Raw genomic sequence first — 144,179 nt, forward strand, 5'->3', positions numbered from 1 at the left:
TGGACTCCACTGAACCCCAGCATTGCAGATTTACTAGTATAACAGATGTTTGTGTGTGAGGGATGGGGGTGAGGTTATGTGTGTATTTGAAAGAATAAAGAATGTGAGAATCAATCAGTATTATTTTAAACTCTGAGTATCTTTAGTTTTCAATGTTAAGATCTTAGAGCTTATTGGCTCAGTGGAAGCAGTCTCCCCTGGGAAAATGGCCACTCTGCATTAAAAAACCTAGGTGAAGGTTTAGTTATGAATATAAGAAGAACTGGTTCTGTCTATCAGATTAGTTTTTAACCAGAAATGTTTTATGACCTCTCAGCTGAATGGAAACAATCCCAAAGGCCACTTGTGATACACACTAATTTCTTCCTAACAATTTCCTGAGGTGAAAATGTGCTGTCTCTCCTGCAGTGTGATTCTCTATAAGGTAGTTTTCAAGGTTAAAGGTAAAGGTTCCATTATTGGAACATCTACTACATTCAGAATGTAGCATACATGAAACTCTTTAACTTTTGTCTACCGTAAGGCAGACATAGACAGAGAGTCACCACTCACACAAACCTACAGCACCTGGTGTTCCTAGGTGGTCTCCCCTCCAAGTAATGACCAGTCCTGTCCCTGCTTAGCTTCCAAGATCAGACAATCCCAGGCATATTCAGACTATTATATTCAGGCATAGAATAGTGTTGTAAAAGTGGGAAGGTTAGCCCCTGAAGAAACAAACTCCTTGACCGGAAGGTCCTGTTACCATACTGCATCTCCAAATTAAATCTTTAAAAACTTACAGAAACTATCAAATTGCAATGAAACAAGTGATGAAAATGTTTATGAAAACCTCTTCAATTTAGAGAGATACAAATAACAAAAAAACATTCTTTTTGAATTTTATGAACATATGAGAAAAAATGCTAGCACAATACAGTGTATATACAGTTGTATTTCTCACTCTGAAGAATGTGTTTTTTATTAAATTTCAGAAATAATTAATCAAAAAGAGTTGGCCTTTTTTTTGTACTTCAACTAAAAATGCAGCTCACTGACCACTTACTTGCAGAGAATCTACAAAATGAACATTGAAACTCAATGAGACTGATGCAATAATCTCTAGAAATTCAGGAAAAAATACATTAAGGTGAGCCAGCCATAAAAACGATGACAGATATAAGAGATGTAATACTTTCTTTCACAACATCGAGTGTATTTAGGCTCATGGGATGGAAGGTCCTGTTATTGTGCTCTATCTCTAAATTACATTTCTAAAAACTTACAGAAACTATTAAACTGCAATGAAATATGAGGAAAACATTTGTGAAAACCTACTAAAATTTGAAAATACAGTAAAGTTCTTGATGCTGACCAAGATCCCCAAAAGCATTCTTCTCCATTCAAGAATGGAATTTGTTTCCCTGCATTATATTGAACTTGGCACAGGTTCAACTTTCAGATCCCCCATCATTCTTGCTGGGAAAGGCTGCAAACAATGTTATACTGGTAGACTCTACCCACTAGATGTACAATTTTGTCCAGAAACTTTGTGATTTCCCTGTTCATCCTGAATGTGGCAACCAATGTCCGAAGAAATGCTAGCAGTTCAGTATGAAACTTCCAGAATTGTCCAGAAAGCTGCAGCCTCAGAGTCTAACTAAAAAATACACCAGATTTTCCAGAGTCACTGGGGGTGCAGACCAAATCATTTTTGCAGAGTTTATAAGGTAAAAAAAAATGAATTATGGAAACAGTTATCCAATATATCACTGTCTGCTTTATCACAGGAAAACCATAAATAAAAACTGACCTTTGAAGTTTTTATTGAAGATGCTTCATAAACAAACATTAATATCAGATTAGAACTGCAATATCAAATTAAACTCGAGTAGAATCAGAATAAATGAGGCACACACTTGACTTGCAGTCTTCCCATGTGCTACAATGTGGGAAGTGTTCTATTCTCTCATAAGGACGTCATGGTAGAGGAATATGGAGCAATGTCAAAATATTTAATTCATTGTGGAGTTTCTGCACGGTCTTGTTCTCATATTGTTTTCTTGGAGCATTATGCTCTTACAATTCGACTTACTATTATCATTTCACTGGAGTAATGAAAAATAATTGAACTGAGATTTTATACCACACACAAAATGTTTCCAACAAAGAGATCCAAGTCTGTCAGAAGACATAACATATTTGTGGTTAGAGTATCAGCCAAAAACAGGTATATCCAAATCAAAATGTTAGAATTAATATTGCCTCTATTTAAGTAAAGACTTCACTTAGCTCTTTCTAACTTTTATCTAAGTTGCCAGAAATCTATTTTCATATTTATTTAAATGCACAAACAAGGCTGGAGGCATTTTCTCACGGTATCAATTTTTTTGTTTTTTGCGTACATATCAGCAAAATTAACCATAGGTCATTGCAATTCCAGTTCTCAGACTGAAATATGGCTAATAAATGCTGACATCTGTCTGCATGCAACTTCAGTCAAATAAGCACTTCAGCTGATGCACATATTGAATCATACTTCACCAGAAATGACTCAGAGGTTTAATGTGTTCTAATGGAAAATAAGGATTGCTCATTTATGTAAGATGAACAAGACCGTGGTTTGAGCTGAGAAGGAAGGAATGCGTGTCTGCTATTCAGTTTTCAATATTTTTTTGTATTATTTATAATGGCAAAAGATTATGTGAATCAAAATGTCAGCAGGCGATGCACACACACAAAAAAAATATTTATTTTTATTTAGGTAATAAAATTTGACTTTCCTGCCATTTTTGATTGGTTGATTAGTTGCTTAATCTGTAAGTTATAAGAGAATATCAAGGCTTTCTCAAAGTTTACCTGCAGTCAGATTATAATGATTCTTACTTTCAGGATCCTCACTAGTCACGTTGCCATTGTTTGCTCATTTTAACAGCTCTGGAAAGAAATACTTGATTACTTCATTCTCAACAAAATGAATTTGTTCTATTGGGTTAAATTAGCATTACCAACAGTAATTTAGCTAATCAGAACTGGCTGCTATAACACTCATTTGATACCTCTCAAGTGGTTTAACAGACACTAAACTAATCAAGTCACAGGCAAGAATGTTAATCCGTCTCCAGAGAACAAAAAAAACAATGAAAATTAAGCAGACCAGTGAATTTATGCAGATCTGTTCGGCTGTCATGGTTGTTTGCAGCTTCTTAAAGATCAATGATAGATCAAATTGTGATAATTCTTTCTTCTGCATGCAATCCCAGATTTTAAAAAAAATCTGAAGCAGAAAGTAAACCACAATTCTAGTTTCAGAAAAAAAATATTGCTTGTATTCAGTTTAATTGGGAATTTTGATTTTATTTTACATGCCAACAACTGAGAAATGCGTTAGTTCTTGGCACCAGTTAACTGCCCATTTTTACTGTGACTGCTGAGCAAAAAACTGTCCTCTTGATGTTACTGACGACCTGGATTAGACAACAACTCAGTTAGAGGTCGGTGAATGGGTTCATGTTTTCTGCTGGGATTGGACACCTGAATACCATTCCATCACCAACTGCAGCATTGAATGGGTCAGCATCGCAAATGCTTCAGAATCCATGAAGGAAGTGTTTAGCTCCTGCATCATTGAATAGGTTCCAAATGAATGGGTGAGCTAATTACTTCATGCTTATTTTAATTTTCCCCTGTGTGAAACTGTTGTATCATTGTCTGAAATCTCATTAATGAGGTCTCTCCAGAAAATTAAGGATATATTTTCAACAAAAAAAATGCTATGCACAATTTTAATTGTAGATGAAATTTTGTAACTATTCAGCATAAAAATAAAGTTTTATATTTAAACCTCTACCTCATACATTTAAGTTTACTCTCAAAAATTATGATTAATACTTCATGACAAGTGTAAATAAAACAATTACTTTTGTACATATCTAGTGTCCTGGCCAATGTGATCCCTCAAACAAGATCACAAAACAGTTTATCACAGTAGCTGCAAGCAAAATTAGTTGTTGTGGCTGATCATGAAAGCAACATGTTTATTTTATAGTTATTATGTGAAGACAGTGTGTCTCTATCCATTTGCAAGCGGTGGAATGGGTTTTCACTGTGGAATCTGGGTCATTGTATCTGTTATCCTAAGGCGGGGATTCAAGGCCTTGGTATTTCTGAACATATTCCAGTCATGACAGATCAAGATTTTCAATTTCTGATCTAAGTCTCACCCCTATTCTCCAAGACATGTATACAACCTCTGTTCAGGATGAGAAGCTAAGGATGGATACAAACCTCAAGAAGGGATTTGAGCACATAATCCAGATTGATGTTTTATGATAAAATATGTGCTCAGATCTCAGACGTTCTACATACTGTCCTCTTCGGAGAAGAGAGTGTTGCAACTGAGCCAAAGCTGACACCTTTAAATTTTCAGCACAAGGGGTCCCTAAACTTCCTTCACATGACTTCTGTGCTTTCACCTTTAAACATCTGTTTCCAATTTACTCTCGCTAGTTGCTGCTTCATCCCCTCATAATTAGCCTTTTCAGCACTTCCCTATTTTGACTGATTTTTTAATCTTTTTCCATAGCTCGCTTGAAGCTACCTTGTGGTCACTCCCACCAAGAGGTAGTCACCAAACCAGGTTCATTCCCCAGAATCAGATCTAGTATGGCCTCTCCTTTGTGGGGGGAGGGGGGGGGGAGGAGAACCAAATACCGTGTCAAGAATCCTTCTTGAACACACCTGACAAATTCACCCCCATTTATTCCTTTTGTAGTCAGTATTTGCCAGTCAGTAATAGGGAAGTTGAAATCACCCATAACCATAACACTATATTTTCTGCACTGTTCCAAAATCTGCCCACTTATATGCTCCTCAGTATCCCGAGGACTATTTGGAAGCCTATAGACTACTCCCTTCCTATTTCTGACTTCCACCCACACTGACTCAGTGGACACTCCCTCTGGAGCATCCTTCATTTCTAGAGGTGTGATACTGTCCCTGTCCAGTGATGCCTCTCCCCTCTCCTCCCCACCACCACTTTTCTACCTCACATCCTATTCTTTTTAAAATATCTAAACCCAGGTACCTGTATCAGCCAATCTTGCCCTTCCTCTAGCCAAGTTTAAATAAAGGCCACAAAATCGTAGTTCCACGTACTGAACCATGCTCAAGTTCATCCCCTTTGTTTCTAATATTTCTAGCATTGATATAAACACATTTCAAACCCTCTAACTGTTATGTTTTGTCCCCTGCCTGTCCTTCCTCACCAACTCAGAGCACAGAGCATCATGCGTTTGTCCTTCTACCATAATCTCTGCCCTCACATTCTCACTCCCAACCCCTTGCCGAACTAGTTTAAACCTTCCCCAACACCTCTAGCTGATCTGCCCATTAGGATATTGGTCCGCTCCAGTTCAGGTGCAGCCAGTCTTTTTTGTACAGGTCAGACCTTCCCCAGAGAGATCCCAAAGATCCAGATCTGAACCCCTGCCTTTTTCACCAACTCTTCAACCACATATTCATCTGCCACAACTTCCCGTTCTTTCCCTCTTAGGCAGCATTCTTGAGATTACCACACTTGACATCCTGCTTTTCAATTTCTTTCCTAACTCCCTATATTCCCTCTTCACTACTCCTATCTAATTGGTCCCCACATGCACCATGACATCTGGCTGCTCCCCCTCCCCCTCCAGAATGCTATGAACTCGATTGGAGATCCATGACCCTGGCACCTAGGAGGCGACATATCATCCAGGAGACTCAATCTCATTCACCAAATCTCCTATCTGTTCTCATAACCAATGAGTCTCCAATTACCATAGCTCTTCTCTTCTCCGCACCCCCTTTCCCTTCTGAGCTAGGGCTCCAGCCTTTGTGCCAGAGATGTGAGCACCTTGACTTGTCCCTGATAGATTGTCCCTCGTGGTTAACACAGGAGCTAACATCAGCATTGACTGATAGTTGCAAATCCATTGTTCTAGCCAACATATCAGACTGGTTAAAGCTGCTCTCTTATTTTCAATTTCATCGGCACTGTTTGTTGGCTTTTCTGAGCTTATATTGGAAGCCAGGACATGGTGTGCTAAGATGAATGTTATGTTGTCAGAGTTCATTGTGATTTTGCTGCATTTAAATTGAATAGGTGTTAGCTTTCAACCTATATTCTACAAAAGCTGAGATCTAAAAGGAAGAGGATGAGGTGGCATGGGTCACCAAAACAATTAACTGGCAAAAATATTGTGGCTGAGGTGTGAAGCTTTTGACAATTTTTTTCCTTCTTAAAATACTGGAGATGAGTTGAGAAGAAAATGTGTGACAAACTGAGTTACAAGTTGATGTGCACTGCTGGAAGATCTGCCAAAAACAGATTATATTGTATTCAAAAGAAATTAAACAATTATTAAGAGGTGAAACATAGCAGGAGTGTTCAGACAAAGCCAGGTAACAATTGTAAATAGGTTAACATTTTCAGAATTGGCATTTACTTGAGGGATGAATGGTCTCTCCACTGTCACAGAATTATTAGCTGAAGAATGGTGATAGTCAGTGCATGTCACATTTTCACTGAACTGGCCTCTGTAATAAATGGTTTTCTTCAAGCATCTTAGTTTAATTGGAATCACAAAAAGGTACGCACTGCTTCAGACAATTCCAATTCCTTACAAATCAGATTTTTAAACAAAGCAATATTTATGGACGACAATTTTCCTTCAGAAAATGTCTAGAAAATGCAACCAAGCATAGATTTTAATTCAAGCCCATGATTGCAGTGTTTCTCTTTCTACTAGGTTCTCAATGGGTGTGAACAACTGGTATCATTTGCATCTTAAAAATCAAATTATCCCTGCAGCTGTAACACTTCTGCGAATTTCTGTTGGAAGCCTATTTAGTGGTATCACTATCCTCAGGATACTGGGCTGACAGCTGCCAATATTCAGCAAATATCTTTGCTCCGTGGCGCTCTGACTGCAGACCAATGCGTCAGTGTCTTACTTTGTTTCCCTAGTGGTTGTGGCAGTCTGAGTTGAAATGTACAGTCCTGCTGCTTTCTGCATGCTATTAATTGTGTGGTTTAACACGAGACAGTCTGTCTGCAGCAGCTCCATTAATTGCCTGGTGCTACTTTCCTTATGTCGGCACATCAATCTGTCTAGGGAGCTAGTGCTGCTTATTAAAGATAACAATCATCATTTCTTTGTTGCATTTGTGCTTTTTAAAGTTTTTTCTCCCCACACGTAAGAAGATTATTATGCTCATAAGGAGATTTTGCTTTGTCCACTTTCAGATTGCTATGGCAATGTTCTCAGTAACGAAATAGACATATTTACAGGGGAAGAAGGTATTTCAAGCTTTGTTTGTCTCTCGTGCCAAGGAGGCATAATTTTGTGAACTTGGCTTTTTGTGGCTCAGGTATAACATACAAGACAAGACCCCTTTTCAGAATTCGAATTCACTTCACTGAATAGAGATGACAATAATTTAGTTCAGAGTACTTTTTAGTCTGGTGAGACTTCCTTAGCTTTTAGCGTGTAATGCACATTGGGTATAAGAACATAGAAAAAGGAGCAGGTGTAAGCCATCCGGTCACATGGAGCCTGCTCTGCATTTAGTAAGATCCTGGCTGATCTGATAGGCTTATCTCCACCTACCTGCCTTCTCCCCTTACCACAGCTCTCTGGCACGTCATCTGTTTAGAAGACTCTCCACTTCCTTTACTGTCCCTGTTCATTCCCTGTTTCCTGCTTGAATAGAATTTTGCAATGAAGTCCTTCACAGCGAGATTTGTCAGGGAACGGGACTTGGGTGCTTCCGATTGAAAGAAGCAACTGCACATGAAGAGTTGGAGACTGTGCGTGATAGGGAACCTTCCCCCCTCCAGCTACAACACTACCACCATCCCCCCCCAGTCCGATTATACCACCACCCCACTGCTCTGACACCGCCATCCCCCTGCTCCACACCCCCACCGCATCCCCTGATGCCGCCACCACCACTCCACTTTAATGCCCCTGAAAAATCAGTGCAGCCTGCCATTTAACCCCTGCTCACTATCTGGTAAGTGTCGTGGCCCCCTTCTTTATGTGCTCGCTCCCCCTAACATTAGAACCAGGCTAAGCCCCTGATCTTTGAACAAGCAAACAGTGTGGAATTTATATGATGGTCTTATTAATTCAATGAAAGAGCTGTTTGTGGTTTGTGTGCTGGTTGACTTCAACTCTAGTTTTGTTTGTTGGAAATGCATAATTAATGATCGGATAAAAGAGGTAGGCTTTTGTTTGTCTCTGATGCAAAAAGCTAGAAAAAAGAACTTGCTCTGCATTGGCCACCTTTGGCTGATTTTAAAATAAGCCTCAAAATAGGATATCTTATTCAAAATTGTTGATAAATGATCATCTGTGAAGCATAATACAACTTGCATAGGCAGTGAATGTTTCTTGGAGACTCACCTCCAAAGTAAAGCATTTGTGGTTGCCTATACAATAATTCCGAACCCTTTGGACTCCGGGCATTTTTAACCTTTCATAATATATACTCCAGACTGAGTCCATTGGCAAACTACAGTATGGAGACCAGAACAAACCAGCTGATGGTTGGGAATAAAGCCAGTCCCAGAAAATGGGGACATTGCGTATATGTGCTTGTTGGTAGCCCATGAAATCAGGGACGTAGAATCCAAAGAATTAATAGGACTGTAGGGCATTCTACAACAGGTGAAAAGACGTCTCACTTTTGTTTTTCTTTCAAGCTGGAAGCAGCAAAAATTGCTTCTTAACTCTTCCAAAGACTCTAGGGTTGCTTCCTTATTCAACCCATCCTTGCATGACTTTTTATCGTGAATGCTTAGGTCATTCACCAAATTCAAATGTACCACAAGAGCAGAAACAGTCCTGGTATCTTGTTGCACTATTGAGGGATGATTGGTGTGTCCATTGTTTGCTAATATGTTTTATGTCTGAAATTCAGCCACCACCCTGTGCCACATTTCCCTCCAATTCTGATTCTTTCCATTTCTGCAATTTCTGTTTTTAGATTCTTCATTGTTTTTACTTTGAATGGAATAGACAGGTTCTTCTTGGTGGCATCATTATTTTGGTCACTCAACTTTGTGTTTTATATTGCTTATTTGTACAGCTATTGTTTGGATTGTGTATGTACTGCTTAGAATCCCGCAGGTCCTGTTGATTTTCAACCAGGTTTGTAATAGGGAGAGAAAAATAGATTTGAATTCTGGAATTTCCATGGAAGAATATTTTGATGTGGTTGAAATTGCCTGGTGTCATGGTCACTTTCCTGAACAGTATGGGTAGAATCATTTTATTAAGTAGAAAGTCATCTCATTCTTTCACAATGGCAAACAAAGGTAATCATTCCAATTAAATATGTTGCATTTCAAGCTACTTATTCTCTCCATACAGAATCGTGAGACAATGGAAACAAGTACCATCTTTTGAAATAGAAAATGTAATAAATATTACATTATTACTTGTCTTGATAAATAAATACACGTGGTATCTCGCCTCATCAAATTTCTCCAAATTTCTAATTATTCCAAGATATTTTTGTAACACAGCTCTTTGATTCAATGAAGCTTATTGAAAGTACTTAAAACTTTCTGCACTAATCATTTTGCTTCTGTTTGAGACTTTTATCAACATTTTTGGATTCCATGTAATCCAGGAACACAATAAGAAGATGGTAATTGTGGACATTTTAGAGGAAAGCATATGGGTAAATTCCCTTTCTCCATTTGAATTTGTTGTCTACCCTCCACCTGCCGCCCACCCCACTCCCACCCCCATAATATTTACTGAAGATCTAGCTTGGATCAGCTCAGTCCTGACTCTGGGCTTCAACACTGCTACTCAGATGTCACGACCAAGGTAAACATAAGACTTCAGATGATCTGACCTCCTTCTCCACCACAGGAGTAGGGAGTAGTACTCGTATATCTTCTCTCAAATCATTGTTCTGGACTGTTTGCTTTCCATGGGTTGAGATATTAAGAAAAGCCAGGAAGGTGGAGAAAATTTAAAAAAAATGAAAAACTCAATGAATGCTGGAAATCTTAAAAATAAACAGTGTGAACAGAAACTCAGGGTGACACATCTGGCCAACTCCCTGCAAAGCTTGAGAATGATAATTGAATGGATGTTTTTTTTCAAAGATCTATATTCCAGTATGTTTAAGAAACAACCCATTGTTACTGGATACATTTTGCTATGTAGGCAAAACAGATCTGACCTGACTTTTGCCCAGGAATCAATGGGATAACTGGTATCTTTTGAAGATCAGCTGGTCTCACATTCTACATTTGGTCCTTGATCTCCACTTTCATGCTTTTCCTGTAGATATCTCCTTTGTGGAGATAAAAATCAATTCCAAGGTATGAAGAGGGAACATCACTGAACATACCATCCCTTTATGATTTGCAACAACTATCCTTTTGTTTCTCAAACCAAATCATTGGTTCACCTCTCACATGCAAACATTGTTGACAACAGCCGAGATGATATGTGCATATGAACTGAGACTTAGTCAACAGAATTATTCAATTGGGAGTGGAGTGCACATGACAGAGCAAATAAAAATATCAGAGTCCCTGGATTCCAGTCATGGGGAAAAAGTGTTTATATTGAATATGGTGAATAAATCAAAGCTGATGGAAGGGAAGATATTATTTGATTTGAATGGGAAGGAATTGTGCTCTACTATGATGTTCTCAAATGAAACTGGAGCAATACATCAGATGCATTGGAGACATTGCACTCTATATGAAAATGAAACAGCTGATCATTACTTGGGAGAACCAGAAACAGTCTGCAGGCACCATAATGAAATCACGGAAACAAGAAAGTCCTATGGACAAGATGAGCTCTGCATAGACAAGATGAGGACTGTGTGGACTGAAATGGACAAGATGAGCTCTGGATGGACAAGGTGAGTACTGCATTGACAGAAATATACAAGATGAGCTCTGCATGGACAAGATGAGGACTGCGTGGACAGAAATGGACAAGATGAGCTCTGGATGGACAAGGTGAGTACTGCATGGACATAAATGGACAAGATGAGCTCTGCATGGACAAGATGAGGACTGCGTGGACAGAAATGGATAAGATGAGCTCTGGATGGACAAGATGAGTACTGCATGGACAGAAATGGACAAGATGAGCTCTGCATGGACAAGATGAGGACTGCATGGACAGAAATGGACAAGATGAGCTCTGCATGGACAGAATCATGGTCACATTTAGTGTAGCATTTGAAAACATTGTACATTGTCCCAGGTAAGGGCAATTCTGTGGAAGCACTGCCTGCAATATGTGTCAATATCAAAATGTTGACTTAGGAGTAATATGTAATCTCCTCCTGAAGCACTTCATAATTTATGGGGCATGAGAGATGGAGACAAACAGATCATGCATTGCCTCAAGTGGGTTATTCAGAGAGTGGATTGTGTGAGGCAAAAAGATGTACTTTTATATTAGACCCTGGAGAATATCTGACAATATCTTAAAAAGACAAGCTGGCAAGTTGGGTCTGTGTTAGATTTGGGTCACCAGGACCGATTGATGCACAGGAACTGGCAGAAGTGGCCTTTCAGTTCAAGAAAAAGTAAGACATTACATTTAAACTGACAATGAAATGAAAAGTTTTATTCAAGCTGTTGTCATTTTTCGTTCCCCAGATATATGCCAACTCCATTTTACATGCTGCCTGGCAGTTACATTAGGTAGACAAAAGGACTTATAAGATCCCTATCACACTTTTCTCTGCATTTACAGATATCTTGGCATTCAATATTTTTCCAACCAAGGAACTGTTATAATTTTCCCATCCACATCCCACAATCCAGCAGTTCTGTGTGCTTTCTTTATCTCACAGGTGGTGCATAAAGCCCAGCGAACCTTTCTTTTCCTCCAGGAATAGTCTCCAAAATGACTGACGGCTGATGAGGCTGGGCATAATGTTCATGATATGTCACTGAGATTCAATCTTTATGAATATTTTTGATATTCACAAACATTCAAAAATATACAGTGATTATCAAAAATGTAGCATTAAAACATGAAATAAATAAAAAAATGTACATATTAAAAAAAGAAATCCATTTAATCCTTTATGGACAGCATACTGCCACATCTGGTACATATGTTGCACATATCTCTTGCATGACAGGTTTCATGTGTCCAATGTTTTATGTGTGGAGTTTCCACATTCTCCTTCTGATGACATGGGTTTCCTCTTGGGACTCTGGTTTCCCCATAATCCCAAAAATGAGGGTGCAGGGAGGTTGGTTGGTGACTGTCAATTGCCTTTCATAAGATTTTGAGGGAAGTTGATTGGAATACCGGGAGAAAATAATGGGTTTGAGTAGGATGGGTGGTGGATGAACAGTCTGTTTTAATGCTATATTTCTCTGTAAGTCTTCATAATAACATGTTGACAAGAAGCATATTATTCTGTTTGGTGTTTCTTTGCTATGTCATGGGCTTTCTGTGCTTTTTTTTTTTTATTTTCTCATCTTTTTAAGTTCACTGTGTGGACAAGGTTTTTAAGGCAGGAATATAAATCAACAACATTCAATGCATTTCCTTCATTTTTATTTTCAAAAGATCTCAAAAAAAGTTGAATTGGACTTCTCTCTTTATTGGAATACTTTAACCTATTATTTCATACATTCTCTGCGTGCTTTACTTCAATTATTACTAATTTTATGAGCGCTCCACAGAATAGAGTCAAGAGTATATTTAGCTTGACAGTTTAATCAGCTGCATATTCATTTCATTAACCTATTTTATTCGTCCCTAGCTTGGGATAAATCTCTCAGTACCAGCTCCCACTGCATTCTCTGATAGAAATATCTTCCAGTCTTCTTTTGATTAATCTTTTTATAATATCCCATTGGGTTGATTTGGGGCCAGGCTTTGTTCTTGAAACAAATGGGAAAAGCCCACAGAGAAATATCACTAAATGGTCCTATCGGGGCAAATTTGATTTTCAGCAAATGTTAAATCAAATTGTTTCCCCGTCAGTTTAAGGAACGGCCTCTTGAGCTTTATTTAAATTCAACGTTATCACCAATGTCTGGTGCTGCGAAAAGCAAGTGGGGAAATGAGGTCGTCAAGTTTGTACAAGTACAAACTGACAAACCAGCATTCTCCAGTCCTTGATGCAAAACACGCAGACACACAACTAGACATGGCTGACATACAGACAAGCAATACATATGCAGGACAAGTATTTCATTAAAACAAATAAATAAATATTGTTTTGTACAAATGAGAGTCTTGAATGGTTAGTGTGATCAGTTCCTTTGGTCATTCAACATTCTCACTGCCTGTGAGAAGAAGCTGTTCCTCAGCCTGGTGGTGCTGGGTTTGATACTCCTATATCTCTTCCCAATCAGAGCATCTGAAAAATGTTGTGTGCAGGGTGGAAGGAGTCCTCAATGATTTCACGCACCCTCTTAGACAACAATCCCAATAGATCACGTCGATGGTGGGGGGGGGGGGGGGGGTTGAAGGGAGATTCTAGTTATTCTCTCTGCCATTCTTATGGTCCTTTGGATTGACCTCTGATCCATTTCTCAACAGAACCTGTACCACACTGTGATGCAGCAGGCCAGGATGCTCTTGATGAGCTCCTATAGAAGATTGAGATAATGGTAGTCGGTAGACTTGTCTGCTTCACTCTTCTCAGGAAGTGCAGTCACTGTTGTGCCTTCCTGACAATTGAGGAGATGTTGAGTGTCCGTGATAACTGCTAGTTAATTGAACACCAAGGAACTTGGTGCCCTTCACTTTCTCTATTACTGAGTAGAGTGGAGGGCTGTCATTCCTGGTCCACCAGAAATCCACAATCATCTCTTTCATGTTATCCATGTTGAGATTCAGTTTGTTACTCTCACACCATTTCATGGGATTTTCCACCTCATCTCTATAATGTGACTCATCGTTGGTGATGAGGCCAACTTCTGTTGTGTCATCTGCAAAATTGATGACACTGTTGGAACTGGATCTGGTGTTGCAGTCATGGATCAGTAGTGTGAACAGGATCGGGCTGAGCACACAGCCCTGAGGTGCAACAGTGGTCAGGGTGACGGTACTTGATGTTCTGCTACTGACCCAGATAGATTATGGCCTTTCCATTAGGTGGATATTTATTAAGGATGGTGAGAAAGTTGGATGGAAGATCATAGATTGGTGACTAGTGAATGAGGGGCTGGGAGTTGATCAACGGCAAACAATTGGGGACAGGCTGAAGATCAGTTGAATCAGAGACATGAAAAAGACTTGAACTGGGTCTAATGAATGAGAAAAAAATTGATTGGTGGAGGAATCACTTAGGGCTGAAGACAAGGGGAGATGGTGATTTGGAGGTCAGGGTACCAGGATATTGGTGTAGGTTGAAAACAATGTTTGAAAAGCTGTTGAAAAATTACCTGAAGAATAATATTGAGAGTCCCTCTACACAAAAACTAACAAATAAGAGGAAATGAAGATGATTGTAAAAAAAAAGAACTGTCATGGTTTAAATCCAAGTATACAATTAAAATCTGAGACATTCCATGTGTGAAGAAAGATAAGCATACAACTCCTTCTCACTGATGAACTAATAGTTTCTCAAAGGTGCGATGCATCCCATCTATCAAACTGATCATAGTTAGTACAACAGGCTTCTTAAATAATCCATTCTAAATTCATGAACTCCACTATCAAGAAGGATAAGGACACATGGAAGCAGGATTTCTTGGAGGGTCCTTGCTTGAACATATGCCAATGAACATACAACACCATGCTTTGAATTCCTGACTTTAATTCCTGGAACTTTCCACCCATCCTTTACTGGAAGAATTGTAGCAGTTCAAGGTGGCTTATTATCTTTTAAAGACAATTTGAGAAGATTAAAAGATGCTCACACTGATGATAAAGATGTAGTCTTTAAAGTGAAAAGAGAATTCAAAAAATAAAATATTCAAAAGGGAGGGATTTCTACATTGTTAGTTTGATACCACCGAGTTATTTTTGCTCTCAAATTTCCCTAAAGCACTGATTACTGCTGAAAACAGCCTATAGGGTACAATTATTGCTGGTTACCTTACTTAAATACAGGTTACAATATTCAAACAGGTCAGACAAAGATGTTCTTCAAATGATTCGAATGTTGAGAAAAATAGAATGAAACTGTCAAAAACGATCCTCTTCTCACCAATGAGCAATGTTTAATTAACCCATCAATCTCTATTGACAAAGAAGGTAACTCTTATTTTATAACAAATATGTGATGCTGCTCCATGACACATTCCTCCTCCATTCTCATCCGTCCCAAACTCCTCCACCCTCACCCATCCCTAGCCCCTTAGCCCCCTCCCAATTTCCCGCATCTTCTCTCCCAACCACCCACCACCACACCCCCTACTTCCCTTCCCCACCCCAATAAGCCACACTGTAATTCCCTGGATAATCAACAGGAACAGAAAAACTAGCTTCATTTTCTTGTTCCAAGATCTGGGCTGTGGAGCATAATTGATCCATAATAACGAACCTAGCAGAAATCTGCTACCCTGGTCTTAACTGGATCTTCATGATGCATTTATTGACTGAACCAAATCTAGAATGCCATTTTGGTTTTTTTTTGTGTGTTTCTCAGAAGTAACAAAATAATTTTACATGGTGATGAGAGAATTTACATTTTTGTCTGATTGTTGACTTTTACATGCTAAATGCCCATGATGTAAATCTTAGCAGTATAGATATAGTTTAATATTTCAAATAAGCTATTTTTTTCATCTTCAGTAGAAGATTGTTTTATTCATCATTTGTAGATAGGTCATCATTAAATTATATTCCTTGGAAAAATATGGATTTTATAATTTATTAAGCCTGCTATTGTGCATCACCAAGTTCAATTGCACAATTTATTGACATGTGAATATATTGCTGAGAGAATGCTATGACCCTTTGCCAGTAGAGCAGGTCCTCACTTAACGTTGTTTAAAAGTTCTTGGAAAGTGCTACTTTAAGTGAAACAACATTAAAGGAAACCAATTTTATAAAGTGGTAACATAGCACGGCATTTTTTTTGTTTTTCTAATTAACATTATAATGAAATGATGTTGAATGAAATGATGTCGTCCATTAGAATGTCTAAAGATGGAAGTTGGATGTACACCGTTAACTAGCCTACTGGAATCCGTTAACACATGATCAGCTCTGTTGCTCTTGAAGCCCTACAAATCCATGGCAATCCTTATGAAAATCCACCTTAAGATCTAAGCCAGGCAATCAATCACTCAGAAGGAAGAAAAGAACACATCAAGTAGACAATTAGATATCAGTGTTGTGTAGAGTAAGAGTGAAAAGATTAGTACTTCCTTGACTAATTTAATTTAGTGAGTATCTATATTACACACATTAGAACAATTAGACTTTCTTCATTAAGATATGGTGTGAATTTAATTTCTCTCAGTTTTTGGTAAATTGATCTGCTCCATACCAATGTGGAAAATAAAATGTAATGCATTAGTTTAGTCACACGATTTTCAGTTCATCAAAATGATGACATTTAAAAGCAGGGACCACAGCTCTTAAACTAAAGCAAGGCAAGTTAAAAATAAATTGCAGTCTTATCGGTTCAAATATCTGAATTCCCATACAATTATGTAAATGCTGGGTGGGAAATGAATGATTTGAGCTTATGCTGTCATATGCAGAGGCATTTTTCAAAGTGCTAAAATGGTTTTGGAATATTATGCATCTTTGACAAGACATTTTTATAACATACATTGATAGATTACTTCATGAGACAAATTTGAATCTATAAAATCTGTTAAACATTTTATTTTGAGAAAAAAGTTGTGAATATGTGTGATTCTCTGCAAACCTTTTCAAACGACTATAGTGTCTGAAGGTAGTACTAATATTGAAATTCATTTTGCTGTATTTGAAATCTGGTCTGAGCTGAGTGCTGCTTTTTACCTCAGCAGAATTAATTTCTTTGACTCACCTTCTACTTTGCTGTTATATCTTTGTTGGATAAGTCATATCTTCACTCTTAAATTAGAAGGTTGTATATTCATTTCCCACACTGAGAGATGCCAAGAATCTAGCCAGCATGGTGTTAAAGATAAAATAGTATTTGAGCCAAGCTTGTGGAATGATATATCCAATGGTAATGCAGCCATTTATTATAATTTACAAAACATCCATTATAATGCTGTTCTTTTACATGAATCTTAACATCAACCTTTGATGGTCACAAAAAGATATGTGGCAGCATGGTTAGCAGAATGCTATTACACCCAGGATCGAATTGGCACTGTCCATTAGGAGTTTATATCCCCATAACCTGCATTGGTTTCCACAAGGGGCTCTGGTTTCCTCTCACCCTCCAAAAATGTACAGTTTGTAAGTTAATTGATGTATTTGGGTGGCACAGGCTTGTGGGCTGGAATGGCTTATTACTGTACTGTAACTGTCTTGCCATATTTTTGGCAATAAGCTCTTAGCCTCTTGGAACCAATTTTCATTGCCAAGATGATTGACTGATAGTAGCAGAGCTAGTGATCCTGTGGAGTGATAAGAAAATGAATCATGGTAACAAATTGATCAAAGATTAAATTTATTTAATTGGAGGAGATATAGTGTGGATAGTAAAGCAAGCCAGAGAGAAGAGGTATTTGTACATTGCACTTTAATATCCTTACAGTTTTTCAGAGTTTTCTCCACATAAAGTTATTGTAATCACATGAGACTTGGTAACTTAATTTACAACTGATCAATGTCACACCCTGAGTTCAATAATTACCACATGCTTTAGACGTAATGATATCCCAGATGGATAAAGGCAAAACTTAAATCCTAGATTATCAGAACTTATAATTGAATGCAAGTGCATTTATACACATCATTATAGGTATTTCTCTTCTAGATGCGAGTTCCAGAAAATTACATTTTCCAATTCTCTGCTCATCAAATGCTCGACCTTGAACTAAAATGTGGATTTCCAAAAGAAGAAGAATGTTGCTTTCCTGATTGTGCCATTATTGCCAGTTGCCAATGGAAATCAGGCATCTCCTGACAGAAAGAATACATGAAAATAATTTTCATTTTCTCTGTGAAAGCTGGGTCTGAAAGTGAATCCAATTTATATTCCCTTTTGTTCCTTCTTTTGAGAAAAAAACAAAGAAGCATAAATGTTCTTGAATGATTTTCACCCATCAGAGAGTGAATGGAAGTTGACAAATAACTTGTGGAATTTAATTCCACAAAAAAGAGATAAAGTTGAAATAGTAACAATTCCATCCTTCTGAAGAAAATGTCCAAAATCCAGAGTGACTAGCATGTGTGGGGGCAAGTGTCTGTGGCCTCACAGATGTCAGGTAGGGCGCCCATTCCTTCTCAGCCATTATGCTCAATGATGGGTGCCATGCCCTTGTTGTCAGACATGACCGTGGTCATCTTAAGAATGGTGCACAGCTTCATGGGCCCCTGGTGTATGCAGGAAATGTTAAGGTACTGTGCAGGTGACTTAACCATCAGGCTCTCTTTGGTCAGAATGTTATTGTCAGTGCAAAACTGTGATTATTATGGATTTGATCAGCATAATTTAGATGAAGGCAAGCAGGGAATTGGTTATATTGATGGGCAAGATATCTGATGGTAAACTTTGAAAGAATATGACCAGCATTGCATTTTTAATAAACATTGTGATCCAAACCTTGTTACTTGAGTCCAAGCATTGTCTGTTTCTTTTTTTTAAAAATGTTCATTCCAACCTAATTGTTAAACCAATTCAGAGGATGGTTATGAGTTTGAAATTCTTTGACTAGAGTGGGTAAGAATGACATTTCCCCTTCCCTGAAGGATGTACAGTGCTCTCCATAATGTTTGGGACAAAAACACATTTATTTTTTTCCTTTATTTGCCCCTGTGCTCCACAGTTTTAAATTTGTAATCAAACAATTCACATGTAATTAAATTGCACATTCCAGATTTTATTCAAGGTTATTTGTGTGTATTTTCATTTGACCATATAAAAATTACAGCACTTTTTATACATAGTTCCCCCATTTCAGGGAACCATAATGTTTGGAACATTTGGCTTCACAGGAGTTTGGGATTACTTCATTGCCATTAATTGCAGGGACAAGAGAGTTAGGCTTGCTTCTAAGCTTTTAATCACCTTAGGAGTCTGTACTTTTATAACATGAGGACCAGAGTTGTGATAATGAAAGTCAATGAGGCCATTATGAGGCTGAAAAACAAGAATAAAACAGTAAGAGACATCACCCAAACCATAGGATTGCCAAGATCAACTGTTTGGAACATCATTAAAAAGAGAGTACTGGTGTGTTCAGTAATCGCAAAAAGATTGGTATTCCAAGGAAGACCTCCACTGGCGATGACAGAAGAATTCTCATTGTTATGAAAAAAAATCCCCAAACATGTGTCCAATGGATAAGAAACACTCTTCAGGAGGCAGGTATGGATGTGTCAATGACTACTGTCCACAGAAGACTTTATGAACAGAAATACAGAGGTTACACTGTAAGATGTAAACCACTAGTTAGCCACAGAAAGGATAGCCAGATTTCCAGTTTGCCAAGAGGTATTTAAATGAGCCTGTAGATTTCTGGAAAAAGGTCTGGTGGACAGATGGGATCAAGATGAACCTGTATCAGAGTGATGGCAAGAGCAAAGTGTGGAGGTGTAATGAAACTGCCCAAGATCCAAAGCGTACCACCTTTGCCATGGCTTGCATCTTGCAGTGTTGCCTCAGTGGGACTGAAAGGACAAGACTTTCAGAGTAGGGAGAAGTAGTGATATTTTTAAAAGGCAAAACAAAACTTCAGATGCTGAAATTCTGAAATGAAAATGGAAACATTCAGGCAACTATATTGGAGGGAGAAATAGCCTTTGAAAAAAATAATTGATCTAAAATTTGAATACTGTTTTATTCTCTCCTCTTATACTGCCTCACATTTTGAGTATTGGTCATCCATTTCCTTTTCCAAACTAAGATCTACACTTGCTTCTGAAGTGGTCTTTACCAGAAGACAAGTCAGTGATTTGTTGCTGTTCCAGCTACAATTATTTGTACTTGTTGATATGAGCAAGAGCTGGTGTTCAATCCCAATTTGTATGTGATCTGTTTTCTTTCTGAGCCATATTGAAGGTTTAATAGAATGGTTTCCTCATCCCCAAGGTGCCTCTCTCCAATTTCCATTTCTCACATGTAAGGAAAATCCTTGTTTCCCACTAAACTAAAATAATTTCTCAGTTACATTCTCCTGTGGAGAAGATTTAACATGCTCATTCCATTCTACAGCTGACTCTTGGTCCAAATTTCAATTGCATCATTAAGATCTTAATTTGCCTAAATATGGGCTTCCTGCCCTTAACAATTCAGTAGGATGGGTTTCCTATCGGGGCCTGTTGAAGATATCTGAAGGCTAAACATCAGTATAAATGGGCAGGAGCCATTTTATGACTGGATTCACCAATACGTGCACTGCTGACCACACATCAGGTTTATTCTGTGAAAATTCCCTTTCATTTCCATTTTTTCCCAGTCTATATAATAATATACAGCGCCATGTGGATTATCAATTTACAATATGATTATCTGATATCAGTAATGAATTTTAACCATTTTTCCTTACTGTCGTAATCATATAAACTTTGATGGTTCTTTTTTTTCCCATCCAACGTCTCAAAACCAAGACAAATAATTGAAATTTCCCTCTTAAGGTGGCACAGTTAGTGTTGTGGTAAGCACAAAGCTGTTACGGTGCCATTGACCAGGATCTGAATCCGGCGGTGCCGGTAAGGAGTTTGTATGTTCTCCCCCTGTCTGCGTGGGATTCCTCTAGGTGACCTTGTTTCCTCCCACATTTCAACAATGTACGGGGGTTATAGCTTAATTGGGTGCAATTGGGTGGCACAGGCTCATGGGCTGAAACGGTGCGTTCCAGTGCTGAATGTCTACATGACATAGATAATCAGTTTAATTTGCAGTTGTACTTTCTGTTGTACCTCAATGTGTTTTTATCACAATCCACTAGCCTGCATTAGGCCTATTCCCCTCCAAGCTGCTTCCATAAATGCAGATGTCCAAGTGTTTCTTACATGAAGCTCATGGTCCTGCCTCTGACACCTTGTCTAGCAGCTTGTTCCGTATGCCCACAACCTCCTGGGTGAAGAACTGTCCCTTCTCGCCTCTTCTAAATCCTACTTCTTACTTTATTGTTATGACCTCTCATCTTAGGTTCTCCTACTCCCGGACCTAGACTGTCCCTCTTCATCTTATCTACTATATATCCTTCATGATTTTGTAGACCTAATAAGATGCCCACTTATACTCTAAGGAAAATAAGTCCTGTTTTTTTCAGTCTCTCAACATAACCCAACCTCCCAAATTGTGGCAGAACTCCAGATTTTAAAGAAAAACTAGCAAAATAAGTTTGGATTCAGGAAGAGCTGTGCATTACTTTATACTTGATCTTATATCAATGTACGGCGATGCTGAATTTTGTTTTATGACCAAACAAGTGAATAAAATTAGTGGGCTATTTTAATGCATTTATTTCTGCATACCTTTATCCACTTATCTCTGCAGATGATAGACTGGAGACCATCCCATTTCATTGAAATATTCTAGGGATGGATCAAGTCAAATCAAGTAAATAAGTTTATTATCATCTGATTCTACAAGTACAACCTGATGAAACAGCATCCTCGGTACAAAGACATGCGGACGTACACCAGACATAACACACATACATATAAATAATACAAATGCAGGACAAGTATTATATCTATAAAAATAAATAAATATTATTTTGCATAAATGAGAGTCTTGTATGGATACCTTTATTGGATGGTCAGTAGTTCAGCTGGGATATCTTACTTGCTGAGCCCAGCCTAGGTTAGCCTGGTATATTCATGCATTTCATTTGGAAGTGAGATAAATGTAATATTTTCTTATTATTTAATTGAGTTAATTTAAATATATTTACTCATTTGTAATTACATGGAATTGTTTATTATTCTTTACATTTAATAGTATTTTACTTTTCAATGTATTTTTCAATATTTGTAAATCCAAAAGGAATTATAAAGCTTCTGATTTAATCTGAATAAGAATTTATTGTCATGAACAAGTCACAAAATTTGTTCTTCTGTGACAGCCTTACAGTGCAAACATTTATATAAAATCACCTTACAACAATAAATAAAAATAATACATGAAGTCAAAGAAGGCAGTGTCTTTGGTTCATTGGCCATTCAGGATTCTGATGGCAGCGGAGAAAAAGCTGTCTCTGTGCCACTGAGTGCTTGTGTTTGGGCTCCTGTACCCTTTTCCTGATAGAAGCAGAGTGAAGAGGGCATGGCCTAGGTCCTGGGGTTCCTTGAGGATAGAGGCTGCCAAGACATTTTTCAAGGCAATCTTGGAATAAAACATACCCTAACACATCTTGGCGCAAGTGAAGAAGGGCGTAGGCCAAAAATGTTGACTGTCTGTGGATGGTACATAACCTGCTGAGTTTCTCCAGCATTTTTGTGCACTGAACGAGACCCCACAGAATTTCTGGTTCATCTGCGGATTCTCTGAGTTCCTGTCTTGTCTAGCAGAAAATATATTTTGCTATATGTTGAATAACAGATCTGAAGGCGGATAATTGCCAGGCTAAGAACAATCCCTGGTCAGCAGGAGAATCTCAACAAAGCACCAAAACCTGATCCTAAATAATCTTGCTTCCATCTTCATCTCATTTAATCTGGCAAGAAGCATATAAGTTTTGAAATGACCTGCAAAATTCTGTCAAGTGCACAATAATGAAACATCAATGCCTCATCAAATATGCTTGACATTGTGCTGTGTTGTCAAGTTCAGAGAATATAGTTAAGTGGTAAAATACTTAGTATAGTAAAGTCCGACTTGCCTATTACTTGTCAATGTTCCACAGTAGTGCCATTATGCAACTCAGTTTGACACATAAGTGATGTCTTACACATTATGAGATGAAAAACATATTGGTTAAAAGGAAAAAGGGACTCAAAACTTGCAAGGAGGATCTCCTGACATCATTCTACAATCTGCCCTTGTTCGTCAGTTCACTTTCTCCCATTAGAACTTGTGATTGAAATGTAACTTCACCTGGCTATTGGTGCTTTATGTAACTTCACCTGGCTATTGGTGTTTTATGTAACTTCACCTGGCTATTGGTGCTTTATGTAACTTCACCCGGCTATTGGTGCTTTATGTATGATGTCATGAAACGTCATGAAACTTGTTGTTTGCAGCATCGAAGTACTCGAGATGGCAGAGGCCGACAGCATCGAATCCACGCTGCTGAAGATCAAACTGCGCTGGGTAGGTCACGTCTCCAGAATGGAGGACCATCGCCTTCCCAAGATCGTGTTATATAGCGAGCTCTCCACTGGCCATCGAGACAGAGGTGCACCAAAGAAGAGGTACAAGGACTGCCTAAAGAAATCTCTTGGTGCCTGCCACATTGACCATTGCCAGTGGGCTGATATCGCCTCAAACTGTGCATCTTGGCGCCTCACAGTTCGGCGGGCAGCAACCTCCTTTAAAGAAGACCGCAGAGCCCACCTCACTGTCAAAAGACAAAGGAGGAAAAACCCAACACCCAAACCCAACCAACCAATTTTCCCTTGCAACCGCTGCAACTGTGTCTGCCTGTCCCACATTGGACTTGTCAGCCACAAACGAGCCTGCAGCTGATGTGGACATTACCCCTCCACAAATCTTCGTCCGTGAAGCCAAGCCAAAGAAAGAAATATGTGCAAATATTTAACACTACATTAATTAATATAAAAGAGTAGAAAATGAGGTAGTGTCTCTGGTTTAACGTCCATTCAGAAATCTGATGGCAGAGGGGAAGAAGCTGTTGTTGTAATGTTTGGTGTTCATGTTCAGGCTCCTCTACCTCCTTCCTGATGGTAGCTGTGAGAGGAAGGCGAAGGTTGTTGAGGATAGAGGCTGCTTTCTTAAGACACTGCCTCTTGTAGATGTTGTTGATAGAATGAAGACTGACGCCCATGATGGTGTTGGCCGAGTTCACAACTCTCTGTAGTCTTTTCCTGTCTCCTGCATTGGCATCTCCATTCCATACAGTGATGCAACCAGTCAGAATGCTCTCCACGGTACACCTGTAGAAATTTGTAAGTGTCTTTAGTGACATACCACATCTCCTCAAACTCCTCCTGAAGTATAACCTCTGGCAAGCCTTCTTCATGGTTGCATCAACATGGATACCCCAGGATAGGTCTTCAGAGATGATGACACCAGGAATTTGAAGTTCTTAACCTTTTTCACTGCTGACCCTCAATGCGGACTGTTCACCTGTTTTCCCCCTGCTGAGTCCACAAGCAGATCCATAGTTTTGCTAATGTTGAGTGAAAAGTTGTTGTGACACTAGCTGATCTATCTCCCTCCTGTATTCTTCTTCATTGCTGTCTGTGATTCTGCTGATGAATATGGTGTCATCAACAAATTTGTAGATGACATTTGAATTGTGCCTGGCCACTCGGTAATGGGAGAAGAGTGAATAGAGCAGAGGACTAAGTACGTATCCTGTGTTAATTGTCAGCGAGGAGTCGACAGTTAGAAATAAGTAGAAATTCTACCTGGCCCACAGAATAAAGAATCTTAGGGTTGTATGTCATGTCATGAAAGCACTCTGACAATAAATTTGAACTTTGATGCCATCTTTGTTCTTCTGTGGCAGTACCTGAATAGAGTTAGGTACAACCAGTCCATATCTCTCCTTTAAGAAAACACAAAATCTGCAGATGCTGGAATCATGAGCAAAGAAAGTATTGCTAGAAGAACACAGTAGGTCTGACAGCATTCAAAGGTGGAAGTGATGAGGCAACACGTTGGGTTGAGACCATTTTTCTACAAGTCGACTGATCGTGTCTGCTTATGGATGCTGTGTGATGCTACTGAGTTCCTCCAGTAATTCTTTATTTGCTCAATATCTCACACTATCATTTTCATATATGTTGTATTGTTTGTTGTATTGATATATAATGGTTCTTATATTGTAGCTTTCAGTGAAGAATTGATTTGAATGCATCCAGAGCCATGTTAGGATGGTTCCAAGCTAAGACAGTCAATGAAATGCTCAAGTAGTCATTGTTATAATGTACTATGTATCTGGATTATATACACCTAACACAGTATATTGGTCATAATGAAAGAATTTTCCAAGCCATTTTACACAGTGAAACTTAGAAAGAGCAATGAAATAAATGATCACATAATTAACGTCAGATTTTATCGAGGGATGACTGTTAGCTAGGACACTGGGAGAAGTTTTTTATCTTTGAGTTGGTGCTGTAGGGCTTTTAAATTCATGTGACAGGACACATGGGCTTTGCAAGCAGCTAATCTGATGCCGTTTTAGTTGCCCATTCAGAGCCAGCTCTCCAGTGCATGACGTCCTGTTTTGCGGAAACTGCCAAAATGTTTGGCCTGGAAGTCAGCCTGAAGAAAACTGAGGTCCTCCATCAGCCAGCTCCCCATCATGACCACCAGCCCCCCCACATCTCCATCGGGCACACAGAACTCAAAACGGTCAACCAGTTTACCTACCTCGGCTGCACCATTTCATCTGATGCAAGGATCGACAAAGAGGTTGTCTCGCCAAGGCAAATAGCGCCTTTGGAAGACTACACAAAAGAGTCTGGAAAAACAACCACCTGAAGAAACACACAAAGATCAGCGTGCACAGAGCCATTGTCATACCCACGCTCATGTTCGGCTCCGAATCATGGGTCCTCTTCCGGCATCACCTACGGCTCCTAGAACACTTCCATCAGCGCTGTCTCCGCTCCATCCTCAACATTCATTGGAATGACTTCATCACCAACATCGAAGTACTTGAGCTGGCAGAGTCCATAAGCATCGAATCCACACTGGAAGACTCAACTGCGCTGGGTGGGTCACGTCTTCAGAATGGAGGACCATCGCCTTCCCAAGATCGTGTTCTATGGCGAGCTCTCCACTGGCCACCGAGACAGAGGTGCACCAAAGAAGAGGTACAAGGACTGCTTAAAGAAATCTCTTGGTGCCTGCCACATTGACCACTGCCAGTGGGCTGATATCGCCTCCAACCATGCATCTTGGCGCCTCACAGTTCGGCGAGCAGCAACTTCCTTTGAAGAAGACCGCAGAGCCCACCTCACTGACAAAAGACAAAGGAGGAAAAACCCAACACCCAACCCCAACCAACCAATTTTCCCCTGCATCTGCTGCAACCCTGCCTGCCTGTCCCACATCGGACTTGTCAGTCACCAACGAGGCTGGAGCAGACGTGGACGTACCCCTCCATAAATCTTCGTCCGCGAAGCCAAGCCAAAGAATTTGAAAGACAGAGTAATGACAGTGCATCTGTCACTTATTGCCATGAGACCAAGTTGGCCTCGAACTTGGAACAAAATTTGACAATTCAAACTTCAGGTGAAATCCTTTTGACTTGTTTCAGACTTAAGATCCAGTCCTGTCCACATTCTCATCAGCCTTGCCATGTAAGAAGGCTGATGGAAATACATGTTCCCCGCATCTTAACTCTAACCGAGGTTTGTAATCTATCCCTTCAGTGTTTGTTGACTTATGCTGTCCAATCAGAATTTATTGTCATGACTATGTCACAAATTTTATTGTTTTGCGGCAGTATCACAGTGCAAACATTTGTATAAACCATCTTAGGAAATATTTATTTTTTAAAAAGTCCAAGAAGAAGTCAAAGTAAGGTAGTGTCTATGGTTCGCTGTTCATTCACGAATCTGATGACAGAGAGAAAAAAGCTGTCCTTTGCTGCTGAGCGCTTGTCTTCAGGCTCTTGTGCCCTTTTCCCGATTGTAGCAGAGTGAAGAGGGCATGGCCTGGGTGGTGGGGCTCCTGGAGTATGGAGGCTTCTTTCTTAAGACACCACCTCTTCGTCTCTCTTAGAGGTCCTCGATGGAGTGAAGACTGGTGCCCATGGTATCGCAGGCCAAGTTAATGACCCTCTGGAGTGTTTTTCCTTGTCCTGAGCATTACTGTCACGAACTGTGTTATTGTCCTCTTCTCCAATAGCATCCCACTTTGCAATAGCACCTTGTCAATGCCAGTCTCTGTAATTAACACCAGGCTTGCAACTTCTGAACCCTCTGCATTCCTTTAATTATGGACTGATGTGGTGGACAAACATTGATAGTTTGCCACTTGATGGAGAAGTTTCAACAGCTAAGCTTTAATTTTCACCTAATACTCTTGCCTCATTTTATCACTCTCCTCATTTAAGTTCTTTCAAGTTCATGTTTACTGGTCATCCAATTGCACGAATACAACCTGACGAAACAGCGCTCTCTGGTCCTTGGTGCAAAACGTGCAGACACACAACCAGACACAGCACACATACAATCAATACATACACAGGACAAATATACCTATATAAAATAAATAAATATTATTTAATAAATAGTAGCATCTTAGATGATTAGTGTGAGCAGTTCATTTAGTCATTCAGCATTTTCACTGTCCATGGGAAGAAGCAGTTTGTTATCCTGACGGTGCTGGCTCTGATACTCCTGCATCTCTTTCCTGATAGGAGTAGCTGTGTGCATGGTGGTGGAGGTCTTCAATTATTTTGTGCGTCCTCTTCAAACAATGATCCTGGTTGGTCACATTGATGCATGGAGGGAGACCCCAATTATCCTCTCTGCCTCTCTTAATTGTCCTGTGGACTGACCTCTGATTCTCTTCTCTCCAGCAACCATACTGTGATACAACTGGCTATGATAGTCTCTGTAGAGCTCCTGTAGAAGGTTTGCATAATGATGGCCAGTGGCCTTGCCTGCTTCAGCCTTCTCAAGAAGTACCTTCCTGACAAGTGAGGAGATGTTGTGTGTCCAGGAAAGGTCACTTGTTAGGTAGACTCCAAGAAGTTTGATGCTCTCTACTCTCTCCTCTCTACTGAGTTATTCATGTGTAGTGGAAGGTGGTTATTCCTTGCCTTCCTGAAGTCCACAATCATGTCCTTCATCTAATCCTTGTCGAGACTCAGGTTGTAAGATTTTCTTTGAAGCCTATCTTTTTATTCAAGATTATATTCATTTTTTTTGTGATATATTCTCTAGCTGGGTTTCAAAAACATTTTGATGGACCAAACTGGCATTAAGCATATCAGCTAGTTTTGTACATGCAAGATGTTATAAAAGTACAAGCTGTTGTTGAAGTATGAATATGACTAATGATCCAAAACTGAGACTGAAAGGATGACTGTGAAATTAAACAGTGGAGTAGCAGACACACAGATAATTCAAACATATGACACCTTAATTGGAACAACAAATTATATCAACTCTCTAAAATCAGAGTGTAAATTTTTCATCATTCTCTTCAGTCTCACTAGAAGGAAACTTCTGGGATTGTTCTTAACCTTGTGCCTGCAGTCTGTAAGTATTTAATCTTTATGTCCACATGGAACAAATCTCCTAATTTTCATTTTAATAATATTCATATCACTTCAACTAAAAGAAAGAACCAGCTTCAGAATTGCATTGTTATTTATTTATTGATTTTAAAAAAAAACTAATTTGTCTGCATTCAATTAGTTATTGAGGTTCAATTGAAAACCAGAAAATTCTTTGGGTTAATAAATCTAAATTAACACATTCAAATTCAGACAATTGTTGCTGCAGTTGATCTGGAACTTTTGTCTTCTCTCTTTTCAATATCTAAATCAGTTATGACTTAATATCAGAGAAAAAAATTACAGCATCATGAAGCTGATGGAAGATGAGCATCTTTTCAAGGAGATCCTGAGGAGGTAGAAATTCAGAGTTTTGGAGGTTATCATATGAAGGGAAGAGAAAAAAAAGTCAGTAGAAAAGTGAGATGGAAAAATAAACTTAAAATGGATGAAGAACCGAGGAGAACGCATGACATGCTGGGAATATGAGAAATCTAAGGGTTTGATACCGAGGAGAAATAGATGTAACTCGTTACCAATTGAGTGTTAGCCCAACTGATGCAATTGAAAGTCGATAAATCCACAGGGCCTGTTAGTTTGCATCTCTGAGCTTTTAAGGAAGTAGCAATTGAGATAAAGGATTAGTGATCATTTTCCAACATTATACTCTGTATCATTTCTTTTGATTCCAGGATTATGATGTGACACCATATTTTTTTAAGAAAGGAAATAAATCATGATTTCCCTTTTGCAAATCCACACTGACATGAACTAATCCTTTAACTCCTCTTCAAATGCAGTTATGACATTATTGGTAATTGACACCAGTATTTATCAAGGTCGCACTGAATGCAGCAAATATGGAGTTAATTACCTAATTATAGGAAATGAAAGGAAAATATAGTGGATTCGCAATTGTGGAACTGCATTTCACCTCTGAAAATTAATGACCAGCGTTCCCAAAGAGGACAATCCATAAATAAGGATGATGATTATGTTCAAAATTAGACATGGCTTCAAAATTTCAGATGTGAACTTGTTTTGTGCCCCTTGTTTCTTCTCATACCTATTAAATCTATTTATTTATTTGAGACCTAGAGCACAATAACAAGCCCTTTGGCCCACACACCGGTGTTGCCTAATTTACACCCAATCAACCTATAACCCTCAGAAAATTTTGAAGGGTGGAAGAAATCAGACGAAACAGACCCAGGGAAAACATACAATCTCCTTACTGACAGCGCGGGATTCAAACCCTGGTCCCGAACGCTGGTGCAGTAACAGAGTCGCGCTAACCGTAATATAGAATAATTTAATGAATCAATGTGATCAATCATATTCTGTGGATCAAAAATCCAAAAATTACCTTTCTTTTTTAAAATATTCCTTGCACTCTTTCAGGGTCTAACCTTGTACTGATTTATTTATAAGGCTAAAAATGTTTTTATTATATGATAAATGCTTTGATTTCAAGAAGAGTGGCTGGCTGACATTTAAGACTAACCTGTTCTTAAGTAACATAATATGAAGTAAAAACAACTCCACAGCATCATTTAATAATGATACGAGTGTGCACCAGTCGGAGTCAGAGTTTACAGAATTTTAAAAGAAGCCCACTTGTATTCTTATTCATGAAAACAGCTTAATCTTCAGAGTCTTTTTGAAGGGCAACATTCTTTTGATACAGGTTCAGGAAGGGAAATTCATTACAGTGAACAATTATTTCTGGGGTATGAGGGAGATGACTGGTTTCTCAAATGTATTGTTTGGAAGAGAATAGATTATGATTCCTTAATCTTTCTCATGTCTTGGCTGATTTCATGGTGATTACAAGGCCAATGCCACAAATCTGAGACTCCAGAACAATGTTCTTTGAGTCTTAGAATTGTGTGGAGGAAGAGTTGTACCTGCACATGTATATGCGTATTGAACAAAATGAGGAAATTGAAACTATAATCTCAAGAAAGGGAACAAAAGTAAAATGGTTGGAGTTCAAAATCTTCCATGATGCTGTTTCATCAATAAAATATGAGTGCCCATTTTTAGAGAAGGAAAGGTTTATATTTACATTGAAGTCTCTCTTATGCATTCACTATTTAATCCATCAATACACTTGGTTTATATTTGGAACATGTGTTGATTCTTTTTGAATTTGCAAAAGAAGTTTTAGCATAGAAGCTTTAGCATTGGATAGTGATAAACCAGTTAATTGGATTTGATTCTGACATATAATGGTGTCTTTCTGGAGTTTGCATATTCCCCAAACACATAACAAAGATGTCCTGATAGGGAGGTTAAATGAACACTATAAATTTCGCTAGTTGTAGGTGGATGGATGGAGTGGTTCATGGGAAAGGGAATAGATCATCGGGAAATAAGTGGGGCACTTCATGAAGTGGGACTGAACTGTCAAGGATTCGATGTTCCGTGTGTATTCCCAACAGGTCATATGAAATATGATGACAAATACCTGAATACCTGGCTTTTCTCCATCTTAAAGTGGCAGCGCCAGTGTCAATTGAACTGAGTGCTGGGTAACTTTACCTGCTGACGATCATGCCATACTGATCATGCAGAAACGGTTGCAGCATTCAAGTCAAGTTTATTATCGTCTGATTGTACTACAACCTGACGAAACTGCATTCTCCCAGAACTCAGTGCAGAATATGCAATCACACAACCAGGCAATAAACAAACATACATATGAAGGCTAAGTATTTCTTCTATATAAATAAATAAATATTGGTTTGTGCATATGAGAGTCTTGAATGGTCAGTGTGAGCAGTTCCTTTGAATTGTTCAACATTCTCACTGCCCATAGGAAGGAGGTGCTAGTTCTGATATCTCTTCCCTGACGGGGGCAGCAGAAAGATGCTGTGTCCAGGGTCTTTATACTTAACACCTGAAGACAGTACAGGACAGGTTTGCTAGTTTCCCTGGACCTAAAGTAGTTACAAATGGGTGAACAAACTTTTCGTACCTTTGAGTAGTAGCATTACAGATAATTTCATCTAAAGAAGCAACATGTCTTTGCATATTGACTTTGTAAGAGGCATTGAGCCATGGAGTCACAGAGTTACACAATCTACACATGGAAACAGACCAAAATGTCTACCTGAGCTTGTAATATTTGGCTCATATCCCTCCAACATTTCCTTTCCACGGACCTGTCTAAAGGCCCATTAAACATCACAATTGTTCCTGCCTCGATAGCTCCCTCCAGCAGCTCTCATTACATCCATTCACCACCTTCTGTGTGACAAATGAAATTTGATAGATTTTGTAGAGTTTTGACTCAGCAAATGCCAAGTTATTTCCATTGGCAGGAGGGTTAGTAATTCTGTTATTTATAAGCATAGGATTGAGGTTAAGAGTAAAATAATCAGAAAGGTCACAAGAAAATATGCACTTTTTATTTCAGTAAGTTCCTAAGATCTGGATGGTGGTGGATCAATAACTTTCAAAGGGAGTTAACTGCATGAACATTTAAAAAAATCAAGAGTTTGAATCTGGAACAAATTTTTCCAAGGAGTTAGCAGTAAAATGATGGACCAAATGTACTCACTATTCGTGTGATTTTGCAGTGGACTCAATTTGACTGAAGACAGTGACCAAAAGCAGAATTTCTCCAGATCTGGGGTCTTTTAAGGGAATAGAAATCAGTTGAATTATTGAACTGGTGAGATAATATTGGTGGAAGGAAAATACATGGGACAGCACGGTTGGTGTAGTAGTTAGTGCTATACTGTTACGACGTCAGCGATCAGGACTTAGGTTCAAGTCCTGCGCTGCCTGTAAGGATTTTGTATGTTCTCCCCATGTCTGCATAGGTTTTCCCTGGGGGGGTGGGGGTGGGAGGTTCCAGTTTCCTCTCATCTTTCAAAAATGTACATCGGTTGTAGGTTAATTGGGTGTAATTGGGCAGCACAGTCTTGTGAGATGAAAGGGCCTGTTATCGTGTTTTATGTCTTTAAAAAATGAGTTAATGTTTCCAATCCTTGTGATTGCACAAGGTGCATGATTCAGATCAACAGTAGCATTCTAGTGCTGTCATTTTGATAGATTCTACCATGACATCTACACTTGCACCACCATAACAGTGGTAGAGTGTAGTTACTGCTTGACATGAGCCATCTGCAGTCAACATGGCACTTGACTTCCATACATGGATGAGGAAGATATACAAGATTAGTGCCATGTGTAAAGTCAAGCAGAGATTTGGTGGGTTGACTCAATAAATTCACCTATGTGGACACAAAGGCAGAATGCTCCGCATATGGTTCTGTAGGTTCCAGCAGTTGTTCATGTCCGCTGCACGTTGCAAAACTATCACAAAGAAATGTTTACATTTTAATTTTAAAAAAATGTATACGAAGAGTCTGGTAACTGGCCGTTCTGGCCCATGAATTTGTGCTGTCCAAATACCCTCAATTAACCAACAACTCCCATATGTTTTGAATGGTGGGTTACTGGAGAGCCTAGAGGAAACACCTGGGGAGAACGTACAGACTCCTTGGAGACAGTGTTGGATCTGAACCTGATCCACTGTTGCTGTAATAGTATTACATTAACTGCGCTGCTCTGTTAATAGCTGGTACTCTGAGCAGCTGTGGAACAGGAACAAAAAGGACAGGACAAAATGGACAGGAAAAGACAGTCTTTACTCCATTATTAGCCAAGCTGTCTATAACCAGTTCATCCTACTGCACCACCAATAAACACAACCTCAAATCGCCATTCACAAAGTATCCAAAATCTAACAACCCGCTCCCACCCCCCCATCCCATCCCCTTCTACTGTTGTTGATCACCACAAGATCTGCATAGCCACTCTGCAAAAAAAAACTCTAAACCAATTCAAGCAGCTTGGTGCCATCCTGTCCCCTGTCCATTCTCTCAATTCCTCTCTCTCATCTGTACTCAAGATGAGGACTTCCATGCCAGATCTTTAGAGATGTCCTTCCTCTACCAACGACATGGCTGTTCCTTTACCAGCATCAACTCGGCAGTCAACTGCATATCCTCCATGACCTGCACATCTGCCCTGGCCCCTTCCCCTCCCCCACTCACAACAAAGACTGGATTCCTTTTATCCTCACCGACCACCCCACCAGCCTCCACATCCAACACATGCTCCTTCGTCATTCTCGCCACCTACTACATGATCCCACCTCTAGACACATATTCCCCTCTCCATCTTCCACAGGGACTACTCCCTCTGTGACTCCCTTGTCCATTTCTCCATCCCCACCAATCGGCCCCTTGGGTCCTACCCCTGTGACCGCAGGAGATGCTCCACTTGTGCCCACATCTCCTCCCTAACCACCATTTGGGTCCCCAAACATTCCTTCCAAGTGAAGCATTTGTGAATCTGCAGGGGTCTTCTATTGCATCCAGTACTCCCATTGTGGTCTCCTCTACATTGGAGATATTACATGCAGGCTGGAAGATCGCATTGTTGATCAATTCATCTCTGTCTACTGCAATAAGGTGGATCTCCCAGTGGACACCCATTTCAATTCCCTATCTGATTCCCTTGTCAACGTGTCTCTCCATGGTCTCATGCACTGCCAGACTGAGACCACCCACAAATTGAAGGAACAACACCTTATCTTCTGACTGGGCACCCGCCAACCAGATGGCATTAATATTGACCCCTTTCCCTTCCTCCCCCAGCTCTGTCTCTCCCTTCCATCTTCCAGCTCCTTGCACACAAATATGATAAATTCTTATCCTGTCCCTTATCATATCCAATTAACACCTTTTGTTAATCTGGATTTCTTCCCCACCAGGCATTGACTGATCCCTGAGATTTTCTGCTTATTCCTTGAAGTGGGGCTCAGGCTCAAAATGCCAGAAATATATGACTGTGGATGCTGAGAAGTCCAGCATTTCAGTGTGCTTTTATTACAATGGCAGCGTCTGCAAACATTCATGTTTCACTTAGTTACAGCAAGCCTGGCATCTAAGTACTGACATTCAGTGGAAAAAAATGTCTTGCAAGGAATGTAGAGTGTCTTGCTTGGACTGCACATTGCTGGCATGAGTGGCAGCAATTTGTGCTGACTGCTGGTGGAGTGGCAATGATGGAATAACAAGTGCTCTCATCTTGTGAAGGGGCTCCTGATTGAGCCACGCCCCAGGCTTAATGGCTGCCACAGATGTCAAAAGACTGATTATTTGTGAATGTTGCTGACACAGAAACATTTGCAAATGATTTTTTAAAAATCTGCTAAGAATTAAAATTATGACAGTTAAATGGTTAAATTACTAGAAAATATGTTAAAAGTTAAGTTAATTTTAAACTCTTTAATTTAAAGAGCAATTAAGTGAGCTACAATGCACCTTCTCCCTTTGAAATTATTTCCACTCATTGAAGTGTATTGGCAAGGTTTAACTGTCAGAAATGATAAGAAGATTCGATTTCACCTCAGACTCTGAAGAGTCTGATAGTGGTGGGCAGTTGACATAATAGTAACAAAGATCCTTCATAACCTTTGGAGCTTCTGGGACTTCAGGACCTTTGAATTTTCTGTCATGACCTCCTTGCAAAAGGACTTCTACACCGGTAAGTGAAGCCTAGTCTGATCATAAGTAACAGATCATAAAGTCATATTTAGTAAAATAAACATATTGGTTCTGAAAAAGTAATATTAGAAATGTGGAGCCTCATTTCGTCAAAAGAACATCTGACAATTTTAAAACATGCAAGTCTGTAGAGGCTGCAATTAAACTAAAAACAGTGCTGGAGAAACTTAACAGGTCAAACTGTGTACTTTATATAGCAAAGTTAAAAAATACATTACCAAGATTTCAGGCCTGACTCCTTCATTAAGGTAATGTATTTACCTTGGTGAAGGGCTCAGACCTGAAAAGTTGGTTATATATCTTTAACTTTGCTATATAAAATACACTCCTTGACCTCCTGAGTTTATCCAGCACTGAGTTTTTACTTTATATTTGATAAATTGTTGATTTTTAATGAAATAAGAAACCTTCAATAGTTCATTTTTTTGAGTATTTACATTTCATCCTGAGCCTTTAACCTTTATTTTGCTTTCTCTGCAATGGAAAATGTGCAGAAATTTATGGTAAATAAATAAATTATTTATATTGCCTAGTTCTTCATTTCTATTTTGATGACTGTGAGAACTTCGATCTCATGGGCTGATCAGTCTTCGTGTTATTTCTTTACGGCAGTATACCTCCGATCCTCTGTAGATAGTATCAAATTGAGCAAAGTGTATGTAAAGAAAATCAAGTCCTGACCATGGAACCTGTTGATATTTGTAGATTGCTTTTATTCAGGTCAATAGTGATGGGAATTGTGTTATTGCTGCCGTGTAATCTTTTGTCTGAAGAATTATTTTTAACTTCTTAAAATTTAAACATTAAATTTTAAATTTATATATACAGCTCGGTAACAGGCCATTTCGGCCCATGAGTCAATTTACACCCAATTAACCTACCGCCTCTGCATATTTTGAACAGTGGCAGGAAACTGGAGCCCCCAAGGGAAACTCATGCAGACACTGGGAGAACGTACAAACTCCTTCCAGACAGTGGGGGATTTGAACCCTGGTCCCAATTGCTGGTGCTGTAACAGCATGGCACTAACCGCTATGCCAACTGTGCCACCATGATGCCGACCAAAACTGTGACTCTCCCTCCCCCGGTAAAGATATCAGTTCAATTTGCTTGTAACACTGGAATTTTGTGACCCCCAGACACTAAACTCCCAGCAAACTGACATTAATAGCACTGACACTATATTATTTGATCAAAAAAAAGGTAAAAATGAGCTGCATAATGGAAATACTTTGATTACCATCATTTGTTCAAATTTATCAGAAAATTCATAGTAGAAATCACAGCTCGTGAAGAATTTGGATCCTGCTCAGTTTAAAGTTATGATACTCACCGTGGAAAGAAAAAAAAATTGCTTTATTGTTCCCAAAAGAATTGTTGTTTTGCATCTAATAGATCCACAAAATGCTACAGACTTGAATGATCTTTAGTTTTTTCAGAAAATGGATTCCTTCTCAGACAATATTTTATATCACTTCAAAAACCATAACAATTTCTACCCTGCTCATGTTAAGATTAATCTGGAAATCAGTGAGGGATGATAAAAGTCAATTTCTGTCCTTAAACTGTGCAATTGTGTGACTAAATAAGACAGAGATACAGGCAAACTTGAGAAGCCATTGACTTGGCACGTGTTAAAGAAACAAGCAAATCGGAAAATGATTGTGAACGTGGATCAAGATCCTCTAAAAGTACAATATCAAAAACTACATTTGGATTTTAAGAATCTGTAAGAAATATAGGAAACAGTTTTATTACAAAAGAGCAGAGAATAGAAATTACTGTTTATCCTGGTTATTTTCAATGTTGTCTGTGGTAGTAGAAATCTAAATCAATTTATATTCAGAGATAAATTCATAACTTAAAGTTCAGAATGTTATGATCGCTTTAAGCATTCGTCTTTATATGAAAGCAGCAAGCCTCAACATGTGTGATGATGAATCTTTATGATATTCGTTCATAACTGGCAATGCCTTATGTTGGGAAAAAGTATACACAAAGCCACCATTAACCTCAATAGATCTAAATGCTATAAAAATGAGCATTATCTGTGTACCCTCGACATTTCTAAGTGATAATGAGGTCATGAAGTGATGTACAGCTATGGGATACAAGTGCAGCACATGACTGAGAAACTAATTAGTGAGGTCATTTATCAGTGCACCTGTGGTCCCAGAACAATGCTTCATTCTTAATGGAGCTGTGTACTGTTCACTGAAGAAAAAAATATTATTTTGCTGAAGGCAATTTAATGGGAATTTCTTGTTTTTTTCCCCCCCACAAATTAAACTTTTTTTTTTAACCTTGGCTGAAGAAGTTTGTAATTTACGAACAGTCAGATTTTATAAAAATGTATTTTTGCAGCTAATCCTAATCGATTAGCTTGGTAACGTCGGGAAGGCAGGTGGAATGAAGAGCTAATGGCACAGCTGGACGCAGCACTGGCAGCTCCTAACATAGTTAAATGGGTAAAGTTATTCATTTTTCTTAACTACCAATTAGTTTAATATTTGAGAGCTGTTTTATTCTGGGAGTTTATCCACAGGGACTCAATTTGAAGGCTACTCAAATTAATTTTGAGTGAAAGTTTTAATAGAAGGGGCACCCTTTTCTAATCTCATTCGAACCATAGAACACGACAGGACAGAAAACAGGCCATTCAGCCCTTCTAGTCTGTCCCAAAACATCATTCCATTAGTCCCACTGACCTGCACCCATTCCATAACCCTCCAGACTTCTCCCATTCATGTATCTATCTAATTTATTCTTAAAGCTTAAGTGTGAGTAGATGGCAACTTGTTTCACACTCCCACCATTCTGAGTGAAAATGATCCACCAAATCATTTCGCCTTTCACCCTAAAGCCATGTCCTCTTGTTCTTATCTCTCCAAATCTCTGTAAAGATCTTATTCACATTTATTCTGTCAATACTCCACATAATTTTGTAAATCTCTATCAAATCCCCTCATTCTCCTAAGATCCAAGAAATAAAATCCTAAACTGTTTAATCTTTCCCTGTAACTCAACTCCGGAAGACCTGGCAACATCCTAGTAAATTTTCTCTACACTCTTTCAATCTTATTGATATCCTTCCTGTAGTTTGGTGACCAGGACTGCACAAAATACTCCAAATTTGCCCTCATCATCCTCACCCTATGATCCCAACTCCTATACTAAATACTTTGTTTTATGAAGGACAAGATGTCAAAAGCTTTCTTTACAATCCTCTCTTTTGTGATGCCACTTTCAGGGAATTGTGTATCTGTATTCCCATATCCCTTTGTTCCTCTGCGCTCTTCAGTGCCCTATAATTTACTGTGTATGACCTACCTTGGTTTGTCCTTCCAAAATGCAACTCCTCACACTTGTCTATGCTAAATTCCTTCTACCATTTTCTGCCTCATTTTTCCAGTTGATCCAGATCCCTCTGAAAGCTTTGAAAGCCTTCTTCACTGTCCACAACATCTCCAATCTTAGTTCATCAGCAAACTTGCTTATCCAATTTACCACATTATCATCCAGACCATTCATATAGACAACAAACAACAATGGTCCCAGCACCAAACCCTGAGGTACACCACTAATCACAGGCCTCCAGTTTGAAAAGCAATCAGCTACTACTACTTTCTGTCTTCTCCCATTTAGCCAATTTTGAATCCAGTTTACAACCTCTCCATTGATCCCTAGTGTCTGAACCTTCTGAACTAACCTCCTACGTGGGACCTTGTCAAGGACCTTACTAAAGTCCATGTAGACAACATCCCAGCCTTTCCTTCATCTACTTTCTTGGTAACCTCTTTGAAAAACTCTAAGATTCATTAAACACGACCTTCCATCTACAAAGCCATGCTGAATATCCCTAATCAGCCCTTGGGTGTCCAAATACTTGTATATCTGATCTCTCAGAACACTGTCCAATAATTTACCCATCACTGACATCAGTCTCACTGGCCTGTAATTTCCTAGTTTACTTTTGTAGCCTTTTTTTTAAACAAAGAAACAACATGAGCTAGCCTCCAACCCTCCGGCACCTCACCTGCGGCTAAGGACATTTTAAATATTTCTGCCAGGGCCCCTGAAATTTCTACACTACTCACCCTCAAGGTCTGAGGGAATATCATGTCAGACCCAAGGGATTCATCTACCTCTATTTGCTGAGAGGCAGCAAGCACCACCTCCTCTTTAATCTCTATAGGTTCCATGCCATTACTGGTTGTTTTCCTTCCTTCCCTAATCACTATGCTAATTTCTTGAGTAAAAACTAATGCAAAAAAACTGTTTAAGATCTCCCCATCTCATGAGGCTTCACACATAAATGACCACTCTGATCTACTAATAGACACATTTTGTCACTTACTATCCTTTTACTATTAACATGCTATAGAAATCCTTCGGGTTTATCTTCACATTATCTGCCAAAGCAATCTCCTGTCTTCTGATTTCCTGCTTAAGCATTTTCTTACATTTTCTATACTGTTCCTCATTTGCTCCTTGTTGCCCACACATACTCTACACCTCACTTCTTCTTAACTAGATCACCAATATTCCTTAAAAACCAAGGTTCCTTATGCCTGTTAACTTTGCCTTTGGTCCTGACAGGAACATGCAAACTCTGAACTCTCAAAATTTAGTCTTTGAAGGCCTTCTACTTACTGAACACATCCTTGTCAGAAAACAACTTATCCCAATCCACTCTTCCTAGATCCTTTCTCATTTCCACAAAATTGGCCTTGCTCTAATTTAGAATCTCAACTTGAGGACCAGACCTGTCCTTATCCGTAATTAACTTGAAACTAATGACATTATAGTCATTGCACCCAAAATGTTCACCCTCACAGACTTCTTTCACCTGTCCTGCCTGGTTCCCTAATAAGAGATCAAGTGTTGCATCCTATCTCATTGGCACCTCTATATATTGATTTAGAAAATTTTCCTGAACACATTTGGTAAACTCCAAGCCATTCAACCCTTTTACAGTATGGGAATCCCAATCAATATGTGGAAAGTTAAAATCTCCTACTATCACAACTTTCTATTTCTTACATCGGTCAGCTATCTCTCTACATATTTGCTCCATGAATCCTCTCTGACTATTGGGTGTTCTATAATACATCCCTATAAGTGTGATGACACCTTTCCTGTTCTTCCGCTCCACCCATATGACCTCTGTAGACGAGCCCTCTGGGCTGACCTGTCTAAGCACAGCTGTAATATTTTCTCTGATTTGCAATACCACTACTTTCCCTTTCATCCCTCCTCCTCTATCACGTCTGAAACAATGGAACCCCAGAACATTGATCTGCCAGACCAGCCCCTCCTGCAACCAAGTTTCACTAATAGCAATAATGATGTAATCCCACATGCCAATCCACACCATAAGATCATCTGCATTGAAATAAATACAACTGAGAACATTCTATCATGTGCAAACCTTTGATTTCTGTCTATACATGAAGTTCTTGCCTGGTCTTTATCATCCTCCATCTCACTATCTACTCTAACACTCTGTTTTCCCTCTTCCTGCAAATCTAGTTTAACCCTCCCCCCCCCCCCCCCCCCCCACCCCACCGAGCAGCACTAATGCAGATGCAAACAGTCCATCAGAACATGTCCCACTTTCCCTGGAACAGAGCCCAATTGTCCAGAAACTTGAAGCACTCCCTCCTGCACCTTCCCTTTTGCCATGTATTTAGTGCATTAACTTCCTATTTCTAGCCTCACTAGCCCATAACATGGGTTGCACTCCTGAGATTGCAACCCTGGAGGTCCTGTCCTTCAACCTTGCACCTAACTCCTTAAACTCTCTTTGCAGGACCTCTTCTCCTTCTTACCCACATCATTGGTCCCTACATGGACCATGATATTTGGATGCTCATCCTCCCTCCTGGGAATATGGAGAACACAATCTGGGATATTGTGCACCCTGGCATCAGGGAGGCAACAGACCATCCTGAATTCTTGCTCTCCCACAGAACTTCTTATCTGTTCCCCTAACTATTGAATTCCCTATCTCTATTGCATTCCTCCTTTCCCTTCTTCCTTTCTGAGATGAGGGTCCAGTTTCAGTTTTAGAGACCTGACCCCTACAACTTGTTCCTGGTAGCTCATCCCCACCAACAATATCCAAAATTATATTTTCTTTTTGGTTAAATACAGGGAAGTAGTTGAGGCTGCTTCATTAAACATATTTAAAATTTGGTTAGGTAAATTTTTACATGATAGAGGAATTAGGGGATATGGGGAGAAGGCAGGTAGGTGGAATTAGGTCATAAATTAGATCAGCCATGATCTTGTTGAATGGCGGAGCAGGCTCGATGAGTCATTTTTGGCCTACTCTTGTTCCTACTTCCTATGTATTGTTGATGGGGATACCCACAGGAGTGTTCTCTCTCTCTCTCTCTCTCTCTCTCTCTCTCTCTCTCTCCATTCCCTCTGTACAGTCACCCAGTTACCTGCCTTCTGACCTTTGAGGGTGACTGTCCTTGAAACCCCTCTCAATCACCCTCTCTGCCTCTCAAATGATCCCAAGTTCATTCAGCTCCAGTTCCATAACTCGGTTTATGAAGAGCTACAGCTGGATGTATCTTTTGCAGGTGTAGTCATCAGGGACAATTATGCTGTCTCAGATTTTCCATGTACTGAAATTGGTGCAATCTACTGCCCTAGCTGACTCCATTACTTACTCCTAATTTAATAAAGGACTAAATTGCTTCTCATCAATGGAAGCAAGCTCTGCCTCAGTTCGCCAAAGCTTCTCGCGCCAAAGCCTCAAAGCTCCATGCATCACTGGTCATTAGGTTGGATTTAAATCAGCAGGAGGTCAAAGGCAATTATTATCTAGAAACTTTCAAAACTGGAAAAAATATGAAGAATTTTGTGAGAATTAAATGGTTTAAGAAAATAGTCATGGTTAAGTTTAAGTGTAAATCAAAAGCATGTGTCTATCAACAACCATACTTTCAAAAATCTAGCAAGACAAATAGTGTCTTGACATGGAAAATATTTGAACTTTATGGTGATATGAAATTAACAATACATTGGTGAAGAAGAAGAAAAAATCTTTTCCATGCCAAAATCTAAATTGATGAAAGCACATCTGGAAAATAGTCAATGAATGAATGAATCGATTAATCTATTAAACTTGAAATTAAAATTAACAAGAAACTATAAAGTTGTACTATTTTTGTATTGGAAAGGTCAATCCAATAATTCGGATAGATTGTGAATCTATTTTAATTTTCTGGTGAGTTGTATTGTTGTCTGTAGCCCTTCTACTAAGAGGACCTTGGAGAGATCTATGTTGTTCCTTTGTTCAAGAACGGAAATGGGAATAATATAGGAAGTTACCAACTGCTGTTACACATTAGTGGTAGGGAAGCATGGTCAAATGAGGGGCAGTCAGCATGTCTTTTTATGGGGGCAGGTCATGTCTCACAAACTTGATGGATTTTTTTTGAGCTAGTAATGAGGGTCAAGCAGTGAAGGCCATTAGTTGGTTATTTAACAAGATTCCTCACAGTATGATGTAGAAGATTAAGATGCATGTTGTCTGTGCAGAATTTATAGTTTTGATTCAGAATTGGCTTCCCCATGGAAGAGAGTCACCAGGCTGTTTCCTGGATTAGAGAATATAAGATATGGGGAGGTGCTGGACATACTTTGGTTGATGAAGTAAGATGAGAAGTTATTGTTGAACCAAAATTCTTATTGGCTGCAGCCAAACAGGCCATAGTGGTTTAAGTTAAATTACCACATTGAAGCCAGAAAATAGACAATACATATAAAAAAGAAAGATTAGATGCATATGCACTTCTTGTAAGGAAAAAAAGTGGTCACAGACTATTTTCTGTTTGGTTAAAACAGTACTTTCTGTCAGATGGACTGTTTGCATCTGCACTAGTGCTGCTAAGGGGTGGGGTGGGGGGTGGGGGGTTGTTAAACCAGATTTGCAGGAGGATGCAAAACAGTGTTAGACTAGATAGTGAGGTGGAGAATGATAAAGACCAGGCAAGGACTTCATGTATAGACAGAAATCAAATGTTTGCACATGATGAAAAGTTCTCAGTTGTATTTATTTCAATGCAATGAGTAGTGTTGGAAAGGCAGATGATCTTATGGTGTGATTGGCATGTGGGATTAGATCATTATTGCCATTAGTGAGACTTGGTTACAGGAGGGGCAGGACAGGCAGATCAATGTTCTGAGTTCCATTATTTCAGACGAGATAGAGGAGGAGGGATGAAAGGGGAAGTAGTGGCATTGCAAATCCTAGAAAATATTACAGCTGTGCTTAGACAGGTCAGCTCAGAGGGCTCGTCTACAGAGGTCATATGGGTGGAGCTGAGGAACAGGAAAGGTGTGACCACACTTCTAGGGATGTATAATTAAAGAGATTCAAGAGACTGATGGCTGTTGGATAATAACTGTTTTTGAACCTATAAGTGCTGGACTTTCAGCTTCTGCACTTTTTACCTGAAAGTGGCAGAAAGAAGAGGTTGTGTCCAGGGGAATTGGGGTCCTTTTATAATGTGGATTATTGTTTTGAGGCAGTGTCTCATATACAGTAGATGTTTTCAATGAATGGAGTTTGTGGCCTTGATAGACTTGGATAGCTTTGTCATTTTTTATAGGCTGTGCATTCTTGGGATCTTTTGTTATAAATTTATGCCTTGATGCAATCAGTCAGTTTACTTTGCACAGTATATCTGTAAAAGTTCAATAGAGTATTCAATGGCCTGCCAAATTTCCCAAAACCTCTCAGAAATTAGAGGTGTTGGTGTGCCTTCTTCACAATTGCCTTAATGTGCTGGTCTCAGGTGGGGTCCTCTGATATAGAAGCTGCTTGAAACTTAAAGGTACTTTGCATTACTGTCCCATCAATGAAGACAGGTGTGTGGTTCTTCGGAATGCTCTTCCTAAAGTTAATGGTGAGCTGAGTGAATTTATGATGGTTTTTGGGGCCAAACTTTGGTGATGCAATCATGGATTTTCTCTGAGCACAGTTCTGAGGGAGAGCCGAGGGGTTCATCAAATCACGAGAGGCAGAAATAGGGGAACAATCAGAATCCTTCTCTTAATGTAAAAATGTAGTTCAAAGGAGATGTGTAGGGTGGGTCTTTTATACAGAATGGGCTGCTGGAAGCAGATACGATAGTTGTGCTTAAGAGGCTTCTAGATAGACACATAAATATGCAAGGAATGGATGCTTGGGTATTATATGCATGCAATGGAGTTGCAGTTTAATTTGAGAACTTCTTGTGCTGAATTGTTCCAGGTAAAATTTTCATAGCAAAAGAACAGATGGAGAATTTTATTGTGTATTGGAATTCCTTGTGTTCTCCATCCTTTAATAGACAAATTATGAAGATTAGAAAGTTCAGTGACTGTAATTATTTGGGAATATGCCATTCTGAGGCAAAACAAGAGTGAAGTGAATTCACATGTCTCTGAATGCTGGGACAGAATATGTTATGGCTTTTTGGATTTAACTATTGTCTCTGACAAATGAAAATTTGATACTCTTTGAAATAAAAACTATTTTATTTCTCACTATCTAGTATGAGAATTCTATTACAGTTGCCCGTGACTGGGGTTCAGATCTGGCACTGTCTGTAAGAAGTTTGTACATTCTCCCTATGTCCATGTGGGTTTCCTCTGGATACTCTGGTTTCTTCCTACCCTCTAAAACATGGGGTTGTTGGTAAATTTGGGTATAATTGGGCAGCACAGATTTAAATGACTAGAATTGGCTTCCAGTGTGTTGTAAATATAATTTTAATTTTAAAATAAAAAAGCACATTTCCATTCCATGCCCTTTCTTTCGTTTTATACATTTTGTTCATTACAGCCACAAATTATAGACAACACAAATTCGTACAATTTCCTGCTTTCTCAACATCGAACAAAAATATTGAATAAAATCATTTATTTTGCGTTGTTCACCTGTATTTGCAGCCTTGGTTGCAGCCACATACGTAACACTGCACAATCTTTGGCAAAGGATCTAAAACCAGATATACAAAATGATTCTCCAGCTGCATGCTGGGTTACAGAGTGGATACAAATATTGTTGCCAGATTGTTGTGTTATGAGACTAGTTATCCAAAGGCCTGGACTTGTTCCAGAATCAGGGGTTCAAATCCCACCAGGATACCCAATGAACTTTAAATTTGATCGTTTAAATAAACCATGAAAAAAGCTGACTTTTAAATTTTAGAGTTATTACAAAAGTTCATGTTATTTGGCATTTTGTTGAATGTGAGCCCAGATCACAGCACTGTGGTTGAATTCAAACTGGTGTCTGAAGGAGACACGCAAATCCTTTGGTTGTTCCAAATTTTGTTTACTAGAAACCTAGTTTGTACATTGTCATGGTGAACCTTTTTTTCACCTGTTGCTGAGCTTCCCAGATTAAAAAAAAAATCAGTGATAACCTTTTTATTGAGGGCTACCTAGATAGCAGGCACAGTAAGCTTTTTATTATCGCTGGGCAAGAGACAATAAGCAAAATTCAATCACAGCAAGGGAAAGAACTTGTGCCCTGACAACGCGATAGCAGGTAACTAAGAACCCAAATTTCTAAAATTACATCCCTTTTCTTTCCCATTGACCTCATAAAGACTCTTGATATCAGATCTGCAGGAACCTTTATTGCTAGTTACCATCAGTTACTTTATCACACACATGTCAAACTCAGACCCGCGAGCCAAATTTGGCCCGTGATATAATTATATTTGGCCCGCAAGATCATATCAAATATGTATTAGAGCTCACCCGCTGGCCACTGCGCCAGTATAGCGCATGCACAGCTAATACTACAAATCCCAGAATGCTTTGCAAATGCATTGGCGCCGGCCCGTCAGCCTGCTAATCGCCCCCACCTCCTCTCTTTACTTTCATTGGCATCTGTGACCTGTCGCCCAACTCACGTGTAATAAACCCCTTACGAAAAATGGCCAAACGAAAGACAGAAAACAGGACCTTTCAAGACAGGTGGGAGGCAGACTATATGTTCATCATTTTAAAAGATAAACCTGTTTGTCATTGAAGCAAGTTGTTTTTTTTGACTTGTTGGCTTGTGAAAAAAAAAACATTTAAAAGGAGCTTAAAGGCTATAGAGAAATATTATTTATTAAATATTTTATTTCTCATTTGTTAATGCTTCTTCTGGAAAGAGTTTAACCAAAACTATTATTAAAGATTTATTTTAATAAGAAAAAGTTTAACATTACATATGTTGAAAGAAGAGAAAACCTGCAGATGTTGTTGAAAATTTTCAATAAATATTTAGTTTGGCCCACAACTTAGTCCAAGTTTTTAATTTTGGCCCTCCGTGAATTTGAGTTTGACTCCCCTGCTTTATCACTTCACTTTCATGTCACATGAAAGTGACACTGAAGATAGAGAAGACACAGAAATTAATCTCATCAAGTTTGGCTCTGCAATGGCATTACTGACCAAGCTGGCTGAGACCTACAGAACATCCAATTTTTACAGCGGCATATGAAAAGAAAACTAACTCAAATGAAATAATCTATTTGAGCTAATCCTCTCTACCCATCCTTGAAATTCAATAGCATTACCATCACCAAATCACCCTCCATTGATACCCTGATGTCAACATTATCAAGAAATTTAGTTGGGGAACTGAAATAAAATTGTGGTTGGAAAATTTGTAATGAAACTGCTGCACATTGTTTCATTGTCATTAATCATCTGGAGTGTATTCGTGGCCAAATGAAATCGTGTATAAATAACATACTCCAATTTATTCTATTTACCATGGACCTTATTTAATGTATTTATTATCAATTTAAAAAGTAATATGAAAAGTAGAGAAATAAGCAATGGGGAAATTAGAATGTAGAAACTAATTGCCTTTATGTTTGAAAATTTAAAAACTTTGAAAATGCCTCTGAATGTCTAAAATTGCTAAACTCCAAACCTTGGGTCAATTAACTGCAACTGTACTAAAGGGAATCAGCATTAATAATGTAATGTTCACACTCTTTCACCATTTACTCTTTTCCTCCTGGACCATTGCAAAGCAACAATTTATGTACAAGAATATGAGGAACTGACCTTGCTGGGCAGGAAGCCTGTGGGATTATGTAGAAGGCTAGCTCTTAAACTGTCCAAAATTATTCCTGGTAATTACAACATTCCTTCCATTGTCATTTAGAATTTTGGAATTGTACATTATAGCTCTCAAATATAATAAGAAAGTTACATTTAACATAATCTCCTGGAAAGTTACATTTAACATAATCTCCTGGTATGTTGTAAAAGCAATATCACACCAGGAGATTATGTTAAATGTAACTTTCTTATTATATTTGAGAGCTATAATGTACAATTCCAAAATTCTAAACGACAATGGAAGGAATGTTGTAATTTGAAAGTAGGCTAAATCTATGCTCATGTCACATTAGGGTATTATGGGTAACAATTGATATTATTAATATCATAGATTACTTGTTATTTGAAATCCCATTTCAAAGAATATGGGATCACAAATAAAATATACAAAGGCCAACAAAATTAAATCAAAACTTTCATTTCTATCAGCAAGCAATGTGTCATCAGGAACAAAGTAAATATTTTAAAAGGGGGTCATAGTGATTTTGGAAATGAATGGAAGAAAATGAAGTGAGTGAATGATAATTTTGAATTAAATTCAATTGTTTATTTATATGCAGACAGATACAATGAGAAGCTATGTTTTGCATGCTATTCAGGCAAATCCAATTTTTAAGTACAGCAAGTGTTGCATTAATTAAAAAAAAAAGTTTGATCTCAGATCCTGAAAATTCTTGAGGCAAATATTCTTGATTTACTTTTTGATTTACAACCTTCTCATAAAGGTTCAATATCTCTCATTTGTAACAATTTGGTTAATTTAAGAATGGCCTCATTAGTTACGATCAAGAGAGTCTTTTGGTTTGTTATAAGCTTCGATGCTGTGCTGTTTATTTTCAGGTGGTCTTCACTTGATACTCACACATTAGGTTTTTTCTTTCCCAACCTTGTATAGGGAGGGATAGGGGTTTTGAATTAACAAGATGCTTTTTTTTCATTTTCTGTTGAGGTTTGGAATTCCATTTGTAATCTGATTCATACGACCTCCCTCTGTACATGATATGGCTTATTGTAATTTAAAGTCGTTCATAGAGTACATATGGCTAAGTTAAATTATCATGTTTTTAATCTGACATAAATCCTCTGTGACAAATGTAAAATTGCTGAGACTTCTTTGATTCACAAATTTTGGAAGCCCTAGTTTAGAAAAAAAATTAAAAGGTATTTTTCAAACATTATCAGTGATTCTTAAGGTTAAATTATAACCTTGCCCTTTAATTCCTCTTTTTAGATCATTTCAAGATGATGGCGTTTTATTGACCAACTCAAATTCCAATTTTTTCCAGACATGCAATTTTGATTAAATGGACACACACACACACACACACACACACACACACACACACACACACACACACACACACACACACACACACACACACACACACACACACACACACACACACACACACACACACACACACACACACACACACACACACGTTAAAAAATATTTTGTCTGGTTTAAGTTTAGAAAAAAAAATAGATATTCCATTAAAGATTTAAATACTTACTAATTTCCTAAAGACATAGGGTCCTTTTATGGACCATTACCACAATCTAAAGTTTTAGGGTGGTTATAAGCTTTGATGCAGTCCTGTCTATTTCCAGGTTGTTATCACTTGATACCCACTTGTTAGTTTTTTTCCAAACTTGTATAGAGTTTGGTTTTGAATTAATGGCAATTTTTTTTCTTTTTCATGTAATTTATATTTCAATATACAATTGTATTTTTTAAAATGTTTGCATTATTGTAAACTTCAATTAAAATATCTTAAAAAGAAAGAAAAAAGTTTAGGCTGCAGTGTCACAGGAAGTCAAGAGTGCAAGGTTGCAGAATATTGTGCTACAAATACAAAGAGCAGGACAGAGAAAAGTCCAGCGGTTGGGGGAGGCGGCCGAGGGACGGGCGGTTGGGGGAGGCGGCCGAGGGACGGGCGGTTGGGGGAGGCGGCCGAGGGACGGGCGGTTGGGGGAGGCGGCCGAGGGACGGGCGGTTGGGGGAGGCGGCCGAGGGACGGGCGGTTGGGGGAGGCGGCCGAGGGACGGGCGGTTGGGGGAGGCGGCCGAGGGACGGGCGGTTGGGGGAGGCGGCCGAGGGACGGGCGGTTGGGGGAGGCGGCCGAGGGACGGGCGGTTGGGGGAGGCGGCCGAGGGACGGGCGGTTGGGGGAGGCGGCCGAGGGACGGGCGGTTGGGGGAGGCGGCCGAGGGACGGGCGGTTGGGGGAGGCGGCCGAGGGACGGGCGGTTGGGGGAGGCGGCCGAGGGACGGGCGGTTGGGGGAGGCGGCCGAGGGACGGGCGGTTGGGGGAGGCGGCCGAGGGACGGGCGGTTGGGGGAGGCGGCCGAGGGACGGGCGGTTGGGGGAGGCGGCCGAGGGACGGGCGGTTGGGGGAGGCGGCCGAGGGACGGGCGGTTGGGGGAGGCGGCCGAGGGACGGGCGGTTGGGGGAGGCGGCCGAGGGACGGGCGGTTGGGGGAGGCGGCCGAGGGACGGGCGGTTGGGGGAGGCGGCCGAGGGACGGGCGGTTGGGGGAGGCGGCCGAGGGACGGGCGGTTGGGGGAGGCGGCCGAGGGACGGGCGGTTGGGGGAGGCGGCCGAGGGACGGGCGGTTGGGGGAGGCGGCCGAGGGACGGGCGGTTGGGGGAGGCGGCCGAGGGACGGGCGGTTGGGGGAGGCGGCCGAGGGACGGGCGGTTGGGGGAGGCGGCCGAGGGACGGGCGGTTGGGGGAGGCGGCCGAGGGACGGGCGGTTGGGGGAGGCGGCCGAGGGACGGGCGGTTGGGGGAGGCGGCCGAGGGACGGGCGGTTGGGGGAGGCGGCCGAGGGACGGGCGGTTGGGGGAGGCGGCCGAGGGACGGGCGGTTGGGGGAGGCGGCCGAGGGACGGGCGGTTGGGGGAGGCGGCCGAGGGACGGGCGGTTGGGGGAGGCGGCCGAGGGACGGGCGGTTGGGGGAGGCGGCCGAGGGACGGGCGGTTGGGGGAGGCGGCCGAGGGACGGGCGGTTGGGGGAGGCGGCCGAGGGACGGGCGGTTGGGGGAGGCGGCCGAGGGACGGGCGGTTGGGGGAGGCGGCCGAGGGACGGGCGGTTGGGGGAGGCGGCCGAGGGACGGGCGGTTGGGGGTGGATACAGCAGCACAATTTGGGTGGGTTTTCCAAAATCCAGAAAAATCTGAAATTCAGACACACTGGGTTCCGGATAAAGGATTGTGTACCTGTATTGCATCAATTAGAAGAATATGCTGTTTAGGATTGCTTCACTCCTGGAAAGTGGAGAAATAATTTTAACAAACATAAATTACACTGACAAGGGATGATCGTGCGAATTGGTTGAATTGTAGCAAAACAGATATTTCCATACCTCTCAGGTTTTCGGTGTTCACCTTGTTTTGCTCAACATAATCCATTGGATAAACCTAAGGAAGAGCCATTAAAAGGAATTAGACAGGTGTGTACTCCGACTGCATGAGTGTTAATTGAGAATAATCAATATAACTTATCCTACAGTAATAATTGCCATGGGCTAATGTGATCCAATGAGCTCTGAAGGACAGGTATGCCCTTATTTTAGACCTAGTACATTATGCAAGCAGTTGGCACCACATAAATAACAAACCCTCCATTCTAATTGTTTATTTTTGTTTTGTCTACTGATGGTTAGACACAAAAAAATCCAGTATTGAAATAATTGTATGAACATCTGACTAACAAGCTATTCCTCTAATTAGCTAATAATTTCCCAGTGTCTTTTAAAGATTGGTTTTTCTATATTTAAATACATCTGGATGTCTTTATCAATTCACTAACCAGCTGTGTAATCCTGTTTGTCACAGGGCATTTGGGATTGTTGAGTAGACAGTTGAGATCATTTATCTCAACAGGTATCAAGCAGATTTGGGATGTGAAGAAAGACGGTATGCTTTTGCCAACTGCAAGTAAGAGATTTCTACGTGACTATTAAAGAACTAATATGCTGTAATGCCACAAACTGACATTGAGAAAATTAAGAACATCTCATTGCAGTGACTCAAATGTAATGAGCACACAGACTAATCCTGCAAGTGAACAATGGATAGTTCAGACTGACAGACCAGAGACACAGCTGGCTGATACCATTTTGCGTGTCGATTATCTTTGCTTAAGCCACAAACAAAAGAAATCTATTTTTATTGCAATTTCTTCTTTCTCAATTTCATTGATGATCTATAATCAAAAATGTCATTTTTCTAAAATTACTAATGAGTAAGATACATGTGCTTATTCTTGGATTCATTTCTTTAATTCTCAACTTGTCACCTGAGTGCTGATGTGAATCAAACAGAATTTATGTGATGGAGACACGTGGGATATTTGCGCAAGAACTAGAAACAGACTTAAGTTGCAATCAGAATCTTGTTGATCAGATGGAAATGAAAAGTAGATAAACAGCACTACTTGCAACTTTAATTTAACCTTGGGTGTAAAGGTGCCAAATTATTTACCTTTTCCTTTGATGGGATCAAAAATTTGGCCTTAGAACAGTGACAAAAATGAGGGACTGTTTCCAATTTCTGTGGGTAAACAGTTGTGCAATTTTGAGATCGTTTCAATGTGAATATACCAGAAACATTATTCTCACATTCTTGCCTGCTGCTGTTTAGCAGAGCTGAATGCTGAAGGCATGTTCTGTTTGTGTCACATTCAAACAATACCCTGCTACTCAGATAATAGAGGTGGTGGTATTTACCATATCAAATAGGGTTTAAAATACCAAGCACTTTTCCCTAGTAGTCTGCAATTAAAGCTACTTCAACCACTCTGAGGGCTACTGTGGCAATTTAGCCATTGAAAGATCCATTTTGTAGTTACTTGAGTCTGCAGGACTTTGGGTTGATTTGAGTGACAAAAAGGACTCTTCCCCTTCACAAACCTGCAGCCCACCAAGTACCCTTGCTGTCCAGATGAATGAGAGATTTTCAAAGATATAGAAATTCAGGGAATTTTGTTTAGCCCCAAATATTTCACCCTTCTTAGAAACTCCAAAAAAAAAAGTTGCATGTTCATGCACCTCAAAAATTTGGGCCAAATGAATTTAAAAGATTGTGACTGAACTTCGCCTTTCTCTTAATAATGGGAAAGGGATGCTGCGTCATGTCTTGGGAAAGTGAAAAGACTTATTTGGGATAGTGTCAGTTATGAAGGCTTTAATTATGTACAGATATTTGCATCATATTTAATAGTTAAATACCATATAATTGGAGTAGTTTTGAATATTTAGTCATATTCAAGATTTAGATTAATTATCTTAATTATCCTCTTAATTACAGCTCAAATTCAGTCAGCACAATGAAGAAAACTCTTTCAGTAGTGGTGAAGTTAACAAGTTATTTTATTCTGGTCCAGTTGCAATGTACATTGTAGAGTCTTTTCTAGCAAATGCTTAAACACATCCAAATGACCTAAAACCAAAAAGGAATACATAAACATGCTGCAGAAACTCGACAGGTCACGCAGCATCGAAAGGAACTTGAGTGTAACCAACATTTCAGGTCTGGGCCCTTTGTCAGGTAGAAGAAAAAAGGAGGAAAAATGTGGGGGAGGAGGAGAGGAAGGAAGAACTTCAATGAATTTAAGTTCCAAACTTGTTTATTTTCATTCACTCTGAAGAGACCTTGGATCTGAAACATTTTCTTAATCTGATGATGGCTCTGTGTCTTCCAAGTGACATTTAAGATACCTTCACCAGATTGGCTTTATTTCCTATTCCTCCATGTATAGTCTCTAGATTGACCATATTATAGATGCATCAATTTTTTTTAAATGATTTCTCGAGATTTTTTCTTCAGTATGAGGTAGGAACATAAGTAAACCATTCAGCCCCATGAGGCTATTGTGCCATCTCTGAGATGATATTCCTAATTCTGCTTTCCTGCCTTTTATCCATAACCCTTAATTGGATTTCCAATTGTAAATCTATCCATCTTTGTCACACAACTCTCTGTAGAAAGGAGTTTCAAAGATTCATTTCACTCTGACAGAACAATTTCTTCTTCATCTTTGTACTTTTGTGTGTCCCTTGTTCTGTGACTACACCTTTTTGGTTCTGGATTTGCAGTCGAAAGTGGGGGTGGGGGCACCTTCTCACCATTTAACCACATCCATCCTCCTAGGAATCTTCTATACTTCAATGTGATAGGCCTCAAATGAATAATTACAGTTCTCTTCAACCTCCCTCATGGGACACATTCTCCATACCTTGGATTGTCACAATGAACTTTCTCTGAAGAACCTACAATTAAATAATAGCTTTTCTTGTATGGGAGAAAAGAATTGTTCATAGTACTTAGGATTGCACTTGTGCCTTGCACATTGCAATCTCCACTTTTAGGCTCCAAACCTTTTGAATGGAAGATCAACATTCTATTCTCTTTTCCTTTCTCCTGTTGTGCTTGTGCTCTAGCTTTTCATGTTTCATGCACATGGGGCCCCAAATTTCCACATTTGTTCTGCAGTTTTCTGCAATGTTTGTCCATTTGCCTATTCATCTAATCTGTCACAATCTCTCAGAGCCTTCATTGCAACTTGTCTTCCCATTTGGGTGTTAGCTCTAAATTTGGTGACCACATTTTCTTTCTGCTAAGTTACAATCTGAATACTAAACCTTTGTTGGTCAAAGTTGGCACTCTAGAAATGACTCCCCTATTCCTATTCTCTGCTTTCTACCCATTGAGACAATCTTCAATCCATTCAAAAATGTTATTTCTCCACATAACCTTTCAGAGGCTTGGGTTATATAACATGGAAACAAGTCCTTTGACCCACTGAATTTGTACAGGTAATTGAACACCCATTTATCCTAATTCTATTTTACTCTCCAAACATTCCCATTAACCATCCTGAATTTCATCACTCACTTACACACTGAGATAATTTACTTGACAAAGCACATATCTCTGGTCCCTGAGGGGCTATCAAAGCATCAGAGGGACTCTTGCGGTCACAGGCAGAACATACAAAGTCCACACAGACAACATGGAATGGCATGGTTGGTGTTGAGGTTAGTGCAATGACTTTACAGCGTCAATGATTGGGACTGGACTGAGGTTTGAATCCCACACTGTCTGTAAGGAGTTTGTATGTTCTTCCTGTGTCTGTTGGGTTTTCCACAGGGGCTCCGGTTTCCTTCCACCCTTCAAAAACATACCAGGGATGTAGATTTATTGGGTGGCCTGTTACCGTGCTGAATGTCTTTTTTTAAAAATCAGAGGTCAGGAATGAACCAGATCATGGACCTGTGACCTCTGAAGCAGCAGCTCTGCAGATAACACAAATGTGTGGTCCTCACTGAATATCATCTGGCAGTCCAAATGCAATATACCTGCTCCTCCCACTTAACCGTTGTGCTCAAATCAATCATGTCAGGCACTGTTTCTCTTTCATGGAACCATTTTGAGTCTGCATAATTAGCTTACAAATCTTCAAATGAGGTGCTCTTGCAAGCTAGAAAAGTAAAGAGTAAAAGGATTTAGGTTAAGAAAGGAGTGGAAACAAGTCCTAATTGGAAGTTGTGCTAATAAGACATTTATTTTGAAAAGTCTGGTTTACCATACAGTTTTGGATCTAATTGCTAATTACCATAAATTCAATTTCATGGAGGTTCTGAAAAGTTTAGCACTCTAATACTGATTAGAAACTATTTCCAACATGCTCAATACTTGCATTCCTTGAATCCACTTCCCCAAAGGCATGAAGTATAATACCTGACACACAGCAAATTAGCTAATAGGGAAAATATGCCAAGATTCATAACTTAAGGGGTTGGTGGAGGAGCAAGAGGAAGTGAAACATGGAGGTCCACAGATGCTGTTTTTGTAGTTAAAAACTCAGAAAGGCTGGAGGAACTCAGCAGGTTTCACAGTATCCATAGGAGGTAACGATATATAACTGATGTTTTGGGCCTGAGACCTTCAAGGTGTGAGTGAAAAGCAGACAGGCACCTGAATTAAAAGAAAAGGGAGGGGCACAGACAAAAACTCTTAATTGGATATGCACAGGAGGGAGCAAGGGGAGAATTGATTGGGGTGGGGTTGAGGGGTTGTGTAGACAGCTTCTGCTTTCCTACTCCCACTGTAATCATAAAATATTGGGTAGGTGAACTGACTGCAGGTTGGCTTTGTGAACACAGCTGTGGGAAAGAAACACGGAAAAGGAAAGAGACAGAATAAGAAGAAAGGAGATGTAGGGATAGAGGGGCTAACGGAAACCTGTTGTCTCTGTTTGGCATGAGACCATGGACAGAAATGTCAGCAAGGGAATGGGGTGGGGGATTTAAATGGGTGGCTACTGAGAGATCCACGTTAATGCAGCAGACTGAGCCGTGGTGCTCAATTCAAGTGCCTGCCTGCTTTTTTTAAAATTCCTACTTTGAGGAAGGGCTCGGGTTTGAAATATCAGTTATACATTTTTACCTTCTACGGATGCGAAGAGACCCTTTGCTGATTTTGAGCAGAATTTCTGTGTTATGGGGAGCAAGAGGAAGTGGTCCTGTGTAGAAGTTCTGGTCAAATGGCAATAACACTGTTTCTCTTGTATGTCCTCAAAAGGGCACTGTAAAGTTGACCCAGACGTGGAATTCCAATGCAACTAGTCAGTGCAAAGTCCATGCTTGCTTCAAAATTCAATTGGCAAAAAAACCCAAAGCATCTGTAACTGTGAGAATGCATAGTATTATACAGCATTGGAAAATGTACTGTCTGGCCCTGAGATTAAATTTTGGGGTTCACAACAGAGAAAGGATTTTTAACAAGTATCCAATTGCCAAGCTAAGTGGGAAATCTATTCCACAATCTTCATCAGGACTGGAGCATAACAAGATAGCTACTTAGCCCTCTTCTCGACTGGCTTTACTCTTTCTGCATGACTGTGTGGCATCTACAAATGTGCTGAAGATACCAGCATAGTGGGCTGTATTTTTTTTTTAAAGTCCAATGAATCAACACGCAGGAGGGAGATTGAAAAATTAGCTGAGTGGTGTAGTAACAACAATCTCACACTCAAGTAAAAACACAATGCTGGAGAAACTCAGCAGGTCAAAGAATGTACCTTAGATAGCAAAGATGAAGGTACATAACCAAAGTTAAGGTATGGGATAATGTCAGCAGGCCTCCAAACAAAATGGTAGGGGGGAGGTGAGGTGTGGGGGAAGGTTTACAGTCCCAAAGGAAGGAGGTAATAGAGGGATAAGGAGAGAGGACACAGCAGCAAGCAGTGGGAGGAAGGATGGCTAGATGAATAGAGAGGGAAGGGGGTGGAGAGCTCAGGGAAAGAAGACCGAGGGAAGAGAGGGAGAATGGAGAGTAGGTTAGCAGAAACTGGAGAAATCTATGATAATGCCAACTGGTTGGAAAGTACCCAGGTGGAAAATCAAATGCTATTCCTTCAATTTACGGGTGGGATAGTACAAGACCAAGGACAGACATGTCGGGTTGTCTCTGATGTTTCTCTTTCTCATTGGGTGTTGTTCTTCCAATTTCTGGTGCTCTTCATCAGTGCATTGCCCCCACCCCCCTGGGTCTGCAATCTCTCATTTTACACCACCCAGCATACATGTGACACCATCTTATGAACAGACTCATAGTTCCAAGATTTTAACAAAAAAACACCACTGGCTCCTCTAACAAGTTGTTTAAAGCCTAAACAGAACTGTCGTCATCAGGACTGTGCAGTTCGACCCTGTGGAATAGCACTGTGCTTCCATTTCCCGTTCTCCTGAGTCCACAATAGTGACAGGGCTGCCTTTATAGCAGGTCTGGCAGTGCCACCACTTTGCGTGAAGAGAGCAATGTGGGAGCTGCGGGCTCCAGCATAAATGAGGGAGGAAGTTCCTGACTGGGGAGGTGAAAGGATAGTTGAGGAGGTGGTGAGATTATTATGGCATTTAAATTCATCTTCCTTGTCTCTCCAATTAAATAAACTAAAGGCTTCCAGTGCTGAACTGAATGCTCCAGGGCTCCCCATTCGCATGTTAGACACATGGGGGTCTGGAACAAGTAACAGGAACTTATAAAACAGTTGATATTCCTGCTTTTAATTTGTTTTATGAAAATATATGATCTTGTGATCTATTATCAGTCAATTTATAGTGTCCTTGGATTATTCTTTGCAGAGATATTCTTTTACTTTGGTTACTTTTTTCTTGGCTTGTTGATGATGGCTTTTCTCCACTCAGGAACTTAAAATGGCTTCTTATTCTTATTTAGTTAGTCTGTGGCACCCCATCCTGGCTCACAGTCCTTTGCTCAATCTGTCCTTCACCCACTGATTTGTCCAGCTGACCCGACTCCCCTGCTAACCAACGACACCACCTTGATTTCCCCCAGATCTACTTCCAGTTGAGTTTGCCTTTCAGTGCTAGAAGGTCACAAAGTCCTTTCCAAATACAGACAAGGCAGGTACTCAGATTGGTAAAGCACAGGGGTGAGCAATCTACTCTGGATCTGGCCCACAATCCAAATATATCGGGCCTGGTGCACAGCTGCCACCTTTGATGTGTGGCTCCCCACCCCCCTGTGCATGGCTTGCCTGCCCTCAGTGTGTTGGAGACTCCCCTGCACTCTGAGCTGAATACCCCCCTCCCCTGTATTCTGTGCGAGACTTCCCCACCTCTCCTCCTATCTGTTTGTAAATCTGTCACTTCCTAACTTTTTCCGTCACTCATCCTCTCTCCGTGACATTCCCCCTCTCCACTATGACATTCTCTCCCTCTCACTGCTGTCTATTTTGGGGTGAGTTATTTTGTTTTAATTTTTCTCCTTTTTTGACATTTATGGTTTTTTTTATTGTGTCATTTTAATGACTAACGTGATTTCCAGATTTGAATATGCCTTCCCTGACCTGAAATGCATCATCATATTCATTCTATTTATTTAATTAATTTATGGTAGCATCAGTGCGACCTGCTATTCGACCACTGATACAGCATCTGGCCCACACATGGTGAAAGTTTGCCCACCCCTGGGTTAGCAGGACCAGTCATGCTTTCCTTCACCCCTCATTGCGTTACCAATAATCATTAACTACCAGTATCTCAGACATCTTTATTAAATAGGCTGCTGTAGAAAAGGTCAAATTTAAATTCCTGCATTCTCCCTGATCATGGCACAGTAGTTGCATCATGTGGCCAAAACACACTTGAAATAAAACCAGTTCAAACTGACAAAATGCAAACTTCTGATGAAGGAACTAGATCATAGATCCTTGTTATCACTTCCATTGAATTTAGTGACTGGCAAACTGAAGATTTTTTGGATGACTGAGCTAAGCTGAGGTATACATCCATCCTCATTTTCAATTATCTCACTGTGATCAAATGGAACCTCCTCCAGAAGGGCAAGTTACCAATAAACAGCAATTGGGGAGAAGAAATAAAATAGTCAGCACACAGATCATTCACAGCAGTGGCAAAATGACAATCATTACGGAAACAAGGTCATTAAACACTTGAGAAATGTAGCAAACAAATGAAAGATTGGAGCAAAAATGTTGGCGGGGAAGGAGGCCATCTTCATATGAGAGAATAAACTATGGCAGGAAGAAGTAGAGCATAAAAATAAAGGAATCATTTACATTATATGTTGGTATTATTTTAATGTGTCCATTTTTGGACCTATTTTATTGCTGCATAACAGATGTCTCGTATAAAAACCATTTTCATCCTTAACTTCTATCATCTAAGTGAGGACAGTTAACTGTTTTTTAATTGGATAATAATTGATGTATAAATTTCCCAATAAAGTTGATTACTTTTTAAAACTTGGGATTTCCCCATGAATGGGAGACTGATGTCATTGGCTTCATTTAAATTGTTGAGTTCAGTATCGTTAAAAGACCATTCTTTTTAACAAGACTTGTGTGTTTTGAAGAGGTAGAGAAAATCATATTATTGTGATCCCAGGTATGTATCAGATTTTTACAAAGTAGTGAAGTTGGAATGCTTAAGGTTGATGTCATGTCTGAAACGGATCATAACTGGATGTTAATTTACTAAGGGGAGATGAAACATTGACAGATGATTACACAAAATATAATTGTATATGATAGATATTTGGCAGGAAGAAACAAAACTTAGATTTGGTTGTGATGTTAAACATAAATATTACAGGTCTTTGAATTGTATTTGTGATTTCTCTCATGCACTGGTTTTATGGATAATAAAGTGTACTCAACTTATTTCAATAACAGAAGAGTTGGGTAAAAGAACAACAGCCTGGAAGTTTGATAAAATGTTATATTTTACATTGTTACTGCAAGGTCATTTATTTAAACAAACTCACAAACTCAGGAGGAATATAATAGAATTTTCTCCTGTTTTGGAAACTACATGCAAAAATTTGTATAATTGAGGATTGTTCATGAATGTTGATAAAACTGAGTTGATTTAAAAGCTGATGACTCATCTGAAGGAGACAAAGATATATTGCTGATGTTTTGGGCCTGAGCCCTTCTTCAAGGAATAAATCAAGAGGTCCAGTTTGTGATAAATCAGTCAATTTATTAAATGTGCATACTTCATACAAGTATTGCATAATGGATTAATTTAACTGAGGGAGTGTCTCTGATGCCAATAAATGTATAGTACTCAAATTTTGACTATCAAATAAATTTGTACATGTCAAACCTGCTTATCCGAAAGGCTGGATGGAGTGGTCAGAGACAAAATGCTTCCAGTAGTGGGAAGACGGCAGAGCAAGAGATAAGAAGACCTTTCTTCAGCTGGAGGGTAGTGAATTTGTGGAATTAATTGGCACAGTGTGGAAGCCAAATTATGGGGCATTCTTAAAGAAAAGGTTGATAGGTTCTCGATGAGTGGGTACTAAAGGTCATGGGGAGAAGGTGGGAGAATGGAGTTCCAAGGAAAAATGCATCAGTCATGATTTGAATGGTGAAATGGGCTGAATCTGCTCCTGTGTCCAATGGTGTTTTACTAAATATAGTCTAGATTTTATCTTGCTAATATCAGTTGCCCAACATTTCATGAAGTTCAATGGAAAATGCCTCATTTATTTTGTGCAATTGACTCTGCAACAGATGTTGAACAAGTCACAGTGGGGAAGGAAGAGGGAGGAGTAAGTGATCTGTGTATTTGATGTTCAGATAACTGCATGTGGAGGTATGATGCTACCTATATTGTTTAATACAGAACTAAAATGATTCCCCCAGCGCACCGTATATATATGAGTGATGACACCATCACGCTGTCATATGCACATATGCTTAGATACGTAACATTCCTTTCCCACCCCCCCCCCCCCAACAAAATAAATGCTTTGTGAAAATAACTTCTGGACAGCACTATTACAATAACTGTCGTGCCCCTGGACTTCTGATGCGGATGAAGAATTATGTAGTATTAAACCACCAAGTCACTGAACATAGTCTTTCAGTTGCTCAGGAGAACACTTTTCCACTTTGATTGCCTCAGAGAGGTAGAATCTGTTGAGGTACTTTGCAACTTCTCTGGACTCTTTGCTTTTGGGGGTGGTAGCTCGGATGGTGGTGAGGATTGTGAAGTTTGTCTTTGGCGAATCACATCCAGACTTTGCTTCGGGCAGCGTGGTTGAGCTGTGGGGCTGCGTGATTCTTGGATGAGAGCCTTATTTTTCAAAGGTAATTCTGGAACATTCACCGTAGGATAGGCCCCTGGAGTTTCATCTGGAGTAGCATAGGCCCAAGTAATTTCATTTGGTATCTCACTAGGATCGTGAGCTTTGGGTGTGGCCACAGGATCATCCACCATTCTCAATTGATCGCTGTGTCATTTCCATATTTTAGATCCCACCAGTATAGAGTAAGAACAAGGACTTCGTTTCTTAAGGATAACTCCGGTCACTTATGGTCCCCTATTATCCCAGTCGTTGCACACTTGTACTGGTTCTCCCACTTCTAGAGATCTGGCATACCTATCAGGAGACACAGATTGTTCCAATCAAAAGCCAATGTTCAGATATGCTGTGGAAAGCACTGTTCTCAAGTTATGTCCAAACATCAATTCAGCTGATGTTCATTTGGTGGTAGAGTTAGGCGCAGTTCTATAGCTTAATAGGAAATCTGCAGTTTTATGACTCCATGATGCATTTAGTGCTTTCTTCATTTTCAAGGCCTTTTTGAAGGTCTGTACAAATTGTTCTGCTTCCCCATTTATTCTTGGGGTGCTGACAAAATGTGTTGAATACTGTTATCCTGAAGGAATACCCTAAAAGTCTCCGATATGAACTGTGGATCATTATCAGAAACCAGCTCAATCGGTAATACGTACAATGCAAATATGCATTTCAATGGTCTGGTCTGTTGTTGTTTTCCTCATTTGTACTACCACTGGCCACTTAGAGTGTGCATCAACCACAATGAAAAATTTTTCCCTTGAATGGAACAGCAAAATCAATTTGAATCCTATGCCAGGGAGTCACTTTAGCTTGAGGGACTCTGGGTTGCACATTTTGACAAGTGCCACATCTCCTTACTGTTTGTTTGATGTCCAGGCCTATTGAGATGTGCATATGTGCCAATGCCTTTATTCACACCATCCCTGGGTGGTTGCTGTGGAGTTCTGATAATAGAGCTCTTTGCCATTTTGCAGGGATAATTGTTCTGGTTCCCCACAATAAACAACCTTCTTCAATTGATATTTCATGGGATCTTGTATAATAAGGTTTTAGTTCTTCTGATGTCGCTTTGATCTCAGGCCATCCATTTGACATGGATCCTTGAAAGAAGAGTTTATTTTTGTATTTCTTGACTTATTGTTTATCCTGTTAGAGGTAGATGGTGAAGTTGTTCTTGATTGATAGTTGTAGCCTTCACTGTCCATTTAATTATCCCGTCATTCTGTTTATTTTCTGGTAGGGGCAGGCGAGATGGCGCATTACTATGGTTTTGTTTTGCTGGTTTATGTTATAAATCGTAGTGCGGTGAGCAACATGGCCCATCTTTGAATTCTTGTCACTGCTAGCACTGGTATCCTTTTTTTTAAGGGCTTAGAATCAAACTTAACGGTTTGTTGTTAGTTACTAGGGTAAAATTACTACTATATAAGTATTTATTTGATGCCAAACACTATGGCAAGTCCTTCTTTTCCAGTTGTGCATAACTGTTCACAAGTTATCAGAGACTGGAGGCATAAGCCACTGGTTGTTCCCCTTTTTCAGCTACTTGAGACAACATCACTCCTAATCCTACTGGTAACGTGTCTACCGCCAGAGTAACTTGTTTATTTGGGTCATAGTGGACAAAAACTTTGTCGCTTGATGTTAGTATTTCTTTTGTGTGGCCCACTGCATGACTAGTCTCATCACTCCAATACAATTTCTTGTCTTTTTTTAAACAGTTGGGTTTAGTGGGCTGGACAGAATTAATACATTTTAGACGTGCTTTTGCTAATGCTTAACCAAGCCCAAGAATTATTTCAATTCAGCTTGGTTTGCTGGTTAAGGTGATCTGTGGACGCCTTTAGTGCCAGCAGTGTCCATTCGTACTCCATCGCTGTTAATTGTAAAGCCCAGATATGTGACGGAAGGTACCATAAATATATATTTGTCTTGGCTCAAACAGACACTTGGTTCTCGCAACTGGGTTAGGAACTTTTCTAGATTGGATGGTGCTCTGAGTCATCTCGACTGGTAATTATAATGTCATCGAGGTAACAACCAAAATTAAGTCCATATAATAATTTGTCCATGACTGCTTGAAATATGACCAATGCCGCTGATATTCTAGAATAGGTGAATGACCCCAAATGAGTACTGATCGCCACATATTTCTTTGAGTTAATTCTACTTGTTGGTATGCTTGTGATGCATCTAACTTGGTGAATTTCTTCTCTCTGTTCCAGGCTTGGAATAGTTCTTCTGCTTTGGGTATAGGGTGTTCTGTTATCTGTAAAGCCTGGTTAATCACCACAAATTTGAATTTCCCCATTGGCTTTTTGCACTGGCACGATGGGGGCTCCCCAATTGCTGTAACGGATTGTTTTTTTTCCCCAATATTTCCTCATCTTCCAATCTGTTAAGTTCTCCTTCAATCTTTTTATAGAAAAAGGTACCGTTTTGGGTTTAAAAAAAAACAGGCTTAATTTCGCCTGACTCTGGATTTTACCCAGACATTTTTCGAAAACCCATTAGTACTTCTTGAGAAACTGTTTCAGTTTTGACTTCTTTATCTTCCAGGCACAAGTTCACTGTGGATCCAATTTCCATCCATCTAGTTGAATGTAGGATAGCCAGTTTTTTCTAATTGGCCCTTTGGTGTCAAATATGTAAAGAGGTAGTTGCCTCGGCATTAGTTCCTTATATTTCACATTTACATTGGATTTCCTAAACACCTTGACTTTTTTCCCTGTGATGGTTTTTAATACCATATTGGCCTGTTTAATGGTGAGGCGAGGGAGGAGTTATTGTTTTAGATTTAATGGCATCAGCGAAATTGCTGCTCCTGAGGCTCATTGTTGATTTTTCACCTTGACCTAGAATTCTGATTTTTTTTTTTTCTCTCTAATTAAATCCATGATTTTCCCCCTCCTTATCTTTTTTCAAATCGTTTGTTTCAGTGGTGGGGCTTTTGCCTTTTTCTTCCACCGTTCTTACTCCAGTGGGATGTTTTTCGTATATGTTCTTTTTATCCTTTTCGCCTTTGATTCTAGGGCACATGGCTTTATTATACCCTTCTTTGTCACATAGATGGCAATTAGACTGTCTGAAATAAGTTATCAGGTGTAAGGTTGCTTTTTCCACAGCGACAGTAGTTTTGGTGAGAACATTTGCCCACCACTAGAGGATTACCTTGGCAGATGATCAGCCGTCTTGGAACCCAAAGCTGTCTCATATGCAGAGTTATATTTTTGACTTTGTAAGTTCTGTCTGGCACTGCAGTCGGCTAAGTCCATTATTAATCGGCCTCTTAATGCATCGTTTAAGAATTTACCAAATTCACAGTGGCGTGACAGTTTATGCAGTTCTGCCAAATATTCATTTAAAGATTTGCCTGTTGTGTTTTCTGTAACAAAATCTTTGCCTTTCTACTACAACAGGAGTATTCACTAAATACTTGGATATTCACTAAATAAAGTACACAACTCTGCATAAGTATTAGATCCAGGTGTATCCAGAGCTATGAGATTTTTTTTTTTTAAAACAGCTGAAAAGTTTTACTGCCTATTCGGCTTAAAAATAGCAGTTTCTTTTAGTTAATGAGCACAGCGTCAGTAATATTATTGGCTACACAGAGATGATCAAATCATTCTACATTGTCATTCACGACCTGCCCAAACTGTGCCTCCGCCATTTTGAATCATCTTTACTTTGTACTTTGTGCTTGAGCATGTAGGGACCACTGTGGTGAAAATATTGCATTTCCCTTTTATATCTACAATTCAGTGCTTAGAGCATAGAGGGAGTTTGATCCAATCCTCGTCACCAGTCTGTCATGCATTTGATGTTAGAAAGCACTGCATGCGGATACATGATGCATCTTTCATTATTTAATACAGAACTAAAATGGTTCTCCAGAACACAGTTTATATAAGTGATGACATCATCATACCCAGAATGTTCACCTTGTATGCACGCAGGCGTATATACATAACAATCTGCTGCTTTCCCTGCATATGCTGAACTGCTGAGTACAAAATCATAAAACATGTTCAAAACAGTTCGCGGGAAGCTCAATGTTTCATTTAAGCATCAGAAAAGTTGGCATTTACAATGCATTTACGAGAAAATGATATGGCCAGCACCTATTTTGCGAGTCACCAATCCAAACCCAGCAACCAGCAGTGCACTAGGCCCCAATACAATTATCCAACTTGTCTTAGTGAAATGGCAGTAGTTTAATATGGTGATACCAGTTGTATCAATCCAACATTGTTGACTTTGAGTGCAGCCAAGGCAACACTACTTGTACAGCAATATCACTAGTCCCTATAAAACAATGCCACCAGTGGAATCGGTGTTATTGGCAGCAGTCTCAATGCTGCAGGATCCAGTTCGGCAATGTCAGCAGTTCCAAAGCACAAATGCCACCAATGCACAGAACAAGAGAACACTATGGCATAGAAAGAGTCCCTTTGGGCCATTTAGTGCATGCTGAACTATATTTTCTACAACTATATTGTCCCATTGTACCCCTCACATCCATGTACCTGTCAAATTTTCTCTTAAATGTGCTCCACATCCAACAGTTTCACTGGTAGCTCAATCTAGCTTTTAAGTGAAGAAATTTCACATAAACATTTCACCTTTCACTCTTAGCGCATGCCTTCTACTGGAGGGAGAAAAAAAAAGCCTGCTTGTGTTTAACCTAGCTAAACTCCTTAAAATTTTGAATAACTCAATCAAATCTCCCCTCATTCCTGTCACTCCAGGGGAAAAAAACCCCTTGCATATTCATACTTTCCCTATAGTTCAGCTCCACATGACCTAGCAACATTCTTGTAAACTTTCTTTGCACTCTTTAAATCTTATTGATATCTTTCCTACTGGTAAGTGACCCAAAATGCACATAATATTCTAAAATGTTGCTTCGCCAATGTCTTCAACTTCAGCATAACATTTCAATAACTAGATCTATATGTTGCAAGGAATTAAATATTTGTAATTCTGGATTCCTGTGTTCCACTTCACTCCACAGTACCTTTCCATTTAATGTGGAAGTCTTACCCCGGTTTGTCCTCCCAAAATTCAACACCTCATTCTTGTCTGCATTAAATTCCATCTTCCATTTCCAGCCCATTTTTCCAGCTGGTCCAGATCCAATGCAAGTTTTGAAAGCATTCCTCGCTGTTCACTACATTCCAATCTCAGTGTCATCTGCAAATTCTCTAATTTTCCAGATCATCAACCAGATTGTTGATTGAGATGACAAACTATGATGGACACTACACTACACACAAGTATTCGGCCTTCAGTCAGAGTCAATCTTCTTCTTCCACTCTCTGGCTTCTCTAAATCCAATTTAGTGCCTCATTCCTGGATATTGACTGAACCTTCTTAACTGAACTTCCATGTGGGATATTGCTGAAGGCCTTACTGAACACCACATCCCTATCCTTCATCAATTTTCCTGGTAACTTCCTTGGAAAAAGTCTACAATAATATCCAATTCTGTAATCTCCCACATACAAAGCCATGTTTGCTCCACCAAATCATTTTCTGCCTAACCAAGTACTAATATTTCCAACCTTTGAGAATACCTTCCAATAATTTGCCCACTACTGATATCAGATTCACTATCCTATACTTGATGAATCTAACAGTTTTTCTTAAACAGGGAATATCATTTGGGTATTCTCCAATCCTCTGGTACCTTACCTGTGGCTATGGATGCTTTACATACCTCTAATCTGGCCCCTGACATTTCAATACTCGTATCCCTCAAGGTCGCCGGGAACATCTTGATAAGCCTCGATGATTTATCCATCTTTATTTGCCTCAGGGCATCATGTACCTCCTCCTCTGTAATCTGCATTGGTCCCATGACTTCACCGCTCCTTTACCTCACTTCTATAGACTCTGTTTCCTAAGTAAATACAGATGTACAAAATCCATTGAAGATGATCTCCTCATTTCTTTTCATTCCATGCATTGATTACCACTCTGATCTTCAAGAAAACAATTTTTATCCATTGCTATCCTTTTGCTCTTAATATATCTTGGAAGCCCTTGCGATTTTTCCATCACTGTCTGACAGAGCCATCTTGTGTCTTTGTTTCTAATGTGACAGCTCAAAGAACTTGCATCAAATGAAGGTCCATTTTGATGAAGGGTCTTTGACCTAAAATGGTAGCATTTTCTTTCCACAAATGCTCCCTGACATGCTGAGCATTTCTTTCACGTTTGGCTTTTATTTCAGATTTCCTACAATTGGAGCTTTTATTATTTCCAAAATGATCCAGAATTCAACTGATTGTCAGGCTGAATATTTCTGATATTATGATTATTTAATTCATTCTCAATATTCTCCACATTATTCCATTTTATGATTGATGTTGTGAAATCAATTAATTGTAGACAGCAACTCAAAATATTACTTGCTAGTTATCTTTATTTGAATTTAATCTCACATTTGATAGGCAGTGAAACCTTTGGATATTATGATTGTTTATCAGACACTTTAGAAATGAATGAGAAGTAGATGATTTTGACAGCATGTGATAGAACAGTTTTTAATTTGGCTCTATCAATGGTTAGAATATAAAAAAAATCAAAGGATGCTACAATGCACATTGAAATCATGTGGCCAATCATATCTATTCAAGCTCTTTGGAACAATCCATTTGACCATCTCTGCTCATCAATATTTCTGCAACAGCCAACTTGCATCTATATTACATTTTTTACCTTTCAAAATATCCCAAAGCACTTCGGGGGGTATTACCAAACAGAATTTGTTAAGCTCTCTTCCTTCTATTAGACAAAAGATGCATGAACTTAAAAACACAAGCCTCTAGATTCAAGGACAGATTTTCTGATGTTATCAGCCTCTAAAATGAACTTCTCATCAGTGAAATACAAAATCCTTGCATTCCAATACACAAAGGTTTTGAAGAAACTCAGCAGGCCATGCAGCATCCATAGGAAGTAAAGGATAAGCAACGTTTTGGTGAAGGGCCAGGCCTGAAACATTGGTTACCCTTTATTCCTTATGGATCCTGCATGACCATCTGAGTTTCTTCAACATATTTGTATATTCCACTCAACCCCTGCATCTGCAGATATTCTTGTTTATGTCCTTACACTCTTTTAACTGAACCCTGCTCTATACTCTGCACTTTGTAACACTCTAAGCTGCATTTTATGACTCACTGTAACACTGTGCACTGCACATTTGTTTTATTATTGCCAAATTTGCCACACTTAGAATGAGTTGAATTACCTGAATAGCATGAAAAAGAAAGCTTTTCAGTGCACCTTGTCATAAGTGGCAATAAAAAATAAACCATCATCTTACATTTGAGATGTGGATACAGTTGATCAAATCTTTTCTGAGAGAGGATATTTTCAGTGCATGTGCTTTTAAGAGTGAGAAAGTAATGGAAAGAGTCAAGGAGAGAGAATTCCTCAGTTTAGGGCTTCATCCTATTGCAATTATGGTAATCATGGTGAAATAATTAAAATTTGGAAACACAAGACCAGTGATTTCTTCAAGTCCATTAAAGCAGCACATTTTGTAGAGCAATTGATGACACCTTTCCTCTGTTTCCAATCACAGATTCTCCTGCTTAAGGAAAATTTCCTTTGAATCAAAATGATCTATGAACGTCAACCTATCAAATTTCCTCTGAAGTTTGCTTCTCCAAGAGAAGCAATCCAAGCGTTCTCATTTCCTCCAATAAATTGAGTAATTCCTCTAAATTTCCTCTGCACACGATCAAAAGAGTAGGCATGTATAGTGAGGTGACCAGAAATTAACACCATGCTTCAGAAGAGGCAGTGCTAATAATAGTTTGGTTTAAGTTCCTGGTTTGTACTTATTAATATGACAAAGGATTCAAAGCTTTGTTAGTGCAACACCTTCACAGTACCTGACTGGGGTTCAAATCCCATGCTGTTGTAAGGAGTTTATATATTCTCCCCATGTCTCTCTGGGTTTTCTCCTAGGGCTCTGGTTTCCTCCCACCATTCAAAATGTACCGGGGATGTAGATTAATAGGGTGTAAATTGGGCGGCATGGACTCGTGTGATGAAATGAACTGTTACTGAGCTGTATGTTTATATTAAAAAAAAATAATCCACTGGGTCTCACTGTTTCACTACTTCAAATTTGAAACATTTGTTTCATATTGGTTTTCTTTGTCATCTGAAATATTTGCTTTCAAACTTCTCCACACCCATGTTCTTTCCCATTTTGCCATGTCCTACTGATTCATTGCATGACATTTCAGGTTGGGATCCATTTTTGGTTCCAACTGGAAAAGCTGACTCACTATTTATCTTCTTGAATGCTGCCTGTCACTTTGAGTTCCTCAGGTTGCTCTTTGTTAGCCTTGGAATGCAGCTGATGGCCTGATACAAATGACATCAGCTCTTCACTGATGGACTGATTGCCAACTGCCCAGTCACCTGAACCTTGTCTTGTTTTGGAGTAAATTATTGGTTGCACGAGAGTCCAAGCCACACTGAACACTGACTGATGCTTGCCAGTACAAATGTTTTGTGCAAATGCCAGAAGTAAAATTTTACTTATTCCAAAAATAACAAAAGACAAACTTAGAGGAAAAAAAATAGTTTGAGGTCCAGAAAGTCAGCAAATGTTGGTCATTTCTAAGCAAGTGCACAGAGGATTAAGGAAATGAGGGATATATGCTATCAGGAGCTCACATAGTTCAGATCAAGAAGACAAGTACTAGTCTAGAGTACTAAAATGAGGTCTCTATTTGAGATCCTACTTCTAGCTTCCTTTATAACTCCCTTTATTTAAGACCTCATCCCTTTTTGTATCAATGTCATTGGTACTGTGTAGCACAACATTTGGCTAGTCCATCTCCATCTCAAGAATGCCATGGACACAATTAGAGGTGTCTCTAACCCTGCCATTAGGGAGGAAATATTCCATCCAAGAGCCTTGATCCTTTCCACAGAACCCTCCATCTGTTCCCCTAACCTCTGAATCCATTGTCACTCTCATTTTCCTCCTTTCTACCCTTCCATTCTGAGCCACCAAGCCAGGCTCTGTGTGAGATAACATGCTGTTGCAAATTTTTTTTTGAGGATGGGTTCTTGTTCCAATAGTATCTAAAGCCATATGTGTAACTGAAGGGAATGGTTAAAAGGGGTACCCTAAAATGCCTATTCACTTTCCCTCTCCTGACAGTCACCCAACTATCTCCCTCTGTGTAGCTCCTGTCTTTCACCATCTCAGCAGTGTTTCATTTTGTTCAAAGAAAGAGATGGATAGACATTTGTTTAAACACATTATCAATTAATTTGGGAGTTGAGTCTTTGGGATAACTATTTAAACTGTTCTTGATTGCATTGGTTGAGGAAGAATTATCAAAGAAAAACAGGATATTTCCTTTGTATTTGTTGAACTGCACTGAAGTAAAAGTAGAAGAGCTTGGTTTCTGTTTAACTGGATAGGATCTTTAATCAGGAATCCCACAGAAAGACATTACATTTTGGCCCAGTTTTCCAAATACTGGTGATCCACGATCTTTTTGATGCAGACATTAAAGAACATTGGGAGGAAAAACCTGTTTTGATTTATTCAACAGAATTCATTTATCTGCAGCATATCTCAGACTCTGCCCACTTTCCTATTGCACAGATGTAAAATATTACCATTGCTTTGCTTTTGCTCAAATTGTGCTTCCACCCCCCATCCAGTGAACACATAGTTTTTCAGGGAGAAAATAACCAGAAATATTTTGAAGATGAATTTTGTGTGAGAAGGCACAAAATTGCCATCCTTTTATTCTTCATTTTAGTTGGTTAAATCTGAACAAGTCAGATAAACAATCCTGTCATTTATCAATTTGAGTGGATGAAGCTGCTCTTGTGATACAAACAGTTTGAAGAAAGCAAAAGCAGCAGTAAATGAAACATGAACGTTGGATTTTCTCTAATTACCTGGATCTTGAAGGAAACCCAACTTCATAGAGAAGCAGACATTGCTGCTTCTCCCTGCTGTTTGGGTGTCGAAAACAAGTTGAAAATGGATCTTGCAATTTTTTTTAGGCCACCTGTGCAGCATTGTACTTAGCAAAACAAAATCAGTCCACCAGTCAAGTTGTCTGTAGGTGATGTTGACTGTTATGGAGATGATTAAGGTTCAGATAACATCAACAGTTAATACCGCAGGACATGATGACAGCTATAGGCAAGGAGGAAAACTGCTCATCATTGTGAATGTAAAGATGATTCAATATTTATGCTGCAAATGGTTAAAGAAAGACATTCACATGAACATACTGAAGTATAATGCCAAATATATTTTGGGGATAATAATGTGGTGCTGGGAGATTCCGATATTTGCACCATGAGGATTACTTTATTTGGGTATGAGCAACAACCGCGATTAGACATGTTAAAGAGCAGTGAATTCTATCTCTATGCTTCTACAATACTTTGCAGACCCACCTGCATTATCCCCAAGCCCTCAGCGAACAAATTGGATGCTTTCAGAGGAAGTTAGTGAAGTGTGTGGGGAGTGAAAGAAGCATGAGGAAGGGGGGGGGAGGGAGTGAGGTATTCTGGAGAATAAACATGAAATCAAACCTGCAGCTTTAAGGAGTAAAACACAAAAAAATTGGCAGACACTGAAGTAAAAACACAATCCTGGAGAAACTCAGCAGATCAAATAGCATACTTTATAGAGCAAAGATAAATATACATAACCAATGTTCTAGGCTTGAGTCCTTCAAAGTATGGAAAAAATGTAGACAGGCACCTGTACAAAATGGTGGGGCAGAGGTGTTAGGTGGATAAGGGAGGGCACACCAGCAACCAAGGAGAGCACCTTTGCTCTGTCTGTATCAACATGTCTGTCCATAGCCTTGTGTACTGTCACAGCCAAACTACCGATAAATTGGAGGAACAACACCTAACATTCCATCTGGGCACTCTCCAAGGATGGCATTAACATTGACCTCCAGTTTCTTCTAGCCCACTCCCATCCTCCCTCTCTTTCCCATCCCTCTGTCTTCTTTCCTCCATCTCTCCATTCCCTTCCCTCTCCATTCACTGAGCCATCACCCCTCCCACAGTTGCTGATGTGCCCTCCCTCCTTTAACCACCTATTACCTCTGACCTCTGCTCCTCCCCTGCACCATTTTGTACAGGCACCAGCCCACATTTTGTTCAGAATTAGAATTTCACAAGTCACAAAATTCTTTGTTTTGCAAACATTCATATAAACCTGCTTGTAACAATAAAAAACAATAAATAAATATAGTGCACAAAATGTCAAATTAAGACAATGTTTTTGGTTCATTGATCATTCAGGAGTCTGATAGCAGCAGGGAAGAAGCTGTCCTTGTGCCACTAGGTGCTCGTCTTTAGGCTCCTGTACCTTTTTCTTGATGGTGCTAGAGTGAAGAGGGCATGGCCTGGAGGGAGAGTGATAGAGGCTGCTCTCTTAAGACACCATCTCTTTTTCTTGACGGAGTGAAGTCTGAAGCCCGTGATGTCGCAAACAGAGTTAACCACACCCCCCCCAGAGTTTTTTCTTCTCCTGAGTGTTGGCACTTCCACGCCAGACAGTGACGCAACCAGCCAGAATGCTCTCCACGTTATACCTATAGAAGTTCTCGAGATTCTTTGATGACATACTAAATCTCCTCAAACACCTCACACAATATAGCTGCTGGTGAGCCTTCATGATTGCATCAATGTGGATCCATGAACCCCAAGGAAGTGTATTCCAGTGATTTATCATCTTCTCCAGGAAGAATAAAGCATTTGGGTTGGAAAGCCAATGTATGCCAAAAGGGTAGAGATGTTAAATGGGGACTGAATGAATCCACCTGGTCAGGTGATACTAACTCCGTCATTCATATTTGAACTAAGCTATCAGAATGATTCGTAATTAAAAGCTGCAAGGGTTTTCTCCTACGCTGCTACCTGGAATCAGCACGAGAATGAGGGTATTGATTATACCATGACATTGTGGTTCAGTAACCTGACAATATAATTATATGACATTGTATCAAAGTCACTGAAATAGAAACAAACATATCCAAAATATACCTGACATATAACTTCCAAAATGGGATTGGAGATTTCATTTGCCTTGACAATATTATTTTTGCAGCATCCAATAGAGTACAATTCCCCATCCAGCTTGAACTAAAGCTTTCAATAGATAGCCCCCTGTATTTCTCACACCTTTGACTATTGTGACCTTGTTAAGAGTATTACATGTACAGAAATGGACACATCCTAACAGTCTCATATGTGATCAACATTTAAGGCTTCTTGAATTTAAGTTCCAGATCGTACAACTTGAATTTTAAAAAAAATCCATTACAGTTTATCGTAAAGCTGCATCTCTGGCTGATACTGGCATTCTTTTCTTTGGCTTGGCTTCGCGGACGAAGATTTATGGAGGGGGTAAAAAGTCCACGTCAGCTGCAGGCTCGTTTGTGGCTGACAAGTCCGATGCGGGACAGGCAGACACGATTGCAGCGGTTGCAAGGGAAAATTGGTTGGTTGGGGTTGGGTGTTGGGTTTTTCCTCCTTTGCCTTTTGTCAGTGAGGTGGGCTCTGCGGTCTTCTTCAAAGGGGATTGCTGCCCGCCAAACTGTGAGGCGCCAAGATGCACGGTTTGAGGCGTTATCAGTCCACTGGCGGTGGTCAATGTGTGGGGTTAATTATCTTATAAAGTAGCATTTTTACCAAATTCTATTGCATCGCATGAATTGCAAACTTCCCATTATATTTGTGGCAAATTATTTTTTTTTGTGTGAATGGTGTTCTGATCTTTTGCCATTAAAAGCATTCCTGGATTTTAAAATGAGCACACCAACCCGTACCCTCCTCCCACCCAATCTTTTAAATGTCCCTTTCCAGAAGACTGAAACAGTACATTTCCACATCCGATTTTTCACCCAGAGACATAATTATTCCATTTATTTTTAATTGGATTGTATATAGTTTGATATGAAACGATATCTCTGATTAAAATATTTGAGCAGATATTGGGCTGAACCCTTTTTAATCCAAATGTAAAAATATTTTTCTAAATCATTAAAAACAGAAACATGACATTTTATAGAAAGTCATTTTGTTAATCTGGGAATCAAATTAAATGTTTCTGATATTGATCATTCACCCATGATTATTGAAGCCTCTGTCTGATTGCTGCATACTTTCACAATCAAATGTATATTTTCTGCATTAATTTTATTTAAAACTAAGCTTCATTTCAAACTATATCTGGATTGCATTCAAAATCAACTTTTGTACATTCACTTGATTTAAATAAAACCTCTAATATTTAAACCCAGCTGTACAACATAATTCTTTAGAGATTTTCAGATACCACTGAAGGGATAAAACTAGTGCTAAATTTTAATTAATGGTTTCTTATTTCAGTTCACATTATAATTCTTCAAGGACATTTAATGCTTCATAAGGTGCCGATTTTTCTTTTAGCACAAGTGAAAATTACCTTCATAGTTCATATGCTGAATATGAGGTGACTAAATTGCAAAAGGGAATATGATAAAGTTGTACATGATCACCTTTGTTTTGTCCACATTTAAGACTCAAGGTTGTTATTCTCACACTGTATCACAAGATTTTCTACCTCTTCTCTGTAGTGAGGCTCATTGTTGTTGCTGATGAGGCCAACTACTGTTGTCATCTACAAACTTGATGTTTGCAGTTGGTGATGTTCGGCTACAAACCTGGATAGATGTGGCCTTTCCATTAGGAAGTTCTGAATCCAGTTACAGAAAGGAGTGTTGAGACCCAGGCTGGACCAGCCCCTGGGGAATGATTGTATTAAATGCCGAACTGAAGTCAATGAACAGGGAATGAGGTATTGTTCTCCAGGTGGATCAAGGCAGTGTTTTTTTTTGTATCTCGTATTACTGTTTGCATACTGACATGATTTGCAGTACAACTGACCAAGTGAAATTACTCATGTTTTTTTGTCTGTGAAATATAATCTGGACTCTTGCTGTCATGAAAAAGTCAAAAGACCAAAATTACTGATGACATAGCACATTCATATTTTGGATCGAGCTTAACTGTGGTTTGAATGAAAATTAATTTGAAATGGTAGCTTGTTCCAAAATAACTTCTTTCTAATATGGTCCTTTATATCCCTGCTGATTTTTTTCCCTTCCCTCCCCCCCCCCACTGTGTTTGATTATGCGTACTGGATAGAGTAAAAGCCGTTACCTCTCTGAATATTGAGTCGGAAGTGCCTAACTGGATTCCAAATGTAATTCCGATTTTAAAACTGCATTAAGACAATTTACACTGCGGTAAACAGCAGTTTACTTCAAGCTGATTAGCTGCCTTGCCTCCCCAATCCCCCAATCCACCTTTCACCCCTCATGAATTTCATTCTCTTCTACTTCATTATTTCTTCCTTGTTTGGTTGAAGATGATTTGTCCCAATATTACAAAAAAAAATGAAGAATGTATTCAAAGTCATGATCAAGGGAATATATAGTACAACTCCAATTATCCAAAAGCCTCATATATCAAAATTGACGTCTCTTTACCCCTGAAAAACTTTGGATAATTGAAGATATCCAAAACAGTTATCCAATTTCTTTTTTTTTTTTTGGAGAAGAAATGACCTCGTAGGGTGGGGGGTGGGGGTGTGGAGGGGAAATAATCTGACATGAAGTTGGAACAACAATTGTCGTCATTTTCAGGTAACTTCCTTCCCTCTCTGTTACCATTTTTTCTTTACCTTCTCCAATTGACTTTTCTCTTTAACTTCTCCCTCTTAAACAGCCACTGTCTCCCGGCCACAAACAGTCAGAAGAATTCCTTGTCCCAGTGTCATCAAGGAGAGCAGACTCTCAGGCAGGAGCGGGGACCACAGTGGGGAGGTGTCGATGATCATCAGCGGAGGTTAGGAGGGGAGTGTGCGCAGGCATAGACTGTGTCAGGCTCCAACATTGAGAACCAGGATATGAAGCTGGAACCCCACCTGCTGGAATGAGCCCATGGGGAGAAAGGACTTGGCCGTTCCACCAGTCCAGGAAGCCTCCTTTGGGATTGGCAGCAGCATTAGGGACGTGTCGGGGATAGGTGGAAGCCAGCATTTTTTTGGTGGGAATTAAACATTTATTTTAATACTTAAAAAGCCTTCCCTTGTTGTTGTTTAAACATTGATTTGATACAAGTGATTTTCTGTTGAAACTGGACTGGTTTAAAAAAAACCGACCAATTATCCAAAAAATTCAGTCATCCAAAATGGGTCTGGTCTCGACCATTTCAGATCATTGGAGTTGCACTCTGTCAATTTTCTCTATTGCACAGGTGAGATGAATAAATTTATTTTACAGGTAGAGGATCAGAATATGCATTTCAGTATGTGTTCAGCAAAGCACACATTCTTATGCTTTCTTCATTTGCAGTCAAAATAAATTGGCTGCAATTATGGGATGACTATAATTTAATATAGTACATTCGTATCAACTAGGTATATTATTATAAAATGAATTGCTGGGAAAGTGAACGATATTGGTAAAATATTTGTGTAGCTTCCTCAATTGCATGCTCGTCAAATATTAGTTTATTGTCATACACACTGTTCAATTTACATTTGTCCAATATTCTTGCTGCAGCTGAATGCGCACTGTATATGAAAATATAACAGTAAACAAATTTAATTAAGAAACAATAAATACATATAAATATTTGCAACAAAATTAGTGACTTGCAATAGTACAAATGGTCCATGATGAGTGTACTAAAGGGAGGCTCATGACAGCTGTTGGAAAGCAATTAGTGCTTCCTTTAATTGTCACATAACAATACATTAAAATGTAACATACATGGTATACGTTCACTTTTCCAGGCTGCAAGGCAGAGAGAGTCACTATTATTATTTCCCAGTGCCCCTTGCAGTAGGAGAGAAAGGGAAGCAAAAGAGAGTTCCTTCAGAGACTCTGGATATCCATGGATTCACCTCCATTGCTTCTGCAGCCACACAGACTCCTGTTCAATTGATCAGCAAACTTAGCTCCAGATCCAAATCTGGATCCCTTCTTTGCCTTAGTATTGAGTCCCGGCTTCAATACCTGGTTCCCTTGAGCCAGTGTCCTGCAATCCGTACAGGTCCACTGACTGGTCCACTCCACTGAGACCCCTTTGCTTTTCCTTCTGAATGGGGAATGCTATCCCCATTTCTGGTGCCCTGAACTAGTCTGCTGCTCCCCTGGAGTCTGAGACCCCCTGTGGCTGCTCCAGAGCACAGGTGCCATCATCTTGGGCATACACTTTTCTTGGGTGCAGACATCCATTGTTCTTGAATATGGAGTGTTGCTTTTTAGTCTTCTGTACCTTCTGACAGAAAGTACAGAAGAATAACAGTGTGAAGAAGTTGTGACATGGGTTAAGGAGGTGCGTAGTCTGCAGATATTGAGGTCAAGTGCAATACACAAAGGTGCTGGAGAAACTCACCAGGTCCTGCAGCATCCACAACTAATATTTTGGGCCTGTGCCCTTTGTCCTTTATGAAAGTCCTCTAGAATCTTGACTGCCTTCTTGAAGCAGTGCCTTACACAGATGTCTGGAGGTCAGTGCCTGTGATGGAACTTGCTATGTTGGCTACCTTGAGCATTCCTGGACATCTGTATTGCCAAACAAGGATGAGATGCAACCAGTCAGCATACTTTCTACAGTGTGCCTGTAGAAATTTTAGCGTATCCAGTGACATGCCAAATCTCCTTGGACTCCTTAGTGAGTAGAGGCATGGGTGTGCTACCTTCAAAGTTGCCTCACTCTACTGACTCCAGGATAGGTAATTTGACCTATGGACTCCCAGAAATTTGAAGATTTTTAACTTGCTTTATCTCCTTCCCATCAATACAGACAATTGCATGATCCTTTGGCCTCTCCTTCCTAAAATCAACAATAAGATCTTGGTGACACTAAGAGCAAGATTGTTGTTTTGGCACTATCTAGCCTGTTTCTTGCTGTCCCTTCTCTATTCTAACTACTCATTTCCATTATGCAGCCAACACTCATGGTATCATCAGCAGGTTTGGCGACTGAGTTGGAGCTGAACCTTTTTTTTAAAAATTTTTTTATTTTTCACACCATAAATCACGTTAGCCATGATTTACACTTTTTCTTTTTCACACATATACAGTGTCTTTTTCTCCCCCCCCCCCCCCTCCCTCCTCCCAAGCCACCCCCCACCCCCCCCTCATCCATTTTAGGTATACAATCTAGGTTGCATTAAGCCAGTCAGACAATGTTGTCATTCAACAAAAATACACCAGAAATTCTACTGAGAGTTGGAGCTGAACCTTGACGTGCAGTCAGTTTGTACAAGGAATAGATCAAAGGACTAGTCACAGAGCCTTTCAATCCCTCTGTGTTGATGATCAACATGGAACAGATGATGTTGCCAAATCACACTGATTAGTGTTTACTGCTGAGGAAGTCAAGGATGCAGTTTCTGAGGGATCGAGAGTCCCAGGTCTAGTTTCTTCAGAAGTCTTGCTAGTATGGTGTTGAATGGTGAGTTGTAGTCAATGAACAACAACCTGAGTTGGGTGTTCTTGGTGATCTAACACATAGTGAAGGGCTAGTCCTGTTGTGACAATTGGTGAACTGATGTGGGTTCAATTTCTCCTGAGAGAGGAGTTGATTCACTCCATAACCAATCTCTCAAAGCACAACATCATGGTAGACATTAGTGCCACTGGACCATTGTCATTTAGGTACATCACCTTGCTCTTAAGAACTGGAATTGTGATAGTCTTTCTGCAGCAGATGGGGATCTTTGACAGCTATAGTGAGAGGTTGAAAAGGTCCTCAAAAATCTCCAGCCTTTTTAGGGTTCACGTGATGGAGTAGTGGCCGGTAGGGTAAAAACAGCCCTCTCCAGAAAAAAAGTCAAAAGACAAAGTTCAACACATATAAAATATAAGAGATAGAAGATAAAGTTGCAGAGAAGAGAAAGAAGATGGCACTAAAGAAGGAAAAAAGTAAAAACAACGGGACAAAAAAGAAAAGTCACCAGAAAAGAAAGAAGAAAGCTTTACCTGCACAAAGGAACAGAGAGCTGTGGTGGCGAAGAATGCCTGTTCTCCGAGGTTGGTGCCAGCCCTGCGGAGTCGCGACCCCCTGACCGGTGGACTGCAGAAATGGTTCTCTGAGCCAAACAAAAGTGCGCAACTGCGCATGCGTGAAGATTTGCGCATGAGGAGTACACAATCAAAATTAAAGAAAACACCAACAGGAGGGGGATCTCAGCCGATGAGTGGGCAACCATGGTGCGACCAGCTGAGGGATGCCCGACACCAGGGCTCTCAGCTGGAAGATAAGGAAGGCGGCAGGAGAGGGAGTGAGGTACTAGGCGAGAAAGAAAGTCGACAGGGTGACCGGCAAGAGGCGGAGCAGCAGGAGGCCCGACAGATGTGCAGCCCAGAAAGGGAGGACCAACAACAAGAGGCCCAGCAAAAAGAGGCCTGACAAAGTGATACAAGCAACTCATCAGGAAAATCAGAAGAGATACAGATACAAAGAAGAGAAGAAGACCAAGATCTTCACAGAGAAAAAGAAGGTAAAACAGATGGACAGAATATAGATAAAACTTTTTTTGAAGAACAAATGAGAACATTAAAAGAATGGTTGTCATTAGAATTTAGTGCAATTAAAAGAAAAATGAAAAGAACAGGAGATAAAATGCAAAGATTAGAACTAGTCATGACAGAAATAGGGAAAAGAATAGAAAATGTGGAAGAACAAGAAACGGCCGTAGAAATGGAAGTAAATGACTTAAGAAGAAAATTGGAAGAAAGTGACAAAAAAATTAGAGACACAAGAGTTGTTATCTCAGAAAATTGATACGTTGGAAAATTATAGTAGGCAAAACAACATAAAAATAGTGGGCCTGAAGGAGGGTGAAAAAGAAAAAGAAGGCACAGACATGATGGAATTTATAAAAGGATGGATCCCGAAGGTCCTGGGAATGACAGAAATGCAGGAAGAAATGGAAATAGAAAGGGCACACAGAGCATTAGCTCCGAAACCACAGATACATCAAAAACCAAGATCCATCTTGGTAGATTTTTGAGATATACAACAAGAGAAAATACACTGGAGCAGGCAATGAATAAAATTAGAGAAGATAATAAACCATTGGAATACAAGGGTCAAACATTTTTTTTTTATTTTTTACCCAGACATAATTTTTGAACTCTTAAAGAAGAGGAAGAAGTTTAATACAGCAAAATCGATCCTATGGAAAATAGGTTATAAATTCATGTTAAGACATCCAGGTGTGCTTAAAATATTTATACCCAGGGAGCAAAACAGACTGTTCTTGGATCTGGAAGAAGCACAAGAATTCACAGAGCATTTACAGGACAGAAGGAGAGATGAAGAGATGTAATAAGAATTGAAGAACGGCGATAAAGTATATATAAAAGATGTAAAAACAATGTATATGTAAATAACTAAAGAGGGAAAAGAGAAGGGAAGGAAGGGGGGAAAAGGGAGAGCTTTTTTATACACACGCATAACAGTGTTTTCTGAGTGGGGGGTTGGGGGAGAGAGAATAACCGTCACTGCAAAATCAGTTGATGCTTGCGAACAAGATCACAATCCAAATGGAAAGGGGAGTTGTGGTTGCCTGGCAAGGGATAAGGGGCAACTCGGGGGGGCATTTGGGGTTAAGGTAATATTGGGTGTGGGAATTGTTGGAGTATTGTATGTTTTAAATGTGTTGTCTTGCATTAAATTTAAAAAGGGAAAACTGAGAGATAAAAATGGGGAAAAGAGGGATGGAGGTGGTGACGAAGCGAAATGAGGTGTAAACAAGATATAAGATGGCCACGTTGAATTATATGACTATAAACATTAATGGGATACATAACCAAATTAAAAGGAAGAGGCTATTAAATTTACTGAAAAAAGAAAAATAATAGATATAGCATTTGTGCAGGAAACACATTTAACTGAAGTGGAACATAACAAGTTAAAGAGAGACTGGTTAGGACACATAGCAGCAGCATCATATCATTCAAAAGCTAGAGGTGTAGCCATATTAATTAATAAAAAATTACCAATCAAAATAGAGGAGGAAATAATAGATCCATCAGGGAGGTATTTAATGATAAAGTATCAGATATACTCAGAATTTTAGAATTTGCTCAGAACCCTTGAGAAAGTCAGTACCATGGAATTGCACGCATTTGTCATAGAAATCAGTAGAGAGAAAGTAGTAAGGGGAAACAAATTCCTCTTTTTTCCAGTCATAAATTACTGTCACTTGCTTTCTAAAAAATAGATTTTCTAAATGACATATCTGGGCATTCAGCTACTGGTTGAATTTCCAATTTTAATGAAATTGTTTAGCTTCACCAAGCTAAACAAAGTGCTAGAGGAATGCAGGAACTTGTCTGTCCAGTCAATGCTCTGTATCAAGATCAGAAGTGTAGAGGGAAGATAGCCAGCATAATGGGAATGCCTGAAACAAAGGCTGGTAGGTGATAGCCAATAGCTGAGCATTATGTCTCTGCTCCTAAATAATGCCATTGCTTCCCAACTTTCTCTGCTTGTTTACCGCTCTTTCTCTAATAACCTTAATCAATTGGCCCCATCTGTTAATATGACCCGCCATTAAATTCTCTTTTCTTGCAGTGACTTGCAAAGTTTCCATCCATTAAGGCCACTATAAATTTAAAGCTATAATTATTGTTCTTGTATGCCCAGTTGCCACAAATTTTGTCCCTGAGCCTCTTAAAATTGTATCATTTACTTGATCTTGCCTCTTTTTTTAATCCTAGTTTTCACCATTAAAAATATTTCACAAGCGGTCTCAAATATGTCATCGCCAAATTATTGTATTATTCCTCCATTTCCTACTCAGAATCATCTGCGAGCTTTGAAATCTGAAAATCTATGTAATATAAAGTGGAATAATAATCCCAGTTCCTGCCTAACATGGCAATATATTTTCTTCCAGTCCACCAATTTTTGTTTCATTCTGTTTCCACTGTAGATTTTAGTTTGTTAACCAATTTATTCACAGACTTTCTTTCTAACGCTCGTTTACATGACCATTGCATCTAAAGAAAGATGATGCTTCTCTATTACATGACAAGAAATGCATCTTGTTTAATACTTATGAACAGATAGAGAAATAGGCATCTGAAATTATCTCATTTAGGTTATCAGTATATTTTATAGACTATTCAAAATATTACTTTAGTGAGGTGCGAAGATCAAATTAATGCAAACATTCTTCTAATTTGTTCAGAGAAGTGAATATTTTACAAAATTGTCCATAGTTTAGACAATAGTAATTGTCAAAAGAAAATTAATTGTGTTTCTGTCCAAAACCCATACTCTCACATAATCTTTCAAACATTTATCCTTTCTTGCTTAAAAGATTTATCTTGCTCTGCTTCAATTTATACAAGGAATTCTTGTCCTGGGTAAACTTGTACCTCTCACTTTGTTCGTTTTAGATTGGTCACAGTGTTTCAGCTACCGAAAGAAAATACGCCGAGAGCACTTCAGTTTATACAAATCTTTATTACAAATTCTAAAGCTAATATCAAACCTCAATATGCAAGCCCTTCCCAATTATACTTATCAACGCCTGGACTGGTCCCAACTGCTGAAGCAAGGCAACGACCGCACACTTGTAGTAGATTGTCGGGGTGCCGGTAGCAGCTTCTCCACCTCCCCTGACTGGGACATTTGCTGAGAGTCTTGCTGAGAGATGTTGCCACCTCTCGGAGAGTCTCAAACTTCAGCAGCAGGACTATGGCTTATGTTACCCAAAAACAGCTTACTCAAGCACCTTTTCCCAGCACAAAAAGAAAGATGAGCGAGCAAGCTAGCGTGGCTAGGCTTCTATCGAATAACACAAGTTTCTAGCTTATCACTTTGAATACAATGGTTTATTTTGCGTCAAGCTTGAAAGACTGTGACCACAACAGGCAGGAAGATTAAATGTTCTTGGTACACAGATGTCTTTTTGTCAGATAACTGCATCTCTGGGCCCCATGGTGGAATTTAGCTTATGTCTGCTGAGTCTCAAGCAGGTTACTGATTCTCAGCCTTGCAGGAGCGAAAGCATGGTTTAAATTCTCCAATACAATTCTCTAAACCAAAGTTAAGTTCATTCAAATATCCAACACGGGAATATTTTAATCCTTCAATTATTTTTGATATATATCCTGGGAATTAAATAGTCAGCATGGAGTTTATTTTCTCATGCAGATTTAATATCTTGTCATATCAAATGTCAAAACTGCAATTTTTAACTACAACTTGAAATTGTATGGTAACTCAAAGCAGCAAAATGCCCTGAAGCTCCCCATTGGATGTTATCAAATCAGCCACCACCAGTCCTGATATTTGCCTGTGGCGTAGTAATGCAAACATTATAGTATTAATGGAATCACAGAACATGATGACAATATCATTTCTTACAATAGTTCATTTTATCAATTTAACAGGAGCAATTGGAAAAAAAAAACTAGAAAAATTAAATTATCTTTTTTAAATATGACCACATATCAAGGTAAGGTTAACAGAGCTGGGACTTTTCTCTTTGAAGCATAGAAAGATGAGAGCAAACTTGATAGAGGTCCACAAGATTGAGAGGCAGAGATAGGGAAGAGAGCCAGCAGCAGGATCAGCAAACACCAGAGGACATATGTACAATGGTGGGAAATTTAGGGGAGACATCAGGGATAAGTTTTTTTTAAAAAACTCAGAGGAATGCCTTGTCGGAGATGATGGTGGAGGCTGAAACATTGGGGGCATTTAAGAGACTCTTAGACAAAGTCCTGGATGAAAGAAAAAGAGAGGGTTATGGGGTAGGGAGGGTTTAGTACTTTTTTTTAGGAAGGAATATATAGATTGTCACAAAATCGAGGTCAGAAGGGCCTGTACTATGCTGGAATGTTCTATATTTTATCACTGTGTTCACAAATCCATTAATTTTTAATGATACAGAATAAAGCATAACATGTCTAAACATGCCTGTGAGTTTTACAATTGGCAATTTAGTAACAAGGCTAGACAATTAAATATAAACATATTAATTTGCAGTGAAGATTAATAGCTTGAAACAATTCTTTTGAATATGTCAAACTTTTGGGAATGTTTTCAGCAAAAGAAGTGGGCACTGTTATCAAAGTAGAAAGGGGGAAAGTATTAGATTGTCACAACAATAAGTAGACCTTGAGTAGTTTCAAACAGGCAGAGGTCTGGACATTGGGCAATTGAGGTGTAGAGAAAAATATATATCTGAAAAAGCTACTTTCAGCTGCCCTTTCTGTTGCTATGACAGCACAGATTGCTTGTCATGTAGTTAGTACTTGGTTGAATGTAGCATTGCACTAGGAGATTGTTCGGTTATTAAATCCATTTTTAGCTCATTTTCAGTCATATGTGGCTATAGAGGAAAGCAGATAATTGAAACAATTATGGCCCTAATTTAAATGTAGCATTTTCTTAATAAAATGGTCCAAAACTTTAACCTCTTAAGCAATGCCATCCTCATGGAGAATCCAACACAATTTTTTTGAAATAAAACAAAATGTTCTTAATTCTTACCCAAATGATTCGTTATTATGAGATGTATGTAATTTATTGCATTTATTACTAGAATTTCTGCTATCATATTTACAAGCTTCTGATTATATTCTCACTCTTCCAATTTTCTCCCATGCTCTCCAGGAATAGTTGGCCTTTCGTGGTGGTGAACTTCCATGAATTCCATCTATTCTCCACATGTAAGCAGTTCATGTGTCTTGAATTTGCCATCTCTTGACAAACTGAATATAAATTTTTAAAGAGAATGAAACATCCATGACTTTAGTGTAGTTATGTGCTTACCGAGAATAGAATTGTGTTTCAAGAATTTTAAAATGTGACAAAGTCAAAACAAAGATCAGTTTCAAAGTAATTTGGGAATATGATGAACCATAAGCTCTGAGAATTCTTTAAGAATGTATCTTGTAGGTCATGGCACTTTAAGTTGAAAATTTGGGAAAACTGTCCCCTTGTTTTTTAAAAATATTAATGATATAGATACACAATCCTTCATCCAGAACCCTTGGGGGCCAGTGTGCTCTGAATTTTGGATTTTTCCGGATTTCAGAACAAAAGAGTTGCCTCAGATTTAAGCCCACCTGAATTGTGCTGCCGTATCCACCCCCTTCCAGTCACGCAGCCGTCTCTATCTCTCTCTCCTCCAACCCCCCGCTCACCCGAGTTGCGTCACCATCTCTCTCCCTCTCTGTCACTCTCTCTCTCTCTCTCTCTCTCTCTCTCTCTCTCTCTCCCCCCACTGTATCAGCACCAGGAAAAACAAATGCCGTTTTTTTGGAGCTTTCTGGATTTTAGATGTGTCGATAAAGGACTGTGTCCCTGTAATGTTATTGAATTTGTACTTTGTCTTTGAACTTTGAAGAATTGGGTGGCACAGTTGGCAAGGTGGTTAGTGCAACACCTTTACAATGCCAGGGTTTCAATCCCACAGTTTGTACATTCTCCTTGTGTCTGAATGGGTTTCCTCAAAGCAGTTGTTTTTTTTTTCCCACCTTTTAAAATGGAAGGGAGTTGTAGGTTAATTGGGGTGTTGGGGCAGCATAGCCTCATGGGCCAGAAGGGCTTGTTATCGTGTGTGTCTTAATTTAATTTTTTAAAATTTAAACTTGGATTCCAATTGCATTTATGTATCAAATGAAATAATTTGATAAACTATGTCAAATTTTCAACCTGAGGATCTGGAAAAAAAATGGTGGAAATCTGAAATAAAAACAGATATTGCTGGAATCACTCAGCAGATCAGAATGTCTCCAAAATTGTTCTGTTTGTTTTCAGAATTGTCAATGTGGCTATCGTCAAATTGTACCAACCAATATACAAATGACAACTATGGTCCTTTGTCCCCAACTTTGAAACATTGAATTCAACACTGAATGCTAGAAAGCACAGAGCATCATCCACAAACATTTTAAATAGAACGACATTCCCTGAATGACCAACTCACAGAATGAATGAATGAAGCAAAGCATGATGACAGATGGTGTAATCAGAAGGAGGAGGAATAAACCCAAATACATGGAAACTCACCCCATATGTTTTATAACTTTTTTTAAGGGTAATTCAACACAGAAACTGGCCCTTTAGCCCATAATGATCCTGCTGACCATCAAACATTCATCCACACTCCTCCCTTTTATTAACATTTGGTCCAGCATCTCCTATCCCTTGGCAAGTCAAGTGCAAACCTAAAGTACGGAGTGTGTCCTTTAATATTTAGTGTTGAGGACAATTTTGGGAAAACAATAAATTCTGGTTATGTCCATGACACCCAAGTACAATGAAGGAATAAACAGAGCATAATGGGGAGTGAGCATACAAAACGATAACTGTTTAAGATTAATGATAATAATGCAGTTTTATTTTATATTATCAATTCAACACTGCATGAAATTGGAGAGAAGTGTTGGAACTGGCAGCAATCAGAGCTAATTTCCTTTCAGATTTGGATGCATTTTCATAATTTCACTGATTGATATGACAGGAACTGTGGCGCTTACAATGCTCATAGAATCACGTGGCAGCATTGATTGCAGCTTTCAAGAGAGTATTGTTATAAAAAGAACAATTGGAAATCTATATATTTGAATTGAGCTTCTTATAGTAAGTACAGAATTCAATTTGGTTTCTATTGGGATAAAAGCCAATAAAGCAAGAGTCCTGACAATTCCTTTCAGAAGGATTTTGTAACCAATGTTTTGATATTTTTGTTGACAGAACCAGTGTGTTACATTCATAGTTAGTTGACCTGGGAGGTTTGGCATCTGCGGTTTCTGACTTAAATTGATGTTGCTCACTCGACAAGTAATGTACACAAAGAATTGTATTTGTGAGATGATAAATACCTCAAGTCAAGAGAGTGTCACTTCCAGCATTGATTTTTTGGAGAAGTTTTTGATATTTTAGTATGTTGTTAAAAGTTTGTTTCTGGGTTTTGTGGAGTGAATGACACAGTGTGGGGAAAGGAGTGCACCTGAGAGTTGAAAAATCAATCCAGAAACTGCAGCTCAAGAAATATAGATATCTGGTTTGTACTGTTAATTTTCTTAGCTTGAAATTAGATTTCCAACTATTTTTGGCATGTATTGTCATGTTTGTGTTTTGAGGCTTACAGTAAATTGAATCTAAAGCAAAAAAACAAAATCCCTTGGAATTGATCAAGATTGAATGTGAAATGGTAGGAGGACAGCTTACACCCAGATATAAAGCACAAAAATGGCCCTGACATGATGCGCAGCAAGACATTCCAAAGTTTAATACAACTACCAACATGCTCCTGCACAGTAATTGGAGAAATGTGTCCGACGTAGTTCCCTATCACAGCGATACACCTTGCGGATGTCGCGGAAGAGGCAAAGTCTGTTGGGAAATTAGGTAGCTATTACGTTCAATTAAAGGGAAAAGCTAGTCTGAGTTTAGAAAATGCATGCCTGACAACTTGTGCTGAAAGAAAAGGGCTTCAGGCATAATTAAAAATGATAATAACATTGGAATTGAACTTGAATGGTTCAAGTAGCTCTCAATATATCTTTTGTTTGACTGAATTGTTGTGAGCAACCATGGAAGTAGAGGTGAGACCTTGTCCTCCAGGATCTGGAGCCCGAGGTATTATTGTTTGTCAAAAGTCTTCAGCATAGAGTCAGATAGTCAGGGAGTTTTACAGTATTGAAATAGGTCCCTCAGCTCACCAGGTCAGTGGAAACCATCATGTCTGTCGCCTTTCTTCCCATTTGTCTTCATTAATTCCTCTATGTCTGTTCAGATGTCTCTTAAATGTTACTGTTCCTGCCTTCTTCAGCAGTTCAGGCTTATTCAGGACAAAGGAGTAACGTGTTTTTCCTAAAAATGTGACATTTACCATGAAATCTTCCAATGATTCATAAAAGCTGTGCATTGAGGGTGTGGAAACCCATCTGATGCTGAAAAGAAATGAATTCTTCATTGGCACAACTATGGTCACCAACATGGCTGCCACTGGAAGAACAGAAACAATGTCAGGTAATCCTGTCCCCAAGGTCCGACTGGCTGTGGACTTGAAGTAAAAGGAATGAAATCTCTTGTCAACCAGTCGGTATCTGAGTGGCCTCTCTGATGTACTGGCTGGCAGTAAGTTGCAACCTGTTGCACAGATCTGTTGCCATGTGCCAAGTTTCTGCAGTGAAGTATTGAGAGCCTGGGTGACTGCAGCCTCCATGCAGAGAGCAGTCCTGACCACTAGAGCATAGCCAAAGTATGTCAGAGATGTGCAGTTGGATATCATGTCTATGAAGTCTTTAAGGTGGAGTCATTACTGATGTACCTGTGGATTGATTGTCTCAGCAATTGATAAGAAGTGAACTCTGTGTTGGTTAAGTACCTTGTGTGGATATTAGAAAGGGTTTGGGGCAGGAGAATATCAAGGTCAGATCAAGGAGAATAATTTCATAAAGTAAGCAGAGATATAAAGCAGAATGAAGTGCTTTGGTTAGAACATCTGAGTTCTGATTTATGATGATGTGGGCAGCAGTGGGTTTTGTGACATGAATTGTGGCATCACATTGTTCATGGCTGGCATGTAAAGGTTGATTAAACATAGAAATGCCTGGACAGTTTTACAATTGGTGCAAGTTCACCTGGTAATGGATACTTATGAATCTACACTTGATCAGATCAATTATCTACATTTGGTACTTCAATAAACACAATGCCAATCAATTTCTACCCATGTCCTCTGAGTTTGAGTTCATGTCCTTCTCTTCAAATAGACTTGTAATTTCCTTATGAATATAGAAAATACTTGAAACAGTCAGCATCCATGAAAAGAGAGAGTTCATGTTTCAAGCAGAATTCTCAGAAATTTAATTGAGACTTTTGAATAGATGATGGTAGGCATTGTCTGCGTGGACTTTAGCAAGACTTTTGACAAGGAGCCAAAAGATAGACTGGTCCAAAAAAGCATTCAGGTCGAGTGAGGTAATTAGCTGCAAAATTAGTTTGGTGGAAGGAGTCAGAGGTTGAGAGTGGAGGATTGTTTATTCAGATTGAAAGCCCGTGACCAAAGATGTGCTGCAGGGATCGATATTGGGTTCACTTTTGTTTGTCATTGATCTGAATGATTTGGAAAAGAATGCATGTGGAATGTAGAGTAAGCTTATAAATGACACCAAAATTGGTGGTGTAGTCGGCATTCAAGGGATTGTCTGAAGTTAGAATAAAGATGTAAATCAACCAGGAAAGTGAGACAACAAATGGTAGATGGAATTCAACTTGGAGACAGTGATATATTTTGGGTAGTTAATTGAGGACAGTATTTCCAAAGTACACGTAAAAACTCTGAGATGTTGTAGAATTGAGACCTTAGTGTTCCATAAATGTGGCAATACACTGATAGATGAAGTGATGAAGGCATATGGAATGCTCACCTAAATCAAATGAGGCATTGAGTCAAAAGTTGTGAAGTCATGTTATATATGAAAAGGACATAGGTGCACCACACCTGGAGTTCCTGTCATCATACAATAGGATGGATGTGATTAAGCTGGAGAAGATGCAGAAAAGGCTCATGAAGACATTGGCAAGACTGACAGGTTTAAGTTATGAGGAGAGATTTGGATATTTGGGACACTGTTTCCTGGACCAAAAAATGACTGAGGGGTGACTTTACAGAGGTTTAATTGTCAAGTTTATTGTCATCTTATTGCACAAATACAACCTGAAGAAATAGTGTTCTTTGATCCTCAGTGTAAAACAAACAGAGACACAACCAGACATAACACATATACAAACAACACATATGTAGGACAAGTATTCACAAATAAATGTGGTTTCATAAATGAGTCTTGAATGTTTAATGTGAGCAGTTCCTTTGGTCATTCAGTATTCTCTCTGCCTCATGGGAAGAAGCTGTTCCTCAGCCTGGTGGTGCTGCTCTGAAACTCCTATATCTCTTCCCTGAAGGGAGCAGTTGAATGATTCTGTATCCTCAACAATTTTTGTGTGCCCTCGTCAGATAATTATCCCAGTAGATCACGTCAATGGGGTGGAGGGAGACTCCAGTGATCCTCTCTGCCACTCTGATGGTCCTGTAGATTGGCCTCCGATACATTTCTCTGCAGCAAATCACAAGGGGATTTTTTTTCCAGGAGCCTAAAATGAGAGGGCAAAGATTTAAAAGGGCACCTGAAGGATATTTTCACACAAAGGATGGTGGGTATATAGAGCAAGCTTCCAGACCAAATGATAGAGGTGGATACTATTACCATGTTCCGAAGACAATTAAACAGATACACAGATAGAAAAAGATTGGAAGGATATGGACCAATTTCAAGCAAGTGGACCACTACAGAAAAATACCTTAATGAGCACAGATAAGTTGAACCAAAGAGGCCATTTTGGTGCTCTATAACTTCGTGTTAATATGAATAGCTCAATGTTACAAAATACTTCTTGTTTAATTTTTTAGATTTCTCACACCACACATGTTTTACTTTCTCTTCTGGTGATTTCACCTGCAGACAATTAGTCAATAAACTATAGTCTAGTTCAAATTTATCATTATCTAACTGACCAATATTGCATCCAATGGAAAATTGGATGCACACATTTGTTACAGTGAGATTTTTACAATTTAAATTGCAATTTAACGTAATCTTCTAAATCATCCAAAACAATTGCCAGCAGTAAAATGAGTTTCATTATTGTATTCGGGGAAATAATGGCACAAATTAGTGACCTAAGCAAAGTGACTAAAACAAGGAATGAGACAAATGTGGAGATGGTGATGGGAAATAACATCCTCAAGGCTAGGTTTGAACTACATAATAATTCCTGCTGTATTAAAATAATCCAATATTTAACGAGTGACTATAATTCAATTTGACTTTCATAAAATGAATGGATACCATGAAGTCCAGGGACCTTGAAAAGCATGATGCAAATGTGTATAGTTAGCATTGTGTTGACATCTATCAACAACTTTATTGGTAGTTATAGTAACAAAACTAATGCATTGGTAAAATACTTCCTTGCTGGTTCATTATCTTAAGGATTATGTTACCAGCATCAGAAGATTTTCCATTTTCTATTACTACTTGTTTCCAATTTTGAAGCATAATTACAAAGGAAGGAACCTGACCTGTTTCTGCTCCGTAAATGGTTATATGGTTAAAAGCAGTAACAACATTTGGGATTGAATTTTATTAATATTTTGTTCAGTTTCACTGACCCTGATTTTCTGAAGGTGGCAGACTATTGCTTCATAATACATTGACAGCTGTCTGTCAACTTCAAAACCTGTCAAGTTATTGTGACATTCAGTGTCAATACGCTGTTCACGTACAGGAAGCAATGCATTTTTAGCACATTGGCCTTCACCTGAAGAGTATAGAGTAGAGAAGTTAAGAGGTCATGTTGCAATTGTATATGAAGATGGTGAGATCCCATTTGGAATATGGTGTTCAGTTTTGGTTACCATGTTATAGGAAAAATAGTGTCAGGATGGAGAAGAGGCAAAAAAAAAATTACAAGGGTGTCTGAGCTATAGGGAGAGGTTGCACAGGCAGGGTTTAAAAAAAAAATTCCTTAGTGAACAGGCAGATGAGGGGTAATCATATAGAGGTGTATAAAATAATTAAAGGAAGAGAATAGAGTGAATGCAGAGAGTCTTGCCCAGAGTAGCAAAATCTGAAAAAGGTGGAGGGGGGGGGGGGAAGAAAAAGAGATTTAACAGGAAACTACAGGTGGGGTAGTTTTTTTGCACCATTGATGGATTGGGCTGCTGGAGGATGTGGTTGAGACAGCTACGATGGCAATGTTTAAGAAATAAACTGGACCAATACATTGATAGGATGGGCAAATTAGCCCGAAAGGCTGGTTTCTATTCTACATGAATTTGAGTTTATGATAGAATTAAGATTAAACCCCAAAATTGGATGGGAGATTGTTGAGCAAGCATCTGGATTAATCTGGCAGTGGCTGCATAAATATTAAGAACAGAATTTTTCAGGAGATCAAATAATATTTGGCTTTTCTTTGAATATGTTCAAGCTATTTTTTTTGTCCTATCCAGTTGTCAACATTCTCTTGACTCTCTGCATTAATAATAGACCTCAAACTGAAACTCCATTTCAATGCCATGGGAGAATGTCAATGAAAAGTAAAATGATGAAAGGATGTGCAGTGTATCACAGAGCAATGCATGGAAATACAGAATATAAGATGTTTATTTTTATTTAATTTGAGAATAAATGGTAACAGGCCCTACTGGCCCACAAGCCTGTCTGCCCAAATACATCCATGTGAACTATTAACCTCCAAACCAATACATCTTTGGAATGTGGGAGAAAATTGAAGCACCCAGAGGTCAATGGTGATGCTGAAGGAATTGTTAAACTCTCACCACACAAAAAAAAAATTCACACATTCATTTCAGCAAACAAGCTTGTACCATTTATTTTCAGTTTTCCACCATAACCTTCCAACTCCCAGCCTGCCCAATTCCTCATGGGTGACCACAACACTGCTCTTGTTCCCATTTTCGGCCAATGCATGTGTGTTTTCCCACTTGAGCTTCACTTCCGTTGCATCACCAGTGGTGACCGGCCCTACACAAAGCCAATGTGGGCATATGGCTGCGACCATGCTTATTATAACATTTCTAAAATGATATGTTATGTTACATAATTGTTTCATTTTTAGTAATCATTTCCAAAGTTAAGAGAGTTAGTCTATGTAGTCAGTTATATTGGAGACTTATTATGGAAAAAAAATTCTGCAGGTGAAATGGGTTAAATTGGCATAGTGAAGTCATTAACAAATGACGTAATTGAAAATTGAAATAATTCTCTGACAGCTCAATGAAAATCATATTTTTAAAATCCGGGTCTTGCTGGAAAACCAGCATTCATCCTTTATTGCCCTCAACCCCTTCAATAGTTGCAGTCTCTAAGAACTCCATAATATTGCGATGGGAGTTAGAGAATTTAGATCAGTTATTCTCAACCTATTTTTAGATATGGCCCCCTTCCCTGCGATTGTGTCTAGCTGGTTTCTTCATTCTCTCCTACCAACTACATAAAATACATAAATTCTCATTTACTTCAATGGCTGTTACCCAGGAGTGGAGAGGAAAGAGGGGAGGGGTGTATGGCCCTGATTAGAATGGCATATTTCTAAGTTAGGATGCAAGTGACTTGAAGTGAGTTCTCACTAATTAAGTACCCCTATGCCTGAAGCTCCCATCCTTCTTGGCAGTAAAGATTAGGAGTTTGTGGTGCTTCCAGAGAAGCCTCATTGAATATGCATGGTGTAATTTTTCATTAGTTTGCTTCTGACTGAAAATAGACAGATTAGTGTTGTGAGTGACTAAACAGGTTTGGTAGGTCTCAAAGGCAAGGACTCCGAACACAGTTTTGAAGGGAAAGTATATTTACAAAAGGCAAGCGAGGGAAATGATAATGATACCACACATATTTTATAGCAACCATGGGAAAGAAATAGCGGACAATTAATAATGAAAGTTGGGAAAATAGCATGGGAACAAAACACACACACACACTCTGAACTGGTACATATAATGCCCCGCCACCCCTCGATTCAGTGCAAGCGTGGAACTATGCTACAAGGGACACTGATTAAATGCTCCCAACCCTTTTAACAGTACACATCTTCCCACAATTTCTCCAGCACCCTTCCACATTTCTAGGTCTGGAGTGAAGCAGGGTGGTCCCAAGCTGGCAAAGGGAGAACAAAGAGCACATGGCACCTTTATAGTACTGGAGGGTCCAGCCCAGATCATTTAAAGGTGCCAGGAGGGTTAATCCAATTACAACAGCCAATGGCCCAAGGCCAAGTACAGGCAGGGTGGAGAATGCAATTCAGGTAATTTTCATGGATCAACAGTAAGATGTGCACTGATAGGTGGGGTGGAGCCAAACCTTGATTGGTAGCTGGTCTGTCCTCCCACTAGGTAGGGGGCAGTGCTGTCACATGACAGTCACACCCTTCCCAATACAATTAGGGATTGATTAGCTGGGTTGTGTTTAATCTTCATTTGTTAACAGGTCAGAGCCAGGCAAATTTTCTGCCTTGCCGGATAAATATCAGAGTTCTGAATGGAGTGGAATGGCTTGGTTGGAGACACTGCCAGTTGTGGAGCATGTCTTCAAGAGCACAGCTTGACATGCTGTCTGATCCCAGGGCCTTTGCCATATCCAATGTTCAAAACTATTTCTTGATCAAGCTGGCTAAAGACTAGTTTCTGTAATGGTGAGAATCTCGAGGTTCAAGCTGAATCATTTTTTTGGAATTCCTGTTGAACATTGCAGCCTTCTGCACGCACCTACTAGCCCCTGCATCATGTAGATTGGTGATATTCTTGAAGACTTCTACTCTTGTTTAGCTGCTTAATTGCCCACCATCATTCACAACTGTGTGTTTTAAGTCTGCAAGAGCTTTGATTTGATGTATTGGCTGTGAAATTTACCTATGACGACTGCAAGTTGGTTTTCCTCCAGAGCACTTATCCCACATGCTAATTTTTATCAGGTTAGCACCTCATTGTTTGGCATGCCTTGTGCTGTTCCCGGCATACATTTCCACCTTCCTACTGAATACAGAACCCTTGGGTGATGGCATTAGATTACTGATTGTGGTGATGTGCCTTTCTGCTGTTGCTCATAGAGCACAGTGACTCTTGGATGCACTTTGGGCTATTTAATTTGCTTTAAAAAGGAACATCGTGCAAGAGTTTACAAATGAATGAAAAGGAAGTTCAGGTACAATTGACTGAGAGAATGGGAGATATGCAAAGGAAGAGGGTGAAGGGGAGGAAGGTGGCATCATAAAACTAAGCAGCAGTGGTCGGTCCATGGTATCTTTGTAGAGCTGGGCAAAACTGTTTTCTCTTCATTATGGCTATTTCCAATTGGAACTATCTGCCTTAATATGGACCAACAAATATTGGATTTAGCAATTAATCTCAGTCCTAGTCTGTTTAACCTCTTCCCATAACTCGGTCTTTAAATTAATCCCTGATTGAGTTTATTGTTGAGCAGTCTGATGATGGTGGAGGTTTATCTGTTCCTGAACCTAGTGGTGCAAGTCTTGAGGCACCCTATACCTCTTTCCTGATGGGAGCAGTGAGAACAGAGTGTGTGCTGGGTGGTGTGAATCCTTGATGATTGTTGCTGCTCTTTGTTGGCTGTGTTCCTGTAGATGTTCTCAACAGTGGGGAGGGTTTTGCCTGTGATGTCCTATGTTGTGTCCACTACCTTTTGCAGGGCATTCCACTTGGGGTATTGGTGCCCCATACCAGGCTGTGATGCAGCCAGTCAGCACACATTACAATAGAAATTTTCTAGTGTTTCCAATGTCATGCCAAATCTCCACAAACTCCTGAGGAAGTAGTGGGACTGACTGAAATACTGACAGTTCTTCAGACACTACCATTGACTGCCCGAAGCTCCCTAGTCTTTCTTCATAAAAACACATGGCGAACCATTCCCTGTTACTCTACACATCGATTCCAGAGGGGTCAACGTTCCTTTCTCTGTAATCCACTGATTTGCCATACTGGTTGAAGAAAGTCCTCCTGATTGCTGTTCTCTGAAATGTGGTCACTGCTCGTGCCCAATTCTACCTTGCAGTGGGGGCAGAGAGTGAGAGTTTGCAGTGTGATGGATATCACAGCTGCAATGTGAAACAAGAACATTTTCAGAATTAACACTGAAAATAAATCCAGAGAGCATGGTCAGTTTTCTAAATTCCTTAAGGTCAATTTAAAAAAAAAACCCTGAACAATGGTGATATCATTCAATTCTGTCACTATTTGTAAAGCAATACCATATGTCAAAAACAAATTATGGAAGTTGTTTGATGACTTGACATGATAATAAGCAATAAGATAGTGTCCGAATGTCAGCTGCTGGTTATGTATGCCCTTTGCATTCAGCTCCATTAATTGAAATGGAACGGAATGGAAGCCAACACCCAACATTCAATGGGTGTGGGTGTCACTAGCAAGAGTATTGTTTAAGGTCACCATTGCCTTTGAACTATGCAGCTTGTTAGCTCATTTCTGCTCAGTCAAATTTTTAGTGAGTCTTTAACGGAGAAAAAAGGAAAGGTCAAGATTACTTTCCTATGCCTGGAGGTCACCACCCGATTCCAAACTTCATTTTGTATAACTAATGGTAACCTTGATTAGAGGGAGGTGGTAGATTAGTTTTATAGATTTTTTTTCTTTTTTGAAAAACCCAAATAATTTGGTAATTAGGAATCTTAACTGCTTGGTTTTCCATACGACTAGGCAACTGGCAAACACATTATTCCTTCTGATTTCCTTTATATGTATATGAGATGACTGGTTATAATCTCATTTAATTTTATATGCAAGTTTAAATATTAAAACTCAATAAAAATATTTTAAAAAGAAAGATTACTTCCCCAGCAAGAACTAGTAAAGTTTTTACAATAGTCTTGTAGTTTCACAGTCAACCACTCTAGTAACAGATTTTTATTCCGCAAATAATTTAATTAACTGAATTTAAAATTCCCTGCTGCTGTGGTGGAATGTGAAAATGTGTCTTTGGGTCACTAGTGTGTGGTTTGAGGTTGCTTGTCCAGGCTCTGAACAATTCTGTATCATAAATGTCAAGCTGTAGAGATAAACAATACAGGAACAGACACTTCAGCCGAAATCACCAGGCATTGCGACCATGGCAAAGCGTATCAGGGCAACTGGAATCGATCAATGCTGGACAACTATAGATGGAAACTGACACGAGAGGCATCAGATGCAGAGTCAAATGAAAATCAACAACAAAACAGTTTTAGGTCAGTTGAACTAATGCAACGTGTCAGCATTATGCAATTAAACATACTAAATTTAATAAAAGTTCATTTAATATTTCTCTAACTTCCTAAGTGATACAGCAAATCTGAAATTTGTGTTCTGGTTGAAATTGTCTATAATAATCCCCATAAAATAATCGTCATTGTTATTTGACATCTTTTGAAGCCAAAACTGACACTTCAGTGCAGGGCAGATTCAGCATTACCAATGTAAAACACGGTAGGCTGCAGATGGTGTGACTGTAGTAAAAACACCAAAATGCTGGAGGAGCTCAGTTGGTCTTTTTAGCATCTATCGGAGACGATGATATATTGCTGACAGTTTAGGCCTGAGCTCTTTAAGGAAAAAAAAAATCAATGCAAAGGCAGATATTCTCCACCTTTACATCAATCCACCTACCTTTATAAAAACACTAACAGCAGGTGCTGAATCCTGACTCAGATCCTTCCAGAGGGGTAGTATCACAAGTGCAGTGAGTTGCTCTGTAAAGGCAAGGCCGCAGAAGGCATCTGCTTTGGGGCAGGCTGATGTCATGATGACGTTGTCAGCCCACAATCCAGGAGCCACGGTGATTGGTGCCAGAGTTAGGGCTCCTTCCTGCCACTCAGAAATGTCCTCTTCCTATTCTCCCTTGCTCTTTCACCAAGGCCGCCAAGACAGGAGCAGGAGGACAGCAAGGAACCGGATAGAGTGGGAATGGATGTGCAAGGTGAATAGGAGTGGAGAGAGTCTGACTCAAGAGTGTGGAGGCCTTGCAGGGGCAAGGAGAGTTGGAGCCCACTGAGTGGCTGGGGCCAGAGGGTGAAGGGACCCTGGAGCTGAGCTCCATGGCCTGGGAGGAAGGAGGACAGATGCTGAGGAGCGGAGACAGAGAAGCAGAGCTGGGTAGTCTGATGGATGAAAGAGGAGAGTGAAGAGCCATGCTTGGCATGTTGGATGGGCAGCTCTTGGCAGAAGAGCTGGAAGGATCATCAATGGCAGTCTTCATTATTCATAATTCCCCCACATAGCTGGAACCACTCTGTGTTTCCCAGAGTGGTTCCAGCTGTATGGGGGGATTATGGGTAATGAAGATGGCCATTGCTTGGGCATATGTTTGACATCACAGCAATAGGTGGCACTACTGCACCACTCGCCCCACCTCCCTCAGATGGCTCCCGATGCCATTTTCTAAAAAGCAATGTTGGAGCATCCTTATTAGGCCTACTCTGTTAAAAAAAGTCTGGCTTCTCCACCCCCATCAAATGGAGCTGGCCTCAATGTGGTGTCACTCCTTAAAAACACCCAGAAATCAAACTATGCGGGAGTGTGTGTGTGTGTGAGATTGATTGATTGAAATTAATGCCATCCAGTTGGAGGCTGCCCAGTCGGAAGATTAGGTGTTCCTCCAATGGGATGGAGAGTTGAAATGGGTGGTCACTGGGAAATCCACACTATTGAGGCAGATAGAGCCAAGGTGCTCAACAAAGTGATCTCCCACTCTGCGTCCAGTCTCTCCTATGTAGAGGGAACTACAGCGGGAGCACCGAATGCAGCAGATGACCCCTGCAGATTCACAAGTGAAGTGTTGCTTTTCTTGGAAGGATTTCATTCAATTAACACCTTTTGTTGGTCTGGATTCTTCCCCCATTATTTGAATTCTGAGACTTTCTGACATATCCTGCATTTGCCTTTTCTGATTGTTTTTTCCCCTTGAAGGAGGACTCGGGCCTGAAATGTTGGCAATATATCTTTGTCTCCTATGGTTGCTGAAAAGACCAGCTAAGTTCCTCTAGCATTTCAGTGTTTTTAACCACATTACCAGCAACTATTAAAATGACCATAGTTCTTGCAGGTTAGAGGGGAAATAATTTGTAACATTTTGCTATTTGCCAACTAATGTTGCTCCTAACCAGACAGACTTAATAACGAAACAAGCTGTAATTTATTTCATTGCATTATTTACTTTTGTATTAATCTATGGCTTGTTAATTCCATGGTACTACAATGCAGAGTACAAAAATTGGTAAATTGTCTCAACAGTTTCCCCACTGAGGTATCAAAAGACATTGGTATCCCCAAGTGATCAAAGGCAACGAATTGTACAAATCAATGACATTATTCCCATGGGACAAAATTGATTTCTCATTGCGTGGCAATCCCTTGTACGTGTAAATCTGAATCACCATAATCAACACAAGGGTTGACCAGTCTTCTCCACTGCTCTCACATGTGAACAGGAAGCATGTGATAAAAAGATTGCCTCCAGCTAGCTGTAAGAGATGAATAGAAGTGTTGCCATTTTGTACATTCTAGTCATAGGAAAGATTCTGCTAGAAAGGATGCAGGAAAAATTCATGACAGATTTAAAGGCACTGTGTGCTTCAATTATAAGGAGAGGCTGGATAGGCAGTGACCTGCCTGGGGATTGAGCAACTCATAGAATAGATAAATGAGGTCATTTTTCCCAAGGGATGGGGAAACTAAAATTTAAAAAAGATCTGATGGGCACCTTTTTCCATACAGTGAGGTGGGTATATGGAAGGAGCTTCCAAAGGTGCTGGAGTGAGAGAGAATGTTTAAAAGAACATTTGGACAAGGAAAGGTTTGGAGGGATATGGGCAGAACACAAAGGGACTGTTAGCATGCTGTCAAACTATGATAAGGTGCAAGCTGTTTGCTTTGGCATCACGGTCAATGAGCTCTCCAACCAAGCAGGCTACCTGCTCCTCTTACAAGGATAGGTGTTTGCCCAGGTGTTCCTGCTGTGAAACCACAGTCTTAGCTGGCTCTCTAGAGATCTTCAGGGAGTGATGGATGCCACAGGGGCTGGAAGGAATAGAGATAAGGATAGACAGTTAAATTTTCAAGGTTTGCTCAATTTGATGGAAATAAACCAATATAAAATACTAATACTTAAAAAAAATATTGAGGAAACAGTACCTAACTAGTTGCAATTATTCTCACTCACTATGCACCATCTTTAGGTTTTATGTATCCACCATATAACATGTGGTATCAGCAGACTTGGTAGCCACTATTATGAAATCAAATAAGTGTCTTCATTGTCTTCTCCCTAGGTCATTTATTTTTCACCTGGATAGCTTAAAAGAGATAAAATGTAAGGATCAGGTCACAGAGACAGGAATGTGAGGTGTCAAATTCATGATGGACTTGTGGAAGCCTGTAAATCAGAAGATGGTGTGGGATAGAATGTGAGGATAAGGCATGAGATTTCATGATCTTTGATGATTTGTTCTGCTGCTTACCAGAGTCTGCACAAGAGCCATGATAATCTCAGTAAAATAGTTTAGGACATGCAAGTCTTCCCCTCTTGCTTTCTACAGTAATGTGCTCCTTTATTCAACAAGAGAGCAGTAGGTTTATCAATAATTGTTATGCACTGTCATGTTGAACAGTTGCTACATTTGTGGTGGCTCAGAGAATTTGTCAATGTCAGATTGGAGAAATGGATGATGATTGTTGGCAGGTTATATAGTGAATTGGTGGTATAGTGAATTGCTGATACAATTGGTAGAATATGGAAACTGGAATGCAATTACTGACTGTACCACTCACGTTAAGTGACTAAATTTCTTGAGGTCTACATCTAGGCCATCAGTAGGAGACTCCTGTCATTGAAATCTTCGGTTATCTCTGCTTTCTGAATAGGATTTTGGAGAATCTCTTGACAACCAAAGGAAGCAGAATATCTATGTTTTGCTCCTCTTCAATGAAAGAATAATTTCCATTCTCCAAGAAAGTCAGAGTCTTCATTTTCAATTCAAATCCACTTTCTCTACAACTTCAACTGAAATATCCCACTCATTTAAACAGTGAAGGCTAACTCAAATAATTTTAGACAAGCTTTGCAGAGAAGAGTGCATGAGTAGTGTAAGGTAAAACATCATGAGATGGGAATGTGTAAGGAGTTACCCTGTGCAGGGCTGTAACAAGAAGGGGAGGTGTCCTTGTACTCCTGTTAGGTAAAACATCATGAGATGGGAATGTGTAAGGAGTTACCCTGTGCAGGGCTGTAACAAGATGTGAATGCATCCTTGTACTTACAAGATAAGAGAGACATTGATGGATTGAGAGGCAGGAAGCTAGCAGGGAAAGGATAGCAACAGTTTTAGTCATTGGACAAGTAATGATATGATGATGTTCTAAGCATGTATCCAAGGGTATAAAAAAAATCACCATTTTGCTGATAACGGCAGAATGCATTCTCCGACTAACATTGTTAGTCGCAAGTGTTACAATCCGGTAATAAAGAACAAAGAACCCTGATTTCGACTCAGTCTGGTGTTTGTCTCACTCATTCATGAACAAAGCAGACCTAACAGTAGGCCATTTCCCAATCTGACCCATTCAAATTTGAAGTTTGTCCCCATATTCCTCCAACCTCAATATCTGTTTCTTTAGGGTGACTCACTGTTTGCAGGATGCAGATAAAAACAATGCAATAATGCTGACTGGCAAAATAACCATTCAATTGAACAATGAGGACTTGCGCCCTGCTTTGCATTCAACAACAGTTTGATCAAACAGCCTGGCTCTAACATTTTTAAGGAGCTATTCAATTTCTAAAAATCATAAGTCAAAGCATTTTCAACAAAAAAGTGTAAATGGCAGAGGCAATGAGTAAATTTGGAGAAATTGGGAACTGCTTAGATTCAAATTGGGAGTACAGTAAAAGAATGTTAATTTTCTTCTTACTGGAGGAAGAAAGCATTGACAAGATGGCATTTTAAAAATCATATTGAGAAGAGAGTAATACTTGTTGAGCAATTAGTGTGAGGGGAGAAGGAATCTGACTGAAAACAACTGAAAAAAATATAAAAAAAAAATCACAGTTCAGTGAAAATAAGGCTTGGTACTTGAAACACAATTGCTAAATTGGAACATGACAGCAAATGTGAGCACTGCAAGCTTCCATAAATACAATGTAGACTGGATAATTGTTTGTGATGTTCATATAGGAATAAATATTAGCAAGATCTACCACAATAATCACCTTATTCTTCTGCACAATGGAGTCTTCAAATCTTTCACATCTGACCAATAGCTCTGAAGGGGTGGTGGATGGGATGGATCAAGTGAAAGCCCTGTCGGAAAGATGGTGCCACTTAAACTTAATCACACCCTGTACTGGAGTTTCAGCTCAAATTTGTGTTGTGGAGTTGGAGTCCAAATTCATCCACTTCAAAGGTGATGATGCTTCTGACTGCATTCCACCTGACTCATCTGGATGAAATGAATGGAGTTAAGTGCAATTATTCAACAGAATAAACAAGTGAATGACAGTGGAACAATTCTACAGTGAATACCTTTCAAATCCATTCAAGTAGAAATCCTACCACTTCTAAAAAGATAAATGTCAGATGATATAATGATGCAACACCCAGAACTGAATATAGATGTTATAATAATTAATGGAGAGTAAATTTTCAATCTCTCATTGCTGCAGTCAGAGGTTCCCACCTGCTTCAAAAGGGCATCAATCATCCTGGTGCCCAAGAAGAGCTGTGTGAGCTGCTCCAATCACTACAGCCCAGTGGCATAACATCTACCTTGATGAAATGCTTTGAGAGATTGGTCATGGCTAGAATTAACACATACTTAAGGAAAGCACCAGACCCACTGCAATTTACTGATCGTCACGATTGCTATACAGCAGATGTGATCTCTGGCTCACCGTTCAGCAATGGACCACCTTGAAAACAGCAACTCATTATATATGGCTGTTTTTCATTGACTACAGCTCAGCCTTCAAGAGCATTATTCCCTCAGTGCTGCTCAACAAGTTTCAAATCCTCAGCCTCTGTACTCCACTGCAACTGCAACTACCTCATCAGAAGTCAGTACGAATTGGAAACAATGTCTCCTCCTCACCTCATGACTGTGTGGCCAGGCACAATTCCAATGTGTCTACAAATTTGCCAATGAAACCATGGTTATCTGCAGAATCACAAATGGCAATGAGGAAACAGATAGGAGGGAAACAGAGCAGCTCATTGAATGGTATCACACCAACAACCTTCCACTTAACATTAGCAAAAGCAAGGAGATGATTGAGGACTTCAGAAGCAAGTCAGGAGAACACAAACTAGTCCTCATTGGGGGCTCAATGGTGGAGAGGGTCAAGAACTTCAAATTTCTGGGTGTCAACATCTGCGAGATTCTGTCCTGGAGCCTTGATATCAATGCAATTATGAAGAAGGCTTGCCAGTAACTATACTTTGTGAGGCATTTGAGGAGATTCAGAATGTCACTGAAAACTTCTACAGGTGTACTGTGGAGAACATTTTGGCTAGTTGCAACAATGTCTGGTACAGAGGTGCCAATACTCAGGACAAGAAAACAAAACTGCTCAGGGTTGTTAACTCACCCTGCAACATCCCGGGCACCAGTCTTCACTCCAAGGACATCTATGGGAGATGGTGTCTTAAGAAAGCACCCTCTATGCCATTTTCACTCTGTTCCCACCAGGAAAAAGGTACAGGAGCCTAAAGATGTGTACTCAGTGGCACAAGGACAGCTTCTTCCCTGCTGTCATCAGATCCCTGAATGATCAATGAACCAAAGACACCTTTTGACTTTTTGTGCACTATTGTTGTAAGATGGTTTATATAATGCTTGCACTGAAATGCTACCACAAAACAATGAACTTTGTGACTTGATCAATCCAATACAATTCTGATTCTGGAAAAAAAGCTAGCAAGCACATTGTAGTGGTTTTGCAGTAAAATCTGGAAGAAATTAAGATGCAATGATGATTAGATGGATTTTTAACAAATTGAAGAGGAGTTGGTTAATCATACATTCATGGATGTTAGCATGTTGAGTATTCTCTCCCATTCACCTTCTTCTCCAAATATACATGAGTATGGGGACACAGTGATCCAAGACAATGAAGTTGAATTCTTTGCAAACAATTGAAGGAGGAAGAAAATAATTCACATGGATTTGACCAAGAGTTTATGGAGTCCCTAAACTAAGTACCAAAATAATGAAAGAGTTTTTCCTGAGTGTTAAACTGGACAATGGACAAAGAATATGGACCAACAGCCAGAGTGTAGATAAAGCCAACAGCACTGTGGACAAATGTAGGAAGGTTTGGTGGAATGAACTATAGTCACAAGAGCATTGAATTTTACAGAGATACCAAAGAGCCTTGGGTCAGAAATTTCAGTAGGAATGCAGGTAAAGAAAGTCACATCAGAGACATTTTTGTGAAAAGTTAAGATGGCTATAAAGTTGTTTCTCACTGTCAAGAAATCAAAAGGGAAAGGGAAAACAATGAAGGTGAACATGATGCAGTAGTTTTGAGAAGTAAAAATGGTTTCAGACTGTAATGGGTAATAGGAGCTTGTATTCCCATTTTTATATCTTTTCTGCAGTTAATTATCTACTTTTTGACTTGATCAATAAAACAGCCTTGCTGTGCAGAAACCAAGTTGGCCAAACTCATTACATTTAGATGGATTTGAATTGGAATGCTGTGTTGTTGTCACTTACACTTTGTCTCAAATTGCCATTCTTTTCAGAAAAGTGATTCTGTCAATAGGAGTTCTAAATAATTAAACAGACTAACTTTTAGTTTCATGTTCTGATCTCAAACCTTATTTTTAATGAAATGCCTACTTTTGGGCATAAGAAATCCAACATTTTGAATGCTCCAAAAAAAAAAAAAAAAATGACATGCCAGTTTATTAGTTGGTTATTTTAGCATAAGCTATTAGAATTCCACACGAGTGTTTCCATCCCCGAGCTTGGTTGATTCTTGACGAAAATCTCTGGATCAGAGGAACGAGGGCATGGAACAGAACAACAGGACTAATTTTGAAAGCCATGATCAAAATTGTGCCAGTGATATGGTATGGTCTTGAACATGGATTGTCCCGTGCTTTTAAATGCACATTGACTTTGCAACAGATGCAGATGAAAACAGAACCACGTACACTAGAAATGACACATGAATGAGCACGAGAACCATGCATCTTGACAGCAATCTCTATCAGTTACTGACCCAGATATTGGAGAATTGTGTCCAGTTTTGATCACCTAACTACAGGAAATATATCAATAAGATTGATAGAGTGCAGAGAAAATTTACTTGGATGTTGCCCTGACCTCAGGAACAGAGTTACAGGGCAAGGTTAAATAGGTGAGGGACTTTGTTCCCCCTGGAGAATAGAAGAATAAGGGGAGATTTGACAGAGGTATTTAAAATTATGAGAGTAAGTGAAGATTGGATTTTTCCAGAAGTTAGATGAGATACAAACCAGAGGACATGGCTTAAAGGTGAAAGGGCAAAAGTTTAAGGGACATTAGGGGGAACAATGACCCAGTGTCCAGTTGCAGTGGAGTACAGAGGCGGAGGATTTGGAACTTGTTGACCAGCACTGAGGGAATAATGTTCTTGAATGCTGAGCCGAAATCAATGAAGAACAGCCATATATAATGAGTTGCTCTTTTCAAGGTGGTCCATTGCTGAACGGTGAGCCAGTGATCGCATCTGCTGTATAGCAATCGTGACGATCAGTAAATTGCAGTGGTCTGGTGCTTTCCTTAAGTAGGTGTTAATTCTAGCCATGACCAATCTCTCAAAGCATTTCATCAAGGTAGATGTTAGTGATTGGAGCAGCTCACACAGCTGTCCTTGGGCACCAGGATGATTGATGCCCTTTTGAAGCAGGTGGGAACCTCGGACTGCAGCAATGAGAAATTGAAAATTTACTCTCCATTAATTTGGGGGAACAGTGAATGGTGAGATTGTGGAATGAGCTGCCACCTGAAGTGGTGAATGCAGGTTCAATTTTAACATTGAAGCACAATTTGGACAGGTAGGTGGATGGGAGAGGTATGGAGGGATATGGACTGGGTGCAGGTCAGTAGGACTAGGCTGAAAAAAATCATTTGGACCATCTAGAAGGGCTGAAGGACTTGTTTCTTTGCTCATGTTCTATACATCAAGATGACTTCAATATGGTCAAACATTCTTCCTGGAAGATTTAACACCACAAGCCTTTAATTCAGAGGAATTGACTCTCCCTAATGGGAGCCTTGGCAAGCACTCCAATTCTGTATGGCTCGTGTTACCAGCCTGAACTTACAATGGAAATTAGTATTTGGTGGCTAGATAAAAATCACACCCCTTTTGTGATGTTTTCACAATTACCTTTTCATAATTGTAGTAATTATTCTGCAAGTGGGAAAAAGAATTTATTCATTGCATGGGGGATTGAGAGGTTATGACTAATATATTTATATGGTTGTATTAATAAGCTTTTTGATAAAAATTGTTTAGAGTATTATTCTTTAGATACTTATGGCATTTTTAAAAACATAGTTCCTTCTCAACTTGGCAAGAGAGCTTTTAAGAATTCATACGTTTCCCTAAACTTTAAAAAGTTAAATATGGTTCCAAGCAAATGTTTACTCATTTCATGTAACTAATTTCAATTCAAATGTAATATTGGTCTGGTGCTTTCCTTAAGTAGGTGTTAATTCTAGCCATGACCAATCTCTCAAAGCATTTCATCAAGGTAGATGTTAGTGATTGGAGCATGGTAAAGTGGTTCTCATCACTTCAGAACCTCTAGGCTAAAGAAAACTTTAAAACAAAGTGATTTTAGTTACAATATTAAAATGCAATGTATGAGGAGGTAGTGTATAAAATGAATTCATAGTATTTTAATGAAGATCTCATTCTGCATAAAACTGAGATTGATGTTGAATAACATAAAGTCAATGCACTTGGCTTTAGACAGTTAAGGTTCAACATGAATTCCCCACATTTGTGCATCAAATGCTGTCATATCCGTTCATTCCTGACAAGGGGGACATTGGGGAAAAAAAGCCATTAGTTTCAGTCCAATATTCTTAAACTCTTGCAATTTTTCATTCTTCGAAACAATTCACGTGTTACTCATGGACTTCTAGAGATAAATTCCTCTTCAAATTTCTCATTATTGACAAAGAATGCACACTACTTTTAAGTAATATCTTACGAGAGCTGAAGATTGTTGAAAGAAAACTGCTTCTTCTGTGCTTAATTAGGAAACAAAAGTATTACTAATAGACGATTACACAACAGCCACAAGGGGAATACAGCAATGTGCTTAATTTGGCAGAGGACAATTTCCTAACTTAAAAAAATTATGTATTGATTTACAGCAAGAGGTCCCAAAGCTTTAAGACCATTAACCCCTTCATCCCTCACAGACCCTAGGTATAATTTATTGATAAATAAATAAATGAACAGACAATTAAGTAGACCTGCAGTTTCCATATGCATTAGTGAGGGAAACTGCATTATCAAACCTTACGAAACTATTGTTTGGTATTTCCCCCCCACCCCCCTGAAAAAGGGACACAAAAAAAAGCATTGTCATGGTGGAAATCATAAGAAATTAACAAAATATTGACTATAATGTTGGAATTCAACATGTGCTCAAACTTACCAAAATAAATGAATGTCACATTTCAGTAAACAGAATATAAAATGGTCAATAAAAACTATAACCAGAAATGTGCATCAGCAAGACTTCCCACCAACTTCCTGCTTGACACCTCAGAGTGGCTTCAAGGTACATGCTGGTGCCTGGGCCACCCAAACAGGAGTGGGGACCTTGGGCTCATGGACAGAAGCGCGGACCTCGGGGTCTAATTCTTTTGACCTCAAAATTTCAATCAATTTTCTCCTCCCCCCCCCCCCCCCCCTTTTGACTCCCTGGCATTTTTTCACCCCTTGGATAGTCTCGTCAATCTCCAAGGGTTGATATCAACCACTGGGGACCCCTAATTTACAGGATACGGAGTCTAATGAAAACTCCCAGGATATAATGTACAGGTAGTCCCCGACTTACGATCATAATTGGGACCACAGGATCGGTTGTAACTCTAAAAGAGGTCCCTTATCTCTCATGGTCAGAGACATTAGAATCTGTTTTTAATAATTAAGATCATGGTATTTGCTCTGAGATTTATAAAATAAACATTTAAATGTGAAGAATTTTAAAGTGATAAAAGAACCAAAATAAATGAAAGCAATGATTGACCTAGACTTAGCATATGGTCAATGGCATAAAATTGAAGGATGGGTTCAAATACTCCCAAAAGTTTTCTGTTGTCACTGATATTAAAGATAGTAGATCAAGTGCGGCACACAAGGGCAGATGCGGTTGCATTTAACTTGGAGTAATTTCAGACTTCTGAATTGTTTGGATGCCTGCTGATGCCAATTACAGGAGATATAAAAGATGCCTTCTAAGGACTTTATCTTTCCTGTTTAAACTCTTCTTCGACCTTGACATTATTCATTCATTTAACTCCACAAACAGAGGAACAAAAGGCTGAATTTCAATGAGAAAATTGATTAGCTATTGGTTACAAACAATGGATAAGACTTATCTGAAATAAATTGAACTGGAATAATTTATGCTGTACTCACATTTAACATGCTTTGAATCTCCTCAACTTGCCGACAGTTCCTTGTCAGCAAGTGGAATGCAGAGATTCATAATGTTTTGAAACTAAGAGAAGGAAGCCACAACTTTCAATAAACCGGCAACTTCCCCTGATGTATTGTAAGATCCATCCTTGAGAAGAATGGCTAGATATTGTCCTTGTCTGAACAAGCAATAGGAAGTTCTGCCGCAATTCTCCATCCATTTGTAAAAGATGCTAGTTGTGCCAATTTGTCAGGAATGAAGGTATTTTGGAACATGGTCATCATACATCTGTGCCACACTTTGAAATAAGCTAAAATTTAAATTGGTATAGTCATAATAATTTGTTAGCATTTAATAAACAATCAATGGTCTGAACAACTAGTTGTGCAACTAATCTCATGATTAAAACATTGTTTCAGAATTGGATGAATTTTAAAAGAATATGTATTCTGACAAGGCTTATTTACAAGGTGTTTGAAGGAAGTTCTTAACTGCTAAATATGGTCAAGATAATTGTAGGTTTGTTTGTTTTTTTTAAATTGGAGGTCTTACTACTTTTGGACCCATTATTTCTATGTTCCACCAGCTAAGGTAAATCTTTTATTGTTTCAGAAATGGCTAAAATCATAGCAGAACCGTGTGGCACATTGGTATTTTAGATACGCTGACTAAGTGGTGGGTTCCAGCTCTGTGCCATGAATATTCAAAGTAGTCTTTTATACATTCACTCCATTAGTTTAAAAACATTACAAATGACTGTTCAGGTAACTACCTGAGATTTCTATCTACTCGTGTCAATAAAAATCAATATTTAATGCAAGGTGGACCAGAGGCATTTGGTGCAGCAGAGCTTAAAACATTCATCCTACTCTAACCCGACAAACCAACAGCCAACCAATGGAGGAGGATTTGAAACCAAATTCAGGCAGAGAAATTAAAGTACCAAATACTTTGAGTGAACAAGCTATGTGTGAAGAAACTGGCAGCTGGGTACAGCTAGGAATGTATTATTTGTCTGTAAAATCTTTAATGATTTTAACAGTTTTAATGGAAGCTTGCAGATCAATTTGTCCATCTGCACTGACAAATTAAAATGAAAAAGTGAAAGATTTTGTATTGCACAAAAAAGAGTGAAGCTTTAGTCAGCAGGTCTCACATTTAAACTTCATTCTGATTTTAGGTGTGTTATGAACTAAACCAGCAGCAATGGGAATAACCAAGACCATTTTTTTTCCCCAAATCCTTAATTATTAACATAACATTTCTTATTTAACTGGATGCGTGTGCTGAGACCCAAACCCTTCTAGTTTAAAATTCTCTCTCGAATCAAGCTTAAAAGTTCAGTCTCAGAAAGCTTTCATCTTGAACGTCAAAAGTCTTTACTACTGTTCAAAAGCAATTATAAAGTGTGAGGCATCAAATTTCTTTAAATTGTTGCTCAAAAGCAATAATGTAGTATGTTGAAACATCAAGTCATCAGACCTCTTTAAAACTCACTAATTTATTTTGTAAAAGTTGTTTTCTTCATACAATTTTCTCTCTTACATGGGGATTTTGGAATCTGTCCAAAGTGACAGCAAAATTACCATTTCTTTCATGATGAACAAAATGTCCAAATAGGAAAGGACATGGTTGAACTGCCCTTTTCTTAAAGAGAGTTAGAAGTGGTCTTCCTCTTTGACCAGGAGTAACATGTAACAGCACCCATTCTGATTACTGTATCTTTTAATCCTGTCTTCCACAGGATGGTCAACTTCCAACTATCAGTAATTTATTCCTCTGAAAATTTTCATCACATGACAGTTTTTGTCTTTAAAGTTCATAATGCCTCTTCAAAATTGTGAATCATGATCCAGCAGACTCTGGCCAGTCTGTCAGGACATTGTGCTCCTTTCTAAGTTACTTTACATCTATTTGCTAAAACCATCTTTTCAAGAAGTTTAAGTGGATCAGGTTCTGGAGTGTCTATGGACCACAGAATTAAAAGTCCCGCGTCTTTGAACAACTGCCAGCAGAATGCCGTGTACACACAAATGCTTTTAAGCAATCAAACACTCATTCTTCTTGAGTTTCAATTAAGAAACCACTTCAGTCTTTTGAAGCAAACAACCTTCCAGCAGAACAATGGCTAGACAGATTTTTCATCTTCATAAATGGCTTCTCTCTGAGCATCTGTTCCAGCCCACGATTCCTGAAAATATACAATTTGATAACTTTTAAGATTAATATTAACACAAATCTGTTACAGGTACTTCTGGCAAAACTGGATATTACTTATTGCTACTCCACAAAGATTGTGATGGGTTACTGTCCACATGGAGAATGACACCTCATATGCCAGGCTGCCGTTCATAGACTTCAGCTCAGTATTTAATACAATCATTCCCTAGAGGCTAGTGGCAAAGATGTCCTCATTGGGACTCAACACACCTCTCTGTAACAGAATCCTGGACTTCTGTATGGAAAGACCACCATTTGTACAGGTTGGAAGAAGAACACTGGCACACTCAGGGTGTGTGCTCAGTCTACTCCTGTTGATGTTACTGACCCATAACTGCATCACCAGATCAAGCACTAACATCAAGTTTGCAGATGACAACAGTAGTTGGGCCTCATCACCAAAAACGACGAGTCACTCTACAAAGAGGTGGAAAATCTTGTGAAATGCAAAAGTAACAACCCGAGTCACAACGTGGACAAAGGGGTTGCTCATGGACTTCAGGAGGATCCGAGTGAACATCAGCAACTCTAGTGGAGACCCCCAAGTTCCTTGGAATGCACTTAACCAGCAACCTATCATTGACACTCAACATCTCCTCACTTGCCAGGAAGACACAACAGCAACTGTAAGGGGAAGGCTAGCTACCACCAACAAGTCAAACTTCTATAGGAGCTCGATCTAAAGTGTCCTGGCTAGCTGCATCACAGTGTGGTATGGTGCTGCAGAGAAATGAATAGGAGGTCAATCCACAGGATCACAGAATGGCAGAGAGGGTCACAGGAGTCTTTCTTCCCCCCCCCCCACTTGAAAATCTGTGCGATCTACCAGGATCGTTGCCTGAAGAGAGCATGCAAAAAAATCATTGAGGACCCCTTCCACCCTGCACACAGCATCTTTCAGCTGCTCCCATCAGGGAAGAGAAACAGGAGTATCAGAGCCAACACCACCAGGCTGAGGAGCAGCTTCTTCTCATGGGTAGTGGCAATGCTGGATGACCAAAGGAACTGCTCACATTCACCATTCAAGACTCATTCATGAAACAACAGCTACCTATCTTTGTATTGATGAAATACTTGTCCTGCATGTGTATTATTTTATTTGTGTTATGCCTGGTTGCGTGTTTTGCACAGAGGACAAAGAATGCTGTTTCATCGGGTGCACTTGTACAGATGACAATAAACTTGAAGTTCTTTCAACAATAAAATCAACTCTGCTGATAAAAGTAACAAGATTGGAATGGTTATTTGGGTTATTTCATAAAGCTGCTGTCATCCATTTTGGTGTGGGACAGAAGTTGCATACGAACATCTGGACTGCTGAGGAAACTCTTGGCTTCTCTGCCAGGACTGTTCGGTTAAGAATAACCAAGAAATCTGAGACCTCTCATCAGAAGTTTCTTCCAACATCCCAAAGCTGTGCGAGTTGGCAAGTTAAATGACTGCTGCAAATTATATTTAATGTGCTTCTCCTATAGCAGTAATGAACATTTTCAGGCAACTGATGAGGCATGAATGGAGCCCAACTGTCTTTGATGTTAAGAAGATACAGACAAAATTGGAAGCTGACAAATTTTATTTTCTAAAGGAACTTTGGTGTGCAATGTAAAAATATAGACAATGTATGAAATTTCTGATTCTTTCAGAAAGAACAGGTTTCTTTTAAATTTGGTTACTCTCAAAAATTCATCTTTATTCTATATTAGTGTGGATTATGGAGGGGCATGTGACCTCCCAAGCAGGAAATCGGAAGTGACCTCACCTGCCAATCAAGGGTTAGATCTGCCCACTTGAGGCTGAAGCACAACTGATCCAAACTGGTCATGTGACCAGGCCCTGCATTGAAAAGCCATAATATGGAGCCTGCTGGTCCTCCAGTGCTGCTGATTTGAGGCCAACGCTGAAGTCCAGGCTGACTGTCATGGGTGGGCAATGAGCCCATCCTGAATCCTGAGCTGTGTCGATGCTGGAAACCAGGTTTCTGTGCCTGTGGATGCATATTGTGTGTTTAATCCTTGCATTCCCAAGCAGGAGTTAGAATGTTTTGCAGTGATTTATTTGCACCTGACGTGTTATTGTTTGAAAATTATTCTGGGTTAGTCTGAGCTACCCTGTGTGTGAATAAAGAGTACCATTTGTAATGTCTAGCCTTGTGCGAGGATGCCCTAAAGAGAGCATCCCCACTGTCGCCAGAAGTGTGCATTATAGGTTCTTGGATCTTGAGCCAACATGTGTGTGAGATGGCTAACAAGAGTTCCCTCGGTACTGTTAGGTCTGCTTTGTTCATGAATGAGTGAGACAAACACCAGACTGAGTCGAAATCAGGGTTCTTTGTTCTTTATTACCGGATTGTAACACTTGCAACTAACAATGTTAGTTGGAGAATGCATTCTGCCGTTATCAGCAAAATGGTGATTTTTTATACCCTTGGATACGTGCTTAGAACATCATCATATCATTACTTGTCCAATGACTAAAACTGTTGCTATCCTTTCCCTGCTAGCTTCCTGCCTCTCAATCCATCAATGTCTCTCTTATCTTGTAAGTACAAGGATGCATTCACATCTTGTTACAGCCCTGCCCAGGGTAACTCCTTACACATTCCCATCTCATGATGTTTTACCTTACAGTACCAAGGGCATTATAAATACTATAAATAGCTCTCTAGGGTACATTCTTTGGAACAGCATTGGAGTGTGTCATTTCTCTCCAGATCTAAAAAGGTGGAAGCTTGTATTCCACACAACGTGTGCACAGCACAAACATTTGGCACATTTACAACATTTTGGCGATGAGGTGACAATATTGGTCATAATGGAACGGCTGCAGTCTGTCCTCAAGCAGCCACAGAAAAAACTTTGAAGAAACACAATCAAGGCTAATTGACCAGCTGGCAGAGAAAATACCCGTTGAGACTCCAGACGCCATGGAAGGTGAGCCTGAAGTTAATTCAAATTTGGCAGATGCTTTAATGAGCTCCATCACCAAGTTCTCATTTGACCCAGAGTCAAGCACACTTGAAACTTGGTTCAAAAAGTAGGAAGAATTATTTGCAGTCGACTTTGCCAAGTTCAATGATGTGTGAAAAATTAGGCTGCTGTTGTGGAAGTTAGGCACTCGACACAAGCACTACACAAACTTCTGCCAAAATTTCCCCGTGAGCTCAGCTTCAGGGAAACATTTAACGTGTTGGCAGAGATATTCAAAGAGCAAACATCACTATTCAACATTTGGTATCAGTGCCTCAAAATGACTAAGATACTGAAGATTTTGTGACATACAGGGGTATTGCGAATCCACAGTGCGAGCATTTTAAACTCCCTATGCTGAATGGAGACCAGTTCAAGTATCTAGTCTTTGTAGTTGGAATGCAGTTGCACCAAGATACTGACCTCCGAAAATGCTTGCTAGTGAACATTCAGCAGGAGTCAGATACAACTCTTCAAAGACCGCTTAATTAATCTGAAACGTGACAGAAAAATGGTGGAAGCAACACAATCATCAAGTGGTTGTGACCAGACAGCCAAGTCAGCAGAGCCCACTAGACAAAAGTGTGACTCGCCCAGCACCTGTTGGAACTGTAATGAGTGGCACTATGCTTGTGACAGCCCAGACAGACACCAACACTGTAGTAAATGCAAGTGCCTGTTGTACAAAGCAGAATGCTATCGAGCTAGAAGATGGAAAACACCTGATAAGTTTGTTTCACCCTCATAAGTGAAACCTAACACAGCAACTTTCAAGGTGGCTAACGCCAAATGCAGGAAATATGTGAAAGTGCACATTAATGGCATCCCAGTGAGGTTTCAATTGATACAGGGTCCGATATTACCTTAATATCATGGAAACAGATTGGTCAGCCAGAGGTGACTCCAACTGAAGCACAGCATGCTTCCAGGGGAATCCTGAGTTGTTAGGTTCAGTTGACTGTTCTGTCAGCTTAAATGGCTCAGAGAAAATGCAATGTGTTATCTGGTAAAATGTCCACACCTCGATCTCATGGATCTCGATTGGATTGAAAGGTTGAACCTTCTGGACCAGCCACAAGTTGTAAGTGGCACATATCCCACAAGCAGCAAATAACCCACAAAAGTTGCTGGTACAACAAAAGTAACACCATGCAGTGGTATTTTATGAAAGCCTCAAACAGTGCATTAAAACAAAGGTGAAAATCTGTCTTCTGCCAAATGTGAAATGTATTTTCAAGCCAAAACAACAGTCTCATATGCAGCACTGCAAGATATAGAGCAAGAATTGGAATGGCTGTCTCATGAAGTAATGGTGCTGGATAAAAGCTAATGGCTCCATACATCCATGTACTGATTTCTCAACTGGCCTGAATGCAGCACCGTAGACTGTTCAGATACACACGTCTACCATTCAGAGAGAAGACAGCTCCAGCCATCTTTCAACAGATCATAGACAATGCTGAATGATGTTCTGGGAGTTCCCTCCATAAATCTTCATCCGCGAAGCCAAGCCAAAGAAGAGATGTGAGCACACCTTGAATTGTTTGATGATAGTCTTGATTGTGTTTTGTCCTGCATCAAAGACTACGGTTTGAGTCAGTCCAGAAAAATGTATATTTTTCATGGTCCGTGAAATATCTTGGTTTCATCATTGATGAACATGGACAACAGCCAGATGCACAAAACACTAATGCTATAAAGTGTATGCCTACACCCAAAGATGTGACCATGCTACATTCATTCCAGGGTCTTATCATTTCTGTCAGAGATGCACAAACTATGTGATCCACTCAACCAACACCTTACAATGAGTAGCAAATGGAAAATGGACATGAAGATGTCAAGAGTCATTCAGTTGAGTTAAATAGATTCTAAACTCAAACTTTCTTTTGATGCACCATGATACAAACTTGGAGGTTGTCAGTGCTCCAGATGGGGTGGGTGCAGTCATTTCTCACATTCCCTGATGGGAATCAAAATACCATAGCACATGCAGCACACTCTCCAACAGCAGCAGAGTGTAACTATGGACATGGAAAAAGCTTGACCAATTGTTTTGGAAGTGAAGAAATTCCATCAAATGCTCTATGGATGGTAATTCACTCTTCTGACAAATCACAAGTTGCTCATAGCAGTATTTGGTTCAAAGAAAGGAATTTCAATTTACACAGAAAACCATCTGCAAAGATGGGCAACCATGCTACTTGCTTATGACTTCAAAATTAAATACCTGCCAATCTCAAATAAATATCAGGCAAGCTGATATATTGTCAATGAGCGAAGATGATATCCTACAGGCAATAATGCATTATCATTTAGGGTGGCCAAAAACTTGTCCATGAATGGAAATCCAGCCATTCTTTAAAAGGCAAGAATAATTGGCAATCACTAATGGATGTCTTTTGTTTGCAGAAAAGATCGAGATTCTCAAAGCTCTGCAATTTATAATTCTCAGTTCCACAGTGAACATCCTGGAATGAATAGAGGGAAAACACTTACACAAAGCTATATTTATTGGCATTTGATGGATGACCAGATTCCCTGCCAAGACTAATCTACATTCCTGGCCTCAACCAAACAGGCCATGGAATGGTCTTCATTTTGACAATACAGGACCAATTAACGAGGTGTACTACCTAATCATAGTGTAAGTATGGTCAAATAGCCTGAGATAATCAAAGTAGCCCAACCAATTGCATCAGACATAATCATGGAATTCGAGCCCATATTCAATTGCTTTGGTTCTCCTGTAACATTAGTTTCACTGCAGCCAGCTTCCATATTTTTGCCAAGCAATATGGCAGCACACATATTTGCTCGCCTCCATATCATCCTCAGTCCAATGGTCAATCAGAATGTTTTGTCAATAAGCTCAAAGGAGCTCTGAACAAGACCAAGGGGGAGGGTCCAATGGATGAGATCCTGCAGACATTTTTGTTAAATTACAGGATCATTCCAAGTTCACAAACTCCAGGTGGCAATTCACCTGCTGAAATCCTCTTTGGTAGGAAAATACAAGCACCATATGATGTCATATTTCCACAAAGACCAGAATCTGGACAGATTATGATATGAAACAACAGTACCATTCCCAGCATGGATCCAAAGAAAGCACATTTCATGATGGCCACATGTTGGTGTGGAAATATAGAGACAAGTCATATGTACGGCAGCTGGGAAGAATCCCAAGAAAAATTGGATATGTTCAACTTGAACATGGTAGAGAACAAGACATGCCAACTAGTTGTGACCAACACAATACAACTTGCTGAAACAATATCTGCGCAACTCAGCCTGGATTCTCTGTTAGACACATTTGAACTTGGGAAACCATTGAACCACCAATGACATAGAAAAGAGCCTATACCCTCTACATTACTGGAACCCGCAAGAAAGACTCAAAGACCAGTGAAGCACTTCCAAGTGGATCCTAGACTCCACACATACGAGTAACCAGCTCAAAGGGGGAGGTGCTAGTATACCCTAAACATCGTCAGGAATGGGTGTTACCGGTTCTCGGCACTCGAGAACTAATCTAGTCACGTGTGAGAGATAGCTCATGAACGTTCCCTTGGGACCAAGGCCATTATAAATACTTTAAATAGTTCTCCAATTGTAAATAAAAGGGTTCATTCTTTGGATTTTAGAAAACACTAGTGTGTAATACCCCTCCAGGTCCAACGAGATGGAAGCTTGTATTCCATACCACACATGCAAAGCACAAACACTCAGCACATTTACAACACCTTGATTCTCTTTGCACCCATTGAACCCATTCTGAGCCCAACAACAAGTAACATAATGGCATGCAAGGCATAATCTTTTCCGACAGGTCCAGCATTGCAGGCTTCATTGCAGCCCCAAAGTATTTTTTTTAAATCCTTCTCATTGTTCACCTTCCACAAAATTCTTGCCAGAGTAGAGCTAATTTTTGAAACAATTAAGAAACTGTTCAAAATATGTTACCCACACTCCAGAACCAAGGTCAATCTAACCTCAGTCACTGAGCTGAAGAGAGCAGATTATTTGTGTGCACATGCATTTGAAGACAGAGCTCAAATTCATTATTAATTATTTTGTTCATTGAAGCTTAGAGGAGAACAGCCCTGACAGAAAATGTGTTCCAAGCAAATATCATGTGGCAACCTTCTTCAGTGCCCAATGACACTCTCTGAAAGTAAGTGCACCATTTGACCTTGGAAAATATGGTTCACTTTCTTAATCTCCAGACCCACTTTAAAATGAAGGCAGTTTTTTGACAATTAAACTCTTAAAACTCATCTTCAATTTTCTAACAGAGCTTTTGGCCATCGAAAGAGTGAAGATCAAAACCTCCAATGACCTCTGCCTCATATGCTGGTCCCACATTAGCCTTGGTCACCAAAAAATGCAGAGATGGAGTGAATCATAACTATTCTTGACAGAAGGAGTGACTGAAATGAAAACTATACTAAGCAAATTGGTCCAAGCTAACAATTTATTCCCCCCTCCACAAAAAAATTGATTTTTGAAAGCTACCAGCTTCACAGTCCCTTTCAATAATAACCATTTGTATGATAGACTATTTTCCTTAATGTAATTAATAAAATGGCTCACACTACAGTGCCATTGTGAAGATATTTTATCCCAATTCTGATGGATAACACTGTACTAACCTAGTGGTGAGGAAAATGACAAACAAGGCAAGGTCAATTTGTTAAAATATAGTTTGCAGGTGCAAGTTGTTCACAATGCACAAAAACAGTAAAGTTTATCAGTTTTTATTTCACATGTTAATTTACTCAATTACTTCAGAACAGAAATTAGGTCTAACTTGAATAATTAATGAGCATTTCATTGAGCTCCCATGAGCATGTTGATACACCATCATCTGATTACTCCGATCATGTTTGTTTCAGCAGAAGGTTGAAAACTGAAAGTTGGAGAGATTATGACACAACATTTCCAGTATTTCTGGGAAAAAAAAACTTCTCTTTATTTTCCAGTTGGATTGTTGAAACTGCATTATGTCTCATGTGAATTGAAAACACTTGAAAACTCACTGTGGAAAAGCAAAGCAAATGTAAAACATTGAATACCAGATTTTTTTTTAAACATTCATTAACAAAACTGAATGCAGTTCTGACTATTGTTTCACATTTTTGAATTAAACAAATTTTGCCCTACTTTGACATCAGTTTCTCTCCCCAAAATAGGTGTATGCACGTTGAATCAAAAAACATTTGTTCAAATGAATGCTGCATCAAGAGATTGGAAATCCTTTTGACAAAGGTTGAGAGATCTTACTCAGTTTTTTTAAAAAAAATCAGTCATGACCAAAAGTCAAGAGAGATCTGGAACACTATGTCAACCAGACAATTAATCATTTCCTGAAGGTTACCAATTTACCACACTCCTGTTCGGCTCCGAATCATGGGTCCTCTACCGGCACCACCTACGGCTCCTAGAACGCTTCCACCAGCGTTGTCTCCGCTCCATCCTCAACATCCATTGGAGCGCTTACATCCCTAACGTCGAAGTACTCGAGATGGCAGAGGTCGACAGCATAGAGTCCACGCTGAAGATCCAGCTGCGCTGGATGGGTCACGTCTCCAGAATGGAGGACCATCGCCTTCCCAAGATCGTGTTATATGGCGAGCTCTCCACTGGCCACCGTGACAGAGGTGCACCAAAGAAAAGGTACAAGGACTGCCTAAAGAAATCTCTTGGTGCCTGCCACATTGACCACCGCCAGTGGGCTGATCTCACCTCAAACCGTGCATCTTGGCGCCTCACAGTTTGGCGGGCAGCAACCTCCTTTGAAGAAGACCGCAGAGCCTACCTCACTGACAAAAGGCAAAGGAGGAAAAACCCAAACACCCAACCCCAACCAACCAATTTTCCCCTGCAACCGCTGCAATCGTGTCTGCCTGTCCCGCATCGGACTTGTCAGCCACAAACGAGCCTGCAGCTGACGTGGACTTTTTACCCCCTCCATAAATCTTCGTCCGCGAAGCCAAGCCAAAGAAGACCAATTTACCAGCAGGATTGATGTTGGAAAATATAAATGGGTAGTTGGCCAGTGAATGGAATGGTGTTTCCATGCTGTATGTCTCTTTCCAGTGAAAATGTCCCTATTCAATTCATGCCTCATTTTTAAAAAATATCAGGAATTGCAGATCATATCCATAATGTGATTGTGAAGTAGATGTAGTCCTCAGAATGTGCAATTACCCTGAGCCCTGTTGGAGAAGTGGACATCATACTGAAGATTTGATCTCAGAATCATGTAGCAAAAGCAATGACCGGCAACGTCACTGCTGACTTCATTGGTGGTTCATGTCTGGAATGGTGACAGCCATGAATAAAAATGATGGGTGAAGATGGCAAGAGAGTTGTGAGCCATGCAGCAAAGACATTCGGGTAGATGAGAAGGTGAAGAAACAAGATATCTCTCATGTGGGAAAGCAAGCAGCTGTTAACATGTACAGCAAAAGTTCAGATGGAAAAGGCAGAAGTCAATGCCTGAAGACAGAATTCAACAATTAGATATTCAAGCATAAAAAACCCACAATAAATCAAACTGGCTGTTCAAAACAGTCCTCTGCCACAAAGCAGCTGCACAAATTCCATCAGATAAGAACTGCTTATCCCACTGGATCAAGAACCAAGAATCTGTGAAAAATTAATTAAAAATGTCTAATTGCATTTTTACTGGTTCATGTTAATCAAAGCCCCAAATCTCATGAAAATGATTTTAGTGTACAAACAATGGAATTCAGATAATTAAAGATCCACTGCCATCCACTCACCCCTAAGCACATTTAAACGTCAATTCAATGAGAAACCCTTCATATTGTTCATGACTGGTGTCCAGAACTCACTACAATGTGGCAGAGTGTTTCTGGTCATCCAATGCCTGTACGATCATATGCATCAGAGTATGAGCAGTGTTGGAACAGGCCCACAATGTTTCCCCACCCCAGACTAGGTATTTAATCATTTTTTCCTTAAAAAAGTACTTTCACAAGATTACTCCCACCCTACTGTGTTCCAAGGAGAAAACATGGCCTTGCCCAGTGGTTCTCAACCTTCCCCTCTCCACTCCCCACCATTTCCTTCAGTAATCCTTTGCTAGCCACAGAGCACCTCTCCCATAGCTTCTCTGTGGTCAGAAAGGGATTAATTAAGGTGGTGTGAGTGAGGGGAAAAAGGTCAAGATCCACTAGCCCAGTCCAAGAGCCTCAATATCTGTTATCCAGGATTGAGCCTTGCTTCACTCTAATATGAAGGTGTTGGCTCAGAAATGTCCCAACTTATCTCAAGAGCCTTTTTAAAACTTCACTTGCCTGCAAACAAACAGTTCCAATCCTATCCAAATTCCTGAGAAGGCTCTTAAAAAAGTTATTCAAATCTCTAGTTTTGCATTCAATTTTGAACAAGTACTTCAATGTGCCATCAAGCACTTAATATTATCAGGGGATTGGATCTTGAGTAATGACTGTGGGAACAAGCTGTGAGGAGGGGCACAGCAAGCAGGTTCCAAGCACATAAAACAGCAGTGGGATTGGTGAGTGTTCTTTTGGATCTCTCCATTGGACAATTAGTTCCATCCAATAAAAAAGGAGGGTAGCTCAAGCAGAGCAGCCAGTGAGGATTGGGACTAAGAGGTTTTGGCAAACAGTGGCGGAGGATAAGCCTGATTCCAAGGTTTTAAGGTAGGAAGAGTTAATGGAGAAGGTAACTAGGACAGTGGAATGCTCTGATTGCAGGATGTGGGAAATCAGGGATGGCACAATTATTCCCTGATGACTACACCTGTAAGAGATGCATCCAGCTACAGCTCCTGGGAGACTATGAGCTGGAAGAACACCTGGTCCATTCGGGAGGCAGATACAGAGAGGAGTTTCAGGGAGATGGTCACCCCCTAAAAGGCAGGAGAGAAGTAACTGGGTGATAATTAGGAGAGAAGGGGAGAGGCAGATGATGTAGAGTGCTCCTGTGGCCATTCCCCTCAACAAGTATATGGTTTTGGATAATGCTGAAGGGGTACGATCTACCAGAGACAAGCTGTGGTAGTGGCCACATCTCTGGCACAGAAGCTGGCCTCTTGGCTCAGAAGGGAATGGGGGGGGGGGGGGGGGGGGAAGAGGAAGAGCTATGGTAATTGGGGACCCATTAGTTAGGAGATTTGGTGAATGAGATAAAGGCTCCCAGATGGCATGTTACCTCCCAGGTTCCAAGGTCAGGATGTCTCTAATCGAGTTCATAGCATTCTGGGAGGGGAGGTTGAGCAGCCAGATGCCATGGTCCATGCTGACATAGATAGGAGTAGGGATGAAGTCCTGAAGAGGGAATATAGGGAGTTGGGAAAGTTAAAAAGCAGGATCTCACAGATGGTAACCTCAGGATTGTTGCCTGTACCACATCCCAGAGACGGTAGGAACAGGAAGTTGTGGCAGATAAATGAGTGGCTGAAGAGTTGGTGCAAGGGGCAGGGGTTCAGATCTGGATCATTGGGATCTCTTCTGAGAAAGGTCTGACTTGTACAAAAAGGATGGGCTGCATTCAAGCTGGAGAGGGATGAATATCCTGGTGGGCAGATTTGCTAGAACTGTTGGGGAAGGTTTAAACCGTTTTAGTAGGAGGGTTGCATTCAGAATGTGAGTGCAGAGCTTTCAGTAGAAAAGAACAAGCTGGTGAGGAAAGATAGGCAGGGGACAAACAAATTTAGCCAGTTTAAAGGGTTGAAAGTATCTATTTCAATGCTAGGGGTATTAGAAACAAGGGGAATGAACTTAAGAGCATGGATCAGTATGTGGAACTATAATGTTACAATGGCCTTCCATCTCTGAAATTTGTCTTTTTCTTAATTTCATCTGTTCTTTTCTGGAATGTTATTAATCACAGCTTTGTAGGCAAATATCATCTGTCCATTTTAGTCCACAGGGTAGACACTGAACACAATGGAGAGAGCAACCGTTAGGAGGAGTTTAAAAAAAAATCAAAGTACTTTACCAACAAGAAAAAAAATAATTTACATAGAACCCTTTTTCTCCACAGGATAGAGAACCCCTTTACAGCCAAAGTCCATAAGTTTCAAGTTTGCAATGTCCTTTTGTCATACTTTGACCAATTTCCTCATGTCACAGCAAGTTAATCTTAATAAAGATACAAATGTATTGAATGGAATAAATAAAATTAAATACATTTATCAATTTTTGCTGCAGGATATTGTGACAGATTATTTTGTGTTTATATTCTATATAGATATGTTTTGGGAGACAAATTGGGGCAGGTTTGTTAGTGTAGGTCACATACTATCACTTTAAAACAGATCTTAAGTACAATACTGGAGCTCTGCTAATGCTGGACAAGTCAGGGCCGACAGTCTTTGCAGAAGCTTTGGAGAGTGACCAAGACATTTATTTCACTAATGGATTGCTGTTTTTAAAAGCACAGATGAAAGAGATCAGAGGAGTTATCCAGAGCTGCAGGCTGTCTGGGAGTGCAGCTTCCTGTTCTAAGAGAGTCTTATGGTTTTTTCAAGCAGAGAGAGTTGAACAGCTTTTTCTCAGACACAGACAAGTTTTGCAGTACTACAGTCAGTAGCAGCAGGGACTGGAACAGGACAAGCTGGAAAGCTTGTGGAAGACAGGTTGTGAGTCCTTTGTTCAGCCTGGTCAAAGCCCTGTGGCTCATAAAAGAGGAGAGGACTGGCTGCCTAATGTTTCACTTGGAATAAGTAAAACAGAAAGGAACTCTGTAGTGACCTGAAAGAAAGAGGTTGTCATCTGGAAAACCCTGTTGGGCAGGTTTCTTTGGCAAGACACTGATGTGGCTGATTAAAAGGAATCAGTTTGTCCAGGAACAACAAATCTCTCTGAAAACTGACAAGCACCTTCCTGAGTGGTAATCATTTACCTTTCAAGCACCAAAGCCTGGTGAACTTGATCAATGTTAAATTCTGTGCAATCAGTGAACTTGGAAGAACGAGAAGGGAGATTGGACTGAATCAAAAGAACTTTTCTGAACTTACATACACGTGCGCTTAGAATTAGAAGGGGGACAAGTTAGATTAGTTAGTGATAAGTTAAAGTTTGATCCTGTTTTCATGTTTAAAGATAATTAAAAGCAACTTTTGTTTAAGTAACCATTTGTCTTGGTGAATATCTATTGCTGCTGGGTTTTGGGATCCTCTGGGCTCGTAACAATATAAAAGGAAAGGCAATTGCATGAAATATCTAATGAAATGGAAAATGCTTACCTCAAAGCTCAAAAATGAACCAAACACTACCAAAAATTAAACATATTCAGGACACATTCAAACCAAATTAGTGTCTTGTAAGTTTGGGAACAAACAAAATGGTCAGATTTATTATCAGAGTAAATACATGACATCACATTCAACCCAGAGATTCTTTTTTCTTGCAGGGAAGGCTCAGAAGGCTTCAGCAAGAGGCAAGGGATAGAGGAGTTGAATTAAGAAAGGGCACTCTATTCAAAAGGAAGAAAAAAGATTCAGCAGGCAGGTACCAGTGAGGGCATGTTTTAGATATCATACATTTTTGTTCCTTTAGTCATAATCAGTGGGAATAGCAGCCAGGCAGTGGAATGTTCCTTTTACAGAATGTGGCCATCAAGGAAGCTAGCAGAATCCCTGACAACTTGATCTGCAAGAAGTACATCCAGATGCAGCTCTTGATAAGCAGAGTTAAGGAATTGGATGAACTCCGGGTCATTCAGGAGGCAGAGCCAGTGATAGACAAACTGTGTGGTGAACTGCTGTACAATTTTTAATCTGGCTCCACCCCATTCCCGTGACTGGACTTGTGGATCCTCCCTCTTGACCCTGTGTAAAGGCTCTAACACCACAACCCCTCCCCAGAAAGTCCAGGTCAGAGCACAGGATGACCTTCAAGTTTATCATAAATAAAAGCCGATAGTTCTGTAACTCTAGTCTTTTGAGTTATTGATCAATTTTATTGACAATATTCTTTTTCCAACAATGGAAAAACTCTAGCCTGATAAGCTGGAGATTGACCAACAATTGCTAGAAGCCTGAGACTGTTTTGAGCTCTGATTATGCTGCTTCAAGGTCTTTCTACAGAACTTCACCAGAGCCATGGCTATGGAAGCAAAGCAGCTGCAACTCCTCTTTCTTCTAGGTTGAGCATAGCATGTTCCCAATGATCAGGGACACCTCAATGTACACAGAGGCAATGAACATACTCAAGGACCTATTCAGGGAGAAATTCAACCAAGTAAATGCCAGGCATATGCTGGCTACCCAAAGACAGCAACCGGGTGAATTGAGCAACAAGTTCCTCCTGGCCCTGCGCGGACTGTGCAACTGTGAGTCAGTGTTGGCCACCCAAACCATGGAGGACATGATCCAGGACACCTATGTTGCAGGTGCCAGATCAGACAAAGTGCGCCAGAGGCTACTCAAGGAGAGTAAGTTAGTCTTAAGAGGGGCAATCAACCTCATGAAATCACTGGAGATCACATGGGAGCATACTCTGGTCCACAGGCCAGCAGTCTGCTATTACATTCGATGAGTGACCTCACCACAGCCATAGTCTCCCTCAAGAATCCAAAATGCTACATTTGTGGTAAACCAAAGCATCCCTGAAAATACTGCCTGGCAAAAGACATCATGCTCAGTGCAGAAAGAAGGGGCACGACATGAAGGTATGTCGATTGCAGCTGCCTTTCAGTTCCTGCACTGCTGCACGCGCAGCATAGGAGCCACCATCAGCTTCTGGGGACAACCATGCCATGACACAGGGGCTGCCATCTTGGATGCCACTTCCTTCTGGGGATAGCCACAGCGCCACTTGGGCGCCACCATTATGCTCCCAGACCACGAGTCATCACGGTCCAGACTACTAATTAACACTAGCCTCTGTGGTGCTGGACCAAAATAGCCCACATCAACTCTCCCGGTCTATGATGGACATCTCAATCAATGATCAGGTGACAAGATGCTTTTTATTACTGTATAATGGGAGCATTGAGTTTTATCCTCCTCAACATGCTGCAGCATTACTCCCTTAAAGAAAAGCCAGTAAGTGATCAAGTTTCCCTGGCTCAAAAGTCCCACGCTACCAAGATCCACAGATGACCGTGCTGGGCATGACTTACAGGAACTGTAAGCCCTTCATGTCACAGCTCTGTGCACCAGTGTTGCTGGGGTTGGATTTTCAGTGCCACCTCAAGAATATCGCAATGCAATATGGCTGTCCCTTTCCCCTGCTCACAGTTGGCAACCCACAGTTCATCACCACGCCAACCCCCCCACAGACATGCAGTCCCTCTTCACTCCGTATTGATCCCTTACCCCCAACTTTCGGTCAGTCGCTACAAAAAATGGGCAAAACAGTGAAGGGTGGCAGAGTGTTTATTAAAGCAGAGGTTCGACAATTCCTGAATGAGGGGATCATTGAGCCCAGTACCAGCCTGTGGAGAGCCCAAGAGGTGGTCAAGGGTGGGTGTAAATACAGAATGGTGATTGATTATATCAAGAATATTAACTGCTATATACAGCTGGATGAGTACCCCCCTCCCTCACAGTGCAGACATGGTCAAATTGCCCAATATAGTATATTTTCTAGGATTGACCTGAAATCCACCTACCACCAGCTCCCCATCCATTTGGTGGATTGCCAGTACACTGCCTCTGAGGAAGATGGCCACATTTCCTCAGGGTCCCCTTCAGATCTACCAACATCATGTGTTTTCCAATGGGAGATGTACTGGATGGTGGACCAAAATGACCTGTGTGCCACCTTCCTCTACCTGGATAACATCAGATCTACACCATGACCTTCAAGATCATGATGCCAATCTCCAGAAATTCCACACAACAGCCAAATGTCTAAACCACACCTACAACAGTAATAAATACGTTTTCTGCACTAACCACTTGACGATCCTTGGCAGTGTTGTGGAGAATGGGGTTATTGGCCCTGACTCTGACTCCATGCGCCCAGCTGGAACTCCTCCCTCACAGCCTCAAGGCCCTGAAAAGGTTCCTGAGGTTCTTTTCCTACTACACCCAATGTAGGTACCCAATTATGTGGGCAAAGCCCACCCCCTTATCAAGTCCACATCCTTTTGCCATCAAGACCATTAGTTACAACCCCCAATGGAATGGCCAGGTAGAGAGGGAGAACACCACTATGTGTAAGGCCATCCTCCTTGCCCTCAAGACCAGGAAACTGCCTGTCTCTCACGGGCAGGAGGTCCTTCCTGAGGTGCTCCAAGCAATCAGGTCACTGCTAGGTACTACCCCTCACAAATGAATTTTCTTCTTCCCCAGGAGACCACCCTTCCATCTTGGTTGATGTCCCCAGTGCCAGTCTTGCTATGGAAGCACGCAAAGGGCCATAAAACCCACTGGTTGAAAGGGTCCAGGTCCTCCATACAAACCCCCCAATACATGTACATGGCCTAACAGGTTGGTCGTGAGGAAACCCTCTCCATCTGGGACCTCGTGTGTGGGGGCAGACAAGCAGCAAACCCGCCAAGCAGGTCGACACAGCTCTGGAGGTTCAGGAAGAATCGACAGCTCCCACTGCATTCTCTTTAAATATGTCTGCAAAGTTCAGCCATTTCATCATTTAAAAAATGCACAAAATAACTCCTCCTTTCTGAAACAGCAGGAAAAAAATCTTACATGTGTTCAATTATCAATTCCACCTTTCTAATCATAAATAATAATAATTTCTCAAAACCTGTATTAAGTTATTGTCATGGCAATTGCAATTTCTTGATGAACTTAAGGGGTGAAAGCTACTTTCATGCTTCTCATTTTACCAGATTCTTTTCTAATAGTTGTTCTTCAGGTATTTATAAGCTTCAATCAATAGCTGCAATTTTGCACATCTGTGTGGCCTGCAATTGGTGAGATTGATTGCGACAGCATTGCCCAATTCACTATCAGAGATTAAAAATGTTTGTTGTCAAATATTTTAATGATAAGATTTCATAACAAATAGAAGCAACAAATCACCTCTGCCATTCAATCAGGTCACATCTGACCTTTTACCTCAACATCACTTATCTACACTAAATCCTTATCACTTGATTCTTTTCATGTTTAAAACGTTCTTGATTTTTTTCTTGAATACAAGAATGACTGAGTGTCACCATTTTTTAAGTGGCAGAGAATTCAAAAGATTCACAACCCAGTACATTTCACCCAGACGAGCAAAGATCACATTGCTGCTCAAGATAGGAGTATTTCTATACAAACCCCCCCCCCCCCCACCCCCGTTTTTTGTGAATGAACTATATAGTTGTCTTGAAAATCATCCACAGGAAATTTATTTGCTCTTGATCTTTTCCAAATTCTACATCTGAGCTGAAGAAATGAAAAATAACCTTTTAATGATGTCATATACATAAGCCCGATACATTTCATCAAGAGATTAGAATTCATCAAGCAACTGGGAACATCTCAGATTATTTTCTTCACAAGACATACTGCCGAAAGATTACACAATAATACAGCAAGAATTCTAATCTTAAGAAAATGATATTTAACCAAGTTTTATTGAAGTGTTCCTCTTACAAGGTCAAAGTGCTAATTTCACATACCAGTAAAATGCTTCATTAAAAACCAGAGTTATATGGAGTAACATGTCATTCATATATTTAAGCAAAAAAACAATGAAAGAAACTTGCAAATACAATCTGCAAGATGTACAGGTCACTTTGCAGACAATAAAACTAATTGAAGTATGATTGGTTTTTCTTTCAAACTTCAGTCACTGAGCTTTGTTGACATGTTTAAAGAGGACTGCTGTGTTAATGTGAATATCAAAGAAAAACTACACATAAGTGTTATTTGTCTTTTTGTAACAAAAAAGTTTCATGGTTAAAAACATACAAGGGAAGCTTTGATTTTGTTCCCAACCCACATCTATAATCTGATGTTCTTTCATTTTAATTTCTAAAATGAAAATTCTTTATGGGAGACATGAAGTAAACTCATCCTGCCACGACAAATGGATTCTAGTTCAAGGTTTGAGCTCTTGGATTTCAGATTTATTGTCAGAGTACATACATATCACATAAAACCCTGAGATCCCTTTCCCTGCAGGCATGGCAGAATTACCACGAATTGGTAGTGCAAAAAAAAAAACTATACACAGCGTGAAAATGTAAAAACTGTAAACAGAAACTGGCTGCAATAGGGAGAACAAAAGAAAATCAATAAAAATACATAAGAGTCCTTAAATGAGTCGGAGTTTGTCATTGAAGAGTCTGATGGTGGAGGGGTAGTAGTTGTTCCTGAATCTGGTGGCTTGAATCTTGTGGCACCTATACCTCTTTCCTGATGGCAGCAGTGTGTTGGGCAGTGTGGGGTCTTTGATGATTGCTGCTGCCCTCCAACAGTAGCGTTCCCTGTAGATGTACTCAATGGTGGGGAGGGTTTTACCTGTGATATCCCAGGGTGTGTCCATTACCTTTGAGGGCTTTATGCACAGGGGGTATTGGTGTTCCTATTCCAGACCATGACACAGCTGGTCATCAGTTTCCACCACACCTCTGTAGAAATTTGCCAGGGTCATACCAAATCTCTGCAAACTCCTGAGAAAGTAGAGCCACTGATGTGGTTTCTTTGTGATGCTATTGTGTGCTGAGTCAAGGAAAGATCCTGTAAGATAGTAACTCCTAAGAACCTAAATTTGCTTATCCTCTCCACCTCTGATCCCCCAATGATCACTGATTTTATACCTCTGGCTGTTCTCTCCTGAAGTCAACATTCAGCTCCTTAGATTTGGTGAAATTGAGAGCAAGGTGGTTACTGGTGCATCATTTAGCCAAGTTTTCAATCTTCATCCTGTATGCTGACACATCCCTTTCCTTTATACAATCCTCTTCCATGGAATCATCATGACAGCATAATGTGAGCATTGGAGACAGAAATGATTTGATAGATTTTGTAAAAAATAAACTGAGCTTGTTGGAGCTTTGAGATTAAAAAAAAATCAGTCATTAAATTGTTGCATGAAATTGGTGCTGTGGATTAGAAAAGAAATTGCAGCTGGAATGTCCAGAAGACATTATCTAGTGAAATCAGCGAGCAGAATGTTACAGGCAGAGTATCTGTAATTCTGCTTCATGTTGTTCATTGTGTACAAGGTTTAGACAATTGTACAGGTATCAATGGGTACGCAAAGCACCATTCATCCAGTCCAAATGAATGAATAAACATCTAAACCATATTGGCTGGTCAATCATCCAAAAATCACCCTGAGGCAGAGTGGTTTCACTTGGTTTGAGATTAAAATTATTGATCCTGCCACTGAGAATCAACTTCATTGAAGCCGCCATTTCTTTGTATGTATGTTTCAAACAACCCAATCTATTTTTCTTCAAAATGGTTTCCATCTCCAAACAGAAAGACATTAAATATTATGACATGATGATAGAGCTGGAACTGCATTTTTGTCAAGAGGTGGATGACAAGTAATTGCAATTTTTCTCTTGAGGGATGAGGGCCAGGACAGAAGTGCATTGCCAACTTCACACATGCATCAGAGATGTGTGACAACATTAAATAGGTACTTGAACTGATGATTGCTTTCTTCTGTTAAACATAACTGCTACAGAGTTCTGTAAGGAAAGTTTCAGAGACTCTTATCCAACACTCAAATGTTGCTGACCTTTAGCTCTAATCCCAAGTCTCAAAGGCATCTCAGCAGTTAAAAGATAAGTTTTCAAGGAGGTAGAAGGAACCTCTGTGCCAGATCATTCCAAATGTTATGTCGATGCTTAATTTCACATTGTCATTCCTGCTACACAAAACTAAGAGGGTTGACAAAACCAAAATTATGCAAACTATGTAATCCAGATGTGTCTGCATCTTTCTCTGTGACAACACAGCATAGACTGAAGTAGGTATCCCTCTATTCCCAGCAGACTTCTATTGTAAACCCAATTTGGAGCTTGGCTCACACGATTTTAAATTTCTCAAAAGATTGTGCACAAGGGATGGATGAAAGTTGCCCACATTCTAAAAAGGCTTGAATATTAGATTTGACTACAACTGAAACCATATTACGTTCATACACTGGGTAAAAATTGCAAGCATCCTCACCACAAAAACTGATGATTATTTTAACAATTTTCAATTCTAAAGACTTTATTAAAATTATAAATTTGAAACAGTTGAAAAATCACTAGAAATACTGGAACCATTGCCCATCACCAGCTTCCTGAAGAAAATAGCAAGCACCCTTCTTGAGCAGTTATAATCCATATAAACTACCCGGGAGTAATTTTATTACATACTGTCAGATTGGAGAAAGAATTCAGTAATAGTCATCGGTCTCCCTCTGAAGCAGAGGTCCCAACCCAAAGAACTGAGCACAACACGGCCATGCTTCATGATCACAGTATCATCTTTTGAAAGGATTTCAAGTTTAATCCATTGTTCCCTCAGGTGAATTAAATACCAAAATGTTTTGGTGAACAGCAAAGGAGTTATCCCTGTTTTTTAATCCATTAATAATTATTAACATTTTTCAATGTTAGTAATGTCGCTGCTTATGGCTGAACGCAAATTGACTTTTACATCCCCAGCAGTCAAAATTTCAAAGAATGGGAACATTCTGTTGAGGATAAATTTAGATTTCAGATTTACTGTTATAGAACATACAGGACAACTCATTCTTCATCTTGCAGGCAAGGCAGAATTACCACTTATTGGTAGTGCAAAAAAGCCTGACTCAATGTACACATGTAAACAATAAATGTAAACAAACTGACTGAAATACAGAGAGGAAAAAGTGTCCCTTTTCACAAAAAAAATACAAAAACTGATTTTAATTTAGACATACAGCCGGTGCACCCAATTACATCCAAAAATCTCTGTACATTTTGAAGGGTTGGAGGAAACCAGAATCCTCAGGAAAAACCCATGAAGACACGAGGAAGAATGTACAAACGCCTTAGAGTGCTGGATTTGAACCATGGTTCTAATGGCTGGCACTAACAGCATTGTGCTAACCGCTACACTAACTGTTTACACTAATTACCTACATAGTCCACAATTGTCATCAGTAATTCAAATGTCACTGATACTGATCAGTATGGATCTTGCCAATTTCATAAAGAATACATACAACATGGAAGTCAGAAGTGTGACACCAAAGTGGCAAACAATGGACTTCATACCAAATTTGAAGTCATTTCTCTATGCGACTAACCCAAATATTAATTAATTCTGTTTGGTACCATGATGCCCATGTCATTTTGTTACCCTTCCATATATACAACCCTGTGTGTCAGTAGCCACATTAGTCTAATAGAAGGATGAGAAAGCATCATGTCTCCAAGTCTGAGTGCATACAAACATTCTATTCAATGTAAATATTTTCATATAATAACCATACAACCGTTTACAGCGCGGAAACAGGCCATGTCGGCCTTTCGAGTCTGCACCGGTTCACTTGAACAACTCCACTAGCTCATCCCTCCTGCTCTCCGCCCATAACCCTCCAACCCCCTCACCTCCATGTACACATCCAACCTTCTCTTAAGTGACAGAAGGGACCCCGCCACAACTATTTTTACTCAATTTTCCTTCATTCAAATCAGTACAAAATTTTAAATGCATAAACAGTGAATAATGCATACAAAACTGAAATCGACTTCTATATAAAATGAAATTAATGTCAAATTGGCTTGTAAAGTGCCATTTTATTTTCAACAGTAAATATTTTATATGAGAAATATTCAATTGTAATTATTTGACAATTCAGTATCAGAAATTTAATACAGTAGGCGGACTATCAAAGGAGCAATCAAAACTACACAAAATGTCACATGGAAGGGCCGCAAAGACACGTCAGCCTTTCATCAAATATGCAGCACAAGGCAGGCATTTACAAAAGAGAATGTGGAAAGAAACATTTTCTATTGAATGTGATGCATGTTAATTTATTTTCATGCATGAATAAGCTTTAATTTTACATTGAATCTCACTTCCATACCTTTTTTTTCCAGCACACACCAATGGTTTACCATTTGGTTAAGTCACAAGGCCCAGAGAAACATAAAATGTTTCTGTTCTATAACAGTAAATCTGATACCAGAATATATCTCTCCCTCTCCCACCCCCCCCAAGAATATCAAATAAATTTATGAAGTGCATAATTTACTATATCAGTCACAACGACATTTGTTCCATTGTGCACTTTTGGTTAATCATCAACCCAACTTTCAGAAAAATTGGTGTAGAGAAAGGTTGGAAAATGCAATCTGATGCACAACAAAGCTAGATCAGACAAGAGAATGGGAAAATGAAAGACAGAGCAAAGAATTCCATGAGCATTTTCGATTGCTCATAGCATTTCAGTGAAGCGATGGATCAGCAGTATATGAGGCATTGTTTGCACTGGCAGAGAATTCAAAGAAGCATTTCGACCCAAGATTAAATCCTACGATTAGAAATGTCGCAACATCTCCAACAACTGGCAATATGATCAATGACAAGACGCAAGAATTCAACTCCTCGCTCACACTAAAGGGGAGATGCACAGCTCATACAGCAATGCATTGCCCACCACTGCCAAAGATCTGGCTACATTCTAGAAGAACAGGTCTTTCTTAACATGGTCCTTAAAGGAACCACTGCAGGACAACAAAACAAGGGTCTTAAACTGCATGGGAAAATACATCAGAGATATACAGCACAGAAGCCGGCCCCTTGTCCCAATTTATCTATGCTGACCAAATTAATGTCATTTGCTTGCATTCTATCATACCCTGCCCAACCTTTCCTATTCATGGAACATTCTAAATGTTCTTTAAACATTGTAGTTGTCCTTGCCTCCATCTCCTTCTGGCAGCTTGTTTCATATATTCACCAACCTCTGGTGAAAAATCCCATCCCTCAGGTCCTTTTTAAATCTTTCCTATCCCACCTTAAATACATGCCAACAGTGATGTCCAACTCAAAGCAACATTTTAATTTTCATACTCAATGCATCTACACTATGAGGAGAATAGTTTGCCAACAATACATTTTCCTTTACACAACTTTTCATATTTGTAAAGCAATGCATGGCATTACATTCATTGGTAATACAAGTTGTAGGTTATTGACTCGACTCCTACTGTGTTCTGCTCCATATCATGATGGAGTAAGGTGCCAAGTTAACAGTGAGTGCATACACACAGGGTACAATGAAGTTCAGAGCAGGAGACAGCAAGCGGCTGTCATGCACGTCTCCCAACAGCTGGCTGAAGAGCATCACTGGAGGAGATCCAGGAAAAAAGACAAGATATCCTCAATGGGAGGGGATGGTGAAGGAACCACCTGGAGATTACATAGCTTTCAAGCACAAACATCTCCAAAACTCTGCAAAGTTTTTCCATTCACATTGCTTGCCTTCTCTTTAGTTCTTTTCCTGCACCATTTATTTGATCTTGAAGTAATTCTAATAAATCAGTGGACAGCCACCATCAGTTTTTATTGTCTGATTGGCCTCCCTGAACAGAGCATCTGAGCAAGCTTTGCAATAAATTGCTACAAATTAAGCCACAAATCAAAATTTTAGGATCTAGTTCCAGGTTCTCCAGTTCCAATTATCAAAATAGTACAGAAATTGTTCAGTTCCAGCAGAGCTTTCCGTCTTAAGCACAAAGATTAATGTAATAAGATTTTTCTTTATCCTTGAGTTGGGGAAAAAAAAACCAAGCATTTTCCATTATCTGCATTGTAATTGTGTGGCCTTAATGAAACTAATTTTCTATTCAACTGCTTCAGTTTTCCTTTGCAAGGTTGGGCTGCCCTCTAGAGACAGCGTGAGGAAGCATTCATGTCCTGCAATAATATTGTCATTAAACATCATTGGGACATATAAGAGTCAAAGCATTTACTTTTGAAGAGATAAAGGATGTAGTTTGTGCTATAAATGATAATTAAACTGATTAAAGAACTCAAACAGTTGTTAGGACACAGAACATTCAAATCAATCTAGGTTTTGATATCACCTGGTAGACAATGGCATCAGGCCCATTCACAGCATTTTCATTGTCCATCTGCCAATTCCATTTCATCAAGGTCACACATTAATGATATTTTAAAAATCTAGAACATTTTGAACAGATATTTTTCAAGAAATCTTTGAAAGAAATCCTCCACCTTTAACCCAATTGTAAATGATTTGAATTAGGTCTAGAATTTGACAAATCTGTTCAGCATTTATTTTTCATTAATGGTTAATGTATTTTTGAGGATTTGATTCCTTTTACAGGTAGTAATGGCCAGAGCCAATTTAAGTTTTTTTTTCTATTCAAATGGGTAGTAATCATGTGAAAGTTGCACTGTAAGTTGCCTGAAGTGCTATACATCCATAGTGGAATTTTTTTTTTGCATCTTGCAAAGAAACAACCCATCTATAAATTGGGATAGAAAACATTGGGATCTCTTAAAGTTTTACTTAAAGAGATACAATGATTGAAGGGAGTCAATTCATTTTAAACTACATCCGTGGGCAAGTCCCAGCATGGCCAGCCAGCAACAACAGAAAATAATTCTGAACTTTGATATACACTAGTTGAAACCAGCAAAGAGAAAAAGATTAATGAAGTAACCAACAAACCATGCTTTAGCAACATTAGTCTAACTTTAAGAATTAAAACAATAAAGTGGAGCAAGTTGGTAGAAATTAATCGAAGTTGATAGGAAGTGAAAGAAATGACAAAGAATAATTGACCAAGAGCCTACAGAAAACAAAACAAAATCTAGAGATTGGATCTCACCTGTTTCTGGAGCATTAAGACATTGTTTCAAATAGTGTTCATGATACACTGGGTCCACTTTAAACCTTTTTGAACAATGTTCATAACCAGACTGAAACATCCCTACACCAACACATCACACTCATTTTATTTAATGCTGAAGCACTTGTTTATTTTGTGTTACTCCTGGTGCAATCAGGGTCAATGCAATGCAGCTGTTAACATTTAATTGTGTAGCAATTTAGAGAAGGGCAACAACTCTTGCAGCCACATTCTCAATGGCAGTAAAAATATCCAATAAAGCTACTTATTGAAGAGAAAGAGAAAATGACAGCAATGACCTTAAAGCAGTCCTGGTTCATCAGATACCCATTGGGGAGAGGGCTGTACACTAGCAGAGCCTTGAGAAATGCCAGAAACATAATCAGAGAAGCTTTGTAGGAGGTTGTGGTTATCTCATTCAAGAATTGGAATCACAATTCAATGGAGGTATTGCATTCATCTTTTGTTTTTTGCTGCCTGATGCCAACGCCAACCATTGGGGCAGAAGTCTGTACACCAGACCAGCCTAGCAAAACTCCAGAGACACAATCAGAAAAGCTTGGCAGGAGGTTGTGGCTATCTCATTCGATGGAGGTATTGCAAAGTGCTTCATCTTCATCATACTGCCTCATGTAACAAGGACCAGAAGAGATGTTATGAAAACAAAAAGGGTCTTTATTAGTGTTGTTTGAGGATACTATTCTCAATCTTTTGGAGAGCTGCAGAAGACCAAATCCTTTTGAACCAGAGGCCAGATGAAATCTGCTTTCTAATCCCACTACTTACTGTTCCACGTTGATTAATAAAAATCTTCATTCATATGTTCTGCTGCATCAAATGTTTGACACAATTTACAAAGGCAACTATCTTCTGCTTTATCATCAAAGGGTATCTGGAGAAACTTTCAAATGACCCTTTCACAGAACACCGTAACATGAAGCAAAAGGAGTAGGAAGAAGATGGGACAGAGGAGGAGAATTCAATGATGATAATTAGAGCCAAGGTCCCAAAATACCACCTCAAAGGCTAGGTCCATTGAAAGTCGAGGATGTTAGGCTTGATGATGACTGTCACAAGAAGATGCTTTGGTGTCCAGGGACTACAGCCGAGCAAAATGTGAAGAGAATCAGGTACAAAGGTTTCTCAGAGGTTGGGCCAGGAGGTGGGTCCATGAATCCAGAAGATTTTGATGAGGTCTTGGATAAATGCCCATTAAGATGTTGAGCATATTGGATTGCCTGCTTGGTTAACTGCTGGAGCACAAAGAATTCCATCACTGAGCTCTTTTAGAATGCTCTGTAGAGTCAAATGACAATGACTGTCAGTCCAGGCTGTGTGTGTTACTGCACAAGGGCCTAGTGAGGATCTCACCACCAAGCACAGAGAGAGGGGAGAGGCCATGCAATGTCTTTCTGGAATAGTGTTTATCCCTTGGGGTTTGGTCTTTGCTTCAAAAGAGTGGCATGAAACTCCTGAAGATCAGAGAGCAGTCTGATGGCCTCATTGTACAGGCGACTTGGGAGCACATCTGTGGTCACAAAGCAGTGCATTTCCATCTGTGAGTCATTTACTGCTCTCAATGAACACTGTCATGTATAGTAGCCTAGTGGTGACTTGGTTCAATCCTGACCTCTGGAGCTGTCTGTAGGGAGTCTCCATCTTTTTCCTCTGATCATGTGGGTTCCTCTGAATAGCCCTCCCACATGCCAAAGGGGTAGTAGGATAATTGACACCTGTAAATTACTGTGGTTTCTGTAGCTTAGGTAAAGTACCTGTGGACTAAAAATATGATATTAGTCTGGGTAGGACCCTGGTGGTCAGAATGAAAGAAGTGGGTCAGACAGCTGTTTCCATGACACAGAATTGTCATGTGGCAAGGATATGTTTCTACTGGAGGTGCTATACCTGAGCAGCTGAACGGAAAATTGCCATCTATGTGCAGATTTTCATCTTTCTTGAGCAGAATTTTGGCACACAATAGTTTACTACCCTTGTCCATGATTTGTGCCCCATCCCCCACTGCCCATACCCTCCCCCTACCCTTCTGATTTTCATTGCCGACAACCTCCTGTTTCAGGTTGGCTTTGAGGAGAAGAGTAAAGACAACAGGGACAGATGTTAAATAACATCTATCACCTGGGTCATAGAAACATAGAAAAATCGGTGCAGGAGTAGGCCATTTGGCCCTTCAAGCCTACAACACCATTCAATATGATCATGGCTGATCAGTACCTGGTTCCTGCCTTCTCCCCATACCCCTTAGCCACAAGGGCCAAATCTAACCTACTTTTAAATACTGACAAGGAACCGGCCTCAACCGGCCACTACTTCCTGTGGCAAAGAATCCAGTTTCATGGTTTCCCATCTTCACCACTCCCTGGGAGGTTTCTACTAGCCATTAACTTGATGAAGTTAATGGAAGCTCCCAAAGCATTCCCATTCCCCTCTTATTTCCCTATCACCCTTTGTCTCTCACAAGGATCAACACCTTGCATTTTCCATAGCTAGCCCACAAGCAGCAAAATTTACCATTTCACGTAACCCTTGCAGTTTCAGTGGCCGCCTCTCTCCTTCCTTGCCACATTCAGCATCCCATTGTGATTCATTCTTCCCATAACCACCCCCCCCCCCCCCACCAATCCCCTGTCTCTGCTGTTTCCATCCAGCTGCTGCCCATTCCCCAACTGGTTCCATCTCTCCTTCACCTCTGCCCCAAGTGATTTCCATTATCACCATCCTTATTGATTAGACACCAGCAATGGTAGCCTTTGTGTTCCCCTTAGCACCTTCCAGTAGCTGTCTTTACCTTGACCCTTACCTCTCCCCACCTAGTACTAACTTTATCCTTTGATATCTCTCCATTCCTCTCCCTATTATTATCTCTCTGCCGCCAATCACTCACCAGCCTCAGTCTCTCAACTTCACCCCACACCTCCCCTTCTGTCCATCATCTTTCTTTGATCCACCAATTGCCTGCTTTTCCCTACCTCACCCACAGTCTCATCTTTAGCCTGTCTATCTTTCCTCTCCAGATTGAGTCCCGATGAAGGTCTTGCTACAGAGCATTAACTCTCCACTTCCCTCCACAGATGCTGCCTGACCCACTGTGTTGCTCCAGTAACTCATTTTCTGTTCTGGATTCCAGCATCTGTTGTCTTTTGTATCTCTGTTATGTCCATCAACACCCCACTGTTCCAAACGACACCACAGTTCCTCCCCCACCCCCCCCCCCCCCCACCCATCCCCACATTGCACTTGAGTTCTTGTGCATAGCTCACCTGCAAAAAGGAGTTATTAAGAATAAAAAATGCTGGAGGAACCCAGCCAGTCTCACAACATCCTCCCCCTGTCAGTCTTCAGTCTTTGTTCTTATGCCTTTCTGTTCTTTGCTTATTCCTTGTGGAAAGGCTCAGGCCCAAAACGTTGGTAAAATATCTTTACTTCCAAAGGATGCTGTGAGATCGGCTGAGATCCTCCAGCATTTCTGTGTTTTTACTGCAATCACAGCATCTGCAGACTTTTGTGTTTCACTCTATTGATTTACTGTGACCATAATATCTGAATGCTTGAAAGAAACCTACAGATGAGACGATGTGTGTCAGGAAACAGAGATGATTTCTATGACTAGATCAGGACCTGATGAGTTCTTGTGATAATCATTGCAGTTAGATATATAAATCAAAATGTGAAGGAACACTGCATCATCTGGGCTCCTCAATCTGAGTATCAGCCTGGCATGCTGTTGGTCTCGAGTAGCTCATTTACTTTGTATTGGAGACATTAATTTTGCAAGCTTCTTACAAAATGTGTCATTCCATTCAGTGATCCCTTATACTTCATGTATCCAACAGCTACTATCTGTTCAGCTGCTGACAGTCTTCCTCTATCTCCAGATTTCATTCTCCTGCAACTCTCAAGGCTCCACCTCATCACTCTTCAGTTCTTGGGATTCCTGACCTCTTGTTCCAGCAAAAGTTACATATGCACTTGAGAAAAAGCTGTGACAAGTGAGGTAATAACTTTAAAAATCAACACATTTCTATGATGTTTATTGCAAGATGCCCACAGATCATTTGAGGCAACAAGTCTCATCTTCAAGATTCCTTTGGAATTTTCAGCTGCATTCCTAGTATAGTGGTATCTCCTGTTGATTCACTACTCAGCTACTGTGGTGTGAGAAGCCTTGGAACTAAATCCTCCCTCTGGAGCCATTTTGCCTCAGTGTAAGTTTAAAGGGTCCATAGATCATCTCTTCTTTCAAGTTCACTTACCACATGTAACATCTCAAATTACTCTCATTATCTTTTTATTTTTAAATATGATGTTCTCAAATAAATTTATCATTTAATGAATCAATAATATGTTTCACTATTTCTCTGAGGAGACTACTCTGTATTCAGACATTAATCTAAATATACCCTCATTCAATTATAGCCACTATCTCTCATTCAAATGTTCCAGGCTAAATTCAATCATTGGTCTTGGTCCACGTGATCTAATCCTGTTAGGAACATAGAGCATCACAACTCTATCACCTTGCATCCTCCTTTCAATGAGAACATGCCCAACCATCATCATCCCTCATAATCCCATCCTGCGATCCCTTTGATCACCTTAGCTGGTCATTTCTGTGTCCATTTCACAGTTGAAATAATCATTTCACTTTGCAATTATCAGGGAACATTTGAACCAAATGATAAAGTATTCAGGAAAGACTTGGCTGCTGTCCAAACTTTTATGAATGAGATAGAGGTAACAAATATCAACAATAAGTGATCTTAATTTATATCTCACACATTTCATAATTAATGTTCACTCAAGTTGGTTGCTCATACTTTAAACTGAGCTCCATGCATTGTGATAGACATTTTTGATTCAATTACCAATCCTTCATTTTTCCAAATTAAATGAAAATTTGTCACCAAATAAATATGAGGTTACAGATTGTGGTGGAATGTGAAAAATCCAATGTTTACAGAGGTGGGGAAGGGAGCATGGAAGATGCAACTAATTTCTCACTGGGTTTCACACTTAAATGAGAAAACGGAGATTATTGTACATTATGTTTCTGGTTATATAAAATTCAGTTAACCAAAAAGTTCTATTATCCAAAGATTTTTTTCCAGCGGCGACATAATGTCACAAGTTTTAAAAGAATTTTCACCCAATGTGCTCATGTGGGGCTTTGATACATCATTACTACCAGTTTGGTAACAACAGAGCTCAGAACCAGTAGGGAAGACAGACACTGAATGGCTGGATGTTAGCTCAAAGAAGCAGGCTGGAACCTCAAGGTATCAGTGAGCGATTGGAGGAAGTCGGAATTGTCCTCATTTCTGGTAACTCCCTCCCTCTCTCTTTCCATTTCTTCTTTACTCTCCATTGTACTTGATTCCCTGTTGTCCCGGTGCCATCAAGGAGAGCCACCTCCCAGGCAGGAGTAGGGACCCCAGGTTCCCAGGCAGAAGCGAGGTCTTTGGGCTCCTGAGCATGAACAGGGACATCTGGGTCCTGGGCAGGATTGGCGATGGCAATGGGGAAGAGTTGGAGATCGGCGACGGTAGTGGGAGGTGTAGGGGATCGGCGACGGCTAATCGTTTATTTTCTTCTGTTAACCGATATGTTTTCTGCTGATGCTACTGGACTGTTATCTGAAAAAATCAGTTAACCAAAAAATGTCCAGCCCCAAGCTTTTCAGATAACCGGAAACATCCTGTATTCACAAGAATATAAAAGTCTTGGAATACAATTACTGTATTCTCAGGAGTCAAGTGGAGATACTTGAAATAGTTTAAAGCTAAAATTGAACAGAGAACCATTACCGCAGGAAGACTGGGGGCAATGGATTTTAAATGTGGGAAGGTTGAGGGGATCTCTTCGATTACTCAACTGTAAAACTCATTACGTTCAAGAGTCAAATAGAGGATGCTTCAGGTATGTTAAAAAGACAGATTTGAATTTGAAGTCATTAGCAATGGAAAATAAGTGATTTATTTCAAACGTGGAGTTAAACTCCTGATTTTATAGCAGATTCAATTTTATTCATTCTATGGTAAAAGATGATTATTTGTGAGTTCCCTGAAAATGTCTTATCTATGCCATAACATACCATAACATATTAAAAACCTGTTTTTCTACTTTAGGTTTAAATTATTTTCTGGTTTGAATATTTGAAAGGTGAATTTGAATAGGGGATCGATGGCAATGGAAGATTCAGGGTATGTTTTCAACAATGGGATGAAATGAGGGGACCTCCCAGATCATTAAAGCAAATTTCATTGCTTCAAGTAACTTGAAAAATACAAATAAAATGCTACAACTAAATGATGAGTCAGCATGGCTATCAATCATTCTATTGCATAAAACCTAGACCTTCAATTCTTATTAATAAAATACAAAGCCATTATAAACATACACCATACATCAGTTTCTACAATCAAGCATGATATTTGTTGTTGATTTAAAAATGAAGTGTAATTCATCTAAATTAATGCAGAAAGAGCAGAATGAAATCATCAGTTAATGTAACAGTAAAACTGCTTTAGAATTAAATGCAGTCATATCCTATCATAGTCATGGAGCTTGAAGCTAGACTTTTGAGCCTCACATAATCACGTGGAATTTTGTATGCATGAATCACCTGCTCCAAGACACATCTTCCATGTATCTCCCCTCTTACACCCCCACCCCCCCACCCACCTTACCCAAATCATTAGGATAAACGATGAAGAATACCAGAGTAATAGAAAGAAAGTTATTTCCCCCCAGAAAACATTATTCCTGGGATTAGAATATTTTTACTGAAGCTGCCACATTTCCCATCCATTGATTCCCAAACTAGAAAACAGTGGTCACTTTCTATGCTGTATTTCATAGTTTCAAAGTTCAGATTTATTGTCAAGAGTACATATATGACATCACATAAAACCCTGCGATTCTTTTTCCTGTGGGCCTGGAATGTTGTTCCTTAGATTTTTTTTTCTTATTGCATGATAACAAAAGTTCCTTCCGTATTCATGTCCAGAATTTTGAATCCCATGACAATGTCTGATATAGCCAGGTAAATTTTGCCATGGAAAAAGTGGAAGAGGACTTTATTTGACAATGTTTTCTCAAATTTGACTGTCACTGTTCTAATTGGAATCGACTTTCCATTGCTTTTTTGGTTTGTCAGTGGTTCATACTTTGTATGAAAGATCTATTCCAGTTTGATTTTCTGCTGGGTTGGTGGCAAGATCATTTTCTGCGATATTCTTCTTATGCAAGAGGTACTGATGGAATCTGAGACAGTTTGATACTTTGCCATGGATCTACATTCTCCCCCAACTTGCGTGGGTTTGATCCAGGTCTTCCTATTTCCTCCCACTCTGCAAAACACAAAGTTGGGAGGATTTTTTGGATGTAATTGGGTTGCCCAGGTTTCATAGGGTGGAAGGGACTTCTACCATGATGTATAGTATAAATTAAAATGAAAAAAAAAGGGTGACAACAAGTAGTCAACATCTGCAACAAATCTGATTCCAGTATGGCCATTCATGTGAGTCATACAACATATTCAACATACATCATCTTATTTGCAGTAAAGAAGCAGTGTGCTACAGGTCAGATTTCAAAGGGCAGGAGGAGCATGTTCAGAAGTTTCTTTCAATAACAGCTCATTTAATCAATCCAATATCTCTAACGTGGCAAAATTCCAACTCTTATTTTTATGATTTTCAGTTATTGGTGCAAGGATTTATGTCAGCATTTGAGAGGCAAATGTGCAGCATGGAAATTCACCCTACAACAATGAGAAAGCTGTAATTTTTTGGGCATGGAAAATCTCAGAAGTTCATTCCAAAACAATTGTTATATTTGGATTCAATTGATGATATTAAATCTTTTTATGTGACCAGTTTTACACTTGAGTTTATTTGCTATTTATTAAATTCCATACTGACATTGTCATGTTTGTCACTAAATGAAATTATATTATTTTGATTCATATAGCAGAATGATGAATCATTTTCAGACAAAGCACTTGAGTTCGAAAAAGATCTCCAAAGAAGCTTTTACAGAAAAAAAATGAACTGCAGCATTTGAGATCAAGGTGTAAATTAGAAAGAGAAATTATGTATTTTGCAATTGCAGGGAATTTAAATTGACAGGAGCAAAAACACAAGAGAATGAACTTGCATTTGTTAACCTCCAAAATGGAAATTGACGATGGAAACTTCAGAATAAATGCTCCCTACAGGAGGGATGACCTAGTGCGTCAGTAATGTGCCTTTCAGCAACTTAGCTGAAATTATGAACATCTCAGCTCCAGAAAATATTACCACAAACATCATTGACATTTAAATTGTTTCATTCATGGAGGGCCATATTTCAAACCTATATGTATTTTAACAGTCTTGCCTTGTTTGCTGGAACACATCAACTGGTTTTCAGAAACAGGCCAAAAGGCGCGTCAGGGTTGCTGATTGAATGGGATATTTGACAGCTAGAGGCCACAGTGGCAGCAACTAAAACGTCACTAGCAGAAATATGTTGCTCCGGGAAGGAGACTGGGATTAAGACCCCCAGGCACTGAAAGCAGGAAAATAATTCCTGCTCTTCATCTATATATTGAGGAAAGACTTCAATATTTTCATGAGAAAGAGTCTCCCATAGGTACTGAAAAAGTGCAATTTTCTGCAAACACTAAGTTCAACCAGGATCACTGCAGTATGGACGAGAAATGCATGAACTATACTTCATCTGTTTTTGGGAGGGTCAGTTAGATTCCAATAAGTTAAAATAGTGGCTGTTATGATGCTAGCTGTTTCTCCCTCTACCAGCCACTTCACTGTCTCTCATCTCTCATGCCTTCTAACACCTGAGTGAAACGCGAAAATCTGTAGATGCTGAGATTGCTATAAAAACACAGAAATGCTAGAGGAACTCAGCAGGTCTTGCAGTGCCCTACGAAGTAAAGATACATTACTGACATTTTGTGCTTGAGTACTTCTTCAAGCTCTTC

At 39.7% G+C, this 144,179-nt stretch overlaps 2 long non-coding RNA genes across 4 annotated transcripts; one reads left to right on the top strand and one right to left on the bottom strand.

Annotated features, from left to right (window-relative positions):
* Positions 1–17,587: 17,587 nt before the first annotated feature.
* Positions 17,588–47,192, bottom strand: LOC138741701 (uncharacterized). Of its 3 annotated transcripts, none has more exons than XR_011343679.1 (3): positions 47,143–47,192; positions 19,168–19,239; positions 17,588–18,059 (listed from the first exon to the last, which is right to left on the bottom strand). It is a non-coding gene; the product is annotated as an uncharacterized lncRNA (long non-coding RNA). The 3 variants fall into 3 exon arrangements; XR_011343680.1 differs by lacking the exon at positions 47,143–47,192 and adding an exon at positions 32,040–32,119; XR_011343681.1 differs by lacking the exon at positions 47,143–47,192 and adding an exon at positions 31,590–31,711.
* A 361-nt stretch (positions 47,193–47,553) lies between these two features.
* LOC138741702 (uncharacterized) lies at positions 47,554–84,651 on the top strand. Its single transcript, XR_011343682.1, has 3 exons — positions 47,554–47,709; positions 51,033–51,134; positions 84,567–84,651. It is a non-coding gene; the product is annotated as an uncharacterized lncRNA (long non-coding RNA).
* The last annotated feature ends 59,528 nt before the right edge of the window (positions 84,652–144,179 follow it).

This window comes from Narcine bancroftii, chromosome 8, assembly GCF_036971445.1.
Source record: "Narcine bancroftii isolate sNarBan1 chromosome 8, sNarBan1.hap1, whole genome shotgun sequence".
In the NCBI taxonomy this organism is placed as follows: Eukaryota; Metazoa; Chordata; class Chondrichthyes; order Torpediniformes; family Narcinidae; genus Narcine; species Narcine bancroftii.